At 40.5% G+C, this 140,498-nt stretch overlaps 8 protein-coding genes and 1 non-coding gene across 18 annotated transcripts in view; 7 read left to right on the plus strand and 2 right to left on the minus strand.

The window, feature by feature from the left end:
• The first annotated feature begins 20,960 nt into the window (after positions 1-20,960).
• Positions 20,961-31,034, plus strand: atg9a (ATG9 autophagy related 9 homolog A (S. cerevisiae)). Of its 4 annotated transcripts, none has more exons than XM_008276922.1 (20): positions 20,961-21,096; positions 21,414-21,469; positions 22,445-22,596; positions 22,721-22,764; positions 22,897-22,961; positions 23,095-23,244; positions 23,625-23,766; positions 23,877-24,017; positions 24,142-24,262; positions 24,449-24,624; positions 24,708-24,830; positions 25,174-25,361; positions 26,577-26,730; positions 27,215-27,394; positions 27,509-27,721; positions 27,825-28,048; positions 28,222-28,339; positions 28,443-28,710; positions 29,128-29,270; positions 29,367-31,034. In XM_008276922.1, exons 3-20 carry the CDS (start codon positions 22,494-22,496, stop codon positions 29,373-29,375), a joined length of 2,562 nt encoding a protein of 853 aa, XP_008275144.1. In that variant the 5' UTR covers positions 20,961-21,096; positions 21,414-21,469; positions 22,445-22,493; the 3' UTR covers positions 29,376-31,034. The 4 variants fall into 4 exon arrangements, with proteins under 4 accessions (XP_008275144.1, XP_008275147.1, XP_008275145.1 ...); XM_008276925.1 differs by lacking the exon at positions 20,961-21,096 and adding an exon at positions 21,112-21,135; XM_008276923.1 differs by lacking the exon at positions 20,961-21,096 and adding an exon at positions 21,144-21,284.
• Positions 29,404-34,757, minus strand: cunh21orf58 (chromosome unknown C21orf58 homolog). The gene is made up of 8 exons (XM_008276944.1): positions 34,743-34,757; positions 34,579-34,635; positions 34,414-34,471; positions 34,005-34,078; positions 33,649-33,861; positions 33,078-33,192; positions 32,851-32,996; positions 29,404-29,622 (listed from the first exon to the last, which is right to left on the minus strand). Exons 1-8 carry the CDS (start codon positions 34,755-34,757, stop codon positions 29,404-29,406), a joined length of 897 nt encoding a protein of 298 aa, XP_008275166.1.
• Positions 31,369-31,441, plus strand: trnak-uuu (transfer RNA lysine (anticodon UUU)). Its single transcript has one exon. It is a non-coding gene; the product is annotated as a tRNA-Lys (tRNA).
• Positions 34,758-35,706: 949 nt separating the features above from the next.
• pcnt (pericentrin) lies at positions 35,707-73,517 on the plus strand. Its single transcript, XM_008276926.1, has 61 exons — positions 35,707-35,882; positions 36,970-36,999; positions 39,245-39,421; positions 39,798-39,941; positions 40,965-41,114; positions 41,240-42,153; positions 42,287-42,628; positions 43,250-43,676; positions 43,908-44,324; positions 44,434-44,640; positions 44,781-44,876; positions 44,996-45,139; positions 45,463-45,718; positions 45,954-46,033; positions 46,171-46,468; positions 46,741-46,841; positions 47,048-47,159; positions 47,360-47,486; positions 47,690-47,809; positions 47,905-47,977; positions 48,124-48,228; positions 48,322-48,433; positions 48,531-48,571; positions 48,655-48,789; positions 48,932-49,175; positions 49,312-49,462; positions 50,016-50,469; positions 51,428-51,625; positions 51,746-51,817; positions 52,350-52,454; positions 53,281-53,433; positions 54,162-54,308; positions 56,190-56,350; positions 56,776-56,948; positions 57,120-57,301; positions 57,441-57,603; positions 57,788-58,030; positions 58,470-58,702; positions 58,943-59,050; positions 59,510-59,530; positions 59,920-60,156; positions 60,235-60,408; positions 60,670-60,822; positions 61,213-61,392; positions 61,485-62,489; positions 63,723-63,872; positions 63,990-64,176; positions 64,590-64,924; positions 65,029-65,131; positions 65,659-65,831; positions 65,912-66,187; positions 66,378-66,535; positions 67,258-67,387; positions 67,522-68,313; positions 68,434-68,646; positions 68,756-68,971; positions 69,527-69,753; positions 69,838-69,917; positions 70,009-70,153; positions 70,557-70,684; positions 72,998-73,517. Exons 1-61 carry the CDS (start codon positions 35,835-35,837, stop codon positions 73,027-73,029), a joined length of 12,558 nt encoding a protein of 4,185 aa, XP_008275148.1. The 5' UTR covers positions 35,707-35,834; the 3' UTR covers positions 73,030-73,517.
• A 989-nt stretch (positions 73,518-74,506) lies between these two features.
• On the plus strand, positions 74,507-85,859 carry senp2 (SUMO specific peptidase 2). 2 transcript variants are annotated; one of them, XM_008276927.1, is made up of 17 exons: positions 74,507-74,802; positions 76,439-76,500; positions 76,599-76,711; positions 77,392-77,458; positions 77,600-77,681; positions 77,799-77,973; positions 78,117-78,223; positions 78,359-78,441; positions 79,004-79,052; positions 79,140-79,212; positions 79,308-79,454; positions 82,237-82,368; positions 82,953-83,186; positions 84,026-84,105; positions 84,211-84,295; positions 84,379-84,474; positions 84,819-85,859. In XM_008276927.1, the coding sequence occupies exons 1-17, from the start codon at positions 74,624-74,626 to the stop codon at positions 84,879-84,881; spliced, it is 1,827 nt and encodes a 608-aa protein (XP_008275149.1). In that variant the 5' UTR covers positions 74,507-74,623; the 3' UTR covers positions 84,882-85,859. The 2 variants fall into 2 exon arrangements, with proteins under 2 accessions (XP_008275149.1, XP_008275150.1); XM_008276928.1 differs by having other exon boundaries at positions 79,311-79,454.
• Positions 85,860-86,349: 490 nt separating this feature from the next.
• On the plus strand, positions 86,350-91,518 carry LOC103353788 (transformer-2 protein homolog alpha-like). Of its 3 annotated transcripts, none has more exons than XM_008276929.1 (8): positions 86,350-86,509; positions 88,337-88,470; positions 88,600-88,759; positions 89,083-89,271; positions 90,056-90,171; positions 90,456-90,614; positions 90,724-90,794; positions 90,950-91,518. In XM_008276929.1, exons 1-8 carry the CDS (start codon positions 86,477-86,479, stop codon positions 90,958-90,960), a joined length of 873 nt encoding a protein of 290 aa, XP_008275151.1. In that variant the 5' UTR covers positions 86,350-86,476; the 3' UTR covers positions 90,961-91,518. The 3 variants fall into 3 exon arrangements, with proteins under 3 accessions (XP_008275151.1, XP_008275152.1, XP_008275153.1); XM_008276930.1 differs by having other exon boundaries at positions 88,618-88,759; XM_008276931.1 differs by lacking the exons at positions 90,724-90,794; positions 90,950-91,518 and having other exon boundaries at positions 90,456-90,618.
• A 2,121-nt stretch (positions 91,519-93,639) lies between these two features.
• On the plus strand, positions 93,640-101,752 carry LOC103353789 (obg-like ATPase 1). The gene is made up of 11 exons (XM_008276932.1): positions 93,640-93,735; positions 94,059-94,156; positions 94,251-94,394; positions 95,593-95,720; positions 97,391-97,566; positions 97,667-97,747; positions 98,225-98,322; positions 98,426-98,566; positions 99,128-99,224; positions 100,184-100,306; positions 100,448-101,752. Exons 2-11 carry the CDS (start codon positions 94,059-94,061, stop codon positions 100,547-100,549), a joined length of 1,188 nt encoding a protein of 395 aa, XP_008275154.1. The 5' UTR covers positions 93,640-93,735; the 3' UTR covers positions 100,550-101,752.
• A 2,373-nt stretch (positions 101,753-104,125) lies between these two features.
• On the plus strand, positions 104,126-114,393 carry LOC103353791 (transcription factor Sp3-like). Of its 3 annotated transcripts, none has more exons than XM_008276934.1 (9): positions 104,126-104,276; positions 104,555-104,652; positions 105,262-105,492; positions 105,577-106,182; positions 107,709-107,918; positions 108,009-108,213; positions 108,319-108,514; positions 108,725-108,921; positions 112,084-114,393. In XM_008276934.1, the coding sequence occupies exons 2-9, from the start codon at positions 104,584-104,586 to the stop codon at positions 112,335-112,337; spliced, it is 1,968 nt and encodes a 655-aa protein (XP_008275156.1). In that variant the 5' UTR covers positions 104,126-104,276; positions 104,555-104,583; the 3' UTR covers positions 112,338-114,393. The 3 variants fall into 3 exon arrangements, with proteins under 3 accessions (XP_008275156.1, XP_008275155.1, XP_008275157.1); XM_008276933.1 differs by having other exon boundaries at positions 104,126-104,236; XM_008276935.1 differs by lacking the exon at positions 104,555-104,652 and having other exon boundaries at positions 104,126-104,236.
• A 135-nt stretch (positions 114,394-114,528) lies between these two features.
• uggt1 (UDP-glucose glycoprotein glucosyltransferase 1) overlaps positions 114,529-140,498 on the minus strand; it is a 36,349-nt gene continuing 10,379 nt past the window's right edge. Inside the window, exons 10-41 of one of the 2 annotated variants that reach the window (XM_008276936.1) lie at positions 139,943-140,042; positions 139,770-139,830; positions 136,767-136,858; positions 135,487-135,637; positions 135,079-135,198; positions 134,906-134,991; positions 134,407-134,542; positions 134,107-134,238; positions 132,429-132,593; positions 131,192-131,312; positions 130,374-130,472; positions 130,170-130,193; positions 129,514-129,608; positions 127,367-127,573; positions 127,050-127,181; positions 126,773-126,903; positions 126,582-126,677; positions 126,150-126,252; positions 125,943-126,022; positions 124,363-124,552; positions 123,447-123,605; positions 123,181-123,266; positions 122,958-123,042; positions 121,087-121,175; positions 120,519-120,623; positions 120,262-120,346; positions 119,141-119,323; positions 118,478-118,638; positions 118,211-118,325; positions 117,556-117,672; positions 115,620-115,767; positions 114,529-115,541 (exon numbers count right to left, since the gene is read on the minus strand). In XM_008276936.1, coding sequence (XP_008275158.1) covers positions 115,522-115,541; positions 115,620-115,767; positions 117,556-117,672; positions 118,211-118,325; positions 118,478-118,638; positions 119,141-119,323; positions 120,262-120,346; positions 120,519-120,623; positions 121,087-121,175; positions 122,958-123,042; positions 123,181-123,266; positions 123,447-123,605; positions 124,363-124,552; positions 125,943-126,022; positions 126,150-126,252; positions 126,582-126,677; positions 126,773-126,903; positions 127,050-127,181; positions 127,367-127,573; positions 129,514-129,608; positions 130,170-130,193; positions 130,374-130,472; positions 131,192-131,312; positions 132,429-132,593; positions 134,107-134,238; positions 134,407-134,542; positions 134,906-134,991; positions 135,079-135,198; positions 135,487-135,637; positions 136,767-136,858; positions 139,770-139,830; positions 139,943-140,042 — 3,674 coding nt within the window. In that variant the 3' untranslated portion in view covers positions 114,529-115,521. The remainder of the gene's footprint in view (positions 115,542-115,619; positions 115,768-117,555; positions 117,673-118,210; positions 118,326-118,477; positions 118,639-119,140; positions 119,324-120,261; positions 120,347-120,518; positions 120,624-121,086; positions 121,176-122,957; positions 123,043-123,180; positions 123,267-123,446; positions 123,606-124,362; positions 124,553-125,942; positions 126,023-126,149; positions 126,253-126,581; positions 126,678-126,772; positions 126,904-127,049; positions 127,182-127,366; positions 127,574-129,513; positions 129,609-130,169; positions 130,194-130,373; positions 130,473-131,191; positions 131,313-132,428; positions 132,594-134,106; positions 134,239-134,406; positions 134,543-134,905; positions 134,992-135,078; positions 135,199-135,486; positions 135,638-136,766; positions 136,859-139,769; positions 139,831-139,942; positions 140,043-140,498) is intronic. The other variant, XM_008276938.1, reaches the window with a different exon arrangement.

A 140,498-nucleotide genomic window follows, 5' to 3' on the forward strand; every position in this document is an offset into this window, starting at 1 on the left:
TCAGACATGAAGCCGACACGTTCAGTTGCAGATTAATAGAAAGAAGTGTTGGAAAAGGATTACAAGCGTTACTTTTCATGAAGCATATGATTGTAAATGAGGTAAATTTGCGTGTGAAGCGGTGGGACTTTTTACTTTTCCTAATAATTGTGATAAAACACTCTGATCCGTCCCCTCTACTGCAGACAGGCCTGTGTCACAGACGCAAACTGTGTCAGTAATATTCCATTAAAGGTGATAATACAATCAGGACAGCGAGGCTTTCAGCAGATTATGGAAGCTGGAAGGAGAGCAACAACATGTGTTTATGTGTGCAGGTCTGTGTGGGCGTGTGTGTGTGTTTATGTGGGCGAGTGGGCGGCTGTTGCCTGTAAATAAGTCACATCTGTCACTGGAAGAGATTAAAGTTGAAATTCAACACTGCAGGTATAAAAAATATTTGCGGGCAAATGTGAACATGCTCAACGTCCCAAGTGAATAAATCAGAATAGATTATTTTATCCTCGAGCACATAATTATGTTTTAATCCAAGGCTTTATAGAACGGCTTGCTATTATACGTTTTTTGGGGGTTTTTTTTGGAGAGGCCACAGTTTAAAAGTCTCATGGCATTGTCATAAAAATCGTATTATACCTCACACTGGGGTTAACATCAGACTTTTAGACATCTGCACCTGCTGCTGAGGAGCACCATGAGCTCTACTGTTATTGCAGAGCTCTCCAGCTGGAAGAAACAAAAAAGCCAAAACAGAGAGTGTTTAGACTTTTAAATTAGGGCTTTACTATATTGAAAAAATAACTGACGTTGCAATATTTCTGTGATATATACTGCGATATGAAAAAAATACTGGAATGATCAGGAAATGACCTGGAATCACCAGATGACGAAAAACATACACCAAGAAGGACCACAGTGAACTTCGATGGGAGTGTATCTGCATTTGAAACACTACAAAATGAAACACTATTTAAACAACAAACTTAAATGTAACAAATAAATTGGAGCATTTCTTCATATGGTGCCTTCATCGTACAGAGATCTGTGATGCTGATTTGAATGTTCAAACAAATAGTTGTGTTGCCTCACATGGTGGCAAAAAATTGCACCACACTGCAACCAAATACCTGCTTTTGGTCAACATCATCCTTTCCATAGCAGACATATCTCCACACAACTGATGCTGCATTCTTATTGCAACCAAATCTTCGTTTTCAGGGTTTCTCCCCTGTTCCTCACTCATTTTGTGGTGCACATGTGGAAACTGAAAGTCAAACCCATCGCATTATGAATTAAGTCAATCAAAGCACAAAAAACTTCTTTACATAAGAGGAAATTATATTCTATTAGACATACTTTTCTTGCAGACTATTCTAAAGAAGAAATGCGCAAGTTTTCTTTTCTTTGTCAATCAGCAAAATTGTTTTAACATGGCACGTTTAACTTTATTTCCCTTACTTCACATTGCATCTCCTGCAATGTGACTATCACGCATGCACACATTGCAATATCTATGCAAAAGAATATGTTGTGCAGATGTCATATAAAGGTTAAAAAACACCTTTTGTCTCTAAACTGTATTACTATGTTTTCTTAAATGCTTGCTCTAAACATTTAACCACTTCTGAAGCAATCCAATCTGAAAAATATCCACCTGAGGGGACTTTTTTTTGCTCACTAAATTCTACTCCTGCATGCTATTATTGCACTTTTTCCAAACCTACCTCGTGTTTTTGCCAGAACACTGTATGACAACAAAGATTTTATTCAAATTTGCAGAATTCAGATGTGGGACTGGAACAGCAATAATATCTGGTATAGCTAAGCGTTTTCCCCCCAACAAACTGCACCTCAAAGTGTGCTGACATTCTGCCAAAAAAGTGTGCGTACCTCTGCTGCTTCCACCGTGCACTTCTACCAACCTAAAGCATCTCCCTGACAGACTGTCAAGCATAACCGTAGATCCATTTGAAACCTCAGCGCTGCATTCTTCATGCTGTCATTTGCTCACAAAGCATTCCTTGCTCTTTATCCAGCAGCAGGTTGCACCTCAACTGTATTTTTGTAACTCATAAAGGGTTTGCCTGGAGTGAAAGCAATTAAAAATCCCAACAGAATGCGTTGTGGTCAGCTTTACATTTAAATGTATGACTTACCAGGACAATCAGCGCTAAATGGCTCCTTTTAAACGCCTTTTCAAACAGAAAAAAACAAAGCTTTTCTCTTGCTATTCTTGTGAGAACATTTGACTCATTTTGCACACAAACCCACACAGAAGCCACCAGGTCAGAGCTCTCTCACAGCTACTTTACTGCTGATGCAGAAGCTCTGGCCTTTTTAAGAGCGCACCGTTTGGCTGCTTTTACTGTTACTTTGGCATAAATGAAGCTCTGGACAGATAACCTTTTAACCTGCGCTAAATTCCAAAGCAAACATGAATGATTTATCCAGGGTAAACCAGATCAGAGTATAGCACTAAATTACAAACGGGGGATAAAGGCAGCAGCTGTTAATGGTATTTCGTGTGTTTGTGTGTCTGTGTGTGTGTGTGCAAGTGTGTGTTTGTACAGTGCAAATCCTCTTTGAGCAGTCTGCTAATTATCACATTCTCTCTCATCTTGGATTAAACTACAGTCGCACACCCCCTCCAACACCCTGGCAACAAGACTCCACGGCAACAGTGTGGAAACAGGGCACCATGGAAACAGCCTCTCTCCTCTAGAAGCAGCGCTGGATGCTGGGAGTTGGTGTTCAGGTGTTGAGGATTGTGGGATATGGTGTCCTGTATTCTTTTATTTCAATTGCTGTTTTTTATCTATTTTTTATGTATTAATTTACTAGGGATATCTGTAACTGGACGTCAATTTATGAATAAAATGTAGAGGTTGTCTCTAAGACTCAGCAATCTGAGAGAAGAACATTACCTTCCAGCATGGTGATGCACATTAATTACAACTTGAATATTTTACCAATCAATGTTTACTCTTACTGCAGTTTTCATTAAATAATTTGTTTAATTTCAAATTAATTAATCCGAGAGTGGCTGTAATAAAACTAGGCTTGAGCTGAAACAATCTATTAGCCCTAAATTTATCATTAAGAGTTCTTTTAGTAATTACTTAAACTTTTAAATCATGATGAATGGTTCTAGAAACTGTTAGCATTTTGCATGTTTGTGTCTTATATTATTAGAAACTGAATATATTTAGGTTTTGGACTGTTAGTCAGACAAAACCAGACATTTATTGATGTCATCTTAAGCTTTAAGAAACTGTAACTGATATTTTGCACTATTTTCTGATGATTGACTGAGAAAGTCAAACATCCATCCATCATCTATACACCGCTTAATCCTCACTAGGGTCATGGGGGGCTGGAGTCTATCCCAGCTGACTCAGGGTGAAGGCAGGTTCACCTGGACAGGTCACCAGTCTATCACAGGGCTACACTTGGAGACAGACAACCAAGCACACTCACATTCACACCTACAGACAATTTAGAATCACCAATTAACCTCAACATGTTTTTGGACTGTGGGAGGAAGCCGGAGAACCCGGAGAGAACCCACGCTGCACGGGGAGAACATGGAGAGTCCACGCAGAAAGATCCCGGTGTCCCCACCGGGACGCGAACCTTCTTGCTGAGAGGCAACGATGCTAACCTCCGAGCCACCTTGCAGCCAGAAAGTCAAACATGGATAACATATATATTTACCATGTACTAGCTCAGGAAATACGAATTGCACCAACGAAAAGAATACAGTATACTAAAAAACAATAAACATTGTTGCATTTGTTGTTATCAAATCAAATGTGACAATATATAGTGATTTTTCATTTTAATTTTTCTTTTGCCATTGCCAGTTTAACCACAGCCTTCTTAAGAGAAAAGTAGGATTCTGGGAAATGTTGTTTTATTCATACACAATAAAATAGCTTTAACAGGATTTGACTGAGGCGGAGTTATAGTCTCACACCTACACATGCAAAACAAGCAGGAGAGTAAGAATAAGAAGAAGAAGAAAAAAAAGGACAAGAAGGGAAAGAGAAGAAAAAGAGTTGCCAGAAGGGGGAGGGAAACTCAGAGAAGCACTGAAAGTGGTTGGTTGAGCGAGATGGAGAAGCACCAAGAGAGTGGCCGCAGGGAGAGAGAGACTATCAGAGGGAAGGGAAAATAGGGAGAGAAAGAGAGAGAAGCAAAGCTGATGCAGCTCCTGAGCTGAACAAATGTGTTTGGAGCTGCTGAATATAGGTCACACATCTCCAGTGACTGTTCCCTTTCCCTCCACTGAAGCAGCCTCCTGCAGTACGCACTTCATACAAAATCCTGCATAATTTGGACCACAATGTATGGACACGGGCTCTGCTAAATTTACCCCGAAGCGTTTTACATCATTTGCATGAAAGAAAGGATTGAATTTTTTTTTGCTGCAATTAGAAGACGTCTAATGTTGAAGCTCCAAAAGAAAAGTGCCAAGATGGAAGCTATTTTGGTATTTCTTGGTGTGTTTGCATGAATGTTTCACAGCTTATATGCAAACATCCATAAAGAATGCACTCAGATGATTAATATTTTACTGCAGAGCAAATTCTTTGCATGAACAATCAGCCTCAGTGTGAGAAAGCTTTCATTGCTCTATAACTACCCTCCGTATAGGACACGGTGGTCACTCAACATATTGCAGAGTAGTAAATAAAGATTTACAACTCATTCGATTACACAGACTCAGAAGTGTGTCGAAGAGCAAGAAATATAAAAAAAGAAGTGAGGATATAAACAGGCTGATATGATACCGGAGCTGTTCTCTCCACGTTCACACCTGTCTGTCTCCTGGTTATCGCTTCATGGCGGCTGTGCACCTGCAATCCAGTCCAAACCTATCACACACTCACCAACACAAACACAAAATATCACCCCTGACACCAAATGTCATCCATCTAACTCAGGCGCACATGAACACACACAGATATTCAGGTGCTGAGAGCCCTGGGCATCTTGAAGCACAGCCTTGTGTTACAGAAACCCACATTACACGACACTGCCGTCATCTGCCTGCTCAGTTAAACGGGTGGTTTCCAGTATAACTTATGCTCCTTTTACAGTGACGTTAAATAATGAGCTACATTAAAACTGCAACAAATTACTCAACAGTTTGCATCAAATTTTATAAGTTAGGGCAACTTCTAATTAAATCATGTTCAGTCTACAAACGACACTGAGTTAGGACAACGAGCTTCTCCTCTGCAGTCAATAACTTGAATCTCCAGTCTTGCCTATTTGAAATTGTTTAGCAATGTTACAATAGAGAGGACTAGAAACCCTGAAACCAAGGTGAAAAAAATTAGTTAACAAGCCAATTTAATTAAGTTACTTCAACTTGAATTTGCTTTAAAATGAAATAATGCAGAAATTTGAGTTTAAACTGCACATATTAAGATGATACTAACATCATTGCTATTACACCAAACCAACCAGAATGTATGCAACTTTAGAGTTTTATTTAAATCCATAAATTCAATTTTTTTTTTTAAATCTTGCAACCATGCATTTAATTAGGTGGTGAGAATATGTTTCTTAAATTACTTCGGGTGCACAAGGAACTGTTGTGTAGCCTAATCTTGTCAGTTGTGTTCGTGTAATCAGATGTTTTCCACTAAACAGGAAGAATACTACAACGCTAAAACATATAAATTTTCACCTATTGTGTGTAAATAAAAATATATTTTTTGCAGAGCATTTACAGTCAAGCTAAGACATTCCTTTAATGTGCCAAACTTTTGTCTCCCCCCTCTGCAAGTGAGAGCAATTACTCAAGCATCATTGACAAGTGCTTATAATAAATGCCCTGCCATCAATTGCTTTCTATTTAAGATTAATCCTTTTCTTGCATGCCAACTTTCTTCTTTATCAAGCATATAGGAAACTTTTCTTGGATTTTTACAAGGTTTTTCTGCTGTAGACTCGTCCATTGTTGTAGGCTACTCCATCCCAATTTCTACAGTCACCCCCATCCTCAGCTATGACAAACCAATCATTGCTTGCTGACGTAAAATGCATCACCACCAGTGCACCGGTGTGGTAACGTCAGCACTGGAAGATGGTCTGACTGCACCTCATTATCATTCTGCTATAGGAGGGGAAAATGCTCTGCCTTCTTTGTATTTCCTTAAACCAATCACCATCGCTTTCAGCGGTGCTAAACCGAGGATGCAGCGATGGTGCCCCTGCAAAACAGTAATGGGAGAAATGTTTTGGTGGAACATTTGCATGCAGGGAGGCGAGCGCTGCACTTGAAATGGCTAATTCACCAGAAATGCGAGCCGTCTTCTTGCACAATGCACGTCTTTGGCAAAACTTGTCATTTCTAACATGCTGGTTGCTGTTAAGAGGTTGTTGTTGTTGTTGTTTTCTGTTGCATTGCATATAGCAGGAGGGAAATGGCAGGCTTATATCTGAAGTCTGCATCCAGTCAGTTAGTCTGTTACCACAGAAATCAGAATTTATGACTCTGGTACACTGTGAAATACAGGGAGATTTATGCAGCACTGACAGGCTCAATAAACACTGTGTAAACTCATTAGTAAATCAGTTGAATGGGATCAAATTGTACATTTTTTAACAGTAACCATAGGCTTAGTTAAAACAGGATAATAGTGTCCAAGAACCTGGAAAGTACTTTACACACAACCCTAATCATTTTTGCAAATACCTGGTAGAACTCAGTCCAGGTGCAGATGGTGCTGATAGTAAATTCATACCTTATAGTTTTTCTTGAAATATAGCTACTTTCTTTTTTTTTATCAAATATAATCTAAGTGAACACAAGGACAAGGGCTGCTTGTTTGGCAAGTGTGAGTGCAAGAATATGTGTCACAATAACTCGCCTATGTTTAAAAAAAAGTGTCCCAGGATCACGTCCGTACAGTTTTTTCTGCAATATTGTTAATGTCCCCTCAGGTTTCATGCTGTCACTTCTCATGTATCCTCCATGGTATCCTCCAACTTCTCAAATCGTGTTTTTCAGCTCTCATAACCAGAAACAGAGTGCTTTCTGTCACTATGTAGAGCACATAATGTCACTACAACTGCCATATTCCACTACTAACCAACCCAGTTTGAATATGCAGGGATTATACAGTAGTCTAATGCCACCTGACATTTCATGCTTGGCTGGCCGGCCAGCTATCATGTTTTCTGCCTGGGTTGAGAGAGAGACAGAGAGAGGTCAGCTGTTCACTCTTTCTGGTTTTAGGGAATAGAGCGACGAACGGAGAAACGCAGGGGTATAAGATTGAGGGATGGAGTGATGAAAGCAGCAGAGGGATGAAACTAAGTGGATGTTGGACAGACACCTCCCAAGTGGATTGATTACTCAGCGCTCCCACTGCATGAAGTCATGTTTCTGGGTATCAAATATGCAGCTTATGCAGGACTGCAAGCCTGTACATCATAACTCAATAAGTCACTCCATTTTCAGATCTCACGTAGGCTTTCAGAGTGTGGGGCTGCAGGGCTGCCTGCATGGTGGTCTGTGAATCAATCCTATGATCAATATATTACAGACAGACTGATGGGAAATGGAGCAAGGGAGATGGTTGTTGCATTTTGTTGTGGCTGTATGATTATCCCAAAAGACCGGTTATGTCATGCAGCTCTTGTTTTGTAGTTAATATGAAGCCAGAACTCCATCCTGCATCCACAGGAACAGACAGAAAAAGACGGACAGCAGCAATCTCCACGGCCCTGGTGCCCACACATATACCCACACAACCGCTCACACACACACACACACACACACACACACACACACACTAATAAATGGCATGACATCATTGCCAATGTGAGAGGCATTTAAACCCATATCAGATTAACTTAAGATGGGGGAGGATAAGTAGCTTGGAGAGGACGGATACTGGCATCAAAGTCAAGGGACAAGATGGCATTTCATGAGATTGTGTGGACGTATATGTGCGCCTGTGCCACTGAATTGGGTGTGTGGAACAAAACACAAATGAAGGGAGGGAGCGGTAAGACGCTCGCATCTCATGAAAGGGGTGAAATGTACGATGGAGGCCCTGCAAGGAGAGAAACAGGGGAAGGTGGTGGCCTGAAATGCTCACCTCTCTGGATCTGATTGGAGAAAATGGGGTTGATTTTGTCATATTAATGCTAAACATGAAACCCTTACAGGCCTGTGATGAGTGTTTCCCAGCAGGTAGGAGCTGAATTAACAACCCCTGATTTACCTAATATTCAATTATGATAGCAGTTGTTAATTTATCTCCCTCCTGCCTCACTTATTCCATCTCCACACATAAACACACACACACACACACACACACACCCCTCATCCCGCTCCTCCTCCTCCTCCTTCACCCTCCTGTACCGGCCCATACCCACCCATGGATCCCATCTCCATCTTCGTACAAAAAGCACAGAAAGGGTCTCTTCACAGCAGCATGGTGTGAGAGGGCTGTTGCAGAAGGCCAACACGGGCTACCCTCCTTTAACAGATTGCCTTTAATCCGAGAGCCAGCCGTATGGATGCAAAAGCCCGTGTCAGCTCTCGTTTGGCCAATTTTTCTGCGCCTCTGCTCTGAATTAAAATCACCAGGCCCTGATGCTCTGCAGTGATAACGGCATAAACTGAGGTGCCTATTTTCTAAATCGACATGCAACATGTATAGAAATGCAATGCATCAAGGCCTATATCTAGTGATTTTTGTTGCTGAGGTGAGGGATGGTTCTCAGTCGACGCACGCAAAGCAACACCTGCCACAACCAAACCGAATCGAAATGGAAAAACCAGAAAAGCATCCCGCAGAATGGACATGCATCAGCGTAAATCCAGGCCGTGGACGCTTAATCTGTCACCAATGTTCAGCTCCATAACAGTGACACATATTCTCAATGGCTTACCTCTGCAAAAAACGCCTCCATCCTGCCTACTCCTCCCAGACGACGCGCGCCCGGCCCGGCAGAGCGCAGACACCGGCTCCGGTCTCGGGTGCGCAAATCTCACCAACGGATGGGTGAGCGTGTTTGTCAAGATGGGGGAAAGGTAGCGGTGTCTCTCTGTTGGCGTTTCCCATTCAACGAGCGTTTATAATTTTCATCTCCGGAATGGCTTCAGCTGCTCAAAACACACCTCAGCAGCGTCTGGGCTCGATGCGCAAAGAGACGCACATGAGAGGAGAAGAATCCAAAGGAGGGCTGTGATGAAAAATTAAAAATGTCCACGCCAGGGATCCGTCGGAGGAGCGCTAATTGAAGCGCTCCGGTTTCCCCAGCTCTGCCTCGTTTCAGTGTACTAGTGTATGTATGTGTGTGTGTGTGTGGATGTGTGTGTGCATGTGTGCAAGAGGACCAGTCCGGGGGCAGAATGAGCTTGACGCTGCCCACCGCACACACCGACGGGGCGGTGCAGACACAGAATCCACCAATACCAAACACACACACACACACACACACACACACACACACACACACACACACACACACACAGTAAAGCAGATGTAAGAGAAACCAAAGCTTTTAGTGTTCTGAAGCAACATCTGGATCTTTTTCCTCCAATCACAAGAAGACCCGGTTCTTGTGTTCTCAAATAGTCCACATAAGGATGAAAGAAGTTGCTTTGGTTTTCCGGAGGAGATGAAAGAGGTTCTGTCCCTCCTGGTCCAATTACAGGTGTTGATTTCTGACATGAAACAGGTTGTCCAGCAGTAACAGTATAGTTTTTTGTATTTCATACAATGATCAACGACCGAAACAAAAAGCGGTAAAAGGGACATTTGCAAAAGGAAAACAAGGACAGCACAAGATCGCTCTATCCAGCTGACAAATTCAAGAAAAATAGCTGTTGCTTGGCCAGAATGGATTTGTTTTTTGTTCCAATGCCCTATCCTGCTCCACTGCCCCAGATTGAAAAGCACAAACCCAATGCAGAATGAGCATTTTACATGAGAAGCCTTTATGGTACCGCTGTTGTAAAGGTTTAGTAATGCGCTGTGTGCAGTTTAGATGCCACTAATTGGTGCTCGCTTTGTTTTTTTTTCATCAAGACTTCCCCGATGGATTGCTTGACCTTTCACCTGAAGGAGGGCTGGATGGTGGCAGAAACCAGCAACTGGACTTTCATCCAGTAAACCAGGGTTTGCATTCCATGATGATCAAGAGAATGATCTCAGAATGAACCTTCATTTTAAAGAGTTAACTTAGGGATAAATAAAGTTTTTTTTATCTTGTCTTCTGGAAAATGTTGATAGAACATTTAACATTAGAGCTTTATTCCTCTTTATAAATAAGCGACTTATTAATGACTCAATAACTAATCTGCAAAGCATTAATGAACAATGTATTAATAAAGCCATTAGATACAACATTATAAAGAGCGGTTGCTCATCAAAAAGAGACACCACATTTATTTCCTTATATGTCAGCTTTTACATGTGCATCATAGAGTTTAGGCTATTTTGTCAAATGATAAAAAGATCCGTTTTGATGAGTTAATTTGACTGACTATGAAAACCAGTGAAGAAATCCCCCTAACACTCAATTAACTGTCGTCTACATCCATCAACTCTAATGCTTCTCCAAAACCCAACCACAAAGAGAAAGAGTGAGAGGAGGAGATTTAATATTTCTATATGATCTTTTCTTTAAAGAGAAAAAAAGTGTCTGTTATTGCATAGAATGAGGCTCCATTACAGGGTCAGTCAGAGCCCCCCGCAGGGTGAAAAATGATACCTCACACACACATAAGACCAGAACAGTGAGAGAAAAGACCCTGAAATCACACAGAACAGCACATCATGTCCCCAAAGACAACAGTTTGTCAGATTGAGGTAGAAATAGATAGACAGCTGGTTTATGTGATGTGGACCGTGTGTGGTTTTATTCTTCTTTTCAGAGGACCAGCCTGCTGGGGGCCAGCTGTAGCAATCGGGAACCCAGCAGGCTGAGGCCTCTCTTGGGTAAAGCATTGTGAGGCTCAGCCTGCTCCCTCTGGAGCCCTGGAGGTACAGGGGGACGAGGGGGGAAGGGGGGAGGCTGCTGTATGCATGCATGGAAGTATTATTTAGCTGTGCCCTCCATCTTCATCAGGGAGACAGTTCAAAAAGCTAGACCCAACAACAGGGCCCCACGGTTTGTTAGAAGTGTGTACATGTGTGTGTGGTGGGGTACACATGCACATACACAAAGACTCAGGAAATGAGACCTGAGCCTTACAATGAATAATATGAGCTGCTCTTTAAGGGAAAATGAAACCTGTCACTTGCACCTGTGTACAGCACAAACCATTATCAGGTTCACCGTAAACAGTCAGAAACATCATCTAGACGCATGAAGTGTGCTACGTTAACAGTATCCTGTATAATGCTCCATAAACTGAAAGTCAAGTGTCACATTATCATGACGGTTTAAACGGTGAAGGTGACAACAGTGGTGACTGTGTTCTTTAGGTATTATTGCTGATGAAACAGATTACAGCTGCACCCCAAAGCACTTTGCAAAGACTCAGATATGAGAGACAGTAACAAAGGTGCAAAGACCAAAACATCCATCCATCCACTATCTACACACCACGTAATCCTCACTAGGGTCATGGGGGGCTGGAGCCCATCCCAGCCGACTCAGGGTGAAGGCAGGAGACACCCTGGACAGGTAACCAGTCTATCACAGGGCTACACTTAGAGACAGACAACCAAGCACACTCACATTCACACCGACAGACAATTAACTTCAACATGTTTCTGGACTGTGTGGGAGGAAGCCAGAGAACCTGGAGAGAACCCACACTGCACGGGGAGAACATGGAGACTCCACGCAGAAAGATCCCGGTGCCCCCACCGGGACGCGAACCGGCAACCTTCTTGCTGCGAGGCAACAGTGCTACCAACTGCACCACCCTGCAGCAGACCAAAACATGTTAAGGATAATATCCTAACACAGAAAAGTGTAAATCTAATCATTTCTCAGTCTGTTAATGTGCTGACAAATGAGCCTCAAGAGACAATTTTGGTGTTTTGTGGTGATGCAATTCAGGTGTCATAATCAGGTTGTTGACACAGGACTAACAGAGGTTACAGCGCTCTCAGTCTGCAGAAGTGCTTACGAATTATAATAGACTCACAAATTATCTCTGTTGTTTTCTTAGAAGTGTTTCTTTTAAAATTTAATGAATCTCTGCTCTGAAGGACACTGACATCATTGGCCATTTTCATAAGAAAAGAGTTGATTCATAATCTTATAAATCTTATCAAAAATGTGTGCCATTTTGTGAAGTGCAACACGTGATATCCTAAATGCACTGAACTGTGTTTGAAAATACTTTAAGCTTTGGTTTTACACCTAGTGAGTGGGGTTTATCACACCACGACAATTTGGATCATGTCAAGCAGAGTTGAAATGATTAATTTATTGGTCAGTCAATGCAAAATTTATCAGTTACAGTTTTAATAATCAGCAAAAGTAATTTACCAAGTAATTATTGATATGTGAACATGTCCTACAGTTTTATGTCAGTTTAGACTCAAGAGCCAGGTGTTGGACTCAGAACTTTCAATAGACATTTCCAACATGTACCAAATAATCAAATAAACTAAGAGTAAATGATTAAATTAAGCAACTTATGGTTTATATGGTTACAACATTGCTAATGCACACAGTCTTAAGGTATATGTATGCTTTACCTCATCTACATTAAGTTCCTCTTGACTGGGACTGCAGCAGAGTGCTAAAAACAAATGCTCTGTTTTGGATCTAGGTCTGCATGAAAGTCAATAGACCAACAGCAACAGCTACAAATTTGCACAGAGAAATCCCTGGAGTGGAACGGGGGGGTCGCTGCTGTCCGTGATTAAATGACTAAAAGCCATCAACCCAAGAGACCTCTCATTTGACATGCACATGTGTACAGGAACACACACACACACAGACTGAAATAACCAGACATTAGAAAGTGTTGGCTATTTAATTCTCATTACCATGACAACACCAGGACTGAGTGACCCTCAGCTGTGAATTGTGGGATGGATTGTGTTCCCTGGGAGTCAGGAGCAGACTCTGCTTACTCATCTGACCACAGCACTCTCTCCCTCTCTCTCTCTCTCTTTCTCCTTGGTGTCTCCTTCTCCCCTTACTGTTACACTGAATGTGTGTGTGTGTGATGTGGACAGACCATCAATAGGTCCTGTGGTACTCTGCTTGAAAACACAAACAGATTACTGAAGAGCTCAGAGCCGAGATCTCTCATCCGTGATGCCGAGTCTTCGTCTGTATGCACATATTCATGGCAACACACAGACAAATGTGACTAACAACAAGCATATCATTGAACACATGTATCTAAATGATGCGTGTGCAGGTCATGTGTTGCATTCGCTAATAGGCATCACTCACGATGTCACAACCAATCAGCTTTTACAGCCAGAGCAGCCGTAAATCTCTCTTCATTTATTAACTTCTTTCTCCTCCAGTAGCTTTTACCTCTGTGACCCTCCTCTCTCGCGCCAGACACATCTGTTTATGGCTGTCTGAGGGGGACACGCTAAATCAAAGAGATGCAGGGAAACTCAGTGTGAAACGCCCCGATTGATCATCAACCTAACGTTGTAGTGAATGACTGGTAAAATGGGGCAATCCAAAACTATCCAAAAGGCCTGGGGCTAAATTTGGTTCCTAACAAGCTCAAAAATATTCCCAGAGAGACAAAGAAGCACTATTTGATTAAATCCGATTGCATTATGAGGAAATGTATAAATAACAATATTTAAAACCTAATGCCTTTTACTGTTTTTGTATATATGTAAAAACATCTTGTCTTGCAAAAAAAATCCTTGAAGTCCCTCTTCTGGCACTACCTTTATTTAAATCTATGCATTATGTGCATCTAAATAATTGTTTACAACAATGCAGACACACACACAGTCTTGAGGAAATGCAATATCAACCATCTGTGGTTACTTAGCCTCTGTAATTTGATTTATTTTGAATTACTTGTCAATATTAAACCTCCGCCTGCAGAGGGCAAACACTCGTTTCAACATTGATCACTCACACACTCATCAACACAACCAGACACACAATTTAATCAAGATGACACTAGAAATAAACCTTGATCTAACTTGGCAACCCCTTTGAGGAAGTAGGTTTTTCTTTGGCTTTGCTTTGGCATCATCTTGTAAAATAGCCTCTCCATTACTCTGGTCATGGATGGGCTACAACAGGCTGACATTCTCACATGGTTATTGGAGAACTGAAGAGCCCCTTCAGTTTAAAGAAAGTTTTCAACCTGTTAACATGTTTATATCGTGTTTTATCTGGTTTTTACATGCTTTATATGCTATACGCTACAACATCATGAGCAAAAGTAGCAGCATGTCTGAATATTTCTGCTCTGAAGCTGCAGCGAACCAATGACAGTTTTAAAAAAAATGCAGATTCAGACAGTCAAGAATTCACATGTAGCAGGTCTAAGGAGGCTATTTTGTCAACTTCCTGTGTCATTATTCTAATTCACAATCAGTTTACAGTTCATACACGTATGGCTGAAAGATTACAACATTACAACATTACAACTTACTATTGTGTAGCACAGCTTATCAGTGTTTCAGCATAATCATCGGTGAGCTGGTGTGCTTGAGAGACCTTATAGATACACACATTTTGAAAGAACCAACAGCATAGATTCATGAAAAAGAATAAATGAGCAAATTAGATACTAAAAGACATTTTAGGGGGTTCATGAAGGCCAAGAGAGGGAATTTAAACACACTAAAACTACAAAAAGGATCAACAATGTTTACATGAAGATAAATTGAAAATTGAAAAATACTCATTAGTAATAATCAAGCTGTGACTCAGCTGTGAAGCACTTTGAAACTAGATGAACCAGTTCAAAAGATGTTATTCAAATATATTATCAAGCGTTTTCCATTATTTTGTCTGATCTCAGTACAAACAACCTCTGTCTGTAGTCACATGCTACCATCTTTCCATTTCTCTTTACTTTATTGATTATTGACTGCGCTGCTGGTGCTGGCCATTAACCTTTCCGTCCGGTGAAACCTTTCTGACTGACGTACATTTGCATGTCTGGCTGCAGTATTCATGCATTTGCAATACATGGAGAGCAGAGATAAGTATGTTGCGCAAAGAGAAAACTGTAGAATTTTTGTACCGAAAAGAACGATACTGATATTAAGGTGTTTTTTTAGTTTTTGTTTTATTTGATCAAAAAAGACACTCTGGAAGTGGTTCAGTGGAAAGAATAAATGAGGATGAACCACTTCTCAGATGCGTCTGAAGGACAGTTTGTGCAGTCTGGTGTCAGAGCTCACTCCTTGGAGACCACCGTACCGAATGATACAATGATTCATGCATTCATGTCTAATGCGCACCTCCCACAAGACACACAAACACGCAGTCTCATACATGATGTCACCTGATCTGTATGACTCATGCAGGACAGTTTGTGGAAAACGGAATGACATTTCTGAGAATAAAGGACAATCTAAGAAGGTCGATTGGAACGTACTGACCAGGCTTCTTTTAAAATGAGCATAACGTCGGTGTTCAAGTTGTAATTACCGTCAGCAGACCGTGTCGTGCATTACTGCAGTGCAGAGACAACTGTGGACTATTTTAAAAGACCAACAGTGCCATTATCAGCAAGTTAGAAATGAAGGTTTGACCGCTCTCTCCTCCACCTCTCAGCTGTATTTCCAGAGTTACGTAGATTTATTTCTTTAAGTTTTACCTTTACAAATAAAGATTTTTGTCCTTGTGTGATTAGTATTTGTATCTTTCATCACGTCGTGCCAGACAAACAGACTAATGCAGGTCCCTCACTCATCCTCTACATGGGAAGATAAAAGCAAAGATGAGTCATATCTCGGTTCAGGTTGTTTGCCATTATACACATGCAACACAAACACTTGCCCACACACACAAAGAAGACGAGCTTGTCAGATTCCCTGCATTGCTCCTACATCTCTTGAACAAAGCACGGACAGGACATTGATATTAAACTGATGCTTTCCGTAAGTGTACTTGTTTGTTATTTTCTGTCTTCAGGTCTTGTTGAGGCAAATGAGGACATATGGAAATAAATCACTCACCAACCAAAAAGACCTTCTAACACACACCACATGTGTCTCAATATTTAGGTTTGGAAAATGGACTGTTAAATTTAGCAGATAGTTTCTGCTGGCAAATCTACGGACGACTATGCACAGCTGTAGCTTGCATTAATTATACTGAGGTCATGTCCTGAGGAGTTTTAGAACATTTGCTAACCTGGAGGAATTTACATTTTGCAGTGCAATTGGAAACTTATATAAAACATGTTCTGACATGTATTTCACTTAAAATATACGAAACTATTTAACATCCATTATGTTTCCTCACGTTATAAAATGTACCAAAACATCTACTCAGAGTTTCAGTAAACTAGACTAAGGATGTTGTCAAGCACCAACTTATGATGTTGTTTAAATACTCAATACATTTCAGTTGACTACAAAAAAACGTAATATTTCTTAACCAGAATGTAATTTCTGGGTTTAAGGGGATGATGTGAAAGTTTTGCATTTAAACCATCAGTTAGGGAAACATAATATTGCAGAAAATATGACAGTGTAGCTAAAATAATAAATACAAAAGAAATCAAACCATTAAAAAAAAAATTTAAAAATGGAGAGCATTCAGGAAACTTTGACTCTTTTGCTCTAAAATATTGACATACTTTAAACAACTAGAAAATCATAATTTGCAGTATTTAAATATATATATATATAAAGAAAACAAATCCTTACAATGACTCTAGTGGATGAAACCAATAAATATCGACTGTGTGTATCTGCCCAACCCCACAGGGAGCGGGACAGTTAGGGCTGCCCCAGGGGTAGCAGCACCGAGATGAACACAGGCTACGGTTTAAATTTTAAATGGAGATTTGGGGCTATCACGGTGCACCTCATGTGAACTGTGAAAGGAGATTTCATACCTGCTGTGCTGGGATTACATGGGTGCACATACAGGAAGGGGCTCGATCTAATTAAGTTGCTCTAGAGGGATGACTTCATCCTGATTCCCTTTTTCCTTCCCCCAGCTCAGCCTCTCCACCCAGGGACCCCCACCTGCCACACCCCACCCCCACCCTTGTGCACCGCCCATGGGTTGCATGGCAGCATGTCTTTGGTCCAAATTAGCTGTCAGTGTACCCCCCTCCTAATTCCCAGCAGACAGTGGGGTTAATTTAATCAGTCGGCTATAGCCTGCAGCAGAGCACACATGCTTACAGACATAGATACACACAATCAATCATTATTGTAATTATTAATCCATTGCAATCAGGGAAAAGGCAAAAATGGCTCATGTGAGTCTGTTTAGAGCTTAACTTCTTTAGATAAGTTGCAACATCTACAAAGCAGCCCTTAACTTTTCCTCTACAAATCAATGAATTAAATGGAATTAAGGTTCAAATACAGTCTAACAGCAGGTGGAGATTCATCAACATGCTTATCAGAGACTTTAAACTACATTATATATGCTACTTCCAGATCTCAGTGACTGTTTGGTGTTTATCAGCTCGTGAGCTTCGTTGTGACAGACTTTTTCCTATTGGATTAAGTTGAATGAAGTCTAATCCTAATCAGAACAGCTTAAATTACCCAGATCACTATAATAACTGGATTACACAGGCTCCCCCCTGACTCAAGACACCCCTGCCCCATTTTAAAATCTCTCTTCATGTGGAAAAAAAAAAATTGAGAAAAGAGAGATTGGATGAGTGAGAATGTTATGGTTAGAGGTGTAAGAGAAGAAAAGAAAATGACATTTTATCTGTGCATATCCATGTGGTCTGACTGTCTTAAACACCCTCACAGGGTAATCAAATCCTGTGTGGGGAGTTTAGGTAATGAAATCATCATTACTGGATTTAGTACACGAGGGTAGAGACAGACACAGAGTCACTGGTGTTAACAGTGTAACTAATGCAGTGACACAGTGAACAAAAGCACAGCTGTCACTCCAGAGGCTTAACAATCATATATGAATATTCATCACTGCTGAGAGCAACAGAAGGTGAGCTTGGCTTTGTAGTGTGGAGTCAGCTCCTGCAACTTATCCACTGTATGCTCATTGAAATACAACACACAGCCAAAGAGCAGCTTTAGGACAATATTACTCCTGCAGCATTATTAACAAAAGCTTATATGCTGCTCTTTGAAATCCAAAGGTTTGTCTTGAATTCTGAATCAATGACAGTTATAATGTTTAATGTTCGGCAAAGAAAGTTATTAAAATCTTTCCTTGATTTGCTCACTGCTGTATTTAACATTATAATATCATTTCTTATTAAAATATAAAATAAAATAAAATAAAATAAAATAAAATAAAATAAATATATAGAAAAACAAATAAATAGAATTAAACAGGCACTGCCTTCAGTTTTGGATAACATCTTTTGAGGCTTCAACTCACACACAAAATATGTGTGCTGCTAAATTTCTTAAAATAGTGCATCATCAACTAATATGGAACAACAAACAATCAGATTCAGCGTCCATCTGTATTAAACGTGATTCTGTTATTCCAGTTTGAATCTGTAATCTGTCAACTGAAGGCTTCTCTGAAAAATGTGTTAAACTTAAAGTGATTTAAGTTGTTTCCTCTTTTACTGATGCTTTGCCTTGAAGTGTAAATTCATGTAGTTTGCACTCCACTCCATTATATATGGTCATGAGTTCAGTAAATTAAGTGAAATGAAAAGGTCTTTTTGGTGTGTATTTTCTAAGTTTTGAGGCAGGATTTTTATTTCTTAAACCCATTTTTGTAATCCTTTGACATAAGAGGACATAATTTCCCAACAGTTTCCTAATTTCCTTGGAATTTTCAAATGTGGTAGCATAAGAAGGGAGGAAAGGAAGCTGGGTGGAGCTGCAGCAGAATCTGCAAACCTGACAACACCACCGGGGAGTCTCACCCAGAACTATAATCATAATAAACCTGACTACCACCTTGTTGCTAGTCCGTTACCTGGGACAAGACATGGTTCAAATCAGAAGAAAATACATGTATTGACTAACTGATGGAATGTCTGGACGTGCATGTGGAGAAAGTAGCCTAAAACAAACACTAGAGAATAAATCGATCTATGACAATACACTAAAAGACTTGATGAAATAATCTCATTCTGCTTAACAATGCATTTCTTTAAAAAAAGAAACACTTCCAGGACAATAAAATGAGCAAAGGAAGGAGAAAATGGTTGGAAACCTGCAGTGGAGAGGTAGCGAATAACTAAGAGTGCCACAAATCACATAACACGATGAGGCAAATGGTAAACAAATGCACCTGAATCTCTCTCTGTGCATATGAATGGACAAACTATTCAAAACAGCCAGCAACTTTTAAACAATCCTAACAGCATCACCTACCTCTGAGTCACAGAGGGGCACATGTGGCAACCAGGAAGTAGAGACAAAAGGCAGCCATGATGCCACAGGTGCTTTAAATGCCTTCAACCAGGGGATGGTCCATGGGAGGAGTCAAACATTTCTATGGCGGTGTGTTCAAAGCTATCAGGAAATACTGGATTCAACTGAGCACAAATGATTTACTACACAACAAACGATTTATGTGTTAATGCAGCACTAATTATGAGGACAATAGAACATTTTCTTGAAAGAACTGCTGCTTTACCCAATATTAAGATGAATTGTACTTGAATTGTACTAATATGTTACTTTCTCAAGGTAACATATTGTGAAGTAATTAATTAATTATGGGAAACCCTTTGTGGAGATGAATTTTAAAAGAACTACAACAGACATACATTTAAAACATATTTACATGCAAAGAAATGTTTTTGATGCATTTAAATATTTATGTGTGTGTGTATTCCGGCCTGTTTGGACTGATTTTTACCTCTGCTCCCCAGTGCAAGCTATACAATACGGTATACACTGGGATCATTCACATGCTCATGTAGGTAAGCATCAATTTAAAGTGCTAGTAAAGGCAGAAAATAACTGATGATATAAAACAAAATAAAAGAGGAAAAATTACAGTGTGTAATCTTACATTTTATGTACAATATCTCATATTTCACCATCATGTGTAATAGTTGGACTTCATGTGAAATCTTGCATTAACTTGTGCAATATTTCAGTTTCATGTGCAATATTGCATTATCACGTGCAATATTAAGATAGAATAAGATATACTTAATTGTCCCAAAGGGAAATTTCTCTTGGGCAAAAGTGTTAGAGTGTGGCTGCAAAATAAACAGCACATCATACAGGAAACAATAAAATATGATTAAAACATTAAAAACAACCTTAAACATGGCATACAATAAGACATTTTGCTGCATCAGTATCACTGCTTTTTGTATTATTGCTAAATTTTCTATTCTATAGTCTTACTTATTTTTATTTTAATTAATGTATCGTACTGATGTCTTGTCTGTTTTTTATGAGGCATTACATTTATTCCTATGTTATTGTATTTTTTATTTATTTATTGTGAGAAATATCTGGCACAAGAATTTCCCACTGGATTAACAAAGTTCTGCCTTATCACATGTTATCATAGTTTTTCTCATGGTTTTAATGCAACCGCGGATGGTGGTGGTTTTAATGCACATGTAGAATCAGCATGGAGCAGCATATAGTATGGTGCAGATAGCACCATATCCGTATGCCAGTATCTGAGAAAATACTGTAGCGCTTCTACAATCGACCAGGCGGTGGCAGTAAACACCCATTTGACTGGACGGTTCAGTGTGAATGCAGAGTGGCCCTTCATGCAGGGCGTGTCAGACTTCCCATATCTACACAGCGCCCCCTCGTAGAACCCGCCCCTGCTCAAATCTGATTGGCTACCGTTGGAGAACTCGTATTCTGATTGGACAACGCTCCTGTCCTTCCGCTGTGACAGGCGCTACACGGCTAGCTGTTTCGAAAATGAAACTGGCTTCTGTTTGACTTCGAGAGAAAGAAAAGAAAACGAAAATAAAGCAGTTAACGGATAGAATCTCGGGGGATTCACTGATTCACACGGACACGGCGGAGGCGAAAGAAGCGGACGGTAAGGACTGCGGAGGTTTGAGGGGCTGGCATGTTTGTGGTGAGGGAGGCAGGCCTGCGCTGTCAAACCACGACAACAACAACACCTGAATCACTTCTCCTGCCTTGGCTTTGTGCGCTAATGTGTCACCGATAATTACCATTTTTAAACTACCATTCATCAAAAGTCAGCTGTTCGGGACAGTTTACGTGGGTTTAGCTGTTTTGTGTGGTGTCTCCGACAGGAAATATTGCATAATTCACCGTCCTACAGTCTGTACATGAGACAAGAAGCAGGCAGTTTGAGGGAAAAACGGCTCTTCCTTTATCTTTTTATAGCTGGAAATGTTGAGTAAACACCAGAGCTGGATGGGACGCACTGTACTGGAATGGAGGTAAGAACATTTCTATTGTGGCTTTATCTTTTCCTTGAGTAAATGAGAGAGGTTTCCCTTTTTGTTTTTCACCATTTGATTTTAAAGGGCCTCGTCCTTCCTACATTAGAACCAAACCTTTCTTTACACCACAATAGTTACTGTTTTTGGTAAGCCTAAACTTAAATGTGCAATAAATAAAATGTATCTTAAGTAATTCTTATTATTCTTCATGTTAAATGGCATTGTTTTGTTCAAATTCAGTTTATTTGTGGTCAATATAATTATGGTTTCAAGTCTGGAATCTTATAGTTGTATTAATATCTACTGTACCTTTGAATGTGCCGATCATTGCTGTAATTAGATCTTCAGACGCACAAAAGTTCAGCTTTACCGATGGTTTCAATCAAGAACCATGTGGTTGTTTTGTCATCTACTAGGAGGCTTTTGGAGGTTACTGTCACAGCTGTAACTAAGTGGACAGAAACCTTTGTTAATTACTGATTTTCTTGCTTTTACTTTCGCTTAATTATTCATTTCTAGTCTATTTGGGCCAAAAATCGTCGTAACACAACTCACTAGATTCTCATAACGTTGCTGCAGAGTGTTTCCCAGGCCACGTGTTGTCTGAAGTAACTCAGTGTGCTCTTCAGACACACTTTGTATGTCTTACTTTTGTTTACAGGTTAGTATCATGTGATCAGCATTGAATACGGCGAGCGCACTTTAACCAGGACATCGAGTTTCCTTTTTGTCAGCAAGAATCTGCAGAGTTATCACTCTCTGGCTGACAGTGGCCTTTGACCTCCTGTCAGAAGGGTCAGGCAAAATTTAATTTAACTGCAGAATCAATAATGATCAGTAAGGAGTTACATGCAAGGTTAAGGTTGGCGGGCCCAGTGGATGCTTTATCTGGTAGAGGATGTCAAAATGAGTCGACTGTCATTTTCTAAATATGTCGCTCTTTTTCTTTCTATCGTCCCCTCATTTCTCCAGTCTGTAGCAGCAGGTTTGGCTTCTTGGTGAGACTGAAGCGACTGTCGGTATGGCGCACTTTGACACAGAGTACCAGCGCCTGGAGGCGTCCTACAGCGACTCCCCCCCTGGAGAGGAGAACCTGCTGATGCATGTGCCTGAAGGAGCCAAATGTATGACACACATACACAAATCACAAACAAATCATGAACTTTTGCATATAAACAAACAGTCATGTTTTATGTTGGCAGTGATGCCTAATAACAACATCACCGATTTGAAATGAATCTTTTTCAGCTCAATGGCACCACATAGAAAACCTGGACCTGTTCTTCCAGAGAATATCCTTTTACACAGATATCTTGTGTTTCATGTTCTGAATAAGTGCGTCTTTTAATATTGCAGTGAATATTTCAACACAAATAAAGTTTCTAACTTTAGATGCAATCCCAGTATTCCTTAATGTTCATTACGTCTATAATCTGCACCAGAAGAATGGATTCACCTGTATGCTGCTGGGAGAAATCTTTGAGCTGGTGTATGTATCCTATCCATCATAAATAGTATTTTTCAGGCAATCTGATGTCAAACTTACATCTGTGGAGTTTAATGTGTCACATCTTTCTTTCTCTTTCTGTTTTCCACCCCACCCCCCTTGTTTGTCTGCGCAGTCAGTTGCTGTTTGTGGTTGGCTTCACAGTGTTTCTAGCTAACTGTGTGGATTATGACGTCCTCTTTGCCAACAAGTTTGTAAATCACACAGATTCATCTAAAGTCACCTTGCCTGATGCGTTCCTTCCAATGGATGTCTGTAGTGCCCGGTAGGTCTGAGACTGTGTTTGGTAAATTTACTTTATGGTACTTTTTGTAGAGATACTGCTGTTGTAATTGTATTCCATGTGCGATAAAGCTCAGATCTTACAGTTGTAAAAGTTTAAGGGAGATAAGAGAATAGAGTAATGCAAGTGACACATTTGTTAATTAAAGCATTATCAAATGTTTGCTGTGTAAGTTATTACATGAAAACTATTGTTTGATGTCCTGTGTCCTCAGAAATTAATGCAAAATAAAGCAGATTTGTTAGCAGTAATGTACCTAAATTAAGTTCTGTCTGAACGAAAGAAATATAAAATGTGTCAATCAGTGAACTTAATACTGTTAAATGTCTTTGAATGATAAAAGTTAATGTCTTCTCCTCCAGTATCCGAGACAATGCGTTTGTGATCTTTGTGCTGATAATCTCTGGGGTGTTTTGGCTACATCGCCTGGTCAAATTCATCTACAATGTTTGCTGTTACTGGGAGATCCGATCCTTCTACATCAACGCCCTTAAGATGACCATGGTGAGACAAACAAGATTAGATTTTTAAAAGGATGTTACTTATGTGAAAGTTTATTCTGTTGACACTGAAATATGTAGTAAAATGTCATGTAATGTGCCTTTGTGCTTCAGTCAGAGCTCCCCTACGCAACATGGCAGGAGGTTCAGGCCAGGATAGTTGAGATCCAGAAGGAACACCAGATCTGCATCCATAAAAAAGAACTGACAGAGCTGGACATTTATCATCGCATCCTGCGCTTTAAAAACTACATGGTGTGTACATTTGCACTGAAATGTTACGAATATCACTGTTTGGCAGCTGAACTGTTTGTGTTCAACACAGCTGCATTCAAGCGATGTGACCTCATACCAGACCTTTCTTCCTGTACCTCTCCAGGTTGCCATGGTGAACAAATCACTCCTTCCTGTGCGATTTCGTCTTCCTTCTCTTGGGGAGAGTGTTTTTTACACCCGCGGTCTCAAATACAACTTTGAGCTCATCTTCTTTTGGGGACCAGGTGTGTTTGTAGTGTTTGCTGTGATTTGTTTCTACATGTGGGTATTTTGCATTTTATGTCCTGTGTAGGTAACCTGATCTGTTTGTATATGTGCAGTTGTATTTCCTCCCGTCTCTGTATGCTTATAATAAGGTGTGGAATTACAAAGAAGTCTTATTTTTGCCTCTGCTGTTCTTTATTCTGTAGGCTCTCTGTTTGAGAACGAGTGGAGCCTGAAACCAGAGTATAAGAGAGGAGGTAACAGGCTTGAGCTTGCAGACAGGCTAGCGTCACGTATTCTGTGGATTGGCATTGCTAATCTGCTGCTGTGTCCGGTCATTCTGGTGTGGCAGATTCTCTACGCCTTCTTCAGTTACACTGAGGTAAATTGTTCACACAAGCATTAAAAAATTAAACTATTTTTGTTTTGCATTTAGTCATCATGACAGTAGTTTTGTGTGCCTAGGTGATCAAGCGAGAGCCTGGTTCTCTGGGAGCAAGGTGTTGGTCTCTCTATGGTCGATGTTACCTGCGTCATTTCAATGAACTGGACCATGAGCTCATGTCACGCCTCAGCAAAGGATACAAGGTCAGTGCACCCCCTCTTCTCCTGCCCATTTTTCCTGGTCCTAAGTTTATTCATCCTACTAAACCTGGCTTCACAAAAGCTAGACCGTAAATCTGACTGTAAATCCTGCTTCACTCCCTAAATTTATAAAGCTGACTTATTCTTTACTTTAAAACATGTGCAAAGAAAAAAGCTTGTAGATAGCAGTGCAGAAGTTCCCTTAATGCTGCAATGATTTTGTGTTCCAATCATGCTCTTCATACTTACGCTGGTGCTTCTCATTCATTGTTTGTAGAGTTAATAATTAAGCGTGTTTCCTCCTTTTGTCCTCCTGTTCTTTCTTCTTTATTTCTGTTTTATTCAGGCTGCATCCAAGTATATGAACTGTTTCCTTTCACCGCTGCTGACAGTGGTTGCCAAAAATGTAGCGTTCTTCGCGGGGTCTCTTTTGGCCGTTCTCATCGCCCTGACCATCTATGATGAGGACGTTCTTGCAGTGGAGCATGTTCTCTCATCAATCACACTGCTTGGAGTGTGTATCACAGTCTGCAGGTAGGCACTGGTTTAGTACGTCTGATATTCTCATCGATTTAAATTTGCATGTGCAAAATCAGTTTAATGAGTTTGTTAAACCAACACATTTCATGTACACAGAGACGAATCAGTTAATGATTAGTCAGATATACAACATAACACAACAAAGCCCAAAGGCAATAATAGTTCAGTGGAGTGGCAAAGCAGAGGAGGGTGGAGATGACAGCACAGCCTGCAGCAGATAACCAGAAAAGAAAATAGCTAAAGTACACCAGTAGCGGTCCTCTTATTGCCGCTAATGTATTACCTTTGTTATGGAAATTTTCTATGATCTACATAAAGTCCAGTAGTCCGAGTTGTCTTTGTCTTGTTTTATTCAAAGCTTTGAAGGTACAGGTCATACAGAATGCAAGCAGTCTGCAGGAGAGTACACATGAGTGCAGGCAGCATAGTATTCTTATACATGTACAGGCGTGGTCTTTACTCCAACGGTAGTAGAACAATCCCATGCTGGAAAACAACAGCTGGGTGTACAGGGTGTACTCATCCACAGACATTAGAAGACTAAACACACTGGATCAGGCATCAAAAGTCTAAACACATGAGATGCACAACTTCTTCTTCCTATGTACAGCCACTAGTGTTTACCTAGATGTTATGGGAACACATTTTTGGGCCTGAAACCTTTCCACTCAGCTTTAATGAAAGTTAGTGAAACTTGCTTTGACATTCTTCATGCAGATGCAGTATTTTTCCGTTACACCTTCATTGCTATAAAACAAATTTTTGAATTGCAAATCTGAATAGAAAACATAAATTTAAGACAATAATCTCAACTACATCAGATGTTAATCATTAACCGTGAGCATTTGTTTGTTGCCCTTTTAAACCTAAATAGTGCTTCTGTTATATAAGTGATGAGTAGAAGAGGGTTTCCTTCAATAAGCACCCTGTGACTCCTTCAACCTAAGTTAGCTCTTACCTGATTGGGGAATGGTTAGATACTGTTACGTAAACACAATTTCTATGTAGTTAAATCTATTCTTTTGACGTTGGTGTCAGTACTTTCAGTGAGGGCACCTTTTAAGTTTTGTCTAATATAGTGTGTGTTTTGCAAAGCTGCAGTGGCAACTTGGTATTATATATGTATTGCTTTGTAGAGCTTTAGTAGTAAAACTATGTTAATTTCCACCACCTCTGTCTCTCTCTGTCTCTCTGTCTCTCTCTCCACAGATCATTTATTCCTGATAAGCATATGGTGTTCTGTCCTGAGCAGCTGTTGCGGGTCATCCTGGCTCATATTCACTACATGCCTGACCACTGGCAGGGCAATGCACATAGATACGAGACCCGAGACCAGTTCTCCCAGCTCTTCCAGTACAAAGCAGTGAGTACAAATACTGAATGAGTAATAAATGTCAGCACTAGCTTGTAAAAAGTATATTCTTTTTAAACATAAGGTGCTAATATACATCGTGGCTGCATTCCATTTTTATATACCATGACTATATTGACATGAATAGTTATACTGTCATTTTTCGTGCAATTTTTAAAGAGAATATTGTCTGTCTACTCACAGCATCTTTACACTCACAGTTATTTGCATTCATATCACATAGAGACTTAAAAAGAAATTCTCCTCTCAAGTATTCACTAAAGCAATCTGGCTTTTGGTGCCATGCTGAGATGCAACTAATTAGAAATAGACATTTGCTCTGCACTCAGATTTCTACAGCTGATATCAACTCTGAAGATGAAATCTTGACGTTCAATTGAAATGAATATTTAATTTTAAACAACACATTTTAACATGTCTTTGGTATGCTTGTGATTGTTACCCTGCTCTACAGTGAGCCTTTCATTTGTTCCAGGTGTTTATTTTGGAGGAGCTCCTAAGTCCAGTGGTGACTCCCATCATCCTCATCTTCTGTCTGAGGAGAAAGTCACTGGAAATCATCGACTTCTTCAGGAACTTCACTGTGGAGGTGGTCGGAGTGGGAGACACCTGCTCCTTTGCCCAGATGGACATCAGGCAGCATGGACACCCTGCAGTGAGCAACTGTCACATTAGATGATAACACACATGCAGACATGTCTTTAAAGTGCCCATGTATGAACTGTGTTACATGCATTAGTCTAACTGATGATTCATCCTCCCTCTGCAGTGGATGTCAGAGGGTAAGACGGAGGCATCCATTTACCAGCAGGCAGAGGATGGGAAAACAGAGTTATCTCTGATGCACTTTGCCATCACCAACCCCCAGTGGCAGCCTCCTCAAGAAACCACACACTTCATCAGCCAATTGAAAGAAAGAGTTCACAGAGAGGCCACAGGGGTTCCATCGGACACTCATCCACTGTCCTTGTCAGAGTCTGAAGTACGTTGATAAACTAACATTCATGCTCAAGTATCACAGTGGTCATATCTTAGCTCTTAAGTGGTAAAAATGGATTCGCTCTCTTGCTCTTTCCCTCTCGTAGCCGAGGAGTCTCGTCGCAAACCTTCTGGCAGGCCCCTCTACATTGGCCTCTGTTCATTTTGGCCGGGACAGCTCTTTGACCAATCATGCAGCAGCTGGCATAAGTGATGGGGCATCTGCATTGCGCTCACTCTCCCCAATCAGCAGCAGCCTTCACCTAAGAGGCAGTTTGAGTGCAGCTCACAGGGTTGTTGGCCATACAGGCAAAACAATGGCAGGCTCTGGGTAAGAAAATACTGCCTCTAGATTATCTCAACACCTCTTCAGGCTGTAACTTTCTGATCTGACTTGAGCTGGTGGATAACGAGTAAAATTTAGCTTGTCCTTTCTCTTTGTCACCCTTATCCCTTCCTCTTCATGTCCTATTTTCTCTACGTTGTCACTCTCTCCTTCTATAGGACTGATGCTCGAACTGTGAGCTCAGGCAGCAGTGCATGGGAGGGTCAGCTTACCAGTTTGATCCTGTCAGAGTATGCCTCCACTGAGATGAGCATTCATGCACTTTACATGCATGAGGTAAATATAGATGTGCATGCATGTGAGCGGTATAATGAATATTTCACAGACATCCTCCATCGAGGATCCTGGTTCATCTTTGCCCTATTTTCGTTTCCTTCAGCTTCATAAACAACAGTCTCGCGGCGAGCTGTCCCGTCACACGTGGCACAGGCAGGAGAGTGACGAAAGCAGTGACAGCGTCCCCGACGAAGTGAGGAGTGAACCCAATCCTCACTCCAGACATTTCCCTCGTTCACACACTTTCCCCACCACAGTTCCCAGTCCTAGTGCCATTCCCAGTTCAGCTTCAGCCACCAGCAGTACCACCTTGGGCCAGGAGGGGGCATCACAGGGCAGCAATCAGCGGCGTTACAGTGGACCTCCTACTGGTATCTATGTCTTTGGTTACTTGCTACTCTCATTTTAAGTTTATTACACTGTATCATTACTTTTGGTGATATTGTCTCTCTTTCTAAGACCATTATTTGTATGAATTAAATCAAGTTGCTAAAACAAATACACCTGAAGAAAATTAGTGTAGCTTATAAAGATACATGGGATCAGCATTAGATGGAAAACACTTTATTGAAAGGCAGGTTACAAAACAAGAAAAGGTTGTTAACTCTAATGTAAAACTTTGTAGTTCCCCAAATTTATCTTAGTTGATTTCACACTGGCTTGGTGTCAGAAATGCTGACCTTTCATAGTATTGTATAATTTGTCACAATCAGTTTAGTAGAGCAGTAGCTGTACAGGCGCTTTACATGTCTTTTCAGCTACACCGTCTATGCCTTTCTGTTTTCCAGACACTTTCAGTGCAGGAGGAAGGGTCGTGAGGTCGGCCCGTGTGCCAATGGGAGGATGGGCAGAGGAGGCTCAAACAGCACGACATCATGAGCCACTACCAGAGGAGAGCTCAGAGGATGAGATGCCTCCTCGCATACATAAGGTGAAAACTGTCTGTGTGACTTAAAAGACAATGTTAAATTGTCTGTGTGCACTGCAACTTAATTTTTGTTTTTGTTTCCTTTTTCTCTCACTTTAGGTCACATAATCAAGCCACGTGAATAAGTGTCTGCGTCCTACCCTCTATAGATAACCAAACACACGTCCTCATCCTTGTCCAAACCTTTGTCAAGGACTGATCGTCTGATCTGACAGATGAAGACGAACATGTGAAAGAGGGGTGCACCACAATTCTTTCCGATACCCAAGTAGTGGAACCATCTGGACAAGTTTAGGCTGATGTCGCCTATGCCATTAAAAGACGCTCTTATAACATCCATGAATTTACTGTAAGCCTGAACAGGCAAACAGGGTAAACCTGTTTATCAGAAGAGGACCTACAGGATCAAGTTATTTCTAATAGCAACTGATAACATCAGATTACACTACACAGTTTTCTAATGTCAAAAGATTACATAATGAAAGTGCATGTGTTGTTGCTCGTTGAACAACAATTGTAAACACTCAGCACTGCTGGAGGCATCCTTTGCACATTGCAAAGTACTAACCAATTAGCCTAAAATGTGATCACGATAACTCAGATTGGGCAGTCTGTATTGTTCTCATTTTTACAAATCAGATGGCATGAGAAAAAAAAATGAAGAATGTTTGGTGTCTCTATAACAATGAAAGCATTCACCAAAATGTGTTCACGAAGATGCTGGTAACACACTGACTTTCATTGTGTATATCTGGTCTTGTACCAATAGCAGGAGGCTGTGTAAACAACCCAGAGCTCTGTATTTCAGCTTGCATTTTGCCTCTTTGCAAAGCATATGAACACCTCAACTAGTATCACCTGATATTTTTAATATATTTTTAAACTTCTTTCTGCATTTAAAACAGATTTTTCTAAAGTGTTCTGATACTTCTCTCAAAATCTGGCTTCATTTGCACACACACAGATGTTGGTTTAAAAGATCAACTGTGCAGAGCGGTGTGGTATTCTGCATGCACACATGCACTGTGTAAATAAATGTTATCGGGTTACTTCACAGCAACCATAAATATTGAATTAATCAGATTTACACAATCGTAAGGACAGCATCGTGTGATGTGCAACTAGAGCAACTGTATGTGAGCACATTTTAATCTGATGTCAACCAACTTCTGTTCATTTTCCATTTATTCATTTCACAACAGACTTGCTTAAGGGTTCGGTAAACAAACACAACTGCTTTCCGCATGTAATATTGACTTCTCCGGCATACAAAAAGGCCTCTAGCTCATGTGCATGAACATCATCTCCCATGTTCCTCAAGAGTTCAAATAAGATCACCCCACAGCAAGAGAACTGCTCTGTGTACCACCTTCTGCTTAGTCACAGCATGGCAGTTTCCCTGTCATTAAGCCAATTCTGTAAATCAAGAGTTATGCACTTTAATAATTTGTTAATCCACAGGGCATCATTCAAGTCGGATTGTGTGTTTGTGTATATTTTCGTATACATATTTTTAAATTATTTTATTTATCAAAGGGATGTGCCATGATGATCGACAGCTGTGAATCCAGGTTGTTTTTTCTGTTGGCATCAAGAAGCGTTACCACACTGATGGACGGGTACGACGGTGAAGGATGCAGGGATTCAGTGCTAATAAAAGTGATTGTTGGGTTTTTGTTTTATAGATCCTGTAAAATACCATTTTGTACAGCTGTAAATTCATCTAATAAAGACAAGGTAAGGAGTTTGTGTGTAGACTGAAAACAAGCACATATTTATGATGAATCCGTTATTGACAACAAGCTTATATCACAACAAGTGAAGTTGTGAAGCTGCGTTAGCCCACATGACATACATTTTGGCTCAGTCGTAGCACCTACGAATGATATTGACAGTTAGCAGTTAGCCAAAAGTCAACATTTAGCCTGCTAGCGTTGCTAACAAGCTATGCTAGCGCAGTTAGCTACAAACATAATGCGTTTGTGTCGCGTTATGAAGGCAGAGGGAAATGTAAAATGCACAAAACCCGCAAAACAAATAAGCAGACATAACTTTATACCGCGTTATGTTCTTATTAGATCCCTAAAACCACCTTCGCAGAGCCCGGATAGCTCAGTCGGTAGAGCATCAGACTTTTAATCTGAGGGTCCAGGGTTCAAGTCCCTGTTCGGGCGACGTTTCTTTTCTCTTTCGTCGCAACTTTTCTCTCGGGAGCAAAGGGGTCCCCATGTTAGCTATGTACCCAATGCTAACACAAACGTCCTAGTTAGTTAATGTTACACGTACTTTGATGGTATTAGTTGTATATTTAGCATACAGTATGTCATATTTTCAGTTATTATAAGCCAAATAGCTACGATTGTGCCTGCAAGGACTTTGTCACTTTTTTGGGGTTCCCAGTGTTCGGTTATCGGGGGGGACCGTTCTAATACTAAATAAGAGCCTTCCTTCGCTCTCTAAACAATCACCGTTCTTAGAAGCGTGGATTCTGCAAGATGTAGAAACTTTCTTTTGAGACTATGATCCATGTTTAGATGAATGCATCACATAATTTCTTCAGATTTGTCAACTTCGCCCAAAAGGTTGACATTAACAAAAACTGTACCTGTAAATAACAGGCGATTTGGTGTGTTTTGGCCCAGTGGGAGCACCACCCTTCTCCCATACCATCACCCAACACACACACACGGGGGCACACAAAGAATGGCTTGTCAACAAGTGGGATGTTTTTTGCTCATTTTGCTAACAAGGATAATGAAATCTCCCCTCTTCCTCCTCAAAACATCTATTGTGTGTAATTGCCTCCAGCTAAAATAACAAGTAAATGAGTTTTGGGGATGTTACTTAAGCAGCTTGTAACATTAGTTTTACTTCACGTAGACTTTCTGTTGTTTTGTAAGTGAGTCAGAGTTCTCTGTTTTTATTTATGTTCAGATTTAGCAGTGGACCATGTTGTATCCGGTCTTGGTTCTTTTTAGGTTTGAGTTGTTTATATAATGTTTGACCAGGGTTCAGCATCACATCCAAAATAATCTGTGAGCTTTTTTCAATATGCAGTTTTTTTATTCCGACACATAAGAACCCCTTCACTTTTTTGTACATTTTACATTTTACATTTTATGTTGTTCTGTCATTTCCCCCCATAAATCTACTCTTTCTTCTACTTTGTTATTATAGATCAGCGAGTGTAGATTAATGAGGGAGATGTGTGTATATACAACGAGTGTGTTGTCATGAATGTGCAGCATATTAGAGCGGTGGGAGTGTAACAGGTGCTGTTTGGTGTAATGATGGTATCTGTCCCCCTGTAAGTCCTGCTGGGACAGAGGACACCTCAGGTGGCCATGTAACACAGCTGATGGGAGGCAGCTGTGGTGCTGTGGGGTTAAGACCATAGTGATGATGATGGTGATGATGGACAGCACTTCCCCCTGTTTTGACATCTGGCCTCACATAAAGAGGACTTCCTTGGTAACTGTCCTGGAAACACAGATGTGGGACTTTGGTGACAGACAGATATGACAACTTTGTAGAGGATGAGAGACTTTTTTTTCTATGTCAGACTGCGTGTGTTTGTGTTTACCTGCTCAAGATATGTCGAGTGAGGGGCACAGTGATGGGACCCTCCGGGTGGTGACAGGGCCATTGGAGGCATGGCTCTCAGCATCATGTTGTGCATTATGATCTGGTGCATCTGAGCATTTTGCATCAGCATCAGTTCCACCATGTCTGACACAAAAAAAATACATATAGAAACATGCAGATACAGGAAGACCCAAATAGCATACATCTTTGTGTGTTGTGAAGTACCCTCTTTGATGCTGCCTGACCGTGGTTCAGGATAGGGCTGCCGTGGAGGAAACGGAGTTATTCGAGGCTGGTGCTGTGGCAGCTGTTGTATGATGGTGGCAGGGTGCTGGGTTAGCTGCATGCAGAGTGGGAAAGGTTGGCATGTTTAATTTGTGCAAATCTGTTCAAACAAAAGTCTCAAGAATAATATAATATAGTTCCCCCATATTTCTTCCATAACCTCAGTTTTTCAGGTTTGCAAAAGACATTTATGCAAGATCAAAAACTTTTTCTGTGTATATTTTTTTTACAGCTTAAATGCAACAAATGGAACTGCACGTATGCAAATTAAAATTATATTACAGAATAATATAGGGAAGGCAAAAGGTCAGAATTTTTTTTTTTTTTTAGGGATTTCACCAGAGCATTTTAACTCTGATCCCTCCAAACATATGCTTTTTATTTTACTTAATGTAGGTTAGTTTGGATTAGGGATCAGGAAGAGGAAAAGAAGATTAAATACACTTAACAGACCACATTGAAACAAAGTAATAGATCTAGGGGGATTGGGATGTTTGTCAGATTATCTCACAGTCTGTTGGATGATGTGTGGAGGCTGAGGCATGGCAGGTAGTGAAGGGGACAGGAAGGATGGACTGTTGGCTGGCCGGTAGATGTGGGTGGGTGCCATGGGTGCAGGCGGTGGGGGCAGCTGAGGGGGAGTTATGAAGCGCGACTGGTACTGTTGTGTTAGTGACCCTCCCCGGGTGTGAAGTCTGTTGAGGTCCTCTAACATATACTGTTCCTGCACAGAAACACCTCATACTGCTTCTCGTAATGACAAAGGAAACAGTAAATGCTGTTTAAATGCTTTTCTCCTGGATTCATTTTAAGGTATAGTATGTGAATGAAATCATAAAATACAAAGACAAAAGAATTTGCACTGACTCTCAGTCTTTGCAGAAGATCCTGCTTTCTTCTCAGTGCACGGTGGAGTGCATCCATTTGCCCATCGTAACTCCCTGAACAGATAAATTCATGATATCAGACACTGATCATCACCTATCACCATGCTTTATGTAAATACAATTATTTTTTACCTCTTTTATCAGTTCATACGACTTTTGTGTTGAAATAATTCAATACAAATCAATGCATTTCTTGATGCAGGAATTTGTTATTGTACAGTGTTAATGTTGAACTTGACATCTGCTCATTACCATTCAGGTGTATGTCACCTTTGCACATTATCTATTTGTATAACTTGGGAAGTAATTTTAGCTTCCGCTGCATGAATGTTTGTTAAGGCAGGCCTAACTGATGCCTTCCACTGTTAATAAAATACTCGATATCTTACTTGCAGACTGTGCAGACTCTACTCTGTCATCCATGTTGTTCTTTTTGCTTTCCAGTCTCTGTGAGCATCAGTAAGAATTTGGTGGTTTATTCTCAGGAAAGGTGGAAAAAAGCAAGCAAAAACTATTTCACCTTGAAACTGTAAACAACTCTGCATCTCACCTACCTTCTCGAGCAGTTTGAGTCGGAGTCTTGTCAACTGATCAGCCACAGAACTGCCATCCTACGAATTGACGCAATGGAAGAAATAAATAGAAATTTATAAAACACTATATCCAAACATCTAAACAGAAATGCAGGTAAATACTTTTGCTGTAACATCACTTTTACCTGAAGTCTTGACATTTGGAGGAACACGAACGCCTTTTGTACCTGTGTGTTTGAGTCAAACAAAAGCCACACAGCAGTTGCCATGGGACACACCTGTTTACCACTGGAACTTAACATGACTTTGCATACCTGCTGGGCTTGGTTTCTGTATTGCTGCAGAGAGTAAGACATTAAATAAGATCGAATAACCTTACCAGTTTTCATTTTTTAAAGATGTTTAATTGATTTGAGGTTTTAATAATAGTTTGGTTACAACACACTTAGCAAACTCAGAATCCTAAAACTTGGCCTGAATGTGGGTGCATATTAGTTAATGAACCTATTGGTAATAACTGTAGGCTGTTGTCTCATCATACATTACACTACATATTAGTCTACAGTCATATCCATTTGTGTACAGTCACTCACACTGTAAATGCGCACTGCTTGGATACTTAAGGTACTAATTTCATTTACATGTATTGATAAATAAATTGTTTATTCATTAAAGACAACCTAAAAATAATAATAATACAAACGAGTCCAGCAGTTGCTCTAGTTTTGAATGTACAACCTGTAGTGTGAGTGGTGGAAACATTTGCCGCCCTGCCTTCATGTTCGGTTGTTCTGTTGCCCCAGAAACCATGCTTGAAATTCCTCAGCCAGTGGAGGATTCTGTACATTCAAAACACTGAGTTGGGCGGGGCTTTGTTTGCACTGGCCTGCTCTGATTGGCTTAAAGAGCCGTCAATCCAAGATAGGCGGCTGGACGCGGCCATCTAATTTGTCAGCTTGGTTTCAGTTCTGTGTGATGTTCGAAGATGGGCGGTGGTTTTAAGTTATGCGGGAACGTATTTAAGGTACGCGAACCCCATTGGCTGAAGATGTAGAGAGTAACGATTTGATTGGACCGTTATTTCAAGAAAACTCGATAAGGGCGGAGTTGAAGTGACTTGGCGGCCATATTGAATATTATCTGTTGACAGTTGTATGTGAAGGAAGCTCAAAGATTTTGTTTTAACTAACTTATTTTACAAGCGGAGGTCTGTTGTACTTTGTTGTTTAATCAGGACGTATGTCCTAAACTTTTGGTGGTTTCATTTGAACCAAGTCATGGATGAAGATGAACGACGGAGGAAACTAGAAGCTGGGAAAGCTAAGGTTTGTTGCTAACATTTAACGCATGCTAATACTGAATGCTAGCAGTTAGCAAACTCTTTTGTCATAGCTTTGCGTGTGTCCACTGCTAACTACACCCACCCCCACAATTACTTTATATACGTCGTTGGTTACATTCTGTTTACCCGGTAAAATACACGCTTTCGCCGCGCAGTTCACCGTTTAAGTTATCTGAAGTAGCATATATCAAGAGATGATAACATTTCTGATGTAGGTTACTCAGCTAATGAAACGGATCGATTATCATAAAAGTTAGTTTGAGGATAGCAGTAAGTCAGTTAGTTCTACTCTGTGAAATTGCTTTTTTATGCAGATCTTTCAAAGTCCTGCCTTTGAGCCGTGTTCAGTCTCAGTGCAGGTGCAGCAGATGTTGTCATTTGAAAGTCTTTGGATCATGGTTAGCGCCACTACTCATACAGTCATTTCTTAGCGTAACGTTTCTTTTTGCTAAATGTACACATTGCACATTACTCAACAACCATTGCAACCATCACCAACATAGAGAATCATTTTACAGCTGTGTGCCCAGTAAAAGTGAGCTGTATGTGTGAAACAATTATAGCGCAACTTCAAAGTTTTAAGAAAAATATGATGGTTTACTCAGGGTTCTAATTTTAGATGTTGACCATTCTTGTTTTGCCCCTTTTGTCCAGCTGTCTAAACTATTAGTATTAAGTTATATGTAAGTAACATATACAACAGCTGATGCCTGTGTGTGTCATTAGAGATGGAGTATCCCATGATTTCACTATCTGTGAAATGGCTACTGTGGTGTTGTCAACAATAGAAAAGGAAAGCAGCTGTTTTTACTTCAATGGGAGGCCATATTAGTAATGGGCCAATAATCAAGAATGGCTTGACCTGTGTTGACAATAAGCCACGTTGACTGAAAACCACATTTAAAACCAGGTCGCGTGTTCATGTCCAGAGTGGCTAATTATATTGCATTGATTTGATGCTATAGTCTACTTCCAGCTCATGGTGGAGGTTAATCAGAGAATTTTGGGTAGTACATTGGTATTATGCTTTGGAAATAACTCAGCTGAAACATTTATATTCCTTATGACAGACATCTTTCAGCATGCCTCGAAGCCAGTCGGTAAGTATAGAAAGTGGTGACTGGTGGAGAATTGTGGGTGTGTCACATTACTTATTTGGGATTTCTTTTCTTTGTTTTTGATTTTGTTTCTCAATAATGACTTTCTTCTGCTTTTCTGCACCAGAGCTCCCCAGTTCTTTAAATAACGATTCACTATAGATGATCAAGATTGTCAACCTGAGGAAAAATTGCTTTGCAATAATAATTTGAATGCTTACAATAGCCATGCATGTTACACACACTGTCATGCTGGTTGAAGGCCATCAGGTGGTGCAGTGAGCCCATGAGATTTAATGAGGTTGAATGTTGAGCTTGTGTCTCACATGGATGATGTTGCTATGGGAATGCATTCCTGTCAGTTGCCTTGACTGTATTTGCTGCATCAAAAGCTCTGATTTCTCAGCGATATTGAAAGCACAGCACCTCTTTATAAAAATGCATGCAGCAAACACAAACGTGAACAAAAAAACTGACCAACAATAGACACATTAGCAAGCCCTGAACCTGCCTTAATGATGACGTTGTTGAGAACACAGTAGCAGCCTTCAGCAGCCTAGTTGCATCAGATTTTGCTACATTAAGCTCCAGCAAGCCGGTTAGTCAGACTCTCACTAGTGTGGAAGTGGCCTTGGGCTAAACACAGCTCATCTGGATGATGTCTTTCTGTGATGTGAAGTGTTTTGTGGCAGGAGGAGGCAGTGAAGAGGGTGACTGGAGGATGGGTGGGGTTTTAAGTGATTAATGAAAAAGAGAGGCAACAATTTGAGTTGAGAAGACATTTAAGTGTGGTGAATTGATGGAATGATTTGTTTTATACAATGCTTTTACCTTGTTTGAGGAGTCAAAAGAGGGAAGTCGTACAGTGTTCGTTCATGCATTTAATGTTGCAAAATGGCAGTATAAAGCAAAACCTTCAATGTGGTTAAATGATTGGGCATGTAACATGTCATCAGAATAAACATCGGTGCATATGCACACAGAATGTTGTCATGCGTCACACATGTGACTCATTGCACAAAGCAACAAGTAGGTCTCCTGGAGCCATGTAATCTCAAATTGAATTGAGCATGCACACTCTGATGCAGCTCGCCACACACAGAGCTTTGTCTCCTCCTCTCGGTGTGAATGCATCTCCTAGTCTCCACCCTCTTTCCTTAGTCTAGATGCATGCCATCCTCTATCCAGAGTTTGTGGATTTCTCTGCTCTGTACGTTGGCTGTGGCTGTGAGTTTTAGGATGAGAGGTTGAGCCGACCGTGCTGTTACCTGCATACTGCAAGACCTTCATCTGGACAGTGGAACAACTGCCCTGATCCGAAGAATTGACAGGTCTGACCACCAGCAAGAGAGGAAGTCAATGATTGACTGTCAGATATTGATGGAGAGCTCTATGAGGGTCTCTGTCACAATGTGAACTGCTGTAATCTGACTTAAGCTGCTTAAAGAAGAGAGACAGGCCAGGAGAGAGGCAGCGATAAAAAGAGGAGGAGTCTGTTGCAAAGAGAAATAGCCTGAAGTGAATTTGTACAAAATCGGCCCCCTTGGAATTCAAGCTAAATATTGTGGCTTGATTTTGGATTGTGTTTTTTTTTTTTTTTTACTGGGGATAAATTTCTCAGGTTCACATTCTTGCTAGTTTTGTCCTTTTTGGGCTTCAGAGAAGACTTTAAGAAGCTTTTAAAAGCCTCGATCGGACAGTCTGCATCTGTCTGATTTTGACATTTCTACAAGCTGAAGAATGCAAAGTGACAAAGATGTGTACCTCTTTTAACCTTGCTCTGTTTGTGATCTGCTGAGAGACTGTCCAATGTGTGTCACTAAAATCTGCACTTCTCATGGGCCTGCTACAGTCCTCTGGAGATTTGAGAATATTTAGCATCCTCACCTCACTTTGAACTGGGATAACCTGCCAGGCTATGGTGCTGTCTATTTTGGATTTGAGTTTGGGATTTCTTCTTGCTTTGCGGCCACAACTGACTCATCAAAATAAGGGCTACAAATCTATTTTCCTTTCTACACTGTTGACTGTCAACAACTTGTACACATATGCACTTAAACTCTGTGTAGAGACTTCAGAATAATGTTTTGCTAACTTTTATATATACATTTCTAATACTGAGGAGATAACTCTGGACTCTTGTCCTGTTTTACCTTCGACCCCTGAGCATCACCATGCTGATCGTGTGGTGGTGCTCGGTGGTCCTGACGTATGTGTCCGTCTACCTCTCACTGTCCTTCCTGCGCAGCTTGCTAGCTACAGACAGAAGCGGGCGAAAAGCAACGGTGCGGGGGCGACGAAAAAGACGCAGAAGAGGAAGGGCCAGAATGTCTCGCAGAATGACAGCTCGACGCAAGACCCCCACATAGAACCTGCTCTTCCTTCAGCCAGTGCCACAGAGCTGAACAGCAAGGCCAACCATGAGGTATACCGCTGACTGCATTATCAACTATGGATCAGTGGAGTGACATGGAGACAAGTTTCTTTACTGCATTACCTCACACCAGTCACACTTCACTGGTCATACTATGTGACCTCCAGAACTTGTCTAGTTTTGTTTGCTCACTGTATGCTTTAGGAAGGGGTCCATGCCCCCTGTCTGGTAAACATACATTAGAGAAATGGGTCACTAACCATCACGTTGCCTGTAGGGCATGTTGTCATAGCAACCTGGTCAGGATTAACTGAGCCACTGTTTACTGCCTTTTTAAAGGGAAAGTTCACTAACAATGTTAAATTTGTGGCACATGGTTTGTTTTGACTTTTTTGTTAGCACTTTTTGACATGGTTTGATCCTTTAGGAACCCCAAAAACCGGAGAAATCAGAGGTTCAGCAAAACGAAGGACAGAAAGATGAGCCCCCCACCCGGGAGCAGAGCCCATCCCCTGTGGAAGACCTGAAAGAAGAGGAGTTAGCTGCACTAACTGGGAAAGAACAGCTCAAGGTATTCAAAATCGGCATTCAGGACATTTACATAAGGATGAAATTTTTGACATTTTCTTTTTTTAAAGACTGGAATATGTTAATTTTTATATGCATGTTGAAATGCTGATTAATACTCAGTTCTATGTGGCACAACTCACACTTAAAAGTAGTTCCTTTTGGTTTCATTTTAGTCTTGCTGTTAGAAATTCAGCTGAGCTTAGGTATGACTCAAGATGACAAGGAAAATGGGTTTAATGTCACGAATACTGTCATGTCCTTGGCATCATAATCCTAAGCTCTGTATTCACACACTGAAAACTGGGCTCTTCAAGTCTTCTATAAATCTGTTTAAATATACATGAGTTTGTTAGATGCTGTGTTTTATTGCAAGTCGACTTGTTTGGTCATCTGGTTTGATTTGTCTTTGTGCTTTGTTTACCCACTAAGACACTGGATGTCTTGTTAGCGTATTTGCTCTGTGTGTGAGTAAGAAGATTTGTGAATTTCTGTGTCATCACCAACCCATGGGGAATGTAACGCTCTCCCCTTCTGCATGGCTGCTTGGCTGCTCAAATCTGAAAATGCAGAATAATTCCTATGATATGACTGTGTAGAGCAATGAGGCTACAAGGTGTCTTCAGGAGAATGTTGCACAATGTCTTAAATTATGTTTAAGAACCTTAAGTGGGCTTGACTTAGTGTCACATATTGTTTCAAATATTCTATTGAGTTTTAAAGTTGCAGTTCGTTCTCTTTATATAATGCCTTTTTGTTGTTGTAAACAAATTATTTGGCATCTTTTATTTCAACCAGGAAGCTGGCCGCACCAATCATCTAAAAAAAAATGTGTTTTCAAGTAGTCAAAGATTTGGTGTATTTTTTGCCTGTCATACAGGAGAACATTTGTTTGATTTATGTTTTATTATTTAATTTGAGGATTGCTTTTGAAGTAGAATTATGTGCTGCTCAGTTAAAGTGTGAATGTATGAGTGTGTGTTTGTCTTATTTGGCTTAGAAATTTGACATTTTATTTCCCTTGCAGCAACTACAGCAGGCTGTGGAGAAGCGTAATGAAATAATTGCCAAATTAAGCTCCAACCTGCAAGAGGCCCAGGCAAGTAGAGACCAGGTACAACTGGAGGCACAGTCACTTGCTGGACAGATTCAGGCGCTGCAGAGACAGCTCCAGCAGGTAAGTGCCACTTAAAGCTAAATATGTGGCAGCACTTCAGGATTGTTGTTACCTTAAAAACATCCACTTCATTACTCATGCATAGCAACTGCGTTTGAATATTCTCTGTACTGTTTTTCACACAGACCAGTGTAGAGTTTCTACGAATCAAAAGTCAATCGGGGCCTGAAGTCCTTAACATTCAACGGCAGCAGTCTCACCATGGCCATTCCTCCCAAGATGCAAACATCAATCATAAGGAGGCACCATCAGGGGCATCAGGAGATGTAAGCCCTGGTCAACAGTCAGGTGCTGAAGGTTTCAGCACTGAAAGTGACACTGAGACAGAGAATGTTCTGCACAAACTGAGGGCTGAGCTAGAAGAGGAAAGGAAGAAAAGCCAGCGCATATGTGCCGAGCTAGCAGAGGAGATGGAGAAAAACCAGTGTGTGCTTTCTTTGCTGGAGAAGGAGCGAAAAGATAGGGAGGCGCAGCTGCAAGACCTCCAGACCCAGTTAAGCCAAGTCCAAACTCAGTGCCTTGAATTGCAGCAGTACAAAGAGGAGAAGGAGAAGCTAAACGGAGAAGTGCTAGAGCTGAAGAAAAGGCTTCAGGAGGAAGAAGATGCAGAGAGGACATTTAGTGAGGAAGTTGCCAACTTTAACCTTCGTCTCCAGGATCTTGAGGAAGAAAGACTGAGACAAGAGGAGGAAATGAAGAGGCTCAAAGAGGAGCACAGAGAGGAGGTTGAACAAGTCAGGCAGCTGTTGGATGAGAGAGAGAAAGAACTTAAATTTAGAGAGGAGGAGGTCATAGGACTTAAAGCTTCGAAGAATCGGCAGAACCAAGCAAAAGCTGGTTTTAGCTGTGCTGAGAGGACTAGTATAGAGGAGCCGAATCTGGAAAGTGGACCTGATCTGGACAATATGACTCCATCAGTACCTGGAGATATACTGATGGAGCGCTACTTGACTTCAGCTCCCCTCGCACCCTCACAGTCTTCACCGGTAAACGAAAGCTTTGAACAGCGTAGTCAACTGGACGTTTCTGGAGACAACAGGTGAAATAAATTGTTTTTCCATTACTGTTGAAATATCTATTTGTGTTTTGCTTTGCATACAGGCTTCACCACTTGTGTTCATTTTACAGGCTCGTAATCAAATCCCCATATTTGTCTTTGTGCCTCTCCACAGTTTTGAGCTAAACAGTGAGCTGTTTGGAGATCAGCCTCTGTTGTCAATTTCAAACCGTCCCCATGAAGAATGTGACAGCCTCCACAGCACCTCTAGCCCGCAGTACTTTGTCCCTGTGGCTGATGATTCCAACCCTCAGTGGCTTCACAACTCCACTTCTGGTGAGATGGAGACAAGTAACGTGTCTGAGCAGCACTTTGAGGAGACAGACTTGGAAAAGGAGCTGCTGAATCAACAGTGTGGGGAGCTCCGTGAAGAGCTGGCTCTAAAGGAGAGAGACTTGAATGTGTTAAGGGAGGAAGTCATCAAGAGTGCAGAAGAGCTGGAGGAGGCAAGGAGCAGGTACTGATGTCAATCATGTCATTTTTAGGTAGCTAAAACTAACTAGTTCTATTTCATTTGTTTTGTTTCGCAAAATGTTCTAATCTTGTTTTTTATTTGTTATCAAAATAATTTAATAATTTGCACAATCTGATTATTCCTGACACACTTCTAGTTTTTAGGGCAAATATTTCTGATCTCTTAAAATTTTTCTTTTCTTCAACGAGTGAAACAATGTATTTTTTTTTTTTTAAAAAAGAAAAACTTCAGGCAGTACAATACAACTGCTTTTTACATGCTTTTTCACACTATTGTTAACAATGATGGTGCTGTTGTGTTTATAGAGTCATATTTAATGTTGGCACAGCTGAAATCAGTTGGTGCCAGATGGAATCTCTCCCATATTTTGCTGAACAAGTTGGAATAGTATATCAAATAAAAACATGTATGACGGAACCATTTTACTGGATTATGGCATTAGACAAACATAAAACATTTGGGTAAAAAAAGTATTTACAAAGGTTAATGATATATGCTACTTTTAATTCATATTTAAAATAATTGTTTTGTCTCGTTTTGACTGGTTATTTAAAAATATTCTTTGATTTTCTAAATACATTTTAAACTGATCTGTCTGTTCAGGTGGGCCCAAGTAACAGAAGAGCTCAAGGAAGCTCTTTGGGAACTTGAAGAGGAGAAGGAGAAGAGGAGACATGCTGAGGAGGAGATGAACTTGAAAGCCAATGAACAAGACAACCTTAAGAACAAAGTAAGTGCCTTATTGGAAGAAAGGGAAAAGGAGAATGCAGTAATGTTGACAGAAGAGGAAGCTGAAATCACTGCTCAAACCTCCCTACCCGTCTCTGCAACCTTTCCTTTGGAGGGGGAGGATAAATTGGTAGGGGAGCTAAAGAAGGAGCAGGAGAAAGAGGCTGTGCTGTCGTCTCTTCAAAAACAGCAGGAGCTGCTGGTATCGTCTCTGCAGGAGATAAAGCAGACTGCAGACTCTGTCAAACAGAACTCAGAGAGCCCAAAACTCAGAGATGAAAGCCAGCTTCAAAAGATACAGGTATGCCTGTGTAATAAGTGGGATTGTGTTAGCAACTTAAGGATTAAAACATGCTAGTCTCTGCACGCCCTTGTTTACTTTTTACTGAACTTGGTTCACATAAATGTAAATTATACCATACAGCAGCAGTAATATGTTTGTGCCAAAACACTTCAAGAAGCTATTAATTGATAAGAAAAAAATTGTATTGTATGAAAAGTTGAAGTAATTTCCCTGTCTTCCTTTCTCAAGGCCCATTGTGAGCTTCTCATGTCAGAGCTAGAGGAGACAAAAACGGAGCATAAGACCACATCAACCTTATTAAGTGAAAGGACTATGGAGCTCGACACAGTTTTTAAAGAGCTTGAAACGACACGTGTGCAGATTCTAAATGTCCAAGCAGAAGTGGAGAGACTGCAGAAAGAACTGCAGAAGAGCCAAGATAGTTTTGACTGTGCTGAAAAAGAGAAGAATGAGCTGGAATCCCAGATCTCCTGTCTGAGACAAAACCTGGCCTGTTTGGAGGAGATCCAGGCTCAGTCTGTGCAGGAGAGGGAGGAGCACAGGAGAAAAGAAGAAGAGATGGACGAGCGGATTAAAAAAATGGAACAAGTCCTAGAGGAGGAACTTGAGCAGTTTGAGAACATGCTAAAAGCCAAGGATGTGGAGGTTAGATATATATATAGATATAATGTAATGAAATAAGATGTACTTTTCTATGTATTGTAAATCTGTTACTTTTGGCCACCAATTAACATGTTCAAAATCATGTTTACAGTTGGCTGAAGAGAAGGAAAAATGGGAGGAGGAGAGACAGGAGAAGGAGAAAGAATTTCTTGATGTAGCCCATCTTTTGAAGAAGAAGGAAGATGAGGTAAAGGCCCTCACGGAGAAGCAGGTGTTGGCTTTGAAGGAGGCTACAGAGAAGCTTAAGGCATCTCATCAGCATGAGATAAAAGACCTGCTGGAGAAACATCAACAAGAGGTAGGATTAACAAACTGCACAAATATCTTTGTGTGTTTTCTTTCAGTTTTAGACAGCTTTTTTCATTACATTCATAGAGAGAATTATGCAGCCTTTCTGCTGAACTTCTTCTTGACATGTTTATTTACATTAATGCATAGATTTCAGCACTAAATACTCACCTGGAGACAGAGCTGCTGAAGCAACAGGCCAGTATGGAGGAAGAGCAAAAGCGACAGATCAGTCTAATCAAGCAGGTATCTGGAATGGAGGTGTTATTATGTTGCATCCAAAACTAAAGAGCTTGCATGCCTTACCATTATAACTGTATAATTTCTTAAATTTTATTTTCTCTAATTCTCTGTTGTCCCCTCAGGTAACTGAACGTGAGCATGAGAGAATGGTGTCAGTGCTGAATGCCAAACACAGTGAAGAGGTTGATAAACTGAGGACAGAGGTGACTTTGGAGCTGAGAGAGAGCATGGAGGCTGCCCATCAGGCTGAACTGCAGCAGGCACAGGTGTGTCATATGCAAACAAACGCACATTGTAACATCCTTAACAGTGTGTTGCAAAAGTTACTTCCGTTTCCTTCATCTTTTTTTCCCCCCTACTTTGCATGACAGTTTCATTATCAGAAATATTTCAGTCTTAGTTGTCATTAATAGGAGTTTTCTGTAACTTCGGAGTTTGAGGTTTGCTCTACTTTGAACCAGCTATGGAGGATATTGTGTCTGTTCTAATGTAAATGTAACACAACCATCTCTCTCCCTGCATATGTTGTCATTAATAAACTCAGACAAAGCTCTTGCATAAACTGGACCTTGTGGTTTCATTCATTTAGGCTCAAAAAACCGTCGAGCTTGAAGCCTTGCGTCTGAGCATGAGCACGGTTCACTTGTCCCAGCTGGAGCACTCCCAGGTAAACTTGCAGCAGGAGCAAGAGTCTGCTCTCATCAAGGTCCAGGCCTCCATGAGGGAGACATTTGCCCAGGAAAGTGCACTCCTGCAGGCCCGCCATCAGTCTCAGCTGGACCAGATCAAACAGGAGAAGCAGGAGCAGCAGGAAAGACTGCGTGAGGTGCATCAACAAGACATGGGTGAGTGCAGAGTGCAGACAAGAGTGTGAGTGCCTCTCAGTTGTTCCGACGGTGTTCTTTTTTATATCTGCCCTTTCCTGCACTCAACATGTGCACCAATATGTCTGTGAGTGAATCACCCTCATTGTTTGGGAAGTTGTTCAGTGAAAGTAGAGCATAATGACAGATGTGACCTTCAGAATCTTGGACCTTGTCAATCCTTTGTCTGTTTGTCTGTGTATATATGTATGTTTAGATGAGTTGAGGCAGCAGTGGGAGGCTCGTGTTGCTCAAGAGAGAACTTCAATGGAGGAAAAGCAGGCCAAAGAGAATCAGGTGAAGCTTTATAACATTTTTATATAAATGTTGCATTTTAGCACAGCAGTTTAATTTAACAGGCTAACGGGGCCTTTAAACATCTGTACTGGCATTTCATTGCATATTTGAGTATAATTCAGTTCATCTTTTCTCAGGTGCTAAGGACACAATGGGAGAAGGAGTCTGAAAGCAACCAGGCAGCCTTTCAAAAGTCTCTCTCAGATATCCAGAACAACCTCACGGCCACCCAGACAGAACTCTCCAGCGCTCAGGACTCTCTAAGGGAGACCAAAAAAGCTCTGACTGAAGCCCAGACAGCTCTGTCCCAGACCCTGTCAGAGCTGCAGGAGACACAGGCCAGACTGGACGAACTCCAAACCTCCAGTAAGGAGCAAACCCAGAAACTGGAGGAGGAGCTGAAACAAGCCTGGGCTGACAGAGATGCTGCTGCCAGTGAGTTAAATTTCAATCTGCGAAATTCCTAATTTTTATTGACAACTGGTTTTAAATCTGTGTTTAGTCTATGAACATAGACATGGTAGCAGACTGACCAGCTGATGCCTTTTTTTAATTTATTTTTTTTTCTTTCTAGTGAGTTGATTTTAGGTTCCAATCATTTGTTTTTTCCAAATATCATTTTTTGTTTTTTGCATTCCATCCGGGTCGTGTCTTTATTTTTATCAAATTGTTAATTCTTTGCTTCACGTGTTGCGATTGCTGCATAGGTTCTTTAGAGGAGTTGGTCTCCAGTCATAAGACAGTGCTGCAGGAGAAAGAGCAGCAAGCACTCCTCCTAGAGGAGAAAGAGCAGCAACTGCAGCAAGAGGTGAGTTCACTTTAATGTATAACATGGAGTTAAATTGCAGCTCAATTCTTGTCTAAACAAAAAACCACTTCACACACATTCTCTGGCATTAAAAAGGTTTGTCTGTGACATTTCTTACCAGTATATGGGCATTTCAATTATTAGGTCTGGAAAAGTACAAATGGTCAAATCTTAATGTCAAAAATATTTTCATCTTTGTCAACCAGGTTTTGCGCCTGCAGGAGGAGAAGACCTTGCTCAGACAGAGTTCAGAACAGGAAGTCGGTCAGCTGTGGACCCAGCTGGAGAGCATGAGAACTAATCGTCAAGAGCTAGGAGGTGAGATTAATACACCAGCTTGACAATGTGACAGAATGCACCTTTTACATTGTTAGCAATTTCTGCTTGTAGTGCTGGCATATACAGAGATACAGAGGGAACAAAACTAAAACTTAATTTTTTTTGACATCAAATGAATGAGGACATTGTCTGTTGTTGTGTCTCGCCTCTCCATCTTTGTCTGCTTTACTGTCTTACAGAGCTTAAAGAGCAGCTGCTAGCTCGTTCATCTCGTGTTGAAGACATCGAACGCCTGAAGACAGAGTTTAATGAACAAAAACGAGAAATTAAAGAGCAGAATGAGGCTGAGCTGGAAAGCCTGAGGAGGTATTTGAGCACAAGGCGCTCAAAAACACACATAGTCTTGATGCCTTTATTCTCACATTTTTTTAAATTTGAAATGTAACAATTTGAATATAAACTGATATCTGAATAGTGGCTGTCTCTGAAAATTATTACTTTGTATTGGATAGGGTCTACTTTGTCAGTGCTCCACAAAGTGTACATATTTTACATTCATCCTCTCACAGGTATTTCGAGAAGCGGTTGCGTGCAACAGAGGAAAGCTACAAAGAGGAAATTGCTCTGCTCCAGTTGAGGCTGGTAGAAGGTGCCTTGGAGGAATCAGTGCTTAAAACCACAGATGACAAGTATGTCATTTTGTCTCTGTGTAAGATAAGATTCAAGGAGTTTAGTCCTACATATATATTTTTTTAAAATATCCGTACCTTTCATCTCTTTTCAGTACTATGTCTCAAGGTCAAGCTGGAAAGGAAAAAGATGTTCTTTCTGATACTGACAGACTGGAGAAACAGAAGGTAAGATATGAACATTGTGACCTGCTATCTGTACAATATGTTTTGTCTTCAAGGTAGGTGATTTCAAGCCAGTGTTTGCCTACGTTACTTTGTTGTTGTTAATCATATGGGTAATGAAGCATCGTTCTGCTGTACGTCTTATCCAGGAAACACTTGACACTTTGAGGCTTGAGCTGGAGGAGAAACACACAATGGACCTTTCTGATCTGGAATCCTCATTAACTCTCTCCTTTAAGGAAGAGCTCCAGCAGGTCTGACATTAACCTGAACATTTGGGTGGTTATTGGCACATAGTGTCGTTTACTCTTTTGTTTACTTGTTGTGTGTTAATACTTGTATACCAGGTGCGCTCAGACCTCACTGACCATTACTACGAAGAGCTGCAGGAGATGAAGACTCGTCATGCCATGGACCTGGAGCAACTCAGAGCCAAACTTTCTGACAGTCATCTACGAGGTGCTTCACACACACTCTTTAATAAAATAAAAGCATTCCATCTTTTATTGCAAGGTTGTTAACTTAAAAAAAACCTCTACAATTACCTTTATTGTAGACCTTACCAGAGTCCGTTTTGAGGCAGCAAGACAGGTTGAGGTGAGAAAACATAATTGAATGATAGACAATATATGAGACACTGGCTTTATGATCAATTAATGCATTTTTTGACATCTAATTAGGTTGAGGTTGAACAGAGGATATGGCGTCACAGTGAGGAGCTGCAGACGAGGATGACCATCATCCACACACTGGAGAACAGGCTGGAGGCCTTGAGTAAGCAGCATGCTGCAGAAATGCAGAAGAACATGCAAAAGGTACATTTATAACCCTGCCTAGTAGAAATTAGCCTGTACGGTGAAAAAAATAACTGAACATCATATACACAAAAATAAAGATTGAATAATACAATGTGGGACTTTCAAAACATGTTATTTATGTTTCTTCCAACTGCTTCAGTTGAAACAGGAGTTTTCTGTGGAGCTTTCCCATCTTGAGGAAGCGCTGAAACAAGAGAAGGAGCATGTGCCGGAGAACATAAAGAAGCTGAGAGAAGAGCTTCAAGACAAGCATGAAACTGAGATCTCTGCACTGAAGTCAGACCTTGACAAAGAGATGCAGGAGAAAAAAATCCTTGAAAAAGCACTTCAGGAGGAGAAGGAGAAATTCAAGTCTCTACAGGTTGCACCGGACAGTGATGAGAGTAAGGATTTTTGACCCACATGAGTTGTTAATTTAATGTTCTTTAATTACATCTTCTACTCAGATCAGATGTTTTGGACACTGAGTACCTTTTATATTGTGAGTCTCCATCAGTGTCTAATACGTCTTTCTTTTAGATCCACAGGACGTAATGATGAGACAGAGACTAGAAGCACAGTACAACAGTGAACTGCAAAAGGCAAAGAACTGCATGTCTTCAGAAATCAAGGAGCTCACTGTCCTGCTACAGGAGCAGGGTGAAGAGCGGCTGCGCCAAGCCGAAGAAAGGTGAGATCTGTCTGAGATCAAGGTCCTAAAATCTCAGTTGTTGCCGGAGGTGTTTTCTTTTGGCTTTAAAGATGGTTATCATACAGAATGTGCGGAGTTTCTTCTCAATTTTAAAAAACAACTTGCAGTTTAAAAAAGTGCAGCTTTCATTATTGATTGTCTTTCTTTTTTGTGTCTTTTTTTAAATTAAATAAAATGTGAAGCTAAATGGTGAAAATGTCCTCGTGATTCTAACGTGGCTACTTCAAATTTAATCCAAAGTCCAAAACTTTGTTATATAGGTTGCAATAAAAAAAATAATCTGCACATTTTATTAGACATCTATTTTTGATTAATTGATTCTTTGTCAGTATCACCCCCCCTTATACAATCTGACAGTTATTATACAGACAAAAAATATCCAGGTATCATGCTGCTGGTCTTGTGATGAAATGCTATGCACTGAAAATGGCTTTCCTTAAATCATAACATAAACACTGTTTTGAAACCCTGTTTTTCTTATTCAAAGTCCCATTAATGATTTTGTGTATTTATTTAATGTCTGTGTGTTCAGGTTCCAAGAGGAGAAAGCAGCTTTGGAGCAGCATTTGGTCCAGAAGTATGAAATATCAGTGGCGGAGTTAAAGAACAAACTTGAGTCAGAGCTGGAACATGAGAGAGCAACACTCCTGACAAAACACTCCCAAGAGATGGACACACTCAATGCCAAACACAAAGCACAACTCGAATCACTCAGTGCCAGTCACAGAGATCAGCTTGCAGCTATGGCCGTTAAGCTTGAATCGAAGCACAATGCTGAGCTTGTTGCCTTGGAAGCAGCCCTCAATTCCAAACGAAAGGAAGATCTTGAAAATCTGGAGGCCGTTCTTCAGGAGACCAGTCAGGCTCATCTGGAGGCTTTAGAAGCAGAATTGTCTCGTAGACACCAGGAAGAGAGAGATGAACTTGAAAAGAGGATGCTGGGTAATATGGACACTCTGGAGGCCACTTACCTGAAGGAAGTGCAAGTAAGGAACCACAAGCCATAGAAAGTAATAATAACATCATTTGGGATGGGTACTGAACCCTGATATTAAACAGACTTACTAAATTCTTACAGACGGCACATCAGTAAACTCTGACATTATCTACTCTGCTTTCTGTACTGGAACATTTAGGAATCTAGACTTCCTATTTATTACTACCACATAAACGTTATCTTGCATTTTTTTTATCTCACCAAGTCATCTCTAATTTGTCTGATACAGTTTCCCAGTCCGAAAGAGAAATCTCTGTCGGAGCTTGTGTGTGAGGGGCGGAGGCAGCTCCCTCTGTCACACACTGCAGCACAAACAAACACAGACCCTGCTTTTAGTGGCAGTGCTGACCAAGTAAATATTCAAAAGGGTGGTTACACTATGCTTGTTGCCACAATTGCAACAAGCCATTTGCCATGGATTAGTTTGTCGAGACATTGACCAGAAATGGTCAGAGCATCGTCTGAACAGTCTTCAGATATTCAGTACCAGTGCCACGGCGCTTCGACAACCTCTGTTGTTAGTGTTTTACTTTATTTTCATCCTCTCTCTTACAAAAATGTTGGTGGTGGCAGAGGTAGAAAAGTTATTCTAGAAGTAATATTTATATTGCACAGTAAAATCACTGTTGAAAAAAGTCATGCATTCACGTTTTTACTTAAAAGTGAAGAAAATGTAAAACAAACAAAAAAAATTAATGTTAATTCTGCTCCCAATTTATTTTTTTTTCTCTTAAAAAGACAAACAAAAAGAAGCAATAAGAATACCATTAAGGTACTAGATCGATAAGCAGTGTCTGTAAGAGTAGGAGTACAGTTAAAATGTTAACGATACCCATCCCTCAGCATAATGTCTAATCAATGCATGAAGAGCCCTAAAAATACACTGGCTTTATTTAATTTTCTCCATTTGTATGTACTTTTTAATGCATTTGTCTTTTCATTTGCAGACACTGCGTGATCAAATGGTTCAGCTTGAGGAGAAACATCGTCAAGACCTGAATTGCCAGAATTCAGATCATAAACAGCTGATGGAGCGCCACAGTGCAGAGCAGCTGTCCATCAGGGAGGAACTGAGGAAAGAGCTGGCTCAGGTACACATGGAGAAATTTAGAGCGATGGCAGCGGAGCTCAGCCACGTTCACAAGGTACGAAATGAAGATGGCTGGTTGGCCGGTACTCTCAATCAGTAAATCTGTGAAATCACATGTAATTGGAAAAATTCTGCAAAAGAGTAACACTTTTTTCCCTATGATTGGTTCTTTTAGACTGAACTGGCTGCACAAAAAGAGGCCTTAGATACTGAACACTGCAAAGCCCTGGAAACACTTAAGAAGCAGGTACTTATTCAGTAATCCCTCCATTACGTTTGTTTTTCAGTGTCGTAAAAGGCCAAGAATTGGGTTTACTCTCACTAACATCTGGGCACATATAATTGTGGCATAGTAGTTTGAGGTACATACAGACATTCAGGGAATTAAAGATTTTCTCTATTTCTGTATTGTGAAATTCAACATTCAGTCATAGCAATACAGTGTTTCCTACTGATGGACTATCTATTGTGATGGTTTTCATTTATTCCTAACTTGAAGCACTGTGTTCACACAGCAGTAGCTTGTAAGAAGATATTCTCTGGTATTTAACCTTTCTCGGTAAAACTGCAAATATCTTAGCAGTTCTCTTTATGACAGTCGTATAAATATATTATTGCAACATAAAATTTCACAGTTATCTCTGTCATGACAAGAATCGTGTTTTTGAATGCACAACAGCTTTTGTTGTTTATGTTGTCTTTACCCTTGTGCTTTTTAAGATAATGTTTTGCTGATGAGCAAAATTTAATTTGTTTTTATGTCTTGTGCACTTTCTCAGGTTTTAGAACTCGAGCTTCAACACAGCACTGCTCTGCAGGACCTCTCACGTTCTTGCACTGCTGAAAAAGAGCAACTCATCGAACGGCACCAACTCCAGCTACAGGTGTGTGTGTGTGTAATGCATGAGTGAGCATCATGCTGCCTCGGGGTGTGCGTGAGGGGAATTTGTGTCTTTTACAGGCTGAATGAACATGTCATGCTCTGAATTGTGGGATGCACTCCAAATTCACATCCCGTCTTCTTGGCTGGATTGCTCATGAGGTGTTCATTGTATCAAGGTGTAGCACATATCAAATCAAACTGCTCAACTTGACTTTTCCAACGATGCTAGATGCTTCTGTTTGCGACTAACAGTAATTTTGAATTAAGATCGAACATTTGCCTGGTTTGCCTTTCCTGACGTTGCGCCTCTGCAGTTAGACGACTGTTTGTGCACAGTTCAGTCAATGAAAAATTGACATTTACCACTGTTAGTCACTAAGCACATATTCTTTCAAATTGCTGTTATGTATGATACAATATGTTGAGACACATGTAAAAACAGTTTCATAATGCTAAATATTTTTTCCTTAATATAAAACCTGATCTAAAAAATGCCCTATTTTATGATATTAAATAATGGAAGATCCAGATAGCTTAGACTCTTCTGAAAAATGAACATGTTCAGCATGCAAGGCTAGCCACTATTATTACCAAGATAGGAGCTTAAGAGCAAAGGTACTTAAATTACCCTAAAAATAGGGTTCGTTGGGTTAATGGGTGCCACTTACACTCTTGTGTCATTGAGTCATCGTTAATCTTTTATAATTGTGTATTTTTGTGTAGAGGCACAAAGTATTTATTTTGACTTTTTCTCAGAAGCACTTAAATTGTGACCATTTGGCCCGTTGCATATTAGGGCATTAACTAAATACACACGTCTGTTGCAGGAGCTGAGGGGAGTCTCAGCCCGAGAATTGGAAGCATGTCGCAGGGAGCTTGAAGAGGAGTCATCAAGGCAACGACAGCACTTCCTAGAAGAGGTGGAGCTCCTCAAAGTCCAATCAGAAGAGCGACTGCAGGACAGGATTAATCAACTGAAGGTAAAAGAGGAGAAAAGAAAGAGATGAAAAAAGGATGAGACGGAGTGGATTGCTTAGCAGTATCCTTCTGAGTAGGATTTTTAAATAAATGAAAACACCCCTGAGGCAACCATGTGTTCGTATATAATCAATTCATTGTACGTGAAAAATATAGTAATCTTTCCCAGTTCATCTTTTTTAAAGTTGTGTATTTATTTGACTCTCAGTGCTTGTTACATTATTATGTAATGGCTCTGGATTACTGAGAGCTGTAGAGTGTGTGAGTGGTGGCATTGCCCTCTCTAAGCTCCAGCTGCACCAGTTTGTTCCTAGGGATAGTTCTTTCTCTTGGACTCTCTCCCACTGGAGCTTTATTCAAACCCAGTTTTCTCATAATCCCACCATCATATATAGAAGTGTTCGCGTCCGTCTGTCTCTCTGTTTTCTGAACTGGTGTGCTGTCGGGTTGTGCATTTGTTGTGTTGCTGCCATCTGAACAGTGGCTAAATGGGATGGGTCTAAGCTTTTTATCCTCTGATGCAGAAGGTTTTAAGGCTGAAGGTAGTTTTTTTTTTTTTTCAGACATTAGCATTTGACCATCTGAAATGTGCAAGCCAGTAGTCAGTTTTAAGCCAGCGAGACATGACCAGAGATCTGAAGGATGAATAAACAGCCAGGACACTGCAAGTTTTTTGGTGTTTGGTGCTCTGCATCTCTTAATTCATGCATCCACTTCACTTTCTTTAAAGACGGAGTTTCAAGAGCAGAAGGAGGCGGAGCTTGAAGACCTGAGGCGGAGCTTCACATCTGAACAAGAGGACAAGGAGCTAAGTTATACAGGCAAAATGAGTCAGCTCACTGCTCAACTGCAGCAACTGGATGTTGTGGTGGCCCAGGTACCAGCTACACGCACATACAAAATAATCTACCAAGGCCACAGCTGTTACAGGGTTTTACATGGGAATGTTCTTACTTCAGATAGAAAGCTTAAGTCAGGTGTCAGCTGGTGTGTTACTTGGAGAGACAAGACTAAACAGGAAAACATGTTGTACTATGGGTATTATAATTCAAAGAACAAAACTCAGGAGATGAGTGTGAAGTGGAAACTGAAGGTTGGTCAGAAAGTCTGGGAACTAAGAACAAGGGAAGAATATTTCTGCAAAGGCATGGCATCCATAGCTTTGATTTTCCTCTTTCCCTTACATCAGATTATATCTTGTAAAAGAGATTAGCATATGAATGAGTCCAAATTTAAATGTCTGTATATGTTGTGTGGTCAAACTGTCTTGGTTGTAGCAAGCAGTAGAGCTGAAACAGCTCAATAAATGATTAGTCAACCAACGGGGGGGAAAAACCAGTGACTAATTTTATAATGAAATCATCTGTCTCTAATTTTTCAAGCTAAAATGTAATATTTTCCTCAATTCCAACTTCTCAGTTGTGAATATTTGCTACTTTCTTTGACTTATGGGAGAGTTAATTAATATTTTTGGTTTTGTACTGTTGATTTGACAAAACAAGATATTTCATGATTTCACCTCAGGGTTCAGGAAATTGGCTGTAATTTTGAACAGTTTTCTCATTTTTTGTAGATAGGAATGTATAGTAACAATCAGCAGATTAATGATCATATTAAAAAAAATCACAAGTTAGTAATCCAGAAATGTAGTAACATACAGTATGGCCTTTTTTTTTTTTTTTTAGGTTAAACACGTTTCTCTTTCCATTTATTTTAGGTAGTTTTTGTTGGGTTGTTGTTGTTGTAATTTGAAGCGTGCCGAAACTTTTGTTTTTTGTATTCTCTTATTTGCTTTACCTTTTCTCGTGAACACATGATTTCCGCAGTCCCACTTTTATACCTCTGCTGAATCTGTAAATCGATGAGTCTGTGTAAATGTCCCTGATGTTTGTGTATATTTGTTTCCATGGCACTTGTCCAGCTCGCGTCTTCATAGTGAGATATTAACGCCACTGCCACGCTCACCTCCCCATGAGGATAGCAAAGAGCGCTTAAGAGGTTGCTGTTGTCATGGCAACGGCATTGTTTTGTTGAGGCAGGTGGCTGCATGAGACGTTTTTGTTGGGAGGGAGCCGGAAGGAGAGGGAAAAAGAGAGGGAAGACATGGTGAAGGGAGAGGGAGAGAAGGAAGAGGTTGAGGGAGGTGAGGTAAGAAATATGATCACAGACCCTGAAGGAAACTTTTGCAGCTCTTGTTTTTGAATGTATGTCAGTTCATGTAGAAGTGGGCTTGCGTCACGACTCTGCTGACTTGGGACTTAAGCAGAATCTTTTTGCCAACAGTGCTTGATGATTACGGTCAGTGTGTGTACGTGTGTGCATGCATTAGGCTGGTTTAAGTTTGTGTTTATGCCTTACATAAGATGTAGTCAATGTATTTTGGATAATAGCTGTGTTATCACTCCTGAATAAGGACAATCAACTGCTGGTTTTGATTTTCTTTCTATTCCACTGCGTACCTTCTGTGTTTGTCATGCTTTTGGCTCTGATAAGATGTCTGTGACTATGTGATTTTTTTTTAGTTTCTCTTACTGTGATGCTCTATGAGCAAACAGAAAGAGATTGCAGTGATCCAGTGTTTGGGGCATTCATTTTATCCATTTGGCTTGAACTTGCCTTGTTTCAGTGTGCTGCTTCTTTTCAGGGATTTAGTTGCACGCATGGGTAGGTTTTAAACAAGCGCTAACAACTGGGGAAGTTGCTAGGTTTGTCACAGGTGTGGATAGACTGAGCAGTGGTTTCCTTTTGTGTTTTCCAGCTGCGGGCAGAGGTTGGGTGTCTGCAGGGAGAGTTAGAAGGAAAACGTGCAGAGATGGAAACTCTGGACACCCTCCTTCAACGGAGGGAGAGAGAGACTCAGGAGGGAGGCAACCTTCTGAAAATGCTCACTGACGACTTACAGATGGCCAAAGAGGAAAAGTAAGTGATGCTCTGTATGATTTTTTGAAGTTGTATTCACTGATTCATGTGTACAGCTGTTGCAGATAGATGAGGTTCACGAGATGCGTCTTTCAGATTGAAAACAGCAGCTTTCAGTTAATACCACAAGTTTTGCCTTGCTTGTCATTTCAGTTTATCAAATATTTTAAGAAACATATTTTAGTTTTTAATCATTTTAAACTTCTGCCCTGCCAAGCCTTGCGAGTATTTCAGGAAACCTTATGTCATAAAAACATGTACAGTATTTCACTGGAAATAAGCGAGGAGGTGATTGTTTGTTTGGTTTCTAAATGTGTTTTTTTTGAGGCACTTGCCAATATCCAAGTTCGTATTAGTAGCTCCCAGTGTGGTCATACACTTGCCTTGATGTGTGTATATCTGATGTATCACTGCTGTTTTGCCAGACTTGACCTGCACAGTGCAAATGAAAAGCTGAAGAAGGTGCTGATTGAGATGCTCCGCAGCATCATAGCAACAGAAGAACTGATAGGACAAAAGCTCAGTGCAAGAACCAGGACATCTGAGCTGACAAGTCAGCAGAGGAGCTCAACAGGGAACAAAGATGCTCAAGAATCAGGTCAGTCAACCTCAGTTTTTCACAAGTTTTGAAATATTAAAAACTTCAATAATACAGCAGGTTATTTGTTGGGCTCACTTGTTGTTAAGAATATAGTTGATTATTTAAAGCGTTACATTTTGTTCTTGCTTCCATGTGTATTTTTTGTGTGTAATTTTGACTCTTTAACAGGTATTTCGGTGGCAGACTTTTCATCAGAGGACCTGGAGTTGACCCACCAGCTCTGTGAGAGTCTGCTGGTTTCAGATACACAAATCAATCCTGGAGGAGAAGAAGCCGCTCTGACTGCTTGCAGCAGGCTACGTCAAACAGTAGACTCACTGCTTGAGCTGCTCAACCAGGCCAATTCACAGGTAACTGATACATAGATGTACTGAAACCTCAGCAATCCACACAAAAACCTTCTTTTATGTTTTTGTCCCTTGTATTTATAATGTTGTGTGAGCTACGTAATTATTGTTATCACTTTTTTTTTCTTCTTTTTTTAAATAGCTGGAGCAGACTCACAATGTCCACCTTTCACTGGAGGAAAGGTTCTCTCAGGGCAGAGAAGACTCCGCCCAGCTCCTTGAACAGCACAAACTCCTCCTGGAGCAGCTTGATCAGGAGGCCAAGATGAAGAGCCAACTCCAGCTGGAGCTCCACAAGGCAGAAGGTGAGCAAGAAAGCCCTTCTTGCTCTATCTGTTAGATCCTGTCCTGGGCTGAGACACACTGTCAACGCACTGCCTTTCACTGCCTAACTTATATCTGTTATTTCTGAAGCTGAGCATGAGAATCTTAAAACATGATTTTTTTTCCTTTTCACATAAACCTCTTGCATTTCCCTGACATGTTTAGGACTCCTGGAGGGCTACATAGCTGAAAAAGCAGTCCTAGAGGAGTCTCTGCAGCAGAAGGAGTCTCAAGAGGAGAGGCTAGTGGAGGAGCTGGAAGATCTGAAGTTGAAGCTGCAGCAGATGCAGAGCTTCACTGCAGAGCTGGACAGCCTCAGAGTGAAGCATCAGGAGCTCAGTGAGGAGCACACACTTCTCCTGCGCCAGAAGGAGCATCTCTCTGCTGGACTCGGGGAGAGAGAGAAAGGTGAGTGGAAGAAGCATAAAATCGTTTGCGTCTGTCTGCATAAAAATGTTACACGACCTCTTTAGTGAGCTTGACCATATCATTATGTAATGCCTGTGCTCAGATGTGTCTTTTCTCCGTAGGCCATTGGCTCAATTTAGATCCTGACGCAGGTTTGTGGGTCAGAGTGGAGTATGAGTGTGTCATGACGGGGTAGGGATGAAAATGCAGTTTATTTGCAGTGCTGTGTGAGGTTGCCATTTAAAATACTGCCACTGCCAGAAGCTTGCAGCAAAGCTTCTTGAGTGCTGTGTCATTTGTGGTTGTTTTACTGAAAACTCAGTATGTGCAATTGTAGGTATTTAACTTCTCTCTTAGGTCTTGTCTGCTTTTAAAATGTGTTTGTTTGCATCTACATCAAAACAATTTTCCTAATCTTCTTTTTTTTTTTTTTTTCCAGCTTTGTTGGCAGAGGCAGAGCGTTTGACCCAAGATAGGCTTGACTTGCAGCGGCAGGCAGAGAAGGACCACAAATCTCTGTCCCTGCGCCTCAGGACCCTGGAGAGAGAGCTTGAAGAGCAGGAAACCAAGGGCCTGGAGACAGAGCTGCACCACAAGACCCACACTGAGGATCTCAGTCAGCGTGTCCAAGCACTCGAGAAACAGCTGAAACATGACCGGCAGTTTATAGAGGTTAGTTTTTACTAAATAAAATAATGTTACAGTTTAAAAATACAGTGCAAGTCTGAATTAATCTACTCTTTTTAGTTGTCCTTTCATTTGCAGCTGTCTAAACGCCTCAGATAGCCGTTATTATAGGTTGCATTCTCACTTGATTGTCTATCTAGGTTATTCGAGAGCATCCATTTCTCATGTTGGTGCTTAATGTTGAGGACACAATCTCGATTACATAATTTGTTCTTATGCATATAGGAGCAGGCTGTGGAGCGTGAACATGAGCGAGATGAGTTCCAGCAGGAAATACGCAGGCTCGAGGCCCAACTCAGACAGACCGCCAGTGTTGATAACAAAGGACACAGGGTGAGGCTCATTGATGTGATACAAATGTGTGTAAACATACAGTGTGAAGTGAATATTGCATTTTTACCATTATCTATGTTCATTTCCAAGTCTCTATGAATTGGTCACATTTTGTTGCAAAAAAGCTCATCTGCTGCAAGTAGTATCGCCTTCAGATTTGTCTTTATTTGAATGTATGAATCCTAAAATGGGATAATAGTATCTTTACCCAAACCTCATCATACAAAATATTTCCATTTCTAGATCCAGTACATAAAGGTAGTAAAACATTACTGCATTGGAGTGAGTGTGTGCTCTCGACATGTGAATGCCCAGTGTGTTTTGCTGAGTGAATTTTAAAGCAGTTAACTAGAGAGTACATAGTAGCGTGAATTACAGAGGTTGAAGTGATGAATGCATTTTGCCAATGAGCCTGACTATTGCCATGTGTTTATCCCTGTGCTGAATGGATTGCTGTAGTTTGAGGACTTGGTTCTGCAGGTATGAAATCTAACTGTAGCGTACTTCTCTTAGCTCCTCTTGTGCATGGTGTGTGTTTTACATCATTATTTCTGTGTAACCATCCATAGGTTGATTTTTTTTTTAGTTTTTTTTTAGTTCTTATATGTGCTTGTCATAGGTACTATATTCATTCTCATTTTATCATCCATTCACTAATATTTATTTGCTTCTTTTTCACACTTCATTTCTTTCATTTCCATCTCACTTCTCTCTGGAATGACTTTCACTTCAGTGTCCATACAGTGGCTGCAGATCTGGAATGGCTTATATAGTTTTAAATCTTGTAGTTTTACATTTGCAAATCCATTGCTACTGCTTAAAACTGCATGAGATTGTTATACAAAATGTTGTTCCCTCTGTCTCTGCAGGTGGAGAGTCTTCAAGCTATTATCAAAGATAAGACAGAGGACCATGCCTCTTTGCTTGCAGCCAATCAGCAAGCCCAGCGTGATCTTGCAGAACGCAATGAGGAGATAGATAAGTTAACCGGGCGAATCAGAGAGTTGGAGCAAGCTTTGCTTAACAGTGCTGAGAGCAATAGATCTGTCAGTCACCTGGAACAAGAGCTCCACAGAGTGAAGTTGAGAGAACAAGAGCTCACACAAGTAAGAACAAAGTGCACACCTTCACTTCAGATAAAGTGTCAGCCTTCACCCTCATTCACTGATCCTCTCTTCTGTCAGGATAAGCAGGCACTGGAGCAGCAGCAGCTGTCCAACAGGCTTCAAATCTCAGCCCTTCAGTCCAAATTGGATGAGACAAGACATGGTTACCATGACAACATACATGACCCCACCCAGGAGCTGAGGAATGCCCTGGACACTGCTCAGCAGAGTCTACAGAGCAAAGAGCAAGAGGTCTGTTAGGTTTTATGTAAAGCTGGTGTGTGGTAGCGAAGATAATTTTGGCAGATGAGTGATAGATGCTGATGGACACATTTGGCTGCAGTGCCACCTTTTGGTAGAAATGTGTATTAAAACCCATATCCACTTTTAAAAATCATAACTCTTACTAGGGATCTATCTAATTTCAAAATGTTTATCCCACTGCACAAAAATATGTTGCAATTACAATAGTTGTTTTAGTTTTTATTTCATGAGTAATGTTGTATCTCTTAGATTGAAGTCTTGCTTGGCCAACTGGAGAATGTGCAAAGAGACCTGAGCATCAAAGAAGTTGAGCTAAAACACCTCACACTACAGCTGGAACTACTGACAAATAACAATGCAGCTCATGTTAATGAGCTTCACGAGCAGATTGATGCCCTCAAGGTAAAGACTACTTTGTCTTCACTACAAACAATAGACTAATAGTTGAGGGGTATATCTCTCCCTCTCAGATGATTAAATATGTACTTAGGTGATACTATAATGAGCAAATCAAAGCCAGTTCAATGCAATTCAAATCAGCTGTGATTAGTATTTAACAGCTGTAGTGTTATTTGTTGTAATAATTCCAATACAGAATGAGCTATGCCTTTTTTTATGCTGTGTTCAATGTTTTCCTCATAAGTCTTTTAAGAATGTGAGACAAGTCTGGGGTTTAAATTAGTTCATGAATTAAACCTCAGTCTTTTAGTTAACAATTAAACCTCTATCATCTATTATATTTCAATGAATTCTAGTTGAATCTTAAAATAGTATGTGCACCACTGCTTACAGGAGAATGTGTCTGCCCTCACCATCATCAAGGAGGAAAAAGACAGATGCAGTGACGTGGAGGAAACTGAGGAAGAAACCCTCCCCTCAGCACTTCTTCAGGAGAAAAACCAGGAGATTGACCACCTTAATAGTGAGATCCAAAAACTAGAACAGGAGCTGGAGAACGCCAGGGACAAAAAGGTCAGTGTAAGCACGCACCAAATATATGCAGATAGCATGTGAGACCGTGTCAAAAATATAAATGTTTGCTTTTGATCTACTCCTTCCAACAGGAACTGGAGGTTGAGCTTGAGGATTTGCGCTCACAGGTGGAACATCTGCAATCTGAAATCACAAGAGTGCGTCAGGACAAACAGGAAGAAGAAGAGCGTCTTCATGAGGTCATCAGTACTTTGCAGGCAGAACTTGCCACCTTAGGGCCCAACTTGCATGAAGTCAGTGACTCTCAGGACGGAGACAGCATCAATCCTTCACCTGCTCCCAGCCCTGAACCTCAGCACTTCACCATCCAAGAACAAGAGAGGAGGGGAGGGCCGAACAGCCTGAAGCACGAGCTGAGTCTGACTAATTCTGCCTCCTCTCGCTCTCTCCGATCTCGTCTCAAGGCCCTTCAGAGTCAGCTCGAGACTGCAGTGGCAGAGAAGGAGGGACTGGAGCGATTACTGCTCACTCAGGAGGAAGAGTACAGAGGACAAGGGGAAGAGTTTGGAAGGAGGCTTAAAGCTGAGAGAGAAACGTCAGATGAACTCAAAGGTTTCCTCATCCTGAAAGAAGCTGAGCTGGAGGAGGTCAAAGCTCAGGCAGAAGAAGAGAGGAAGAAGAGGGACAGTTGGAAGGTTCAAGCTGAAGAGGCAAGTGCTCTACTCAAAGACAAAGCCCACCTCAACTCTCTGGTTTTGGAATTGCAAAAGAATGAAGACGAGAGAGCAGTACATCTTGAGGCTCTAAAAACAAAGGAACAGCAGATGAAAATAGAAATGGAGGTTCTCAGAGAAACTAGTCTCACTCTTGAGAGACAAGTCCAGGAGGTAAGAGCTGAGGTGACGGACATGGAGGAACTGGTTGCTGAGGAAAGGACAAAAATTAAAACCCTTGAGACTGTGAAGGGAGAGCTCTTTGCTGAACGTGAGGCGCTGAGGAGGAGGGAGGGTCAACTCCAGGAAGAAATTGAAAGGCTAAGACAGGAAGGGACTTCAATGAGAGCCATTATCCAGGACCTGACAGTTAAACTTAATGAAAAAGAAACCGGTCAAGAGGAGGCTCAAAAAGAAGTGCTGGTAAGTGTTAGTTTGACGGTGACTTTGTTGTAGCTTAGCACTTTTAAAAGTATAAACCAGTGTAAGCCAAAATCTGCCCTTCTGGTCACCTCCTAGTTTGATAAGCAATCTTTAAATAATAGAAAGGAGCTGCAGTTGTATATAATTTTTTTCCCCCTACCAGTTAAGCTATTGACTGTTTTCCCCAGAAATCTAATCTTAACTTTTCTCCAAGAAATGAGCTGACTAATTCATTTGAGAGCATTGTATGTTGGTAAACTGTGTGCCACGGCACAAATTAAAATGTACACAACAAGCAACAACAATGTAGTGATAGAGAAGAGAAAAAAATAGTAAGAATGAATTGAAGCAATTTAGAAAAACATTTTTTTAAATATGGACCAATCGCAGCAGCCCTGTCATGGCAATATATTTATAATGTTTTTTGTAGTTATGTCTGTAAAAAGTAAATGATCAAAAAAAGCCCTTATTGTGTCTTTTCATGCAGTTGGAAGGGGTTTGTTAAAATACTACCAGTTACCTGGTAACTCCATGACCCTGCTTCAACAAGCCTTCAGTCCAGACAGAAAACTGCTGCTTTTCTAGCATACAGCTGTGGTAGCGACTGCAGCCAAGATCACATCTGGTTGTAGTTAGGGGCGTCGCTGCGATGACGTGTTACGGCACTGAAACAGCAGACTGGGTTTCGCACAGAGGAAGTGACATTAAAATAAGGAAGCAGGAGGAAAACCTTTGGTAGCTCTTGGTTTTAAAGCTCTGTTGCGCTTTATTTTTCTTTTCTTTTTTTTCGCTATATCTTGGCAGAATGTGGTAAGAAAGAGTTGTGATATTTGAAAGAAAGCAGGAAGCTGTAATGGAGCGGTTGGGTTGCAGCATGTCTCTGCATTCACTCACTTTGTTTCTGCCAGTGACCGGCTGTATTTTGGAAAATGTAGTCATTGTCACAATACACTGGAGGGGTTTTCTATAACGATTGTAAATGATTGCATGATCTGCATTAGACGTGAACATTGCTTGTCCTACATCATATGGCACTCATTAAAATGCTGTTACGTTGCAAAGCACTGAACTCCGGTTATCTGATGCTCGTGTACAACTTGTCTAGTTTTTGTTTTTTGTTGTTTTGTTAGACTGAAGAACTAAATGAAAAGTAAGAATGTGAATATATAACTTATCCATCAAAGTCATCATTGTGATACTTATCATTGCTGTGAATGTCTCCCTTTTTCTCAGACTCATGCCGAGGCGACCCTGGCCAAAGCAGACGCTGCCTTGAGAGAAAAGGAGGCTGAGCTCGCCAGGCTGAGGGCTGAGCTGACTGCAGCGAAACAGGGACTGAGTAACAGTACAGAAAGGGCTGAAAAACTCCACGAGGAAGGACAGGTGGGAAGATGAGAGCTGAGCGCAGAATATCAGATATAAGCTGTATAATATTGTAAATGAATGTGTCAGTCCTGAGGATTTTAAGCTGGATTTTATTCACTTATTTCCGTCTGCCAGACCAAAGACCGTGCACTCGTCGATCTGGAGACCGATAACCAGCGACTGAAGGAGGAACTTCAAACTCTTCAGGAGGACTTGGCTATCCAGGAAGAGGAACTATCCTATCAACAAAGAGAACTACAGCAACTCAGACAACAGTGTCATCAGGACACACTTCCTCACCACCAGGAATACCCACAGAAGGGTGAGTACTAAGAGTCTTTGCACTTATTCTGTATGTACAGTCCTTTTGCATATGCACAACAACAACATAAAAGAATTTAACGTTATTTGAGTTGGGCATCTCCTTTTTCTGTTAGGAGGAATGTAGTAATGTTTGTCTAGTATTGGGAGTAAATGGGTAGTGGAACCAACAGCATCTAACCAAAGTGAACTTTTTTGATTGTGTTATTTGTTTTAATGTGAATGTTTTTGGGTTTTGGCTTTTTGCTTGGACTGAACTATCAATTTGCTTTGAGCACATAATGGACATTTTCTGGTATTTTATAGACGAGTTTGTCAGGACTCAGATGAAAGACTGATATGTCACGTCTTAAAGATAATGGCATTGCAACAGAAACATGTTCTCATATTGATAATGTTCACTTTCTCCATCAGATATTTCTCACAGAACATTTGAGAATGCTGTGACTGTCTCTCGAGATGAAGCCTCTCTGAGTTCTCCAGAGGTTTTAAGGAGACTCGAATGCTCTGAGGACAGAATCCCAGAACGGTTCCACAATTCTGTTCTCGGTTCTCGCCTGTCTGAGCTCAGCGTTCTGAACAGCACAGGCCCGGATCTCCCCCAGGTCAAATACTCTCCCAGGGTTGTAATGGAGCCTCCACACTCCAGGACCATCACCCCAGATCCAGTCACACAGAGTACCCACTCCCCAGGCTCTTTATCAGTATCTGACAACTTCTCCATGCTCGATTCGCTGGACGCCGACAAAGTATGTTGTCTGACATTTGCACGCATGCTGTTTTGTGCACTTATGTAACAAACATTTGGTCTTTTGTTTAGTTTGGATGTGATTAAATTTATGTAATTTTTTAGGTACGTGAGTTGGAGGAACTTGACTTAACCACTCCTCCATCTCCACTTGGTTCCACCTCTTCCTTGTCAGCACCAGAATGGGCCAGTGATGGATATGGCAGCAGTGAGTATTTCCACAATGACAGTTGAAACATCTTAAAGAATTAAGTCCTGTGGCTGTTGTGTTTAGCACTTTATATTGCAACAAACCTTGTCAAATAAGAGTTTGCTATCCTGTCCATGGTGCTCAGCCTGAACTGTTTCCTAGAAGAAACATGTATTTAGAAAAAATTATCAGGAACATATACATTTCTAAAAAGATAACCCGCTTTCTTAAAAAGTTGTGCACAGTTTTTTCACATATTTTTAAAAAACAGGGAGATCTTAATGGTTAAACTATGTTCAGCAGCAAACATGTGTTTACAAGAGCAGGGTGCCATATGTAGAAACTAAAAATACACTGCTGTCTATGTTGGCCAGGAACATGTCACCCAGTGCAGCACTGTTTTAGTTTTTGGACAAACTGGAGCTTTGGCACAGAGTAATAGTTAGGCTTTGTCATCACAGACAACACTTGTTGGTAGCATCACTTCATAGTTGGTTTTATATAGAATATCACCAGACTTAACTGTCTGTTCTCTTGTGATTCAGATGTGAGTTCAGAACTGGGTGCAAGGCTGAGAGTGGAGCTGGAACAGACTGAAAGGCTGGATGCTCAATTTATTGAGTATCTCCGCTGCAGAGGAATGAACCCCACTGCTAACACAGACAGTGCTGCAGGCAGCATGAGCTACAGTGATGACCTGTTGTCACCTGAGCTTCAGGTAGGCTTCACACACAGCTGACAGTGATTTTAAAGTAACAACAACCCTGAGTTTTACTTAGTTCCTTTATCTCCCTGCAGGGCCTGCTGAAGAAAGTGTATCAAGAAAGCTGCAGAATTCTCACTTTGTCCCAGCGTCGTGCCACTCCATCAACTCAGCCTCATGTTTCAGACTTGAAAGCCTTCTCAGTGAGTCAGACGCAGCATCATTCTGAAGATAGCTCCGCTCCATTGGACCACCGAGATAAATCATTATCTAATCCCCCCATGAGCTGGCAGCAGGAGAAGAGGGCACTGCAGGAGACTGTGATCGCTCTCCGAGAGTTGCTCTGTCGAATGGCACAGAGACACACACAAGTGAGTTTCCATGGTTTTAACTAAAGACTTTCAGGTAGTGAAAAGAATATTTGTTTTAAATCTTAGTGGCATGAAGCTACAATGTTGACAGAGTTTGTTTATATGTGTAACTTGCACAACTTCATATCTCAGCCCTGTCCTTTAGTTGTACTTAGTATCTGTGATAATCCCTGTCTTCTTCCATCCTCAGACTGATTACAGAGGTGACGATAGCTGGCAAAGAGATCAGCTACAGATTGATGGACGGGTTGAATCCCACCTGAGGGCTGAGCTGGAGGAGAGCAAGAAACAAGTGAAACGTGCCCACGATGTTCAACAAGAGCAAAAGAACAAATTACTGTCATTGAGGTATGTTACATGCTCTGAGTAACAGCACTTAAGTGTGCCTTCTCTATAAATTGACCAATTATCTGCCACATATTAATTAAAATTTGCCTCCCCCCTTATTATTGAAGTTATCAAGTAGAAACAAACTGGTGCTATTTACTGGATTTAGTTTGTTTCAAAAGAGTTAAATAGTTTATTTATTGGAATCACAGTCTATGGCTACTTTGTAGAAGTGGGTGTGCATGTTTTAAGCTTTCCTTAAGTTTCTAGCAAGCTGTTTAACATCTCACTTCCGTAATATATAAATAATTAGGTACATGTATTATGTATTGTTAAAACAGTATTTAATGCATCTAGCCTCCCTCAGGTGTTTTTGTTTTCATTACTAGTGATGATGTCCAGACTGAAAACAGAGCTGCATTTCTGTGTTATTGCTGACACCAGTAAAGTCAGGCGATCCAGCTTAAGTGATAACTACCTTTATCAGTAACACTTCACATGAGTTTCTTAAACTCTCACACAAAATTTCAACTCTGGAGAATTATCACAGAAGCAGCTTTTTTCCCCCCCTTGTAATTGTGAGTAGAAACACAGTGTTCATGCTGCAAAGTAACCAACCAAGAATATTTGTTCTCACACGTGATTCAGTGCATCGACTTTTTTGTCAAATGACCTTGAGTTTAATCTACCAAAAAGCACAGGTAATGAAAACTAAGGTGAAAATGTATTGTGATTTTCCTCAGGCTGACTGTAGAAGAAGGTGAGGAAGCTTTGAAGAGGGAGCAGGCCAGAGTCGAGGAGCTTCAACAAGAACTGGAGCAGGAGAGATCCCTGAGTCTCTGTAAAGACAGAGAGGAGGAGGATAGGAGAGAGGTAAGACTGATTTGATCAGAAATATAAGCCTAAACTCAGAAACCAAACTGATTCGATCTATGTGAAAACATCTAGAGTATGTGGCAAGAATGTGCTTAAGTTTTCCCTGAAAAATGACCCCCTTCCCTCTCCAGACTGTACAGGTATCCTCTGAGCACCAGAGGTCAGAGGTCATGTGTCTGAAGGGTCAGGTGGAGCAGGAGAGGGTGGCCTGCAGCAACCTGAGACGAGAGCTTCAGATTGAACAGTCTCGCAGTGTGCTGCTAGAGAAACGTCTGGAGGACACCCAGAAGGAGCTAGAAGATGAACACAAACGTTCAGCCCACCAGCAAGAGCTCAGCTTGCAGGAAAAGACTCGTCTTGAGTGCCTCCTGACTGAAGCAGAATCTCGCTTGGCTGAGATTCACTCTAAGCTTGCAGATTCTCATAGGAAGCTTGATGAAGAGAGAGACCGTTGCTCCCGGCAGGTGGACGAGCTCAGCCGCAGAAATGAAGCTGATGCAGCCAGAGACAGGAAGTTCATCTCGGACTTGCGCTCTCAGCTAGAGCAGGAGCGAAGGCAGGGGGAGGAGCTGGCAGCTGTGACGGACAAACTACGGGCCGAGCTTCTGCAGAGCAGAAGGAAATGGGAAGATGAGGACAGAACGAGGAGGGAGGAGCTTCAGAGGGAGCAGGAGGCCGCCACCCGACATCGTGTTGCTGTGGAGACCTTGAAGGAGCAGAAACAGGATGCAAGCCGCGCTTTAGAGGTGGAGCGAGAGCGGTCCAGACGCCAAGGGACGGAACTCACAGAGCTGAAGGAGAGGCTCCGACTGCTGAAGGACAAAGAGAGGGAGAGGGAGGACCAGTGGGAGAGAGAGAGGAGGAAGGGGAGGCAAGAGCAGATGGAGAGAGAGAGGCGACAGGAGAGGACCAATAGCAAACTGGTAAGATTATCAATCTAGATCTTCTCTGATGTACTCACCATCTTTGCAAATCTAATGCTGTTATTTGAAATGTGTTTAGAATAATCCAACTCAACTCAATATGAATGTTTCTGACTTTAGTGTGAGTTGGAGTTGTTGAGGCAGCAGGACCAGCAGCGCATGCAGGAGCTGCAGCGCACTCTTGCAGAGCTGGAAAGAGAGGAGAGACAGATGGCTGCTGAGAGACTGTCTGGACGGGCAACAGGACAGCAACACAAAGCTGCATCCTCACAGCATCTCAAAAGCAACCTCCAGACTGATGGGGCTCAGGCAGGAATCTCCCAACCCCATCAGGTACTCATGTGCTTAAAATGGAAATTGTTTTTGATTGTTGTTGCAAAGTTTTACATTTTTGAGTAAGCGCGTCATATTTGACATCTGTCAAATACTTTTCTCACCACAGGTGCCGTCCACATCATCATCCAACCTATTGGAGACATTACTGAAGGAGAACTCGGAGCTAACGGAGCGTGTTACGTCACTGAGCCAGGAGAGAACCACCTTCAAACATAGACTGACCTGCCTGGAGCGACAGCTGCGTACCACAGAGAACGAGCTCGCCAAGGTCACCACAGAAACTGAAAACAGGCCCATCAATGATGTGACCAACAACTCCAAGGTCAGTGGAAGCACATGCATATACACACACTTGTTATAATACAAACAGTGGCATAATAGACACTTTTGCAACCGCTCGCCAACAACAGATTTTGAATCCAGCATTAATGAATCCAAATTCAGGCCTCCAGAATTACTTTTCTACTGGTAGCAACAGTGCTGCCAACTGTAGTCATGGTTTGGTTGTTACCTTGCATGCTGATGAATAGTTGTCTTTGCATAACCTAGTCTTGCACTGATGTAAAGATTATCAGTGATTCAAGACTTGGTATTTTAAAAATATTTTAACCTGAAAATATATTTATGTCACCTGTTTTTACCTGAAGTGTTCTGATGGAACTATGAGCTAGACACAGGCTAAACTTCTCACTTTCTGAACATCTGCTCATCGATAAACACTGCTAGACATTTATTGATATTGTCTGAATGCCTAACATGCAGGCTATGGTACACACTAACCAGGAATGTAATGTAAGGCCACTCAACAAAAAATATACTGCTGTGGTGATAAAATATAGGGATAAAATCGTGAGAACCTCTGTTTATTGTTTTGCAGCTGCAGCGTTTGTATGAGCGCTACCTGCGTGCTGAGAGCTTCAGGAAAGCTCTGGTGTACCAGAAGCGTTACCTGCTGCTGCTATTAGGAGGATTCCAGGAGTGTGAGCAGGCCACACTGTGTCTCATTGCTCATATGGGAGCACGACCCTCACCCCCACTCTCCTCCCAGCGCAGACCCTTTGGACGATTTAGGGCTGTGGTACGAGTCGTCATAGCAGTCTCAAGGTAGGAATATACCAGACGACAAAGATCCAATAGTAAGCTGAGGCTTATTTATGGAAAAAAAACAAACTCCACCATCTTTTTCAGAATGAGGTTCCTGACCAGGAAATGGCAGAAAGCGATTAGAAGAGTGTCATTATCTGGGACTGTCAATGGGCACGCTTCAGGTCTGCTCTGTGTATACAGTTTATGGAAATATGCATCACTTGACTGTATGTCCATGAGTGGGTGGATTTTTAATTGTAATGTCTCTGACAGGGCCTAAAGCTGAAGTTTTAAGGCAGCAGCAGCAGCCAAGATCAAATCCCAGCTCCCCACAGAACAGAGACAGTCGGGCCGTCCAAAGAGAAACTGTGTCATCTCTTGTTCCACCCAGCAAATCACCCTTCAGATTGCACAACAGGTTTGATCTCCTTTTCAACAAACTTTTTTTCTAACTTGCCACATAAAGATACAGACTTCACAGATATTAGGGCTGTCACAATATCTGATTTTACCACATGATTATTGTGGGCAAAATAATTCACAATGACATTATTATTTTTGCTGTCTGTACATTTTATTTATTTATTTATTTACTTTAAATAAAGTGCTATCCATCACTTCATTTTGACTGTGCTGTATTGTCAACTAGATAGTTATTGGTTCTGAATTATTTATGATATTATCATATGTGTGTGTTATGAACATGATATCAATATATAACATTTTTTTGAATATCATGGTTATCATCCACATTAGTATATCAAGACACCCCTAAAGTGAATTTTAACGTTTTGTCTGTAACAACTGCCTTATCTCTTCAGCTCGTACTCCAGTACCACTCTGGCTTCAGTGCATTCAGGTGGAACATCTCTGGATCCAGAGCGATCCCTGACAGAATATATTCATCATTTGGAGAAAGTCCAGCAGCGGTTGGCGGGAGCCAGACAAGGTGAGCAGCTTTGGGTATAACTTGGAAAAAATAGGTTGAATGCACCCCCATGGTGGAAACTTGTAAAAGTTGTCATATTTTTGGGATACACAGGGTGTATAGTAAACAGTAGACTGTCTGGTGAAGGGATAGGGGTCACTGTCACCTCTTGTCTGTTTGTTCATTGCACTCTGTTCCATGGCAGACTGATTGTGCAAGACAGTACTCTGAGCAGTGCATGGCCCAGATAGAAATCACTCGAAGACACTGGAAGATGTTTGTTTACACTGGGAGATGTTACAGGTCACTGGGTTTATGTGGTTTGGCTCTTAGGCCGACATCAGACTACACAATAGTAGCCCGGTAATGGTCCATCGAGCGCAACAGTTTTTTCCAAGTATTTTTTCTTCCTTTTTAGTGTTATGGTATAAGACAACAAAGCTGAGGCAGCATCTGGGATTCTTCACAATGTCCCAGACAAGCTTTTTTATTTATTTATTTTTTTCTTGAGACAAAATGTTCTGAGACATTTCCCCTTTAGAGTACAGACCACTTTTAGTGTCTGTCAGCCTGGCAAAGAAAGGAATTATGTCTTTTGCTCTTGGAACAAGAGCATTGTATCAAACTAACCAGCTGTGGATGTGGCATCACCCTCTGAACACTTTTTTTTTTTATTAACTGGGAAGAGAAAAAAAAAAAAGACCACCTTCACTGCCAAGTGACTATAAATAATTCCAGATTCAGTTTCATTTTAAACACTTATTGGTGCTGTCAGGTGAAAAAGTGCAGTCATTCCCTGCTGCCTGAACAAGCCCTTAAGTAGGTCACACAAGTCAAAGTTAGTGCAGGTCAAGTCAGGTCATGTCCTGCGTGGAGTATCTCATGTCTCTCAACCAAGTCATGGCAAGAATTCCTGACTCAATCACTATTTCTAAAGACGAAAATATTGCGTAGTCTGATCCTGGCATTAGATAAATGTCTTTAAGTCACTATTTTCTGTTTTCACATTATCTATAGCCAGCAACACATTTCTGTGTTAATTTGTGGACACAGTTTAAGACTAGTGACCATAGATTAAAGTCTGTTTTCTTTTTTGTGATGGACGGCCTCACATTTCCTTGGACCTTGTTTGGAAAACGACGCATATTTCAAAATCCCACAAAACCTTGTGTGCTCTATCATCTCCCAACCTAGTAAGCGAGACTCATTTAGCCCCGCCCCCTAAAGAGGAAAGGAGGATACGGTCAGCCTGTTCCCCAGATATGGTTGGTTATCGGCAGCGCTGGCTGCAGGAGAATAGGACGTGGCTGTACCTGAGCTGCTTGTCGCCCCTTTACCTGAACGGTCCAGGTGAGTGTGAGTGTAACATACTCACTCCACCAAACAATGAAGCAGGACAATGCACTTCTCAGAACGGACTTGTCAGCAGTCAGTGAACGCAGCACATTAGAGGTGACAACACTCTGGTCTGGAATGTACGTGTCCTGCAGGTTGGGTTGGCATGACAAAACAAATTCAAGCCTAACACAAGTAATAAAGCATACATGGACAACGCACAGGGATAATGATGATTGTGAGTTTTTCTGTTTTAAAATCCCTGTGTTGGTATATTGGAGCGTCTGGACTCCCCACAGAAAGTAAAGTGTTTGACGCCCAAATTTGCTCTTGATCTAAAACTAGCATAACCCAAAAATGTGCCAGAGCTGGTGCAGTTGATACAAAAAGTGGGTCACCAACTATTACCGTAACAAAACCCTGCAGAACATGTATTCTCCAAGTCCAGAGTGCGACAGCTCTGCAAATAATGTGCTGTTAATGGGTCAGATTTTTCATTACAGCTACACATTTTAATGGCTTGCTCAAAAAAGTGAATATTTGTTTTGTTGCTGTTGGAGGATTTCATCACATGTTCTTTCAGTGTTTGATTCCTACTGAGTATTGGAGCTTTTGGTGGCACATACCAATAATGTTGCACTTGCTAATTCTGTTTTTTTTGTCAATGTTATCTTCTAACTTGTGTATTGTCATACTGTTTATACTCTCTCTAGGGCAAAATATCCCTACCTGTCACTACAATGTTGTTATTTCCATACATACCTATATATAAACATAAATGTATGATAGTCTTGATAAAAATGCTTAAATGTTTTGTTAGCTGAATAACTGACAGTTGGATAGCTGGGTGTAAAGATATGTTTATTCAAAGAGAAAAGAATTTATTCTAAACTGCTAAGTGTATTTACAGTGTTTTTAGTGGAGCTTGGTTGCCATTTATGCACAATATAAAAGTCTGACAATAACCTAATCTTGTTTTTTTTTTTTGTGTCCGATCAGGTCCGTCTGCTCTCCAGCCTGACCCAAAGTAGTCCGACCACTGAAAGATTAAACTTTGCCTACCTGTATATTGTTCCAAAACTGTCCATGCCTTACCCCATGTAGAAATGTGTAGAAAGGAATATCAATCGTGTTGAATTTTTTTGATTACATGTGATTTTTATAAGTATATAAATTATTTTTTAATATTTTCGGATGTAATTTTTATATTCTCTGTACCTTGGTATTTTGAAGGTCACTCTTGAAACGCTGCAAGAACAAATGTTCTGTTTTGTTTTGTTTTTGTTTTTTAATTATTGCTGTTTGTTATTCTTCTACTGATGTTTTATATGTTTTTGCGCTTTGTAAATAGGACTGATGTTCATTGTACATGTGTCCAAATGTGCGCTGGTTTTATACTGGAACCAAGATCGTTAACAAATGACTGCATTGTTGCATAAATGTGAACCATATGCATTTTTGTACTATCTATGCTTCCACCATAAAGTTAATAAATATTTTAAATGTGTGATTACAAACTGAACAGACTGGGTTTGTGTTACGGCAGCTCATAATGTTACTCTTGTAGTTGAATGGATGTTTTTCAAAACATAGTTCATGTTAAATGTTTATGTTCCATTCATTTCACCTTAATAGGAGACCCTGAGTACACATGCTTTTCTTTGTCAGATAAAAGCCTAGAAATAAAAAGGATAAAATACCAGGAGGAGGGTATGATAGAAAAGACAAAAAAAAGGTAAAAATTTCAATGAAAGCAGTCACAGGAAGATATGATTATTTGCAATACAGTTATATTCAGATCATACCAAACGGATCAGGAACATTGTGTCTTGCAAATTGATTAGATTTTACTGGTTTTCTCTCCATTTTTCACTTTAATGGAACAGTTCCATTCTTGGCTTCTCAACGTTTGTTTCCGCCCTTGAGTGAAATTAAATATAATTACATTTAATCAAGCCCATCTGTGCAAGGAAAAGAAGAAAGTACACGTAAAGGGGCCTGAGTAACATTTATTTTTTTTAAATCATAATGGTAAATCAGTGTTATTAGTCTAAATTTAAGATTAGTGGTAGTTAAATTTGAGATATGGACATCAAAATTTGCTAAAATTAATAATGATAATGTATCTCCTATTATATATTTTTTTTCTGACCGAGAAAAAACATTCTAGTGAACCTTTCCTCGACATTTATCTGCCTTTTTAACTCACTAAGGTGCAGTAACTCAGATGTTTAGCGCTATTACGTAAGAGTGAACTGATATCTGAGCTGCGCAGCGGCAGCCAATCAGAGTCTGATTTGACACTTACCCTCTCGGTCAGGGGTTCGTTCGTTGCTAATATCCGCAGACGCCGCTTACACTCAGTCTTCCATCGCTTGTATTATATTCAGCTTTACTGTAGAACTCCGCCCACTCGTTTTCCGTCGATGCTCAAAACGTTCGCACTCGGTGAAACAGCAACACGGAATGACGCACATCCCAGGCATTTCAGCGCAGTGATGCTAACGCTAAGCTAGGTTAACGGCTGGTGGTGTGTCGTAGATCGTTGTTTGACATCTTACCCGCGGAGAAATAGTCCTGGACCGCGTAGAAGACCTCGTTACAATTTTCTCGTATTTGTCTGGGATGTATGGATGGATAGTTGACGGAATCTCGTCGCTGTTTGAGCCCATTTCGGGGCAAAACCCCACCGAGTGGCCCGGGAAAGGTAACGTTAGCCAGGAGGAACCCACGCGACCTGGCGTGAGAGCGGCAGCACGGCGGCAGGAGAGCAACGGCAGACCGGCAAAACGGAACTACCAGAGGTCGGTGGTGGAAGATAATCTCTATTTTTCAGTAATTTAGAGTTGAATAGTCGTTGCCGCATTATACCGCCTTGGTCATTTAATGATTTGTCAATGTTGTCCCAGGCAGGGAGGTTAACACTTGTGGCTAATGTTCACCTAAGCAGTTAGCTGACCAGTGCAAACAAGCAGGAGCATCAAACAAAGCTGTGGTATTAGCTTAGTTCTCATCTTGAGGCAAGTTACTCATTCGCGAACTGAAATCTTTTTTTGTCATTAATTGCGTTTAATTTTCTCTTTCAGTGTATGTTGTTTAAAAGGACCAGTTGTCATCAAATGTATAATGTACCGCACGAGCTAAGACGAATATTGTCTAATACAACATCCGAGAGCAACACATCCTACTACACAACTGTTATAACGTCCAGGTTTTGTTTAACCTTAAACAGAGGCGTTAATTCGACTTTAATATGTGGTTTCTGTGGTTCATGGTACTGTTGAACTGCATTGTACTGATGGGACTTTAAACCACTATGTTCCTTCTGTATTTATCAGTAAAGAATAATAATCAGTCGTGGAATAAGCAGTCAGCTCTTAAATAAAGGTAGTAGAAATCCTAACAAGTAAAAATCATTCAAAACTAAAAGGCAAACTGATCCAGTTAAGTGCATGTTATATTATGCTAACTGATTGCAACTTCTAATATGAGACATACTTTTAATTACAACATTTACTTTAAGGAAGTAGACTGGTGACCTGTCCAGGGTGTCCCCTGCCTTCGCCCTAGAATAATGGCTAGATAGATAATGGATGCATTTCAAGGAAGTCTTAATTCTTCTTATCATTAACTATATTAATTTGCTGTAATATATAGATAAATGTTGTTTGTTTTTAAGATTTGTACTGTCACTAGTCATAAATGTTAACAGATAACTCCAGTGGAGTAATATTTGCCTCACATCTGAGTGATACTAGTGAAGTAGAAAAACGTTCCTCAAAATGCAAGCACAGACTTTGCTTTAATGTACTTGGATACTTTCAGCTGCTGATAGTAAGTTGTGGTATATGGAACTGAAATTATTAGTCACTCTGTTAATTAAGTATGACAGAATATATTTGGCAGCTTTTTTGTGTTTTTAAAAGTTTAATATTAAAATCAAATTTCAAAACTAAAAACATCAGTCTCTGGTTTCAGCTTCTCAAAACTTGAGAAAGTGATGCTTTTAGTAAATAAAAAAAAATCTTTGGGTTTTAATTTGTTTAGACAAAACAAGATGTTAGAGGCATCAACTTTGGACTGTGGGAAGCTGATTGCATCTGCCACTATTACTAAATTATCTGCAACTTCATAGACAATGAAAATAATGGCATGTCGCAGCCCTAATATTTTGTCCACTGAGCTTGTATGTGAGGGCCGACTAAATTTTAAAATATCTCTCTGTAACTTATTACAATTCAAGTGGACCACAACCAAAGGTCTCTGAAATTAACTGGTTAATAATAAATAAATTAATAAACATCATAAGGCAACTGAGTGTATTATAATAATCATTATAATATTATGTTCAAAGCACATGTTATGTTGCTATTGTCACAGTATTGCGAAAACAAAATGTGACTTTTCTTAGTATCAGTCTTCTCTTTTCTCCTGTTCTAGTGTGCATGTTCCAGATGGTGTTTGCCAGACTGACCAGGTAGAGGTGAAAAGGCGCAGGCGAGGTTTGTTAAAAAATAATACAAAGCATTTTAAAATTTGTTTGAAAAGCCACATGGCGTGAATGTCAGTGACTGTTGATCTCTGGCGTCTTGTCTTTCAGATGTAGTAATCAGCTTTGTAAAGAAGACTGTGGCTGGTGTAGCAGGTCTACTCGGGCTGCGGAAACCGCTGTCTACCAAGTGTGAGAAGCCCAGGCAATGTGAAGAGACACAGGTGGGTGCCCTGTGCGCTTCATTCAGATACGTACATTTGGAGTTTGTTGTAGGATCAATTGAGGTGTATCGCATCCAAACTTCACTGAAGGCACATGGGAAAGTTACTATATGTTATATCATCTGTTATGTTACTGTATGTTATGTTGTAACGTTAATGCCCAGTCTCAACAATTTCCCTGAGGTTTGCACCAAAGGGATCAATAAAGTTCGATTCTATTCTATTCTATTCTATTCTATTCTATTCAGTCCACTCCTTTGTTGTTACACATAGGTACAATTGATTAACCTCAAACGTGCATTTAAGACACATTCTTAAGGCATTAACTTTCAGCTATCTCTTATATTTAGTGTTGCACTTTTAAGTTGTACATTTCCCTTTAATTGCCCTGCATTGGGACCCCTCACACCCTCTCCATAAACTGTTTGAACTGCTGCCATCAGGCAAACGTTTCCAGAGCACTGAAGGAATGAACCTTCAGACTGATCAGCAGCTTCAACAGCTTCATTCCACAAGCTGCCAGAATGCTGAACTGCTGATCCAGATATGCAAACACTTCTTTATTTAATTGCTTTTAGTTTTTGGATCCTGAAGAAGCGCTCTCTCATCTTGTTTGTACTACTGTTGTATGTACAGTAAAATGACAATAAACTTGATTTGATTTCCTCTTTTTGATCCAGCCTGTCATTCTGATGGGCATAGATGAGCTTCAGACCTCATGGCTGAACAGTGCTGAGTGGAGAATGGGTAAGTGAGGACAGATACTACAGTAGAAAACAAATATGTGCTCCGTTGACTGTTTTTATGTTACTTTGTCTCATCCACAGAATTTTCTCTCCTGTTCTTGTCGTCATTGTCATTTGTTACAATCTGTTTTTTTCTTCACAGATAAACCGGCTGGTGGAGTAAATGAGAGGGGTGGGAAGAATCCCTATCAGAGCTCTTCACTTCCTTTAATGAGAAAATACAGGTAAGCAGTCCAATATTAGAGATTCTGCTAATGTGCAATCAATTTACTGCTGATGCAATTACCAATAAATATCACCTTTTCACAATGCTCCCCTGCTATGCCTCTTGTTGAATCCAGTGGGACAGCACTTTCTGCAGGTCTCCCAGACAGAGGGAAGGACCGGGAGTGGAGAGGCTCCCTCCAGCTGCTGCCTTCGAGGCCTACTCTCAGGGTGGGAAATGCTAGTTCTGACCCAACGTGTAATGGCTTTGGACACAACCGCAACTACAAGCCCAGTCTTACTGTGGAAGAGGTATAAAACACAATAATTTATTGTGGATTTATACAAAGTTAAAATTCTTTATTTTTAAATTAGATTTACCAACAGAATGACCCCAGCTCATACTGCCACTTATCAAGCTTTAACTGTATCCTGTGTTCACATGCTGCGTCTAGGCCATAAAGCAGAACAATAAAGAGCACTACAGACGCTTGGTGGAGATGGTGACAGAGAAATACAGCAAAAGTCAACCACTACCTTTCAATCAAACAAAACCACAAGAGTGAGTATAACCCGTTTATTCATGTGAAATTTATTTAAAAAAAAAAAAAAAGATATTCATCAAGATCCATTAAACAATGAACCCTAAGACATAAGCTGATTGGTAGAAAATGAATCCTTTTCTTCTTTGCTCCAGTGAGTCGCTGTCACACGTTGATCACAAAACTGCTGCTTCAGGAAATACCTTTGAATCAGTGCCCAGAAAGACGGGATACACAGGTGGGACACTTTCAACTTATTGTTTCAAGCTAAATTATGCTTCCCCCCAGAGCTAACTGTTTATGTCATCTATTGTTTTTTTTTAGGTGATATTCTTTATTTATTTGTTAATGATTTAAAATGTACTGTTTTCAATAGGTTTAGAAAATTCATTGCAGGGTTTTTCTTTGCTTAGAATGGGCCTTAAGGCAGTGTCTATGTATGACAGTAAACATGATCAGTCATGTAAAGTAAAGGCATCACTTGTGTGTTACCTTTTTGACAGAAATTCATGGATTTTCCTTTTACTTCTGACCATTCGACAAACAAAATGTCATTTATGCTCAAGTAAATGAAACCTTGTTCACAAAACTGGTTACAAACTTTTTTGGATTCTTTTATTCTCAATTCTTAGCTTTCTGGCATTAGTAGGGGTCACCAAAAATTCCTCTAGAAAAGAAGAATAAGTACATCGCTTTTCACATTACAGAGAGTCACTTGAGTCAAATTAGGTTTGATAAAATCTGTAAATATGTTCCAGTAAGTCTACTGTACTCGACTGACCCTTATCTTTGCTTCACAGCTGTGCCAAATGTATTTACATGGAGAAATGCATCTGCAACGAAGGACAGGTTTGTGGAGTCCCATTTATGTACGTGTGTGTGTTGTCCATAATGATGGATTATAATTTCACTAATTTCTTAATGATGCAATTTCAGGTGGGGTGGCTTGACCTTCAGTAAGTCATTCAGTGGAGCCTTTGAGGACAAACAGCCTGTTAGATGTACAAAGGTAGATATTTCTTTGTCTATTTTCTGACACGTCAAAGCATTATTTGAGTTGTAGTCCTGAGTGTATTGTGTCTATAATGTCAAACTATTTTGCAGCAGAAACAAGCAGCAGAGGTGGATCTTTCTACAGAAGTGGCTACTCGCCTCAAGCTAGTCGACAGAGACACTCCTGCTGTCAGCCTGCCTGAAACACATTCTGCACATACATGGCACAGTGAGGAGGACATACCTAGGCTGACCAAGGTGAGACTGAATGTGTCAGAGACACAGTTGGCACTCTGTCTACAGAATAAATCATGTATTTTTAAATATGCTAGTTGCATAATCGCCAGATTAATCTTTCAACTGAATATCCTAAAATATAACCAACGTTGTTGCTCTAATAGATTGCATACCTGTGTTTGTGCGGCCTGCGTTGTTGGTCCTAATGCCAACAGTATCCCCCACAGAGTAGTCTTTGATCTGCTGAGTCAGCTCAGTGTGTCGTTGGTTCTGGCTGCAAATTAAATAGGAAAGATGGAACCAGATTGTTACATTCTGCATCACAGATGTTAGTACAGCCTTCAAAGTAACAAGCAACTATTTTAAATTTACTGATTTCTTATTGTTTCACGAGTCTTAACCTACCTGTTTGTTAAGTATGAAACTGTTGCTTCTTGTCTACCTTTGGATGTGGGGGATGGACCACACATTGAGGGAAGCTTGTCAAGCTGGAATTCAGTCACACGACTAGTAGTTGGCACACAGTCATGTCCAGAGGTTGAATCTGTGGAAAGCTGGAGTAGTAGGGTTGCTGCTGATGTCTCTGGTTCATTCTATACAATATAAGATGAGATGATAAATTTTGATATATATACAAAATTCTAAACACAATTTCTCCAATTTGTTGTCAATGATATTGGTAATTAGGCCTACTTACATTGTCGTGGTCAGAAGGTCCTTCCTGCTGTACCTCAGTAGCTTCAACAGTGAGGGGATCAATGGTCTCTTCACTTAGTGGTCCCTGTACAAATATAAAATTATTCTAAATAAATCAGGGCGTATTTATCATTGAGCAAGAGTTTAATTATCCATTTACAAGCATAATATTGTGATAAATAAATTGATCTGGACACACTAATCATTCAGCAAGAGTTAAATCAAACATAAGACGAACAAACCATTACTGTTAATCAGTCAGAACACACTAATCATTCAGCAAGAGTTAACTTTCAAATTTCTGTAATTTTCTTATAATCGTTCAAATTTAAAAGTTAGAATTTTCAGGGAATTACCTGTTCTGCCAATTGCTGCAGCAGAAAGAAGTCCTGGCGAGGTTTCTGTCCGAAAACAACCTCATAGGGTGTTTTACTGGTGGCAGATGCTGTAGATGTGTTGATGGCATGTGGGACAAACTGCAGTGCTGTTGACCAGGTACCACCACGCTCTTCCAACCATTTCCCCAGTTTCAGCTATAAGTCTCCATTTCCTGCAGTCAGAAAACATCATACAGATTAGTTTAATCTTAGTCACAATTGACCCAAAAAAGACATAAAGAAACTGATTATTTGGAAATCAAATCATACCACATTCTACACAGCCTTGGCTCTGGGGATGCCTTGGTCTTCCATGAACTACCTGACCACAGGTTTGTCATCTCAGTGATTACTGATGCTACAAATTCCCTTCCATTGTCAGATTGAAGTATCCTGAGAAGGCCGAACATTACAAACAAGAATATTGTATAGATTAGGGAAGTTGTTTGTATAAATTCTCAGATGTCAAGGTGAGGGTGTGTTCTCATTTTTCATTTCTCAAAGGTGTGATAACCCTCAGATCTAAGGGTAAGGGTGTGACTGGGCATGTGTGACCTTAAGTATAAAGGCCTTGAATTAAAAAAAAAAAACATTTCTTTTGTGACTTGTAAAGATACATACCTCACTAGCCCTCTTTGATGTCAGTGGGAATGTCCAGGAATACTTGGAGAAATGGTCTCTGACATGTAGAATCCATTTGTAATTATCATCTGGCTCGCTTGTCATGAGGTCAGCTTGTACTCTGGTCAGGAACCCAAGTGAGATAAGTGGTTTTGCTGATATGGGCTGTTTCAGACTCTGATGTGTGCTGCAAGTGAGGCAGGTTTGAAGGTAAAGCTCTACAGCAACTCTTGGTATGAAGGCATAGTTGTTCTTTACCTCATCCCAGGTCTTGTGGCGCCCAGAATGCCCTGTTCTCTCATGGCACTGTTGAATAGTGGAGAGCAGGTCCTCCCTGGTGATGACTAAATTGGCTGTTTTCTTACAGTACAGTACTGTCTTGCTGCCTGTAAACAAAAAAAATCTGGATGCTTACACTTCTACAAAACAGTTGTACTCATCATCGCTGACATTCACATATTGTCAATGACAAAACACAAAGACTAAAATGAAATCTCAAACATTATTGTTCTTCAGTAACATTATCTGTTGCACAAATTTCCTATCCATTTTGACAAATACATTTTTCATGTCTATTAGCAATCCAGACAATATTTAACAATAATAAACATCACTCATATGCAAGTTTGTTGCAAGGAAATTTGATAATATGTAAATAAAGGGATTGAAGTAGTGAAAGGCACTCACCTATACATCAGTGCTTGAACTTTGCACCATCTGGATACTTTGGTCACTGCTAAAGCTGCTATGATTTGCTTGTACTGATCATCTCTGACTAAGAACCTGCCATTCTTCTTGGCATAGAGTGAGGCAATGTGGTTGTTTAACAGCTGGTCAAATCTGGTGTGTTGCTCCATGGTGGACAGCAAGTGAACTGACTATGGCATATGTGACTTGAATTTATATACTGTCAAGACTCTGTCTGGGCCAAACCTGATCCGAATCTGTAGGGGGGGAAAAATGAAGATTCCATTCCAGACCAGCCCAGAGTGGAATTCCAATCTGAGCCGGCCCGTTTCTAATCTGTTTTTTTTTTTTTTTTTTTACACACATACATTACATACATGTATAAAATCTTAATTCTGTTCTTCATTTGTGTGTTTGTGTAGGAAATGGTCGTGGAGGTGAGTGGAGCTCTGGCTCAGAGTGATCCCAACCTTGTTCTCAGTGCAGCTTTCAAACTTCGCATCACACAGAGAGACCTGGCCACACTCCAGGAAGGCGGCTGGCTCAACGACGAGGTGGGATGTAGTTCATGCAAAAGTCATGCAATGAACTTTCCACACATTTAATGTCTTTATTCATTAACAAAAGAGATTTTATAAAAAGCATAAATAATAAAGTCGTTGAAGAGTGTATAATTGAGACTGTACATATTTACTGTGTATTTGTAGCGCTGACAGCAGCAACACATCAGAGGCGACCCTGACAACTTGTTGCCAGCAGGAAGTAACGATTATTAATTTGAGTATTGAGCACATTTTCTGTAAGTGTGGCATGTTAGTGTTACACTGCAGCTCGGCCCTGGAGAAAGTTTTTTGCTTGACCTTATTTCCCAAATTAGCATTGCAACTAATAGTTAATTCAAATGTTAGCAGTACAGTGTGAGCATTGTTCTTATTACACTGTTAATATAAGATGTCATTTTTTGCTGACAACTAAACTAGATACAAGTAATATACAATATGTTTACATCTGTATTCCAAAACAGTATTTCATGTGCTCATTCTACTGCAAATTGTTTGCTCTCACATTATTTACTCTGTATTATTGACTGCATTGTGTATGCAGATGATACATTGTGCTTTTTGTTTCTTTCACCAAGGTAATGAACTTCTACCTTTCGCTGGTCATGGAGCGGTGCTCTGGCGAAGCAGGACGATTCAAAGTCTACTCCTTCAGCACCTTCTTTTTCCCAAAGCTGCGGGGTGGGGGAGGAGGAGGAGGGGGGCAGGTTGGAGGACATGCTGCTGTGAAGCGATGGACCAAAGCTGTCGACCTCTTCCTCTTTGACCTCATTCTGGTTCCTCTGCATCTGGGCGTCCACTGGGCAATGGCGGTAAGTCAAACTGAGAACATCAGTGACTATTTACCATTTGGTTCCATATGTCTCTCTGAAGTTGATGAATTTTAAGATGCAGTTATTTTTAAAAACTTGAATAATAATATTATTCCTTTAATTAACTTTGACTTTAACATGTATTTTCTGTCTATCAGTGTCAAAACCCTAATTAAATTGATTGGGTTTAATGTTAAAAAGCACAACCAAGCTTTTTTTTTACTTCTGTCACATTTTTGCTCCTTGTTGGGCTCATTTTTCACTGCAATGTTAAGTTAAATAAAGTTAGCATTAAAGAATGTCTTGTGTAGGATAATCATTAAGAAGAACAAAAATTAAAGTTGATTTTGTTACATTATTTAATTTATAAAATTTGAAGGAAAAAAAAGGAATCAACATGTTCAGGTGTTGTGGAAAACATGGCACCTCTACATAGTATAGATGTTTAACTGCCTTTGTAATTACATTTTTCTTTTTCTTTTTTTTTTTTTTTTCTTTTTTTTTTTTTTTTTTTTTTTTTTTTTTTTTTTTTTTTTTTTACAGTATTTAGTTACTGCTAACAGTTTATTTTTGGCAAATTTTTAAACGAGACTCATGAAATAAAGGGATATTAATGAAATATCATGATTTTGAGCTTAGATTTTGGAATAATAAGTTTGCCAATGAAAGCAAAAGTCACAAATGATTAATTCAATGATTCTGCAAAGTGTCTAGCTCTGATTTCCAGCCCATTGGCAGGTTTTGGGGTTCAGAAAGTTAATATTGAAAAGCAAAGGCAACCAGCTTATACTTTAAATAGGCACTGCTTCACTTAATCACTGTTGCCACTTTCTTTCCAGGTGATTGATTTTACATCAAAAACAGTGAAGTCATACGACTCAATGGGCCAGAGACATGACGACATCTGCAGTCTTTTGCTGTGAGTCCTCCTTTTTCTCTGAGTGGCCAGTAATGCGGCCATCTTTTTTTATATATTTCTTTGTCTTTTTACATAATGATTGATGTCATTGTGCTCATTTTCTAGACTCTACCTTAAAGAGGAGCACAAAGCAAAGAAAGGCAGAGAGCTTGACTGTGCCAAATGGACTGTTGGAAGCTTAAGAGCTGGCGTAAGTGTAACTGTGATGAATGATGTCATATTTAAGACATTTTATCCTTCGCTGTGACACTAATGACTACATTATGCTTATAGGAAATTCCCCAGCAGAAAAATGGGAGTGACTGTGGTGTTTTTGCATGTAAATACGCTGACTTTATCGCAAAAGGCAGGCCTCTCACCTTTAAACAGGTACATATCTTGTATTCATTGAAAAGAACTGTGTGGAGTTTTAGTGTTGCTCCGCTGAAATGTTTTGTTAAGCCGAAGTCTAAATGTGTCACAAGCATTGCCTTCCTCATTCATTTGCTATAAGGCTTCTTTCCAGCCTTTGGTGGCACATTGCAGCACATCTTGCTGTGTTATTGTGACTTTTTGATGAGGAGAAAAATGTAAAACCTTTTCACAAAAAACTGATCCATAGCACTACAAGAGATCTACAACTCCACAGGGAACTTTAAATGCAGTAACACTTGTAATATTGTAATTGTATGTTTTATATAAATTGAAAATAACATCTGCTTCTTACATTGCAGTGCCACATGCCTCTCTTCAGGAAGTTAATGATGTGGGAAATCCTCAATCAGAAGCTGCTATAGAGGATCGCAGTAATCTCATTTAACTTCCTAACAAAACAGACTTTGTCAGTGGGAGCAACATCTGTGTACAGCAACTACGTGTTGAAGACAAAAGGAAAAAATGGGCCAAAGAAGTGGACATTACCGACTGAAATCAAACTCAGTCTTGCTCTTCTGATCTGGAGAAATAAACGCTAGTCTTAAGGAATATTTATGTCTCTTTTCCTGTCAGGGACATATTAAGTATTTGTAATCTCTGAGTTGTAATTGGAGACGTTATTGGGATGTAAGAAATGTGCGTCTTACACAAACTTTGGCACTACTGACTGAATGGCTTTTTATTGACATTGGATTGTTCATTTTACTGTTTGAAGTACCTGAAGTGCCTTCCGCCCTCTCACACTGAGCTCAGCTTAGAACGTGCTTTTCTCTTTCAGGAAATGACTTGGTTATTTATGACTCAACTTCAGTACTGAGGAGCTTGATTCAGAATTCATTGAAGTAGATTGTTGTGGGTCACTGATATTTTGGTGTAATTTGGCTGTTCCCCTTCCCATCCTGATCAGAGTGGATGGCAAATAATTATAGTGACTTTTAGTCATGAAACTGTTTGTAAAATATAGACAATGAAAATAAGATACCTCCTCTGAAGACCTTTTTTTTAGACAATAAGTGCATGATTGAGTGCTTGTTGTAATAACATGTTTGTTTTGCTATTTATGACTTGACTGGATGAGAAAATGAAAACTTTTGGAGTGTGTGTATATTATTCCTCTACGAGTAGAGTATTAATGGTTGTTTCCCCGTATTTACCATAAAGCGCTGTTACATCTGTGAATCTTTTCAACGAGCTTACTGCAAGAGGCTATTTAGGGCTATTACAAAGACTTAGATGATAGTCTACTCCATAGTGAACTACTGTATGCACATGCATGTTTGTGTTCATGTTTAAAAAATGTGAGTTTTTTTTGTTCCTGTAATAAAGTATTTTGTTTTGTACTTGGAGTTTGATTCACTGAATGACTCAGCTAGTAACCTCAAGTTTGTATTATGATATAAATGCTCACATTTACCTAATTATTATTTTATGCTTCTATATCCTCTCAGTGTCGAGCTACATCTGGGATTGTAATGGAAACTGGAGCCAGAAGGTTAAACTCCTAGTTTGTATTTAGTCATCTAATCAGATTAACATACCTGAAAAGCTTAGTGCTTTTTTTAATCTAAAATGCTGGGACTGTATTTATTTTATTTGGACATCAGCCAATTTAACTTAGCTTCTTAGTGGAGGGGAAGCAACGTGAAATCAGCTGCTTCGGGTTAAATTGAGTTATTCACTAAGCAGCCTTGGCATTTAATAAAACTGAAATAAAGTACAGGTGGAAAATGGCAGTGTGTTTTAGGGTAGCTTTTATTGTGGTGATGCTTTTACTGTGAAAGGTCCATCTGGAGCGCGAGCCCGGCCCCTTTAGCTGCTGTTCAGTTCAGATCAAACCGGTTTTTGTTTTGCGGGAAATTCGGCAGGCGGCTGAGTTAAATCAGTCTGCAGAACCGCATTTCCGCATAGTTTTTGTTTTCATGCTATATGATCGCGTCCGCTGTCTTGTTACTTTAAAATGAGCGACAACGAGAAAGATTTCAGAGAGCCGGTGAGTTTTTGATCTTAAGAAAATAACGTGAGGGTGACGTACAGCTAGCTAAGGTTAGCTAGCTTAGCTTTTGGCTACGTTTCTAAGTCTGCTAACGGCTTCGAAAACCGGCCTCAAACCTGAGACAAGTCTGTTCTATGTGAGGCTAAGTAGCTGTATGTGTGAGTATTTATAAGTGATACGTAGCTTAAAGTATTTAGTGTAACGGTGTCGTTAATGTGAAGAACAGTAGCGGTGACGGCTGCTAAGCTAAAGCACGCGGCCCACAAAGCGCAGCAGCAGGGAGGTGTTGCCGCCGCCAGGCCGGTGTGGTGCCAAAAAGTGACCGTCTACCTAAAACACATAAATAAGCGCAATTGTTGCCCAATGTTTCTGTATCATTTTTACCTGCTCTGTGCCCTACATTATAATCAGTCCAGTTGGCTTTGCTAGCTGAAATAGTATTTAAGGACCAATTCAACTCATGTCATGCAGTTTTCCGCTTGCCAAAAAGTGAGCCTAGCCCCTACGTTGGGACTAAAATGTGATTGTTTCATCCATGATTGTTATGTTTTTAAGTATATGCGCCTAAGGATAATTGCAAAAGAGATTATTTCTATGTTTATTCAAAGATACTCTACTAATATAGTTACGTTTCTGTCTAAACAAGGATATTATGCATAGTAGACACATAATGCCTAAACATGGCAAATAATACTGTTCTACTGTCTATAGTTATCCTAAATATCATGCCTGATCATTAGGTATATTGTTGCTATTACCGAAGACTTTAAATGTATTTACACTGATATAATAGGCTGAACCAGATCAAAGCAGCTGTAAATGTGTAGAAACTGGGCGCAGCAGCTTTTCCAGTCAGTTTTTGGCACAACACCTGCCTGCTTTCACTTTACCGCTCATATTGTTTTAGGATTACCTGTCAAAATATTGACTAATCAGTACCAGGTAATATAAAATACTAACTACTAGTTCATGTTAAGATATCTCAACGTTCAGCTTTGTAACAGTACATGCTAATTTGGGACAAATGAAAGCCACAGCAAGCTAACTTAAAAACATGCAGCTATTCAAGCTATGTTATTTTCTTGGTTTTGTTGTTGTTTTCTTTGTACCTTTTGGTTTTAACAGAAACCAACATGCCTTATCACCCTTGTTTGTTCTTTGTTAAGGTTGAGGTTGGAAGAAAGAAAAAGGCGGAAGACGTTTCAGATGTGAAGTTGTTAATGTTTGAAGCTGATGGTGTTGATGCATGCTAATGTATTGGATGCAGAAACGAAGCGCTCAAGATCTGTCCCCACTTCTAGTGTTGTAATGGCAGATGGTAAATGGGGGAAGAGGAGGAAAAAAGAAGTCATAATATCAAACAGAAGAAAGAAGAAATGAAGGGTTGTTATGAAGTAATGAAGTTAAAGAAGTTATGAAGTTAAGATCAGAAGTTTACCAGGGTATGAGTAATTTCCTAACAGCCTGCTATGTTATTACTCTTTCATCCTGTTACTTTCTCTTAAGCATGCACAATTTTGTTTTCCCTCTCTGTATCAGACACATCACTGGTCAATCCCTCCACTATTTACAATAACTTTTTGTGCAGTCTCTATATTTTAGCTAAATTGCTTCATTTCTACTTCAGATATCTGTTGCAACATGATTTTATATAATCAAATTCCTAAACATTTAGCAACAAACCTGCTAAACACCATAATGTGGTGAACACCTTCTGAAAGGGGCATATAGGGGGTGAGCGCTGTCACCTCCTGGCCCTGTATTCATGTTGTTTGACACACTTGGCGTTAGAGTGTTTCTGACCTCAGTGTCTAATCCGTCCAGGACTCGCGGGGTGGCTCGAGGAGTGCATCCCCTCGAGGCTCAGCAAAATCTGCCAGCCGCTCACCAGCACGCTCCAAAGATGGCTCCCGCCGTTCCAGGTCCAGATCTCGGTCTCGGTCCAGGTCCAAATCAAGGTAAGAAGGTTTTTCTCTTCTGTTAACATATACAGAAGACAGAATTTTCAAAGTTAGCTGTGATATGTGGACACAAAAACTACATTTCTAAAGTTATGCGCAAATTTAAGAGTTGAGTTCTTACCCCAGGTCTCGGTCCCATCGAAGTTCACGCAGGCACAACTCCCGTTCTCGTTCCCGCTCCCGCCGGCGTCGTTCCAGGAGCCGGTCTCGCAGCTCAGACTACCGCAGACGTAGGAGCCACAGCCGCTCCCCGATGTCAAATCGTCGCAGACACATTGGCAACCGGGTACAGTGCTTCTTCAGTGTGGTTTGGAATTCCTGTGGGTGAATTTAAAATGTAGTGAATTGATGACTTTGAAAACACTAAAAATGTTCATGGACACACTCGTCATTAATTTCTTTATGTTTACTTATTTTCTTATTTCAACACGATCATGAATACAAGCTTTGTGTTGTCCAAGCTTAATGAATTTCTCATCTTAAAATGGCAACTTTGTCATAGCACTTAATCTGTTCACTTGTAAACATACATACACACATTTTGAACTGCTTATTTTCACATTTTCCAATTTTTGCTCACCGTAATTTTACTTCTCTGTCCTCTTACAGGCCAACCCCGACCCCAACAACTGCCTGGGTGTGTTTGGACTGAGCCTTTACACCACTGAGAGGGACCTGAGGGATGTTTTCTCTAAATATGGCCCACTGAGTGATGTCAACATTGTGTACGACCAACAGTCGCGTCGCTCAAGAGGTTTTGCCTTCGTCTATTTTGAGAACTGCGAGGATTCAAAGGAGGTGAAAAATTTTAATAATGTAGTTTTTTTATTTATTTATTTTTTTAAACCAGATATCATGTCGTAGTTTATATCATTACGTACGCAAATAGTTTCATATTTCACTAATGGGTAAACAACATAAATACATGACTTGAAGCTTATCCATGTTTCACATTGTTTTTTGATAATGCATTATTTGAAAGGCATGTTTTTGGTTACATTTTTCAGGGAAAAAATGCTAAAATTACACTATCAGAACCGCAAACAGTGAACAATTAAAGAATCTTTACATTTTTCAACTTTCCAAAGCTTCAAGGACTTGACGTGTTTGTTTTTCTCAAGCCAACCAAATCTAAGCCTAAAATCTAATTTTAATTTTTAAACCAAATTTTTGTATGATTTATGGAAATACATTGTGTTATACAGCACAGAAGACTGTTTTGAATGCGCTCCGTGTCTAGCCGTTGTGTCATTTCCATAGAGGTGCAGGACTTTATATTGCAGTGAAAAATGAGCCCATAGTGAGTAAAAATGTAGTAGCAGCAACGACACACAATAAACCGCCCAGGGTTCAGAGGGTTACGTTATGTAAAAGAGAAAGCGAAAGTGTTTTAAATGAGAGCGGCATAAACGTGGTGGTAAAGCTTGTTTTGGCAATGTTAGGGTTTATTGTTGAAGCCCATCTAATCGCAGTCCAGTCTCCGATTTAAAATTAGTATTTTCCCTTTTAGCTGTATTGGAATTAGGATAAAAAAGATTAAAACGTTCACTTCTGACTGTGGTGTTGTTGTTGTGTGTTTTAGGCCAAAGAGCGCGCCAATGGAATGGAGCTTGACGGACGCAGGATCCGAGTTGATTTTTCCATTACCAAACGAGCCCATACTCCCACTCCTGGGATCTACATGGGACGACCTACATAGTAAGTGTTTGTAAACCAGGCTGCTTTATGTTTTAGCGCAGGAGTATCTTTATTGTTATGACCGGCAGTGGTTTAAAACAAAGGAACTCTTTGCACGTGTTTTATGAGCGAGGCGTGTAAGAGACGGATGGGACTGTCCAAAGGTTTCAAAAGGACGACTGCACAAAATGCATAGTGAATAAATGGACTTTTGCAAGTTGGACAGTGCACAAGAGTCTTTTTGAAACTTTTAGGTGACTGGCCGTGGTAACAATAAAGGAGACACTTTCTGTGTGTGTTCTCAGTGGTGGCGGCGGCGGCGGCGGTGGTGGAGGCGGAGGCGGCGGCGGTGGTTCATCACGTCGCGTCTCGAGGGACTATGACAGGGGCTACGACAGAGGTTATGACAGAGGGTATGATCGTGACTATGACCGCTATGACGACAGAGAGTACCGTTCATACAGGTGAGTTGTTTTTTTGAGGGGCTGACATCCAGCTTTTAAAATGTAGTTACTCAAATGGATGTAGTTTAGAGAGAGATTGTAACAATACACGTTTGTTTCTCCCCTACAGGCGCAGATCTCCATCTCCGTACTATAGTAGAGGATACCGCTCTCGATCTCGATCACGGTCCTACTCACCACGTACGTCTGAACCACATCCCTGCCATTTAGTAACTTACATAGAATACTGACTTGTTGACATTTTGTTAGAATTTGCATATTTTGTGTAGCCTTCACACATACACTGTGACTGGGGCAGTTGACCTAATCTCTTACCCCATCTTTTTCCTTCACAGGTCACTACTGAGCAGCGAGAGAAGAGTCAACAACAGTGTTATTGTTTGGATGCTTGTTTCTCTTTGTTTTGACCAGATTATGTATGTGATATCAATTCTAGATTTGTTTCTGTATCAAGAGTTACAAAAACAATGAAGTCTGTCATGAATTACTCGTCACCAAATTTTTTAGTCATGAAAACAAGTTTTGACAAAAATGTAAAATGGCAGAAAGTACATCAGTTGGAAAAGACTTCCATGAAATTCTCTGTCATTTTAGGAAATGAAGGCAACTTGCAAACAGGAACTGAAAACGCAGCCTGTTTGACGACAGGACTTTAAGATCAGGCTCGTTTGCGATTGGCTCAAATGACTTGTTTTTATCAAAGCACGAGTTTCTCTTAGTTTTGTTGCAGTTTAACAGTTTGCTCTTTCTATGTAGTTGACTTCTTGAACTATTATGATCCTAGTTTGCTCTTTGATAAGTTTTAAATGCCATGTTTCTTTCTGATTTTGTCTTTACCTGGTGAAAAGTAAACTTTTGTTGGTTGTACATAAGCAGTAAAAAATAAAGAAAAATACTTGGGTCATTTGCTGTGTTGTTTATTAACTGCATTGTATCCTGTAATGGCCACGTTTCAGAGGTCCTGAGAGGAGTGTGTTTAGTTCTTTTTACATACACATGCTTTTCAAGGGGCTACAAGTTGGTGCAATTGGTAGCACTGTTGCCTCACAGCAAGAAGGTCGCCAGTTCGTGTCCCAGTGAGGACACCGGGATCTTTATACATGGAGTTTGCATGTTCTCCCCGTGCAGCGTGGGTTCTCACTGGGTTCTCCGGCTTCTTCCCACAAGTCCAAAAATATGTTGAGGTTAATTAGTGATTCTAAATTGTCTGTGATAGACTGTGATAGACTGGTGACCTGTCCAGGGTGTCCCCTGCCTTCGCCCGAAGTCGGCTGACTCCAGCCCCCCACGACCCTAGTGAGGATTAAGCGGTGTATAGATGATGGATGGATGGATATCTAGGGTCATGCAAGGTTTTCATGTTCTTGCTTTATAAATTATTTAAATGTATAGTTTCTTATGTGTGGAAGCATTCACATTAAAATGTGTAGACCCTAAGAGGAAATAAGGTCTACTACATGTTAGTTACAAGAGAAAACCTTCTAATTACAAGATCCAGATCAATCATAGCTATTTGAGAAGATATCTACGTTATACAACAGAAATGTGCAACAACACTTAAATGTAAAATGATTCAAAACTGTACTACCTTTCAATATTTATTTCTAAGTTAAAGTAGAAGTAGGGTATTTGCTTGTATAAAATTAAGAGGGGCTTAGAATTACTATATTAAAAGTACAGGCCTAATAGGAATAGGAACAAGGCGGTACACTTTCATATCTCTGATTAAAATCTGTAATGTTTTTTCCATTATTTTTTATTGGCCTTTATTTTTGATGACAGATTCAATGTAAAAAAAAAAAAAATTTAGAGAGATGATCTGCCAATATATATATTTTTTAAGCTGTTCTTCTGAAGGCATTGTGTTGTTCTAACTTTCTCTGTAAAACACTTCAAAGTTGTTCTATTGAATTCAAGTCAGGTGGCCCACTTGGCGAGGTCATAGTTCTGTCAGTAAGGATTTTAGTATATCCACAGGTATTCACAGGGTCATCTTCTCACCACCTTTTTCACCCACTCAACCCCGTATTATCCCAATCCCATCTCTGTGCTTCACTGCCAGGACTATGCATTCCCTGTGCTGGACCCCATACAAGGGTAGAGATTTACTTTGTTATCATCTGACCAAAGAATGTGCTTCCAATATTCAGCATCTGTGGCGTCATTTGAAGAGGACGACCAATGTAGCTTCGATTGGTGGTACTACGACTCATTCTATACCTCCTGATTAGTAGATCTGTAGTAGGTCTTCCTGTATTATTTTCCATTATTGTGAAGTCTCTCAATCAGATTTTTTGAATTCCTCTGGCACTTCTTGTCCATGTGGCACCATGATACAGACATGCAGATGGACACAGTCTGCAGGTTCAAAACGGAGCAAGTTGTGGTGTTTGTAGGTCCTCTTAGAACCATGTTCATGCATTAAGGCGAATTGGAAATTATTTTTTTTCCTCATTTTGTCACAGTGATCACAGGTTTTCTAACTTGTATATCAGTGATTGCAAATATACTTACTTTTTTGCACTAATCTTCTCCTTTCTAAATTATTAGCTTCTGATTGTTGATAAAAGGAAATACTCTTTCATCTTAGAAATAATGTAGTTATTGACGAGTGTTTTTTTAATGATTTAACATTTAAGTCATATTTCACAGGAATGTACTCACTTCTGCTGTATACTGTGCATGTACCAGTATGTTTGATGTGTGCGTGGTGTTTGTTTAGGGGTTTTTGCGCATGTTCTTGAACGCATCCTGCTAAAAAAAATTTAAAAAACCCCCAAAAAACTACCTCCAGCGGTGCAACACGGAAACACAGATAGCAGCATAAACTTTGACTAAATATGTATCAGTATATTCCCTCATTGTACGACCTAAAACGCAATGAAATAGTATTTAAAGTCCAAATAATTATAAAATGGAGTACTTACATTTTTGATTTTACGTGTGAGTTCTTGCAGCTCTGACGTGCCCCTCCAGCTTTCCGTCCGACCAATCAGAGAGCTCTCACGGCCCAACACTTCCGCTTTGCTCTCCAACCTGCCTTTCCAGTGGAGCTCCCGGTGTGAGCGGATAGCAGAAGGGTGACAACCACGCAGCCCACAGGCTCAGAAAACACGTAAAGGTAGCAAAAAAGTCATTTTCTCCGCTAAAAAGCTTCCAGGCTGTTTGTTACGCGTGGAAAATGTGGTCAGGGCCCTGTGCTCAGTCAGATATTGTGGCTATCAGGTAGCTAGGAGTGGTTCCAGTTAGCCAGCAGCTAGCGTTAGCATGCTGTGTTTGAATGAGCATATGACTGAAGCTGCACGTTTTTAGGAGGGCCAGCTCAGCAGGATGGAGCCACGGAGGGATAAATGTTCAGATATATCCGCTGGGGAGGAGCTTTGTTTTGGTGGAATATTCGGACACGAGTGTCACGTTGTAACCAGCTTGTTTTAACTCTTCCAGATGCCTCCAAAGAAGGGAGAAGCCCCCAAACAGCCTCCATTAATTGGACGATTTGGAACATCTCTGAAAATCGGAATTGTTGGATTACCTAATGTTGGGTGAGTACATTTCGCAGGTAGTGTGAATTATTGCACAGCATGTTTGTTATGTCAGGGGAGCTCTGTTATTGACCTTTTTCTGACTGTGTTGCAGGAAATCCACCTTTTTCAACGTGCTGACCAAAAGCCAAGCTGCTGCCGAAAACTTCCCATTCTGCACAATTGACCCGAATGAGAGCAGGGTGCCGGTTCCCGATGAGCGTTTTGATTTCCTCTGCCAGTACCACAAACCAGCCAGGTGTGTGTTATAACAGTGGCCCAATTCCAATTGCCACACTTTGAGGACTTTGAGGCACAATCACACAGAGTGCATGAGGGTTTAGGGTTGTTCTACTGTCAAATCGTCAACTGCACGAGGGCTCTGATGGAACTTTCAGGACTACTAATCGCTTTTTCTGTGATTCTGCATATCTGGAAACTGAGAAACTTGCTTCATAGCAAATTGGTGAACAAACACAGTTGTATTCCACCAAAATGTACACAAACCAAGTAAGGATGGTGCAGGGAAGAAATGTGCTAGGAAATTATGTAGGTGACGGCATCTGGCTGCTCACTGCTGTTGTTGTTTGTCACAGGTTTGTAGAGTTGACTGTATTTTCAGTTAAACATTTACAGATGTGCGTGCTTTTCTTCTCATTTTTAGTTTGTTAAAATGTAGAAACACTTTAATGTCACAAAGACCCAAAAATTCTCTGTGAGCGATGTAGATGCATCGTATTTGCAAACCCGTTGAGCCGTATGGTGGTGATGCCACTGGACAAAGTTTTGCTGTTACAGTAGGAAACTGTGCGCACCATGCTGCCATGAAAACTTACGTGTTTAGTTGTTGATACAGAAAATACATAAATATGTTTTAATGAACAATTCTGATTTCACCCTGCTGGTATCACAAATAATAGATCACAGGTTAGAAAATTGATTAGTCTCTTGGTATTCATCACAGAAAATGTTGAATCAGTATCATTATTGAACTTTTATTTTGCTAATAACTGAAGTTGTTTCCACATATGTGCCATTATGGGACCTCAGAATAAGTTAGTGGTGCAATAACTACAAATTAAAACACACGATTAACAAATTTCTAGAAACAATCCCTGCCTTGCCTTACTTGTAGGGACAGTATTTTTTGTTGTTCTAACTTTTTTGCATTCTTCATTTCCATCGTTTCATACAGTTCCTCTTGACTTGAGTAGACAACAGGAAAAAGAGTCAAATGATGCATTAACACCCCTCTTTATGGCGGTGCAGACAGAGGAGGATGAAGTAAACCTCTGTTAATAAAGAAATTTGATAAACACCATTGTGATACCTGTTGTCTCTAATTGGGTTTTTTTTTTCGAGCCAACCAAAACAAAAAAAGTCTGTAGATGTGGAACTTTCTTGACAGCCTGATTTCTGACTCACTGATTATCTGCTTGTCTCTTTTGTCTCTTCAGTAAGGTTCCCGCATTCCTAAACATTGTGGACATTGCTGGTCTGGTGAAGGGAGCTCACGCAGGACAAGGACTTGGAAACGCCTTCCTCTCCCACATCAGTGCCTGTGATGGCATCTTCCACATGACTCGTGAGTTGCCGTTACTTCTGCTGCCTGCAGCTGCTGTGTAGTAACAACTGAACTGATGGAAGGCACAGGTGTTAGCAGGGCAGGCTGGAATCACTGCTACACTCCTTAAAGGGGACCCATTTCAACAACACAATCATGTTGTGCCTGTTGCCCAGTAAAGACGAGATGACAGACTCCTGTGTAAATACACTACAGGGAGTTCTACTGTAACTTACTTACTTACTGACTACTATTGAAAGCTGGAATTTAGTGTGTGGTCTGATAGGTAATTCTATTCACTTGTTTGTTTTTTTTTAAATCAAAGATCAAGAGATGAATTTGAGCTGCAACTGTTCATTGATTAGTTATCAACAAATACATTATTCGCTAACCATTTTCACAATTGATTTATTGGTTTGAGTGGCTTTTGTTTTAAGAAAAATGTAAATTCTCATGCTAAATTTGAATTTATTTTTTTTTTTTGCTTTCCTTAATCCTCAGTGACAATAAATTGAATGTTTTTATGTTTTGACATAAAAAAAAAATCATAAGGTAACAACACAGCATGGAGTGAGCTGTGCTTAGTTTCCTGTTGTCAAACTGTGGCAGGAAGTCCTTTTTTCATATAAATAATACCAAAAACACAAACGTCTCTCTCGCACGAGAACTGTCACAAGAGTCTCTAAAAACCTATGAGACACATACAGTAGCCTGCATACATACAAATATACATATATGCAATGTATATTTTAGAGCGTTGTGTTGGGTTTTGGGAAATAAGAATCAACATGTTTTTATACCATAGTCAGTGATTATAGACTTTGAGTTTTAAATATGTGTAGAGAACAGTGAGAGTTTTGGTCTAGATTTATTAACTCCAGCAATCTGAGCATTCGTAAAACTATCAGACAGCTCCAGTTTGTTTCAACACTGTGCTGCATATTGACTTAAAGCTAATTCCTCACGTTGTTGATTTTATTCTGGGCACAACTGAGCGTCTACTCTGAGAAGTCTCACTACTTTAACGTAGCAGCAATAAATTTAGGGCCAGCTCAATGTAGAGATTTATAAATAAGGCTTTAAATTCAGTCCAGCTTTGGGGCCACACTTTATTTGGGAATATTTTGTTGTGCTAAATATAATGTATAGCTGTGTCAGATTTACTGTATAAACAATTCAAACAGAGGGAGTCGACTCCAATTATGTTTAAAAGCAAAACATTTCAAGGATTCATGTTTGGGCCTCCAGCCAAAGTCACTGACGTCAACTGGGGGGCTGGGTTTGTTTTTGATTCCAGGAGTGGGAGTATGGGCTCTTGTTGTGCAATCTGTTTAACAGTTATTGATGTATTTGATTCGACCACCATAGACAATAATGCAAGTCTATGCACAGAATCTTTTGACAGCAGTGAAAGATTTTTGCCTCAGTGTGTTTCATTTGTCACGTATTTAAATTGATGAAAAGAAATAACGTTTAATTTATTTGCCAACACAGTATACACTCGTTAGATCTGAAACAGTTACTTCCTTCGTTTATCCACTTAAAAATAATTAGCGGCTATAATACTATAAGACTCAAAACACTTTCTGGTTTCTGCTCCTCCAATGTGAGGATTTTCAGTTTTTTATTTCCTGATAATTGTAAAAAAATAATTGTATTTGTACCAGGCTGCTATGTTTGTGTGTTTTAAGGTGCGTTTGATGATGAGGACATTATCCACGTGGAGGGAAACGTCGACCCGGTGAGAGACATCGAGATCATCCACGAGGAGCTGCGACTAAAGGACGAGGAGATGATGGCTCCGATCATCGACAAGCTAGAGAAAACCGCCGTCAGAGGAGGCGACAAGAAGCTCAAACCCGAATATGTAGGTGTTCGTGGCTGCACTGTCTTTGCATCTGTTGTGTTGTTGTGAGGTGAGATCAGCCTGTATGCAGCATCTGACCTGCTGCTGCTTGTTGCTTCAGGATATCATACTGAAGATAAAGAACTGGGTGGTGGATGAGAAGAAACACGTCAGATTTTACAACGACTGGAACGATAAAGAGGTAATGATGTATGTTTGTGTGTGTGTGGATGGTTTTGTGTGTATGCTTGTGTTATGCTGTTGTTTTTAATCTCATGTTTCTAAGTTACTTTATAATGAGGACAAAGGACATTTATTGCTTCCTTCCTAGTTTGATAAACTAACTTTCCTCTTTTTTCTAGCGTAAACACTCTGAGATCTTTTAATTATTTAGTAGTTCATTATTTGTTTATGAACTTTTTATACCTTTTTTCTTCAGTTTTTAATACAGAATTTAAATTGCACATGTAAACAGGTGTATGAAGACAAACTGGCATATGATGTTACTTTACTTTCACTTTCTTGTTCTGCTTTTGGTTGTTATGATTTTGAGATTCCCTGGGACAAGATGCCTCATTATCTGCTCAATGTCCTTCTGATGAGATAATGTACATTCCTACAACAAATATTTGAAATGGCTTTTTCAGAAATGACCATAATTTTAATTTCCCCTCCACAGATCGAGGTTCTGAACAAATACCTGTTCCTGACATCCAAGCCCATGATCTACCTGGTTAATCTCTCAGAGAAGGATTACATCAGGAAAAAGAACAAGTGGTCGGTTTGCTTTCACCTGTTCCTAATCCTATGTTTCAGGGATTATTAAGATTCATTCCATCATTCAGGATATCTCTCGATGTTGCCTTTTTTTTTTTATCAGGTTGGCAAAAATCAAGGAGTGGGTAGACGCTCACGATCCCGGCGCGCTGGTCATTCCTCTGAGTGGAGCTCTGGAGTCGAAACTGTTTGACATGGAGGAGGAGGAGAGGAACAAATACTGTGAGGAACTGAAGACGCAAAGGTAAGAAAAAAACACGCCACATCACTCAAAGACTTAGTCTGACAGTTATCTAACATTCAACCTTTAAATGTCACCAAATGGAGAAAAATGCTGTTCAGAGCCTGATGACAGTTTGATCAACAGTCCAAAATACAAAGATATTCAGATTACAAATGCAATCAAACAAATCTTCATATCTACAAACCAAAAATACAAGAACAAAGACATCTTGATAAATTACAAATGAGAAATCAGCTGATTTTGCAGAGTTCATTGGATTCTCTTGATTAAACTCGAGTGCAGCGCAGTCAGCTTGCTGGTGGGTAGAAAGACACAATACAGGCTCTGCTGGATAATGCTCAGTAGCTGCAGTGCAACACATCTGAAGTCAACTGCTTTTGAATAACTACATACAGCTCACAGCACTGTGTAATTCTGATGACAGATTGCAATAATAGATTAATAACAATGAGATTTAAACTATTAGCTATATGTTTTTAAATACTAAATTCAAAATTTTAGGGTTTTTAAATATATGATTGAGCTTCATCCAGATGTTTGTGTTTATCTGTGTGTTTCCAGTGTTCTGACCAAAATAATAAAGACCGGCTATGCAGCGCTGCAGCTGGAATACTTCTTCACAGCGGGACCAGATGAGGTGCGAGCGTGGACCATCAGGGTGAGTGCTTCGGAATATTTTCTCCAAAATATGACTTCTTTCTGTTGTTTTTTTCCCCCTTTAACCTGAAAAAGCAGCACAATAAAAGGGAGAACAGACAAGAAAAAGACAAGAAAGAGTTCTATGCAAAAGAAGAGTAGAATAGAGTTAAAAAAAAAAAAAAAGACCACAAGTCTTCAAACAGCAGTCCAAGTTTTCAGTTTGTCTGTGAAGTAAAACTAACAAATGTTACAGCTGTAGTTGAAGTGTCCAGTCTTGCTGTTGTTCATTCCAGATTACAGCAGAATCCAGGATTTCTGTTCTCATTTTTATTTGCTATTTAATTGCAAATCTAAAACCGTTATTGCCAACTTTGCTCTATCATATTTATGTGTAGTGGTAAAGGAAATTATTTTGCTTTTCTCTCGGTTGTTTTTGTATCTAAACTTGACTGTTTTTACAATTTCCCCCAAAAAATGTTATGCGACCTAATTACTTGTAGAGCAACTGAGTCAAAGGTTCTTTTGCCTTTTGGTGTTTGCAGAATTTCTGAATTTGGATATTTGAAGCCTATAATTAGAGTGAATTGCCATTTCATCGTTTATTTGTTATTTTTAATTTACTATTTGAATCACTGATAAAAGTAAACTCTGGATAGTAATTCAGAGGTCTGGAATCAAGCTGCTAATATGAGTCATTTTCTGCTTTTCAGTATGTTCTACATTTTTCATAACTGTCTTTAAATTCTGTGAAACCAGCATACAGAGTAAAGACATAAAGAATGCAATCGATTCCTGCTTTTAAAAGATTTATTTTTCCATTATAAAAGTGCTTTTTTTCTCTAGAGCACAACAGTCAGAATCAGTTTTTGATGCCCTCGTTGTCCTGGGCATCATTTTGTGATCATATCTGAAGTGAAAATGTGCTAATCTCTTTTAGATATATGTTTGAGACCTCTTTGTCTTGTTGTGCTCCAACAGAAAGGGGCCAAAGCTCCTCAGGCTGCTGGAAAAATCCACACCGACTTTGAGAAAGGCTTCATCATGGCCGAGGTGATGAAGTACTCTGACTTCAAAGAGGAGGGCAGTGAAAGTGCAGCAAAGGTGTGTGTTTGCATCGAGCTTTTATCACGTGTTTGAATTGCTGCTCTGACTAATTTCTGCCAGTATAACTGTTGACATTCTGGCTAACGCTAAATGCACATTTAAAATGTTCCTCTTTGGTATCCATCCTCTCTTTCTCAGGCTGCTGGGAAATACAGACAACAGGGCAGGAACTACGTCGTGGAGGACGGGGACATTATCTTTTTCAAATTCAACACACCCAATGCACCCAAAAAGAAATAACAAGACCACACAATCATCAAGGGGTCCAGGGGGGGGGTAACTCAGAATACAGTTCAGTCGGGCCTCAAAGAGCTGCACTGTCTGCCGGTTTGAATTCAGCAGATCAACTTGTGGCCTGAGTGGCTGCAGTTATTTGTACAACAAACACTGATATCAAATGATTCATTCAAATTTTCAAACCATATTCTAGCATGTGTGGTGTCAGGACACAACGGGTGGAACTGCTATGAAAAACATGTATGAACCCGCGACAGAATGCAAACATGCGTTTTCTTTGCTGCCACTGTTCATGCGTTTTTAACATGCATCAGGCCTTTTTGATGCCGTCTTTCAGATTCTTTCGTTTCGCAGAGCGCAGACTTTTTCTGTTGCGGTTTATCTGCAAGACAGTCTTTTATCCCTTTGAGTAATAACAACCTGTCTTTCTGTCATTAGTTGGCAATTGCAGCAATGATGGCAGCTGATTAATCGGCGAGCTCTCAGATCCTAATGAGCTTCTTAATTAGAGTTTTATTAATGGCAGGTGTGCCTGATCAGTAAACCAGCTGTTTTGTCCTAATGTGAGTATTAAGCAACAGTCTGCTGCAGGTGAATTGGTTTTAGATCTCTTTCCTCCGACAATGAAAAAGGATGTTAAAATTTAGTTCCCTTAATTACACTGTTAAAGTATTCACAGTGAAGTTATAATGACTCGACTTGATGTTTACCACAAAATGCTAAAATGTATGGCGTCTACAAGCTGAGAATATAAGCCGCCAGTCAGTGTTTGACTCAGGGCACGACTGTATTGTGTTGTGAGCAGATGGGGTGTTACAGAGCAGGCCTCCCTGATCGTGCCTGACCAGACACCCGAGCAGAGAACGGTGTTATACAACCTGCTTTTATTGACTTGCTTTGGTCTTGTTAAAAAAAAAAAAAAAACGATAACAAAACAGACTCTTCACATCATGAACTCCACCCAGTGTAACAAGACAGTGCTTCATTGTGGATCATCTGGACCGCACAGCCTCAGAACACATCATGTTTCACCTCCTCTTACTGCCTCCACAGTGTGAATGTCTTGATTTGCTAAAGTGCTCTCCATCTCCTCATTTTGCTTCACTGTGGAGTAAAGTAGAAATCCTTTAAACCTAAAGGAGCCAGTGTATGATAAATATCCCCCTCATCAATATGCACGTGTCAATAAACGGAGACCAACCTGTCGTTTATTTGTGTGTCTCTTTTTTTTTTATTTATGTCAAATACAAAACTGAGAACATTAGAGGTCAAGGCAACATACAGGGATATGTATGAACTTGTGTGTGCCACCAGAAAGGTACAGATTTTAAAAATGTAATACCTTTATAGCAGTTGTGAATATATTACATCTGTACTTTAGATGAAGCCATGTGACATCAGGCTTTCATGCAGGTACATGTTAAGAGGGTGTATTCCAATTTAGTTTATTGATTTTGACAGAAACAGCTTTAAATACGAAGGTCCACAATAACATTTTTAACTGAAGGATACTAAAGGAAATAATTTAAAAAACAACTTTATGGCATGATATAAATTCAATTTACAGTAACACTTTTAATTCATAAAATATATACACATACACTGGGAAAGTCTTAATCTCCTCCAGGCTCCACATATAAAGCGATGTATTCAATTTTTGTGTTTTTGTTTTATTTTTTTTAAATCCTAAATATACAGTTTACTATTTTAAGTTGTCAAAAGAACTTTTGTGTTAACTTGTTCTCATTAAATACATTTCCTCTTTACAAGGAAGTAAGTCATGTGGTTTCACAGCATGTGAGACATATGCCCCACTATTAATTAGTCACAATATCTGGTGGTATTTTTTTTTTCTTTTCTTTTTTAAACTATCATCAGCAAACGTACAAAAATAGACTATTTCCTACATTTAGAAAATTTAACTTTAAACCAGAAGACACAAAAGAATTCTAACATAGTAATAACTAATAATAACCTAGATTACAGAAAAAGCAATAAAAGTAGCATTTAAAAATAAATCAGACAGCACTACATGGAAGGAAATAAAGTACACACTTGGGAATGAGATCAGTTATTTCTTGTGAGTCACACCGATCAGGATGCCATTCTCTTTCCTATATAAAAAGTTGTGTGTGTCTTCAGCAGAATAATAAGCCTGTGGTTTGATCTCTTGTTTGTGGTCAGTTTGTTTGTGCTTATCTTTATGTGGCTTCCCTTTATCCTCACCCTGAACAGTCGAGACAGATGGCCGCCCTCGCTGAGCGTGGTTCTGCTGGAGGTGTCAAAAAGAAGTTCTTCCTCTCCACTGTGGCCAAAATGCTCACTTGCTGGGTTACTAATAATCATAATTACATAAAGTTTGTAATATTGTAGAGCTTAACGTTTATATTGAATTGGGTCACGCAAACTTGATTGTTATGTATAATTGAGTAACATAATATTGTTCTGTCTTAACCTTAATATTTAAATTAGCCAGATAAATTTGAATTATATGTTGTATTGTAGGTTATAAACCCAAATATTTAAACTTGTTCAGTAAACTTGTAACTACAACCTTATTTCTCTACTGAGAAGCACTTTGACTCTATGGGTGTTTCTTTAAATGTGCTGTATAAATTAGGTAACTTGACTTTACACAGATGACTAAATACTACAATATTTGACTTGCTTTTTTAGAAAAATAATATTAACATATTAAGTTGAGCATTTTTATTTCTGTATTTTTTATATTTGTTTGTTTGTTTGTTTAACTTTATCATATTTGTTTTAATGTTAACTTCTGGGCATCCTGCTTTTGCTTTGCAAGTAAGTTCAATTTACACACCAGTTTTTTTGGTTTATAAAATTGCTATAGAGATATGAGATGTAAGGTTAGTTACAATGTAGTTGAACAATAATGAGGAGCAAAACTACTGTGTCTGTTGTAACAATGGGTGCGTTTTTCTTTTGTTGTAAATGTGAATTTGGTCAAAGATTAGTGTGAACTAAGTACAACTGTGCGCTTTTTGTATTCTTTACACGTGATTTCATTAATTGTCAAGAATTTCAGATGTGGTGTGAACTATTATACCAAGTCTAAGTTAGTGTGGGGCTGTATTCATCTGTGGAAGCGCGTGGTCTTAATAATGGAGGGCAACTTACGATTTACAGTCACTTTAAATACCCTAAACTTTAAAAAAAGTGCTTCACACCGCACGTTTGTTGCAGAGTTCGGGGGTAAATAAGAAGCTCTGTCTTCAAATACCAGTGATAATGTGGAATATATGACTTTATTTCGCACTAAACGGTGACAATACGTGTGTAAACTGGAAACAAACAACGCTTTTTTCAAAGTATCTCTGTAGAGATTTCAACAACTGCATTCCTTCTCTTGTCTCTCTCAACAAACAGGAAACACACGTACTACAAAAAAGGTGATTGGCGTTCCGGTGAGCCAATGACGCCTCAGCAGCACCCCCGCTCAGCCAATCGGCTTAGAGAAGAAGGGCGGGACGTCCTGTAATGTGATGCAAATTGGACGGTCAGGCCTGTTAGTCCCGCCCCTTTGTGTTTCCCGCACCGTCAATCAAAATAGAAAAAAATCGACCCGAATTCACCGATCAACACTAGCCCGCCTTTGATAAAATAATCATGTTCGGAGTTTAGTAGATCCGATAATCCTCCCGGTTACTACCATTCACGCTATGACTGGTACGTAAACATTTAGCGCATCGAAGCGTGCAACTAATCGGTGAGTTTGTGAAGCTACAACGGAGCGAGCTGCGTCTTTTTATCTTTGGCTCTGCTGCTAACTAGCTAGATATGGTGAGCTAACTCGGCTAGTTGGCTAGCCACGGCAAAGTAAACAGTCAATCTGGGCCGAAATCGCCTCAGAATCTCCGCTGCAAAGTTGAATTTCGCAGTCAGCTCCTTTTGGACTGGAGAGTGGGGATGCTTTGCGGGCTTTTCTGGCAGGCAGGAGTTGAAGATTACAGAGTTTTGCTGAGTTTCCCCCTCTCTCCCTGCTAGCGCCAGAGCAGCCGCTGAAACAAGGAGAAATGGCGTCCGCGGACGTGGACAGCAGTCAAAGCGAGTTTCTGCAACCCGGCGGCGCAGCGGAAACACAGGTATCCGACATTTTCTAGCTCGTCTTTCTCGCTCGCTTTCGATTTCTGGTTGTGTTTTTGAGAGCATGAAGTTCACACGTTTTAAAATTTTGATGGCATGGGGTGAAAGCCGTACACTTCCTGTGTTCCCCTCAATAACGGCCACCCACTTTACCCCTGTAAAACCCGCCCATAGTGGGTAGGACACTGAAGTCAGTCACTTGGGTCGGCTCGCTGGAAGATAGCCGGTGTACCTTGGGTTTAGAAGATGCAGGGGTGTGATAATGTAGCAGGGATTGCGTCCATAATCATAACAGTAGCGTTCAATTGTGTTGTAATAGCCACCCATCCCCCACACCCTGCTCTCCAGCCTGTTATCTCCACTCCGTGTTGGTGGTTGCTTGTTCTATTCTTTGCTTCTGGACAAATTTCTGCATGATCCCCCCACTGCCTGTGCTTTACTGTCTCTTTGATATATCTGCTCAGTGGCTGAATCCATAACTGATTTACAGACAATAGCCAGGCTCACTCCTTTTCCCTTTGATCTAATCTTCAGCTGAGATGAATCACTGTCTCCTTGCAGAAAGTGTGATCTGTCCTTGTTAATCTGAGTGTTGATTGTGCTCCCAGACGACAGATATGTCAGCCATTCAGCTGACGGGTTCGGACCGATGGGAGGTGTTAACTCCTGTTTCAACTGGGAAGGAAGACCAGGGAGTCCTTCACATTCCAAACTCTGGGATTGTCACGTCCAACGGGCAGTACGTGCTTCCTATTGGGAGTCTTCCCAGCCAGCCCATTTATGTTACAGCATCTGGGAGTGAGGCGGCAGCCAATGGAGTGTCGGGCATTCAGTATCAGGTATAAAGAGATGAACACACATTTAAGTTTCAGTCCTGTTTAGGTGATGATCATGCTCAATACTGTCACTTCTTCTTCCAACAGGTCATACCCCAAATCCAAAATGCAGATGGGACACTTGCAGGGTTCTCAACACAGGGGTTGGATGACGGCACGGGGCAGATCCAGCTCCTCCAAGATGGCAGCCAGGGCAGCATCGGAATCAGCTGTGCGACAACGGCGACCACAGACCTCCTGACACAGACGGGACAAGTTCAGTCAATCCAAGGCGTCTCGCTGGCGGGGGGTTCAGCGTACACTGGCACAGTACCTGTAGGCCTGCCCAGCAACATAACTTTCGTCCCTATAAACAGCGTAGATCTGGAGTCGCTCGGCCTGACTGGAGCGCAGACGGTCCCCATCGCAACAGGGGTAACACCTGAAGGTCAGCTCATCATGAGCAGCCAGGCGCTGGACAGTCAGGGCCAGGACGCCGGCGTCAAACAGTCACTGGTGACGGTGAGCGACCCTAACGCCAACCAAGAGCTCTACGTGCCAACCACCACCACTTCCTCCTCCAACTCCTCCCACCTCCCCGAGACCATCGATGGCACCGGGGTTCTCACGCAGGCAACCGCCGTGTCCGCAGGCGTGTCTGATCCCTCGTCCTCGGAAAACTACAACTCTCACAACCACCTGCAGCAAATCCAGGTACGTGTGCGTCCTCCTTAAACCGGTAGGGACACGCTCCACAAACTGTCATGTGTGTGTCAAGCCTGTATGAAGCACTGCTTCCAAGGTTAGGTTGTTCCCAAGATAAATCAGATTTGTGGCAGGAATTGAAGTGATAAAACAAAACAATTGTTATATTTATTTTGTTGTGAGAGTGTTTAACACTTTAAGGCTACAAAAAGTGAAAAATCACTGCTTCACATGAAGCCATAACTGGGGATGAGCAGGGCTGTGTTACTGTCATGGTCATACAGTTGCTGTTAACCTTTATTGATCCCCTTAGGGAAATCTGCTCTCTTCTTTGAATTCATACTGTGTCTGTAGAACAGAATTTTGTATACCTACTATCACCTACTGAAAGCTGGCATTCAATGTCTGACCTGATCTTCAGTCCAGTTTAGTTCCAGGTTAGTCAAGGTGTTATCAGTTGTGGGTGAAGTGTTTGTACCCAGATTAGACAGCACAACATATTTTACAACTTTGGTGTTCTATGAAAAAGGGTTGTTGAAAAAAACTAATTTTAATACCTGAAGCAAGCAGAATTTGGATTTTGGTACCTAATGTGTTATATCACCCCAACTATCTCAGAATTTCAAAATTATACCCAACCCTGTTAAGGAAGTCTCTAAAATAGACATTAATGGTGTCCTCTGAGACGCCTCAAACCTACAAGGGCGTGAGCCGTTGCTTTGTGACCACAGTTGAGCAAATTTTTTGTAATGTCACAGGCTGACACTGTGTATTTAATGTTTCCACTTCATGCTTGTTGAAGCTTTCACTCTGTCTGATATTAGGGCTTTTTCTGCACATTGGAGTTTTCAGCACATCCCAAAGGGGATTTAGCCAGCATTAGGGGAAAACCGCCAGCGCAGAAGTGATAACAAGCTGTAATAAAAACAGAACATCACATTTTAACTAGTTTTGTTAATTGTGGTGTAACTTACTCAAGCACAATAGACAGTTTTGTTTAGCAAATGCTCCTAACTGACAGGAAAATGCTAGATTTCTGTCAAATAAAGGAGTTGCCTTTACTGGAGGTGGACCAGTCACACTGACACTCAAACCTGGTCTCCCTCTAAAGGCACATTTTGAGTCCGCATATGTGTCCCTGAATTTATTTTGGCAAACCCACCTAGCTGGGGTGGTCTGCCTCCTAGTAACAGGGGTGATTTGTCTTTATATGTTGCTTTTTTTTCTTCTTTTTATGAGTTGATTTACTTCATCACAACAACTGAAAGTGTCGACTGCTTCAGTGGTGCATTCATGTGCAGACAGCTTGTGAATGTATATTGTGCAACCAACTTTCAAGTGTTTAGAAATACCCACCCTGGTGTTTTCAATGCCAAATAAATTCTTTACCCAGTAGGGACAAGCACAAACTTGCAATTTATTTCCATGTTTAGGGTTCGATGTCTTTTACAGGGCCTCGCACATATAACCATGTCATGAATGTTACTTGCATTTGTGTGTGATTCTAATTTATTTCGCTGTTCCTCACTGTGCAGGTGTCGTCTGCCAACGCCACCACTATCTCGCAACCCATCCTGCAGCTGTCGGGGGACAGTCAGGCGCAGGTAGCCCAGGTGGCTCAGGGCCAGGACCTGACTGCAGCAGGTCAGACTCTCCAGAGTGTACAGCTGGTCAACCCAGGGACCTTTCTCATCCAGGCCCAAACTGTCACTGCTACTGGCCAGATCCAGTGGCAGACCTTCCAGGTGAGCTCTAAGGACTGTGTCTGTGTTTCTGACCTACAAACTGTGCTGTGAGAGACTTCAAATGATTAAAATAATCCCTTCTCTCTCCAGGTTCAGGGTGTCCAGTCACTCCAGGGGCTCCAGCTGCCCCAGGGGCAGGGCCAGGCCCAGCAGTTGACCTTAGCCCCAGTCCAGACACTACCCCTGGGCCAGACAGGCCAGGTCAGCCTACCCAACCTCCAGACGGTCACAGTTAACTCCGTAGCACAAAGTGGAGTTCAGTACACACAGGGAGAGGATGGAGGCAGTCCAGCCGGTATGACCATAGGTGGAATTCTTAATTTTTGTGTGCAGATCTTAGGCTGTTAGCTGACTGACAGACCTCCTAAACCTTCCTCTGCCTCTCTCCTCCCTGGTTCAGGCATCCAGATAAAGGAGGAGCCGGACTCTGAGGAGTGGCAGCAGCAACTGAGTGGAGAGTCCACGCTGAACCCCAGCGACCTGAACAACCTGCGTGTTCAGATGGGAGAGGAGGACATGGAGATGCCGAGCGGGGAGGGCAAGAGGCTCCGCAGAGTAGCCTGCACATGCCCCAACTGCAAAGAGTCTGGAGGAAGGTGGGCTTTGAAAACACATCCACAGATACAGATCATAGGTGCAGCTGTTACGGTCACTGTTGTCAAATAGGAGAACCAAAAAAAGCCTCATCATTCCAGTACATCCACGTTATGCTGTTTTCTTGTTTGTTTTTTGTTCATCTGTCATCAAGTACTACTCCTCCACTTCTGCTGTTCGCTCACTCCACACTTCTCTGCTTTGTCTCACAGAGGTTCAGGCATGGGGAAGAAGAAGCAGCACATCTGCCACATCGCTGGCTGCGGGAAGGTTTACGGGAAGACGTCTCATCTCCGAGCTCACCTGCGCTGGCACAGCGGAGAGAGACCCTTCGTCTGCAACTGGATGTTCTGCGGGAAGAGGTTCACCCGAAGCGATGAGCTGCAGAGACACAGAAGGACACACACAGGTGACAACATCCGTCAACACTGTTTGTCTGTTTGGTTCTAGTGTTATCGTATGAAAAGGGAATCATCAACGGGGTGATATGTGGAGCTAAATTTCAGTGCATTCTTTAGAACTGCACAATTAATGAATTAGTTACCACCAATTATTGTGATGATTGATTAATTGCAGTAAACTTTTAAAGGAAAAAGTCAAAACCTTTGATTCCAACTTATTGAATTTGAGTATTTTCTGGTTTCTCTACGACTTTATGACAGTAAACAGAATATTTTTGGAATGTTGACAGAACATTAGAGGATTTTGGGCTTTGGAGAAAAATAATCAACTATTTTCTGTCATTTTACAAACCAGACAACCCGTTGAGTAAAAGAGAGAACAATCGATGGATCGATTAACGGGAAAATGAGTCGCATTCATGTGAGAAGAGTGACAAGAAAACTTCTGTCTGATGATCAGACACAGTTTACACAAATTAATTAGTTTTTAGGAAATTGTCGCGTTGTTAGATTTTGCAGCTAAAACATGTTCATGTCTTATGATGTTTTCCTGCAGCTGTCCACACCGTTGTTTTAAATCAGTGTTCAGTCATGAGAGGTGTGACTAATGATGCCTTCATAGCCGATAAATATGATCAGCAGCAGCAATATTAGTTAATGCTGTTTAATTTAGTGCCACAAAATGCTTTGATGATTTAGATGAACAGAAATGAACCTGCTGTTTATCAGTCAAGTACATGACTGAAATGAAAACTGAATATTTTTCTTTAGCTCTGCTGAAAAACAGTTTTGTTTTGTGAATCTGTTTCTTGGTTGTTCCTCTGATGGTCTGATAAAGATAAAGTGACACATAGTCGGGGGGCCGTGGAGACAAACTACTCTTTAATTGGCACTGTAGGCTAATTTTTGGTAAGTTTAAAGTGTTTTTATGTAGAAATCCAGCCCCCTATGAAGAACTGTGAGATGGTGCAGTTTGTTAAATCATTCAGTTTTATTTATGTGGCACCAGGTCACAACATAAGGCACGTTAGTACGGCCAAGGTCTTAAAATATATTGAAACAGAAACATATGGATTCCCTCTGAGCAAGCATTTAGCGACAGTAGGAATGTGACAGTGAAGGTGTTGTGGACTCTTGTCATCAGTTACCAGCTCCGTGTGCGTCTCCATCAACATCAATCAGTGCTGCTTTGTGTTGTGGGACGGAGCTCAGGTTTGATTCATCAGCAAAAAGATAAGACGGCTCGTATCACGGTCCCATTTCAACATTATTAATGTTTCAGTCTTACAGAGTTTTTCAACTGTGTTCTTTGGACGTTACACAATGTTTTTGGTACGTTGTTGGTTTGCAGCCATCAGCAGTTTTCACGGACACTCTTTGTTCTGTATGGAGCTGTTTGAATCCAGATTATTATCCAGAGCGTGTCGGGCAGCGTTTCTACAAAGACATGTCATTAATGAATACTTTTAAATGTGATTTTTTTGTTTTTGTTTGAACCCCACAATGAAATCCTGTCACTGTCCTGTGGTTGAGGCAGGAATCCCACACAGATGCATCAAGGACTTAAAGAACTTTTAATTAAAAAACAAACAAACAAAAAAGTAGGGACAACAAACTCTTTAGTTAGTATTAATAAGTTGCCCAACATTTACACATAAACACCAACTATACAAGCAGCTTTACATAAGTGTTGCATAAAATCTCTCACTGGTTGTTGATGAACCCTTTAAAAACTCATCTCTGTGTATCAATTGTTAGGACATTTCAGTGCTTTAAAATGCTGTAGTTTGGATGGAGCTCTTCACCGTTGCTTCCTCTAGAGCAGGGGTGTCGAATCCTGGTCCTAGAGGGCCACAATCCTGCATGTTTTAGATGTTTCCCTCTGATTCAAATGATCAGGATTGTTATCAGGCTTCTGCAGAGCTTGATGATGAGCTGATCATTTGAATTGGGTGTGTTGGAAGAGGGACACGTCTAAAACATGCAGGATTGTGGCCCTCCAGGACCAGGATTCGACACCCCTGCTATACAGTATACAGATCTATGAAGTCTTCTGCTTGAGTCCTGCGCTGCACCGTTTCTGAATCCCACCCTCTCTAGATTTCTCACAATGACTGCCTGCTCGGGCAATTTGCAAGTCCACTCCCACAAACACTCATACCATACATCAATATATATCCATGGACTTAGTGCCCCTCCCCCTTTCCTGCAGGGAAGCCATGTGATGTTACTGTGTGGCCTTATTATTAAAAAGATCCATACCTATTGGTAAACTACAATTACGCTCCTGAAAATGTATGTAGTAAGCAGTACTTCTTGTTTTATTCATATTTTCTGATAGTATCTGGCAGGGAGATGTGTGTTTTTTCAAGGAGACTCAGGAGAACGGAGCAGTCCTTGCCTCATCCCAGAGGTGGCAGCTTTGTGCTCCTTCTATATCAACTCTGCACATGCTCGCAACGAAATCCACATCTCAAAGCTTGGGAGTTTCTATCCACATGTCAGACTTCCTTTGCTTTGATTTTATATTGTTAAAAACCCGCTTTAATCCTCTTTTCAGCATCACTTGCTGTCTCCCTCCTTCTAGTTGCGATGAATCCCCAGTACCCACCGTTTATTTTTTGATCGCCTGCAGCAAGGTTAAAACCGCCTGTGAGATACATGACGGGACCCGTGAGACCTGCAGCATCCCGATGCAGAGCTCTAGTCCCTGCCCCCCCCCTCTCTCTCTCTCTCTCCTCTCACCAGCTCGCCTACGTCTCTACTCAAACACTGTGAAGCTACTGTATGCTACACAATAGTGAGTTGTAACGTTGGAGTTGTGTAGTCAGCCACACATGTTTGCGCTGGAAACCTGTTTTGAGGAAGAATAATGTCAGAATTTTTGTCAGGTGGAAATGCTCAGCCATGGTGTTGACTGCCTATTTTGCTCATGATTTGTCTTCTAGCATAAAAAAAACATAACAATTTGAACATGTTAACAAGATGAAACAAACGTGCTTTTCACTGGAGGGGTGACCAAGCAATCCACAGGAACTTGTTTCTGATTCGTCCTAAACAGATACAGCAGCACTTATTGGCAACAGACACATAAACACAACAAAGTCACGTCAGTCCTTCGTTTGCTCCTGGACTCTGTCTGATGCTCGTTTGTCTGCCCAACCTCGCAGGAGAGAAGAAGTTCGTGTGCACGGAGTGCTCCAAGAGGTTCATGCGGAGCGACCACCTGGCCAAGCACATAAAGACTCACCAGAATAAAAAGGGCGGCGTCCCCTCCTCCACGTCTCCGCCCAGCACCGACGCCGTCATCACCGCCGACGGAACCACGCTCATCCTCCAGACCGCCACCACCCACGACCTCGTAGCCAATCAGGAGATCCCTTTGCAGTTGGTCACCGTGGCGCCCGGTGAGGTCATGGAATGAGGGGGCGATTGGGGTGAGGTGGCTTTTTGAGAACTAGCCTGCCACAGGGACCTCTTGGGCTTTTTCTCCCTCTTCCCCCCCTTTTTTTTGTTTTAGGTTTTTTTTTTGTTTTTTTTTGTTTTGTTATTTTTTTTTGGTTTTGTTTTTTTTTTTACATATGAATATATACGTAAATATATATGACAAATATATATATTTTAAGTAAGAGTTATCTTGACTTTGTTTTTTGCAGTCTTTTTATAGGCGGGCAAAAAGAAATAACATTAAAATGTGGTTGCTATGTACACATGCGTAAACACACTCACTCACACACACACACACACACACACACACAAACGAGAAAAACACGCATTAACACTCAAGACGACACGACATGAGTACTCAACACGATGAAATGCCTTATTTTGTATTATACTCTTGTATAAAATGCTGGAGGTGCATGTGTTCTTTTTTTTTGTTTTATTTTTTAAAGCTTTGCAGATGATGTAACTGTAATGGAGATAAATGTGTTTGTGAAATGGAGGAGATGAATTTTTGGGAAGAAGGAAAGGAAGTAGTGAACCTCTTCGGGACGACAGAGTTTTTGGTCTCCGTGGAGTTCTGACGATGCCGAGCGCTCTGTTTGAAGCAGCGCCGACGTCCACGCCGAACTGCTGCACGTCTGCTTCTGTTGTTAAAGGAATAGGTCGACATTTTGGGAAAAGATTCGCTGTCTTTGCTTGGAGTTTGATGCCACAAGCAGCCCCAGCACAAAACCTGGGAAAGACTGTCCAAAGAGGGTATCAGCACCTCAAAAAGCTCATCAGCTGTATCTCAAGACTCCAGGAAGTAACCTTCCCCCCAACCAGAGCATAGTCTGGTACCACCTCACACAGAATGGTGAATTGTCCTTATTATACTTTGGTTTTTGTACCAAATTCAACAAACAAACATGTTGATGAGTTTTAGAGGTGCTGGTAGACAAAGAAAGGCCCTTTTCCAGTTTTTATGTTAATGTTACTCTGCTGGCAGTGACTTTGGCGAGACATGAAATAGGCGCATTTTCCAACATCTGCTCTTTCTTTGATAAATATGCAGCAGCTGTCGCCCAATCACTGACAGCCAAACCTGGCAGCGGCGCCGACGTCATGCTGCCACAAGCAGAGCGCAGGTTCAGCTGATGGTCAGAGTAGGACGACAGTGCCACCGTTAACTGATCTGAAGTTGTTTTCCACTTGGTCTGGGAGGGGGGAAACAGATGCAAGCCGCTCTGGGGACAATAAGGAGCAACTTCTTCCAGCATCGGGTCAGTCGGAGCAGAATGTCCCATCTGTCCTCACGAGCACGCCGTCCGCTGTGCTTAAACCACGTTTAAAAGGAAACACGTCTCTATTTGTTTCTCTCTCTTTTTTTTTTTTTTCCTTTTTAGCATATTTTTGTTGTAAATTCACGTGTATTTCAGTTTTCCATGTCTCTTCACTGATCTGGGTGTCGTCTAAATCGAAAAGCCACACGGCGGTGATCACAGATTTTAAAAAAAGTGGACAGTGGTTAACCTCTGGATTCCTGCAGGGCTCTTTATTGTCACTGTCAGCTGCGCACGCACGGCTGCAGGAGGAGAACGTTTCGGCGATGTCGCCACGCGAAGACAAACGGATGCAACGAATCAGCGGCCCCTCCAGGGCAGTTTTTGTCATCCAACATTCCAGTTGGGCGTCAGATGATGTGGGATTATTATTATTTTTTTGCAATAACTGCTCTGTTGGAGATTCTGGCCTGATGTCACTCACGTCAAAAAGGAAAACAATCATGCCATTGTTTGATGTTTTATTTTTTTTTTTTAATTTTAATTAATGTAATCCCTTCCTCAGTTTGTCCTCATGTTTGTAGCATTCATTTACATGTATATTATCTTATTTTCCACATTGTTTATAGAAGCCATTACTTAGTTAACTGAATTTGTTGTATCAAACCCTTATTTTAAGTGATTTTTTTTTTAATGAATTGGTGTAAAAATTGAATGTTACCTTTTGTAAAACCTTTTTTCAAATGGATCACAATAAAAGTCTGAAACCTTCCAGTAACCAGTTCTGTGTGTCGAGGAGCAGAATCAGGAAGTCTTACGGTTTAAAGTGCAACGCAAGCGTTTGAAAAAGCAGCGGGTAAATGTGGACGACAATGAAACAAGAGGGAGAGACGGACGGCACAAAAATCTGGTTATTTTTTTTTAGTAATTTAATACAGGCTAGTAGCAGAATACATCAACGTAATCTCCATGTATAAACTGCATGACTGAGTGAACGTACAGTATGTAGGAGCAGCAGACTCACGTGATTTTGAAATCTTTTTTTAACACCCTCAGGAGGAACCAATTTTCTAGGAAAGTACCTGAAAACATGTATGAGGTCGCCTCTTTACTGGGTATTTTTATTGAACAAAAATATCTGACAGCCAAAAACAGGAACGACAAATCCATAGATGTTCCCGAGAAACAGAATTTTTTTCTTCCCCAGCCGTTGTCACAGCTGCTCTTTCATTACAGTAAAACAAACTTTTCTCTTTTGCTTTTATACTTTGTGCTGCAAACCACACAAGCTTCCGACATCTTTACCTGAGAGTCATATTCCACCAGAAACTGAGGATTCGATCGAGAGCGTCGCCACTCTTTAACAAATTTATACATTTTCCCTTAAAGTCTTGTTTGGTCACTAAAAGTCTGGCAAATTATCTGTGATTTTTCCAGATATTTATATAAACTTACACCTTCGCCCAACAGCTTGTTACCCCCCGTGAGTGAGCAGAAAATCTTTCTCGCCACCAGATGTGCGACTTGTAAAGAGATAAACACCAAAGTTAACCAGATGTTCCGGAGTCCTTCTCCCTTTTGTGCTTCAACCACAGCCGCAACCACGATCCCAATCAGTGCAAAATAATAAAAAAAACAACTGACATCCATTACAGCGGGGGATAAAAACAAACATAAAAATAGAATTCATAATCATGATTCGCTTCACAAAATACATTCTCACCGCTTCGATCCACAAAAAAAACCTAGAAAAAGAAGAAAGAGCGTCGTTTGAACCACTCAGCACTGGTTTGTGGTCGTTACGTCAGCAGTCCCAGAGGCGTGAGAGGAGCCTCTTCATGAAGCCGACTCTTTAAACAGAGTCCAGCTCAGTGCCTCATCGCAGTGACCCGATGATCCTCACAACTCTGTGTGACCACCTGGCAGACAGGAGACAAACATCCGTCAGAAGGGATTGATGCAGATTGTGTGTCTGTGCGGTTGTGAGTGTGGCGTACCTGTTCCCTGCTGCTTCCCTGACGTGTGGTTCACTCCCTCCTGGACTCTGGTCTGCAGACGTTTAATCTCCTGGTCGTAGTCGGTCCACTCGGCCACGATCCTCACCGCTGCCTGCAGCTTGGGCTCCTTGGTCATGGGGTTGTTACACTGGCCAAGAAAGGGAAGCTGTTATTCCTAACAGAGCTCACAAAAGTGAGTCCACTTCCTAAAGCCTCGGCCATCTTTATGGAGAGCAACAATTCTTTTGATCAGGTCCTCAGAGAGTTCTTTGCCATGAGGTGCCATGTTAAACTTCCAGTGTCCAGTATGAGAGAGTTGTGAGAGCGATGACACCAAATGTAACACACCTGCTTCCCATTCACACCTGAGACCTGTAACACTAACGAGTCACATGACACTGGGGAGGGAAAATGGCTAACTGGGTCCAATTTAGACATTTTTACTTAAGGGTATATTCACTTTTGTTGCCAGCAGTTTAGACATTAGGGCTGTAAGGTGGCTCAGTGATTAGCACTGTTGCCTTGCAGCAAGAAGGTCGCCGGTTCGCGTCCTGGTGAGGACACTGGGATCTTTCTGCGTTCTCTCCGGGTTCTCCGGCTTCCTCCCACACAGTCCAAAAACATGTTGAGGTTAATTGGTGATTGTAAATTGTCCGTAGGTGTGAATGTGAGTGTGCTTGGTTGTCTGTCTCTAAGTGTAGCCCTGTGATAGACTGGTTACCTGTCCAGGGTGAACCTGCCTTCACCCTGAGTCAGCTGGGATAGACTCCAGACCCCCATGACCCTCGTGAGGATTAAGCGGTGTATAGATAATGATAGATGGGTTTAGACATTAATGGCTGTGTACTGATTATTTTGAGGGGACAGTAAATTGACACCGTTATACAAGCTGCACACTGACTCCTTTACATTGTAGTAAAGTGTCATTTCTTCAGTGTTAAACATATAATAAAGTATTTGCAGAAATGTGACATACTTTGTGACAGACTGTTGTTAAAATCTTTGGTGTTAAATTGTCCACAAAACAGTAACTTTAAAATTTGAGCCACTTTACAGTGTCAACAGCCTGCACTTCATCCCAGGTCAGCGAAGACGCCTGAGATTTGTCACATGAATGTCAGATGTAACTCACCCTTTTTTTGTTTTTGTTTTTTAAACAAAATTTGGTGCATATGGTTTATTTTGATAAAAAATGTAAATGTAACGTAAAATTAAACTAATTTGGATGAAATATCACTACTTAAAAGACAGATTGGATGACATTTTTCAACAGAACGTCACAGATGTTAAGTTGAAAGTCCAACGATTTTTTTCCCTGTTTTTGTCTTTAATAAATGGCAGAATTTCAGCAATTAATATATATATATAACAGGCCTTTTAAAGCTGCTGCTGCTGGATTTCAGAGTTCAGAGGGTGAAGTGAAAGTTGGCTGTAAACAGTAATGCAGTGGATAAAACTCGACTTTCTGTCAATATTATGAAAACTTGAACTCATAAACTCTGAGTAAATATAAAACACACAACTAAATATTATATATATTATAAGCTCACTTGCTGCCGGAAAAATCTGAACTCTATGAAGACAGCAGATTTATAAAAGTTTAGTGTCAATAACTTTCCTCTGTTAGAGCCTCACTCTAAAGTATTTTCACCCCAATCTTAACCTTTATGGTGTTATTTCTGTATCTAAGTTTTCTTGTTTTTTGGTACAAATCACTAAATTTATCCAAAAAGAAACTCATTCATGTAATATTTCCTCACAGTGAGCCTGTCGGCCCTCTAGTGGCTGTTAGAAGGCACTGTACTCTATAGATAACCCTGTCAGTCCTCTATAAGGTGTCGCAAATTTGTCAAAATGTAAATGCTGCTTTGTTTCGTCCTGACCTCAGCGGCTCAGACCTCTGACGTCTACAGAGAGACACACAGTCTGCTGTTACCAGATCTATCGTCTTGGCGCTCTTCTTGGAGCTGTCATCACACCAGGTCTCGCACCACAGCCACTCCTGGGGCAGAGACTTTATGGGCACCTGGTGGATCATGTTGTTGGGAAGATCCTGAAGAAAAAAAAAGAGAAAAGAACAAAGACACCCGTGAGAGAAGAAGAGACGAGAAGACACAGAGCTTAACTTAAGGACTCACATGAGACCAAAGCTTATCATTAATATCAAACGTCATGTTATAAAGGTTGAGTCATAATCTGCACAAAAGATTTAGGAGCTCTCTCTGCATCGCTACAGCCGGCTGGCTTTGTGTTTTATGTCAGTTGTGCAGTAATGCAGCTACAATCAGAGGTTATTTTTTAAAGCTGCCACAGTGTTCAAGGACATCACAGAGTCTGAGGCGTGGAAACAATATATTTCATTCAACAACAAGCAAAGTGACACTAAGAAAAGGCTGCTGTTCAACAACCAAACTCAGATTAGAGGGAATGTTTTCACAATAGACCAGAACCACACAAAACTGTCATTAGTACTGAATCCATCTGCACCAAGAAAAACTCTGAAGACAACAATTTCAGCTGATAAAAAATGTGCTAGTCCTGAGGATCAGATCTCAGAGACACATTAAAGCGCTGAACGGTCAGTCACAGACCTGGTCGAGGTTTGAGAGGCTGTTGGGGTCTTGGCTGAGCCCCTGGTACTGGCCTCGGAGTCGATCTCCTGCAGCTATTTTCCTGAACCTTCTCAGGTCAACCACATACAGGGCGCTGCACAGGATAAATGATTGTAACACATGAAATATGCAAGAAAGCATAAAATATGGATTGGAAAAACGAAGTGAAAGCAACTCCTGTGAGATTGTTGTTGAGCTGCTGTTGACACTTGATTGTTAACCTGCAGCTGAGCTGTCAGCTCGTACCTGATGTGGTATTTACGTCCGGCGAGGTGGCTCGCCCAGTATCCAGACTTCCAGAAGCGATAGCCGTCCATCTCCCTCCGGCTCTCGCAGAACGGGGTGTAACCGTACGGAGCTCCCTCCAGGTCGAAGTCACGCAGATCCTTTAGGTCGGTGCGAACAATCTGAAGGGATTCAGTTGTCAACAATACATGAAGATTACTTTAGGGCAGCTACTAACGATTATTCTCTGAGGAGTTTGATGAGAAAATGACACAATAAAGTAAAAAAAACATGTTCTTTTAGAGAGAGAAAGGCAGAAAGTATTCACATGTGAGAATGAATTCTTGACTTAAATGATTAGTGAATTATTTAAACAGTAGATCCCTTCTGACTGTCTGAACATCTATGTTAGTGTGAGAACCCAACACAAAGTCCTAAAATGCGACATGTGGACGAAAACCACACGGAGGTGAAAGTTGCTCAAGTTTTATGGAAACTTGAGAAACTTCCAAACTTTTTGGGGCTTCACAGTCGCCCCATATCTACCACAGTTTGTTTGAGGTTGGCCGTTTCTCCGTCTAGTTTCCTTTGAATCGTCAGCAACAAGAGATGAATGGTGAAAGAACAAATATTTGTCCAGTGGCAGCGCGATAACACTGTTTGCACAGCGACGTATGAGCGAACCTGGTCAGCGTCCACGAACAGTATCTTGTCGACAGCGAGCGGGAACAGCACGTCCAGGAAGAGGATCTTGTAACCCCAGATGATCCTCTGCTTCTCGGTCTGTTGGTGCAGCCAGCGAGGCCATTTGTACTGGACCAGCTCGTACTGGAAACCGTATTCCTTCGCCATGTGGGGGATGAACTCCTGGAACAGAACAGTGCAGTCAGGGTGTGGGCTTTGGGTGTGGCAACCAACAAAGCTGTACACAATAAAGGCATCGATCCACAAATGGGCTATTTGATAAAAGCTTTAAAAGAAAGAAACACTGACGGATTGATCAGAGGAGGTGGGAACCAAACGAAAGCTCTGACCTGCAGCTGATCAAACTACACTCAGCTTGACCTCAATATCTGATGTTTACTAGCTAACACAATGTAAATAAGAGTGTGTGTGTGTAAAACAGATGCAGCATCGGACGACTGATCAATATTGTTTTATGACTTCCACAATCTGCAGCAGAAATAATCTTAAAGGAACTTCAAACCATCAAAGGAAAGGAAACCAGAATAAACAGGAGCTTAAAATACAGAAAAAGACACCAAATGAAGTAAAAAATAGAACAAAACCAGCAGTAATAACATGAGATAAAAACATAAATGAAAGCTCCTGGCTGCGTTAAGTAACTCTTGTGGCTGTGCTACATTAAAATCTATACAAACACTGTGAATTAAATTACAGCAGCTATTACTGATTATAAAAAGAGCACAACAGCTCTTCTAAAACCTGCAATAACTTTGGAGGATCTCAGCCTTCTTCGAGTTGACGGGAGCTCTCACATAAATTATTTTTAGGAAGCACTGATACACAGCGAGACCTGCACGAAAATGAGGATTAACAACTGAAAGCAGGCAGCAGAAACTGCCAGAACACAGGAGTGATGAACTACGAGGCCAGAGAAGCACTGAGCTTCACTCATTTATCAGTAAAAAAAAAGATCTCATCCCTGCTGCACCTTGATCTTCAGAACTCCTGTTTGAAGCTCACATCACTGCCGGACAGAGAAAAACCTGCAGCCGTCAGAGAAAATCTCCACATCAATGATGAGAAGCCAGCTGATTTAAAAAAAAAAAGTAAAATCCTACCTTGAAGGTGGGGGACAGGTAGTTCTTGAGGAACCAGAATTTAACAGGAGTTTTGGTGTTCTTCAGAACTGACAGCATCATAATCCTGAGAGGGAAAGAGAACAAAAGAATGAGATCGGTGGCAACAGAGCTGGAAGAAGAAAAGGCGCCAAAAATCAATAACTTCTTGGTACATATAAGAAACAAAAGGTTGCTTTTGAAGGTTTTGGTTGTTATGAATCCTCTTGTCTTTGTCTGGTAGCATTTGTGACGCTCACCTGAGGAAACGCTCGTACAGATGCCCGGAGGCCACAGAGAAGATGTTGATCACGTCGTCCTTCTCCTGCTTCGGCTCTTCTGTCTTCGCTCCACCGGTGAAACCTCTGCAAGACAAAATAAAACTCATCAGATGACAGTTCAAGCAGTTCTAAATAAAGAATAAATGCAACAGAGGGATTATTTTGGAACTAAAAAAACATCTTTGACTGGAGAAAGTCAGCGTAAATGTTTTGTTATTTCCATAACTGCTGGTTCTGTGTTAGTGCTGCTGTTTGCACATTTACACCAGAGATGTAATATTATTATTATTAGAGGTGCAACTTGATAATTGATAAATCTATCACACTCCAAACAGATTAAAACTGTGAAAATAACTCAGTCTGCCACTCAAACATACAGTTTTTATTTATATTTCTGGATGTGAAACTAAAAAAAGCAGCAAGTTGTCACATTTGAGAAGCTAGAACCAGGAAACATTCAACACTTTCAGTCAATCACTGAATCCACTTATGGTTCTGTACCATTCTTTAGAAAAGCAATAATTAAAAACTTTGCTCCACACTGTACCTGGCCAGAGATTTCCAGAAGCCAGTGTCCGTTTCCTCCGTCCCGTCACTCAGCAGCTCCTCGTTGAATTTGTCTGGCTTCTTCTGGACCTGAACGACACACAAAATATGATTTATTAATCTGGTTCAGAACAACCAAATCTGTTTTACTGAAATAAATAAAACATACAATAATAAAGTGTACAAAAATACTGAAGAAGTTCAGAAAGTTGTCTAACTGCAAATCTCCAATTCATCTCTAGAATTTAAATAAAAAATAAATCTACTGGCTACTGAACTGTTATCATGTCAACATGTTAAATCATATGAAGCAATTAACCATCGAAATCTCAGAACCTGCTGGCAGGTTTGAAAGGCACGTTATCTTTTAAGAAAAAAACAAAATTACACCATTTATCAGATCTAGAAACTGCCAAAAGAAAAAAAAGATGCAGCAAATTTTCAGCCTTCCAGCCGTCCTTTCACTACTCATGTGTGATGTGGTTCTATCAGGTATCAAAGTCTGAGCTTAAAATCCTGATATTTCATCAGAATCCCTTTTATAACACATCTTATGTAAAAATGTGCTGAAAACAAGCCATTTGCTCGAACCTGATTCTGTAAAAAAAAAAAAAAATTCTGTGCTTCTTGGAGCACAGTGAAGCCACGTGTGACTCATCTGTGACCAACAGTTGACAAAAAAATCAGGGACTTTTCGGCTGAACTGCAGGCAGTGTTTACGCCGGGCAGGTAGTCAAGATCGGAAACAAATTAAAAAATATAAGTAGTTAAATATCTATAACATGTAGAGTCACCATCTTCTCAGCACTGGTGCATTTGGGGCATTTTGTGAAATGTTGCATATGTAGATTCTAGGTTTTTGTATTAAAAATAAATTAAATGTAACGTTTGATTTTTAATGGCTTATGGCATTATAACTGTTTCACATTTCACGGAAGACATTTTTGACTTCTCTCTACTTCTAGCCATGGCTGTGTTGTTTCCACAGAGGTGCAGGACTTTATGTTGCAGGAAAAAATGAGCCCACAGTGAGGAAAAATGTGACAGAAGCAAGACGTGGTCAGAGACTGCTTGGGGTTTAAAGGGTTAAACACAGTCCATCTGAACTACACACTGGGACATAAACTAGATAAGCTGATATGAATCTGTATCCGTTGAAAAGATGATTGTTTATGTACTAGTAATAAAGTTTATATGTGCAGGATTTGAAAACTTGACTTTGGCGACATCTAGTGGTCACTTTGAGAGGCATTAATGTTAAAGTTGCACACGTTTTTTTGTTTGACTTTTAATAATTTTATGACTTTGTTTGCTTCCAAAAAGAAAAAAATGAAACATAACACTTAGGTAAAAATACTTTAGGACAGAATATTATTTAAAAAAATATGTGAAATGGAGCAACACATTGTTTGTCCCTTTGCTTATGTTATTTTTCATTCTTCATTCATGCCTTTTCGGTTGAGTCACATTGAGTGCTATAACGTGTCTATCAACAGTTATTTTACATGAGAAAAAAACCCAAAAGAAAGTGAATGTAGTTCAGAAATGTTAAAAAATGTGCCAGCATGTGGCTTCATCCATCGTATGGAAATGTCCCAGTTAAACGTATGACTCCATCCATGTAATTTATGTACATACTATATATATCCAGCACGAGTCAAAAAGGCTCAACAAAGACTCCAGTCTCTTCTCCTCGTTAAAATTTATGCGAAAGCTGAGAGACTGAGCAGTCTGGATATTCTGCTCACTCACTCTCCAACCCGGATTTATTTGAAGGCAAAAATTTAAACCGTTTTACTGAGCGGTGCTTTCCTACCACCGCTTCCACGCTTTTGTGCCAGACAGTCCTCATTTCAACACAGGTGAACTGACCTTGACTTTAATGATTCTGCTCTTGAAATTGTTGAGCACGACGACGACGTCATCCGAGTCCGCTGGAGAGTCTGTGCCATCGTGGCTGCAACAGAAGGAAGACGGGACGATAAAAACGTTAGAAGACAGAGTTTATGATGAGTCTGCAAGTTTTGGGAGTGTGACTGAATTTAAAAACAAGTGAGACGTTTCATCTCTGTGAACGAATGCTCCACATTCTCACCTGTAAATCTTGTAGATTTCTTCAGAGCGTCCTTTCCTCAGCTTCAGGATCCAGGCGCCTGGGTTGGCCTTGAGCTGAAAGTAACCCTAAAAAGCAGAACAAAGGAGATTTGTGGCTAAAAGCATAAAAAAACAACCTAAAAAAGCAAAGAATAAGCTGTTTATGGAGTACGAAAGCACTAAAAAGCTATAAAAGTGGGCAAAGTTGTTCGTAGTTTAATAGGGACCTGTTGTACAGTGTTGTCATACTTCGAAGTGATGACTCACCAAGTTTGCCATGACGATAGTGTCCACAATAACCGGCTCGGATTCAGTTCCGAGGGTGAACTGGAGGCCTCGCGGCGGCTGACCTGAGCTGACGTCAAAACAGTGACCTTCCAGCAAAAGATGCTCCAGCTCGTACTCTGCTGCTACAATATTCTCCACCTGCAATCACAAAAGTAATATTTTGTTTTGTGCAGCTAAAGATCAGTTTCCAGGGGCTTTACAGACACACATTAGAAGAGGTTCCCATACTCCATAAAGGGAGGTAAAAGTTTCACTATTCAAAAAAAAATGTAGGTAATCTGAGGAGAGAAAATTCAAAGAAAGATCTCTCCTTCTTGGACAGATTGGGCTGCAACAGGAGCCAGAGATAAAAATAAAATAAAGGCAACTACAAATAAATAAAAGAAAGTTTGACAATCAATACAGACACACAGTCTCATTAGAGTCTATAAAAACTACTGGCATGCTGAGGGCAGGCTCAAACTTGTAAAGGCTTCTCCTGGATTATTCATGTTTTCTTTTTTGAAAGCGTCATCTTGACTTAGAGTAAAACTGCAGCATTCAAACCTTCAACATGTCAAGAAGTGAAGCATAACAAAAGTAAACTGGTACTTTTTCTTCTCATAAGTGCACCAAGTGAAGGTGCTTTTAGAAGATAATTTAATTTACTACCTTGCAACAGAAAAGTCATAAAAATGAAAAATGTATGATGAGAGAAAAATTTTTAAAAATGCAAAGTACCCTGAATAACTTCACACGGAAACATTGTTTAAACACAAACCATTTAGCTGCAATTAAAACGTTCCCTCTGACGAGCAGGACAGAGCAGCCTGATAACTTCAGACTTGACTGCTAAACTAAAACACGCTTAAATATTTCACCACTACTGATCCTGATGGAAGTCGCACTGCTGTACCTCCTCCAGATAGATGTTGTCGAGGTCGTAGCGGGTGTGCACCGACTCAACCATCCAACTCTCGGGAGTGTTGAGGTTCAGGGTGAAGAGCGGCGCCTGAGGCATGTCCAGGAACTTGGCCATGGGGCCGGGAGAGAAGCTACCGTCAGCCTGGAACGCCACCTCCGGCTCCAGAACATGACGGTAAAAACTGGAAGACAGCACAGGGGAACCATTAGATAGACAAACAGAGGGCAGTTGGATTTTATTAGTATGAGAAGGAGTCTCGATGCCTGATCCTGTCCTGACCTTGGAAAGAAAAGTTTGATGAAAAAAATCCCAACTCCCGCTTCGCATACCAGCTTTTGCCATATGACACAGTATCACAAGGCTGTGATGCAGCTGAAACCTCATAAGAGGAGTCCGTAAGTGTTGCAGATGAAATTATCCTCACAGCTGAGTACAAGTACATATACTGATATAGATATATATATACAGTACACATTTACTGATCCATCTTCAAGATTACCGTTTAAACTGCATCTACGAAGACAAAGGATGTCACTGATGATTGTTTTCACTGTCGATGAATCTGTTCGTTATTTTTTGGATTAATTGTTTAATCCATTAAAATGGTGAAAAATTGGACTGCATAGCCTGAGACGTTCTCAAATGTCTTGTTTAGTCCAAAACCCAAAGATATTCAGTTTACTGTAATAAAGCAGGTAAGAAACCAGAAAATACACATATAAGAATGTTGAGAATTTAAACTTTTTTTCTATAAAGAATTACCGATTAATTGAAGAAGACAGTATGAGATAATTGAATGCAACAGAAAATGTTTTTAAATGCATTTCAGATTAATGTTTTTTCATGTTTTTGGCCAATCAAAAGTTATATTTCATGCTTGTTTGTTAAACAAAGTGCTGTGATGGTGCCGAGGTGCTCAGAGTAAACAGAAAAAAGTAAGAGAAAACAATAAAACAGCCAAAAACATCTAGAATTTATCGGATCTTTTGAGTCTTTTAGATTACATTTTCTGGATTCAAAATAATAATCCGCATCCATTCAATGGGATTTGGACAAAACAGGAACAAAAGTGAGGAACTTCACATGTTGGGTAATTTGGTAAAATATACAATATTGAAGAGTTCGTAACCTTAATATGTTTTAAGTTAGCAAAGGTAAATCTGAGTAATATGTAATATTGTAGGGTCTTAATCTTAATATTTAAGTTAGCAAAGCTACATTTGCATAAATATAATTTTGGTAGGTATTAACATTAATATTTAAACTTCTTAAATTTCTAATGTTAATCTTATTTCTCTGTTGGAAAGTACTTCAGGTTAGTATCTGTTGTTTTTAATGTGCTACATAAATAAAGTGGACTTGACTTGAAGTTCTGACAATGTCAAATTTGGAACTTATATATAATATATTGTACAGCATTTTATGACGTCTGACTGATTCTGTATTTTAAAGTAAAACATAAACGGAGAGGCTCAAGTGAGAGAAAGCAGAATGGCTGAAGTCTCTGACATATGGAGTAACCAGGACGGTGTATTTTCAGCACTGAGCTCAGAAACAGTTTGTGTCCTCACCTCTTCAGAGGCATTTCTGACAGTTTAGACTGGCAGTTCATGAAGACCCGTAAGTTGACGTTTACCAGCTGCTTCAGAACCTGCAGGCAGCGTCGGGTGGAGGTGTCAGAGAGGACAAAAGAGACGGGTTAGAAACATTATGGGGACGAGGTCAAACAAATCCACTGGACTGACGAGTAGAAAATGATGGATCACCAGACAACCTACCAGAAGGAGAGGAGCTAGTTTCTGTGCGTCCCTGGTTACCGGATCCACCACGGCAATAACATCAAAGTAGACGTCTCCCTCTTTAGGGCGGATCTTCACAGCACTGCCAACAAACAGCAAATTAATGTTCAAGTCAAGAAAACAAAAGGTTTTTAATATTTTCCTGCTGCCTGCTGGGGACTCATTGGTTTTTAATAATTCATTCTGCATTTAGTCTTAAGATTCAAATGGCTGAAAAACTAACCCTTCCCTCAAATCGTCCAATATTTTAAATAAAGCTGAAAAATGTAAATAAATGAAAGTGCAGCTCCGTGCCTTGTACAATCCCCCTGGAGGAATGCTGACCTCTTAAACATTCGCTACACTGAGTCCTCCCCATGGAATAAAAGACGGCTTGCTCATCTAAATTATGTGCAAGTATTACAACTTTACCTGTAGCGGTCATCTGCAAAGCCATATTCTACCCGAGCTTCTCCTTTGGGCTGAGAGGAAAGCAGGGCGTCCACCTTCATCACAAGGTCACTGGCCCTGAAAGAAACGCTGCGTTAAACCCGACACACTCTGCAGAAGTTCATCTGGAGGAGCCTGAAATGGTTTAGCCCTGTGAAAAGAAAATAACATACCTGTCCTCCTCAATTCCAAACTGCTGGACTTTGCTTTTGATGCGCTCTCCGGACGTTTTCAGGATGATGTTCTCCAAAAGCAGGAAGTCGTCCTGGTTAAACACCTCCTCCTCCTCCAGCGGACCTATGATCTGTAAAGAAGAAGCAGAAATATTGACTCAGCTGCTGCAGCAACTGTGGGAACATGTCCGTATTTTTCTTATTTGCCAATGATGGATCCATATTCTAGTTCAACTTTAAAGTTCTACAAACAATAAGAAGGGAGACTGTGACTCACTCTTCCGTTGCTGATAACTGCTCTCTGTCCTCTCTTCAGTTTGAGCACATCTCGGCAGTAGGCAGCGTGGGAGAGCAGGAAGTCAAATTTGGGACCCTCATACGCACTTTTGAACAATGACAAATCCATACCCTGAAGGAAAAATAGATAATATGTAGGCAGCTGATAAAAGCACAAATTAGGAATAGAAAATGAGGGCGGATAAGTCACAAGTAACTCAGTCACACGCCTGCCTGACAGGGGCAAAACGTTTCAACAATCAAAGCAGGAGGAAACGCTGTCATTGGGAACCATCATCCTGTCTGTAACCCGCTCACCCCGACGGCGAACTCTCCGACGTCGACGCCCCTCTCCAGCGCTGCAGCAGTGTCTTCCTTCGCCAGCTTGGTGATGAAGTTCTTGGCGTTGTTGGCAGATTGTGTCTGCATGGAGGCCCAGATTGCTCTGGCAACGCGGCTCGTCTCAGCCGACAGGGCAGCTGATGGGTTGTTGATCATCCCCAGTCGGACGTTGTTGCTGGTTTTCTGTTGTGGAGCAGGGGAGAGTTAGTGAGGCGTCGGGCTTTTACGGTTTCAGATATTCTGCCATGGTAACTACTTTGCAGCTACACTGTAATAATCTCAGTCTGAACCACAGTTGTAGACATGCTAACACCTGGAACTATTGGTTGAAATCAAGGTCACAGTATTAATATGAATATGACGTATGTATATATATACATATATGTCTCACAATACGGCAAATGTATATGAAATTACATATATAAATAAGAAAATGACTCAATTAACTGAACTGTGTTTCATTGTTTTGTGTTACATTAGACGAAGCTCTGAATCTACTTTTGGGAAATTCTGCTGTTTCGCAGAAGAAGGCTGATATTATTCCCGTATTTGTACAATAAATGTGGCACCGTAGCCAGCAGCAGAGGGGTGAATTATGAAGCAAGAATAATGGGTTTGGTGGTACGCTGAGCCTTAAGCCTGAGTTTTTAATGTCAGGTGTCTCTTTTTTAACCTGGTGGTCACTTTGATAACTTATGACGCACAGCTAACCTGCCCTGAAGGAGATTTAGTTCAGAGTTTGGAATTTAACTCTGCTGTAAGAAGCGTGTCCCTTTCACCAGTTCTTTTCCTTACGATTCTCTATGAGCTATTCAGAGTCTCCACTGAGGGAAAACATTATATCTACCAACCTATTGAGCTGTATGGTAATAATCCCACTGAATGAAAACGGGCAGTTTACAGGAGGCAAACTGTACACACTGAATTGCCTCGGGAACCTACATACATTCAATTGGTCATGCATAAAATGCATTAATACGTCTTCATACTGTGTCTTGTTTTGCTGCCAAGTGGCTTTTACTCTGCTGGTATTGCAGCTAATAGAAAATTGATTAGTCTATTTGTATTTATCACAGAGAATTTCCAGTCAATAACATTCATTTCACTTTGATTAAGTCAAAAACCAAAGTGATTTCCACATATGTTTCATCATGGAGCCGCTTCTTGAGCATCCCGTTTAAATCAATGAAGGTTCAGAGTTCTAATATGCAGCTGTCATGTCAGAAATAACTGATAAATAAACATATTAACTTGCATGAGTATCAGCTTTCTACCAGCATTTCTCTTACATTATTTGTAGTAGCAGCGCATTTTAGCATCATAAATGTTTTACATTCTTCACAGCTCTCCATTTTAACAACTTGTTCCTCTTCACTGAAGTATGCAGCAGACAATTGGTAAATGTTGTGCAGAGAAAGAGTCAAATGATGCATCAAACGCCCTCTTTTATGGGAGTGCACACAGAGCTTGGTGAGGATAATCTGAGCGATTTAAGAAGGTTAATAACCACAGTTCTGATACGTATTATCTTTGCTAAGAGGGTTTTAGGTTGTGTCTAAGCCAGCCTACACAAAGAGAGTCTGACTGTGTGAAACTTGTTTCGTAGTTCACCTGAAATAGAAAAACTACTACCTACCAGTTCCTCTAATGCTTACTGCGCAACACATTGTTTTCTAACAGCCAAAACTGGTGACTAAAAACATCAAGTTGTGGTTTCACAGGAGTCTAAGTGTAGGAGTATTATTTTTTTTGGCTGAGCAAAGTAACTTTCAAACTAAATATATCATGTTAAATAGTGAGCCCTAAAGGCAGATTGTGAAACCTTTGCACAAAGCAGGGCCAGCTGTTTCCCTATTTCCACTCTAAGCTACGCAAACAGTCTCCTGGTTCTATATTTACAGTGGAACCTTTTCACATAATCCTTATTCTCTAAAGAAATCTAATTTGCATATTTTCCTAAAATGTCATATTATTCTGGTAAACAAATGTCTCAAACAGGTTGCTTGGAATCATTAATTTGGGGGAAAAAAACTACTTGATAAAACAAATATGATCACAAACTGATTCCAGAAAAATTAAGTAGACAATTTGGACATAAAGATGGGATATAAAACATGTCGTACCATGTGTCTGATGGCATCGTAAAGGAGCTGGCGTCCCGAGGGCTTGTCAAAGTCTCCGACGACCCAGAAAGTCACAGGACGGATGTAGCCGTCATCTGTCAACCACAGGAGAAGAATGACAGAAGGTGAGTGTGAGAGTACGGCGCTGAGGCAGGGCAATACAGGTTAACTTATGACGTGAAAGAGACGAGGCACTTTGTCTTAAATGGAGGCAAGTTTAGTAAATCAGACACATTTCTACATGGGCAGCATTCAGGGCTGTAAGAAACAATAACACACAAAAAAAAGTAACTCAATTCTTGCTCTAAATCTTTCTGCTTCAAACTTTCTGTCGCCTCGAGCATCTCATTTTCATGCAGCTACAAAAACGGCACAGAGAGTTCATGTCATGCTCTCCCTCAAAAAAAAACGGAAGAAACAATGTTAGAGTGTAGTGAGCAGTTACATAAATACATCTGAGTACTTATACTTAGACCCTAATACACAATTATCACATGCATAACTGTGTCATCTTGAGAAATACAACACAGATGGAGGAGTGGTGGTGGATTCACAAACACATCTTAAACACTGCCAGGAACGTGGTTAACAGAAGACAGAAAAAAAAAGAGCAAGTGAGGAGGACAGGGAATAATGTGGAGTAAAAGGGTGATTACCATGCCGGTTGGTGGTGGTCATCCCTGTGGCAGGGAAATTTTAAAAACACATGAATAAGAGGAGGAAGTGGAGGAGGAGAGGACAGAAGGAGAATACACGAAGAGAGAGTTTTAGGCTCGGAGATAACAACAGAACAACTCCACAAACACGCTGTTGTTTTCGGTGTTTGTTTCTTTTATGAGCAGCCGTTGCTCGAGCTTTACCTTTCTTGGTCATATAGTTCATGCTGTTGGCCACAGCCGTGCTTTTCTCCTTCGTGTCGAGGGTCGAGAAGCGAGCATAGTCATCAACGAAGTGGTTGTCTGCAAATAGAGGAAAAAGAACATTAAAAACGGTATGGTTTAACATGAAGTAACTACCTGTAAATAAAAATATGTGAAATCTAATGCATGAAACTGTATTGTTTTATTTTTGTGGATGCCGTATCTTGCAAACATACTTCACAGAATACAAAAATGTTTTTGAAAAGCTCTCTCTTATCAGTGAAACATAGCAGTGCTTCAGTATATCCGTAAATAACTGAAATGAATGAACTAAATGAATCCAATAATAATATGTGCCTGGGAATTTATTTAATTAAAACTGCATTTGCAAAACTTTTAAAATTGTAAGATGAAAATCAGGTGTTTAAAAGTCCCTATTTGACTGCTGATTAAACCTTGAAGAACTCATCTCTGTGTACTACAATAACTATTTAAAAGGTTTTTCTTTGCCATGAAAATAATCCCTTCCTGCTGCAAAATGGCGTAGATGTAACACTGCTGTGTCTTCAAGAATGTGCAGATCTCTGAAGTCCCAAAAGGTTGTAACTGTTGGACAACAAGTTAATCTTTATCCTGCACTGTGCAACTATTGTGGTGAAAAACGTTGAGAGGTTTCTGAGCTTGAACGTAGCAAACTGCTTAAACACCGAACTAAATATAAATACTGTAGCAATGTTTCAAATGCAAATTTCTGATATTATGGATTGTTGGTGTATTTTCAGTTATTGTATTTGTTTACATCCCTGATGTGTACTCACTGGTATCAGACAGGTCCAGGTATGTTCTGCTGGTTGACAGAACCCTGGGGTTGATGCGAGGAACAACGTTGGGCTGGTTCATGATGAAGTCCACGACGTCGTGATCTGTGGCCAGTTCGCCCTGCGAGCCACATGAGCAAATATTCAGGATGTTACAGGAGAAAGTCAGAGAGGACATTCTTCACTGTTACTGCAGAGCTGACAGTGATGCAGGAGGTCCCTCACTGCAAGCTTTCCATGCTCATAGTCACAGTTAAGAAAGTCCTTCTGGAGTGTTAATGGCTTTTTTCCACTGCAGCTACTGATGCTTGTGCATCAACTGAAAGTTTTTCTCCAACAAGTTTGGATTAAGCATTAAAAAGGAGAAAATGTGTGATGACTAACACTATGTCGAACCTTGCAACTGGTATAGCAACCGAACTGAACATTGCTTACTGTGCTTAAATGCCTTAGCAATCCTTTGAAAGAACTAGTTCAAACATTTGGCTCCTCCGAGTGCTGGGACGACATTAAAACAGGGAAAATGACAGATGGCATGCTCACAAAGATCCTGCCTGAAAGAGAATTTATTTCATGACTACAATCCTAGACAGTGTTCAAATTAACTTTTTTCAATAGCTTGACTTAAAAGAAACAAATTATCTAAAGCTCCTCTCTTTATCTTTTAATTTTGAGCAGTTTTTTTTTCGTTGTTTTTTGATCACACTATATTCTGTAGCAGACAAAACACACTAACGAATGCCTTAACTGTTGAAAAATCTGCATTTGCAAAGTCACAACTGAGAGCTGTATCTGTAACGTCAGAAATTATGTATCAGTGACACCAGCTAAGTCTTTTTGATGAGGTTAAACTTATTTTTGTTGTTAAAGTTGGAAAATATTTTCACTTTGTTGATGGAATTATGGGAAAACTAATTTCGTCTTCTGTACAGACTGTATGTAGATATGAGCACATCTGAACCGACTGTGTGACGGCATTTCAGCAAAGCAAACACACCCAAAAAGACGCACAGTATGAACTTCTGTCCTCACACACACTCATCCAGTCTGTAGATATTTTGGGATTTTGACTCCTTTGCAATGAAACAGATTCTGTTCAAAAGATGAATTGAGAGAGCTGCGATCAAATACGCATCTTTATTCACTGTTGTGGTTAAAGAACCCCCACTTCAGCCTTCTGTGACTGCATATCAGTGTGTGTGTGTGTGTGTGTGTGTGTGTGTGTGCAGTAACTGACCAGGTAGACGGCTCTCTGGTAGAAGGAGGTGGTCTCCAGGATCTTTTGCATGGTGACTGTTTCCAGTTCGTCCGGGTCCAGCTGTTCACGCTGGTAAGGTATTCCATTGTACATGACGACAGGCAGCGGGCCCACTCCTGTTTGCTCATAGTATGCCCGTCCTTCCTGAAAAAGGAAACAGAAATATGCACCACTTAGTTAGTTAAAAAAACAGCTGGTCTTTTTGTAATTGCAAAAATCTGAAAGCCGAATTACAATTAGAAAAGCAAAAATGATAACGCATTATTCACATAACTCTATACCAGGCTATGAAACCTTAACCTTTAATCTCTGTGGTCTACCCAAATCCAAAAAAAACGTTAAGGCAACTCTATTGAAAAAAAAAAAGAAGAAAAAACTTCTCTCAAATGCATTTCACAGAAATGTGAAAGACATAACACATGGTCTAGAGCAGCGGTCCCCAACCACCGGGCCGCGGACCGGTACCGGGCCGTGGGTCATTTGGTACCGGGCCGCACAGATAGAATAAAAACATTTTATTGGTTTATTTTTATTTCCAGCGGAGTCTGCAGGGTGTTTTATTTTGAAACATGACTAGCTCGTCTTCCCGTCACTTCCGTTTGTGCTCGTTTCCCGCACTTGACTGTCAGTTTTTATGCCCGGCTGCTAAACGAAGCCGTCAGTCAAAAACAAACGTCTGAGGAGAGCTGCTTTGGAAAGTGGGAGAGACTTGATACTGAGACAGAAGAAAAAGTAAACATATTAAGCAATAAAAATTTATTTTATTCATTTATGAAACTTTTCAATAGAAAAAAACACAATTATTATTTGATAGGTGCGCAATGACCGGTCCGTAGAAAAATTTCTTGCTTAAAACTGGTCCGTGGTGCAAAAAAGGTTGAAGACTGCTGGTCTAGAGTCTTCAGTAGGTCAGGGAAAAACACTATTCTAAACCTAAACTTGACCTTCAAGAGTTTAACATAGGTCTGCTGTTAACGGATAGGCTCAGTTTAATCACCGACAATTTTCTTGTTCACTGTCGTCTTTCATTTAACTTTTGTCTCTGAGTTGATTTCACATTTTTTGACTCTCACATTTAAAACAATAGTTTGAGGAAAGACATTTATTTGCCAAGAAATAGGCAAGATGCATGATACCACTCTCACAGCTGAAGTCACAGTAAAGCCAGATGTCCATTAGCTTAGCTTAGCATAACAGCTGGAAATAAGGGAAACAGCTTGTCTGCCTGTGTTTGCTTCGTTTTCTGCTGGAAAGTTGTTGTTGTTGTTTTTTTGTTTTTTTTAAAATTTATTTTGTTTTTTTGCACTCTTAGATAAATCCAGGCTAGCTGTTTCCCCCTGCATCCAGGCTTTATGCTATGCTAAGATAAGCTAATCTAATCTAATCACCTATAAAGATACAAGAATACATATCTACTTATTTCACTCTTGGCAAGAAAGTCATTATCTACTTATTCCTTTTACATGTTTAATAAGTTATTTTTCAATTTCAGATCTCCTTAGCTATTGATTTTCTAGCTTCTACATCTTTTACAATTTTTGCATTATGAATCACTACATAGACACTTTTATTGCATGAGTAAAAACAACATAATGAAAAGGCTGCTATCAAAAATATCAGCATCCAGCAAAGTGACACCACATCCGTCTGGACTCACCTTCCTGTTGCTGTCGTAGCTGGAGTCGGCTCCAAGGACACTGCTGACCTCCACGTAGGGAAATTTCTTCTCCAGCACTTTGACTACATCCCCAACACTCAGCTGTCCACCAATTGGTACACGGTTAAACATCTAGAGAGAAAAGAAGATGGAATGAGTAAAAACATCAAAGATTATAAATGTGATTCACGTCATCAGATGGCAAAAGTATACATAGCACCAATGATATTCTTATTAGGGTAATAGGAATTTTACGAAGAGGCAGCTCCTCATCGCAGTGTTTGTGAAAAATGGACCCACCGAGACGACAGCTTCAAACGCACTCTGACTGTCCACCTCATCGCTGATGTAGTTGTAGGCACGGACAAGCGCCACACCTGCATCTTGCATGCCGTCTATGTCATCTTCATCTGACACCACAAACACCAGCCCGATCCTAAAACGCAGAGACTAAGTAAGTATCTAAAAAAAAAACAACTGTTAAAATGCAGTGTGTGCTACCTGCTTCATCAGTATTCAAGCAAACTGACCATCCCAAGATGCCATATGCAAACAAACCTGCCTGACAAAACTCCCAAATTAAAATGGATTTTAACTTAACATCCCAACTGCCCTGTTGCATCCTTTTTTATATTTGTCTAGTTTCTGCAGCAACTGTGAATCCCTTTAAAAAAATGTATATTAAAAACTAGAAAAACAAATAATAAATTCACCAGAAAATATATGTAAAGTCTAATATGCACAGAATCAATTTTAAAGTTTACGTGCACCACTTCTCTAACGACACACACACACCAACCTGAGGGGGATGTTGTTTGCGTAAAACATCTCTGCGACGCTCAGCAGCTCTGCAGCGTTCTCCTGAGTTGGGTCCAGAATGATCACCTGCAACAGGCACAGGTTAGTATTCCTCCACAAGGATTCAGATCTATTTGAATTCACAGGGGGCTGATTTATCCGCAGCGCTCCTACCAGATTGTGAAAGTTCTTGCGGATCTGCCTGATGACTCCCGGGAATGTCGGCCTGAGCAGCTCCTGCACGTTGTAGGGCCAGGAGCTGTACCTGTGGTCCGTCTCCAAGTTGTTAATCCACTAAAAGAAGGAGAAGGAAGTGAAGAGGAAATAGTTGAAAGGGAGTATAAAGAGAAGCAGACAAGGGCCAACAAGAAATCCTGTTTGACTGCTGGTGGCTGAAAACCAAGCTGCAGGGTTTGAAATGCCTCCAAATTTGTTCCGACAGAAACCTGACTGTAGTTTTGTTGCCCAATAAAAATCCTACAGAAACGACCTGCTGCATTTTTTTAGGAGAGTCTCTCATTTGCTGCAACATTTCCTTTGTTTTGTTGGTTTGCTAGGAGAGAGACATGTGTGCTTTCTTACACTGATGGCAGGGTTACGGATGTCGACGGCGTAGTCAGAGTCAGAGGGCTGGACGTTGAGCTTCAGGATGTCGTGAATGTACGGCGTCTCTATGAGCAGAGAACGCAGACCCTCCATCACCCTCGCTTCACTGCGCAGCACCTCGAACACACTGCAGAGGCAACACAGGACAGAAGTGGACTTAATGCAACCAGTAGAGTAGCTCTGTGTGTTTCTGAAGATGTGAATTTGAGGTTTGGGTAAATGTAAATGTGTCACAAAAGACTATTATGAAAGAAGCATTGCAGTGTTACAGAGGTGCCCAGGCAAAAAAAAAAAAAAAAAAAAAACTATAGAAAAAAAAGAGAGCGCGCGTGTGGGGCAAAAAAACCACAACCACATTTATATATGTGTCACAAAAAAAAAAAAAATAAAAAAAAGACAAAGAAACCCAAAAACAAAAACCAAAATTTGGGAACAAACCGGCAAAAAAAAAACCAATTTTTTTGCACATTGTTCACGGATTCATTTTTGGTCTGAGCTAAGACTCATTTTGAACATTAAACAGCAGCGACTCACTCAAATTAAATAAAAAAAAACCTGCTCCAAATCCAAATTAAAAATATGACTTTAAATGAAAAATGCATCAATGAATTGACACGAATGCATTATTAATCAGCAACAATTTAGATAAATACATAATTTCAGCAGAATTGCAGTTAATTAATCAATTGGTTGATCAACAGAACATTAACCAAGAACTACGATGACACTCAATTTATACTTTTCCAAGCAAAACCACTTTATTTTCTCTCAAATGTGAGAAACTTCTGCTTTTTGACACATCTGACAGTCATTTGAACATGTTTTGGACACGTTTGTTTCTCACTAAGCCAACTCAGTGTTAGGTTGTTAAAATAACAGAAAAAAATACAAAAATATCGATCAAAGTGTCCCAGAGGCCACTGAACGTCTTGAAATGATTCGTTTTGTCTAAAAAAACCCTCAAAGATATACAGACTACTAGAACGTTTTAACCATTATTTATTTGGCACTTTGGATTGAAAAGTGGCTTGACTTGATGATTAATTGTTTATCAAATTAACTGCTGATGAAATATGTTTTCCGTTGATTGACTAATCAAGTAATCAACTAATTGTTGCAGCTCTTGACTAAATGATTGTACACTGGAGGCTGCAAAAAGACAAAGCATCACAAATGCATTTCTGTGCAGGAATTCACAGCTTCATGTAACTTTACCTTAAAAATCTATACATCATCATATGAGTGTGTGTGTGTACCTGAAGATGTCTTGCGTGTCCAGATCTATATGCAGTCCGTTGATGAACAGGGCTGAATCCCCCGGCTGCAACCCCAGAGTTCCTTTGAAAAACTATTAACAGAGAAATGTCAACATGACTAAATATCCTGCTCACATCAAACCCTAAATCTCTCCATTCAATACCAGCTGAGCAGATCGCCACACGGTGCAGCGCGCGGCGTCAAAGCCGGCCGTCCGCGTAGTCAATTACACTGTAAAACCAGAGGCAACAGTCAACACAAAGCTGTAACAAGGCACGCTGACAGCTCCAAACAAGCACTGACAGCTCTGTTCAAAGTCAGTCTGTTTAGAGCAATCAAACCCCACACTAAACAAATCTAATTATTAGAGAAAGGGTGTGCGAATGTGTGCGTGTCCGCGAGAAGCTATATGTGTGTTTGTGTGTCTGCACAGGCAAAAGGAAAGCTCAAAGTCGTTCTGGCGCAGTCAAATCTCATTACAGAAAGACAAAGACATCAGATTAATCATACTCCAGACACTGCAATTACAACAAGACATGATTAACACAAATATTGTTCATCCCACTTAAACTGCGCGCCTGTGTGTGTCTGTCTGTGCGTGTGTGTGCGCGAGAGAGAAAGAAGTGCACGTGTCCAAACTACTTCAATAAATAATCATTTCTCGCTGCAGGACTCTGCGCGCCTGCTGAATGAATCACCGATTCAGTAATTAGGACGTTTGTCTGCTCACCCCCACCACCCACCCAAACTCCTGTCTGCACACCAAGATAATGTGAGCACAGCTTCAGGAGAGGGCTGAGGAGGCAGGAGGCAGGAGGGAGGGAGGCAGAGTGAAAAAACATCGACAAGAAAAAGGGGTGATTACCTATTCCATTAGCGAAGGCAAAGCCAAACACATTGTCAAAAACTGAATGCTTTTCGAGTCAGATGTTGTTTACAATTTATCACATAATAAAAGGTGAGAGGAACAAAAGGAGAAACAGGGAGGGCAGTTCTCATTTTGAGATATTTCCCTACGGACTGAAGCTAAGAGGCTAAGAGGCGATGGTTGCGGCTGTATGCAATAATGCTATCTGTTTTTCTTTACTCTTCTCCTTTATTGGATTAGATTGGTAAACAACTAAACCTAAATTATTCCCGACCACCAGACGACACAGTCAGCAGGAAGGGAGAAGTGTGGGATAAGGGCAGGCTGAGGAATGACAGCGGATGAAGATGTCAAGCAGCTGCAATCAAAAAAGAAAGTTTTCCCAGGTGAAGCTGCTGCCTTTTAAGCCAACATTAATATTGAGAGCAATTAATTTTATAAAAAGGTGATTCTATGAAACGTGTTAACCACAGCTTGCTTTTTTTAAATGCTAAAAATCTGCAGCAGCATCGCAAATTAGTTAAACACAATTAACACTTTTTGCAACAATACCCCAGATTTGCATTGCAAAGGACATCAGTGATCAGTGGACTGATGATGCTAACTATGTAGTTCTTCCACTGTAGTCAATAGAGCTGTCGCTTTTTATTAGAAATTCTACTTTTTGTTCAAACAAGGGAACAACACTAATCCAATGGAATAATAATAAAGCTACAACGACGTGTTTAACACTGTTTGAAATTGTTTGTCTTATGGTTCAGCAGAGGGCGCTCTTTAAATCACTATCAGCACGACCCATCGCTGTCCTATGGACCAGTAAACAGATTGCTCTAATAACAACGGAGGAGAACTCCAGAGTAAGCTGTAATAATTACATTAACTAAATCTAAAATCCAAACAAAAATAAGGCTGTTTGTTGACTTTGTAAAAAGTAACTGACTTACTCCACGACCACTATAAATCTCAGGGTTCACCTGCTGCCACCTTAATGGCATTTAAAGCACCAGAAACAACAGGAAGAAGCGTATAACCTTGTCTACTTTTCACCATCCTCATCCTCAGACCTGATAAGATCACTGATAAAACTGTGAGCAGCCAGTTGGCGTTGTTTGAGCAGAATAAAATCCCACCACAACCTTAATGCTTGTAGCACAGTAGTAAGACACCACAGGGGGAAATATGCTCGAAGACATTAAGACTTTCTCTCTGACCACTGACAGATGGGCATCGCTTGCTGGTGGAGTGGGAGGATTACATTGTGTGAACTATGTTGAATTAGTTCAAAGGAATTGCATGCTGGTTTGAATTTAGTCGAACTTGCCTTTTTGAGAAAGTGGCAGCCCTAGAAATCAAAGCCTAATGTATCATATTACTTTGTAATATAAGCCTCCATTTTTACAAAAAAATAAATTCACTGTTTTCATCACAGTTGCGCTGCTAGACATGTGTCTTCATTGTGATAAACATGGAGTCAATCTGCATAAACAACAATGATCACTGGAGCACCAAATGTGTAGCAATTAAAGGATGAGAATAGTCCCCAAAAATGCTCCATTCATGCCTGTTTGAGTAACATTTCTTTGAAGCTGCAAAGCCTTGATATTTTAGAAGACTACTGAAACATTTTTAAAAAATGAAACCATCTACTTGTGATCCGTTAGTAGTGAATAATGTCTGAAGAACCCAAAAAGCCACAGACAGAGAAGGTAAGTACAAAAGTTCAACTTGGTTCAATTCAGTGTTATTCATATCGTGTCAGTTCAAGTCATTTTGTTTTCTAATATAGCGCCAATTCATAAGATATGAAATCTCAAGACACTTCACATAGTAAGATGAATGCTTTATGAAATTAAACAGCCAACAAACTCAAAGTTTCCTTTTAATTCTGTTTGAGCAAACAAGCTCCCATCACCAGGAGGAAACCTAATGCAGAACCGGGCTCAGCCGTCCGCCTCGATTAAAGCGCTGCTGATTATTTTTCATTTTTTATAGATTTTATTAACAAAACAGAAAACAAAATAACATAGAATAACACCAGCCTCATAATTTAATGATAATTTGTTAGGAGTTAGGGGGGGATAATAAATATTGAGAGATGAAGAAATAAAAGATGAATGGATGAACAAACATGTACCTTTTGATTCTCGCCGATCTCTCTGCGGATCTCAGAGTTGACCACTGTTTTAGTGATGGACCTGTGAGGGAACAGAGCAAACTGAAGTGTAAAACTGCAGACTAGTCGATATCTATACCAACCCAAACCTTCTTATTGTAGCTACTGCTCCTGTGTGTGTGTTTCTTGTCTACCTGGCTTTGGTGGGGAAGTTCTGACTGAGGTCTTTCATAACATTGAGGGCATCAACAGCGGGAGCAGCAAGAATGCGAGCTGCTGTCTGGAAGCTCAGATCTATAAAAGAAAAGGTGGGTGGATGGGTAGGCAGGCAAAGAGGGCAAAAACGGGGGAAAGAGATGAGTGGACAACAGGAGTGAGGAGAACAGCGAGCACACAGGAGGATACAACAAAACAGAAACACGAAAAGAAAGTATCAACAAAAATCAAAGCAGCATGAGCATTTGTCAGTCTCTAGTTGGAACAAAAAAAAAAACAACGAAGGCTCAAATTTCTAAAGCTTAAAGTTTAAAAAGAAATAAAGAACAGGAGGTGCTCGAACAGCCAACTGTTACTGCAATGATGGTTAACTTTGATGTAACAAGACAAGAGTACTACTGTCATGCTTGAGAGCTCTGTGAGGCTGCACAGAATAGGCACTGCAGTGCTATTACCTTTACAGTGTCACTGCTAATACGCTGATGTTTAACAAATATATTACGCACAGCAGCTTAGCGGTATATTAGCCTGCTA

The sequence above is a fragment of the Stegastes partitus genome, unplaced genomic scaffold (assembly GCF_000690725.1).
Source record: "Stegastes partitus isolate 25-593 unplaced genomic scaffold, Stegastes_partitus-1.0.2 Scaffold83, whole genome shotgun sequence".
In the NCBI taxonomy this organism is placed as follows: domain Eukaryota; kingdom Metazoa; phylum Chordata; class Actinopteri; family Pomacentridae; genus Stegastes; species Stegastes partitus.

What these genes read in the sequence shown, in the direction of transcription:
- atg9a (XM_008276922.1), top strand. Translation starts at nt 22,494, where the DNA reads ATGGCGCACTTTGACACAGAGTACCAGCGCCTGGAGGCGTCCTACAGC. An exon ending in ACGCCCTTAAGATGACCATG is followed by an intron (nt 23,767 to 23,876) that starts GTGAGACAAACA and finishes TTTGTGCTTCAG; the next exon opens with TCAGAGCTCCCCTACGCAAC. An exon ending in TGCGCTTTAAAAACTACATG is followed by an intron (nt 24,018 to 24,141) that starts GTGTGTACATTT and finishes GTACCTCTCCAG; the next exon opens with GTTGCCATGGTGAACAAATC.
- cunh21orf58 (XM_008276944.1), bottom strand. An exon ending in ATCTTCTGCAAAGACTGAGA is followed by an intron (nt 33,862 to 34,004) that starts GTCAGTGCAAAT and finishes GTTTCTGTGCAG; the next exon opens with GAACAGTATATGTTAGAGGA. An exon ending in ACTCGACATATCTTGAGCAG is followed by an intron (nt 29,623 to 32,850) that starts GTAAACACAAAC and finishes TTGCCTGTTCAG; the next exon opens with GCTTACAGTAAATTCATGGA.
- pcnt (XM_008276926.1), top strand. Translation starts at nt 35,835, where the DNA reads ATGGATGAAGATGAACGACGGAGGAAACTAGAAGCTGGGAAAGCTAAG. An exon ending in CTGCGCCAAGCCGAAGAAAG is followed by an intron (nt 49,463 to 50,015) that starts GTGAGATCTGTC and finishes CTGTGTGTTCAG; the next exon opens with GTTCCAAGAGGAGAAAGCAG. An exon ending in AGGCTCAAAAAGAAGTGCTG is followed by an intron (nt 62,490 to 63,722) that starts GTAAGTGTTAGT and finishes CCTTTTTCTCAG; the next exon opens with ACTCATGCCGAGGCGACCCT.
- senp2 (XM_008276927.1), top strand. Translation starts at nt 74,624, where the DNA reads ATGTATGGATGGATAGTTGACGGAATCTCGTCGCTGTTTGAGCCCATT. An exon ending in CCAGTCTTACTGTGGAAGAG is followed by an intron (nt 77,974 to 78,116) that starts GTATAAAACACA and finishes TGCTGCGTCTAG; the next exon opens with GCCATAAAGCAGAACAATAA. An exon ending in GCATCTGCAACGAAGGACAG is followed by an intron (nt 79,053 to 79,139) that starts GTTTGTGGAGTC and finishes ATGCAATTTCAG; the next exon opens with GTGGGGTGGCTTGACCTTCA.
- LOC103353788 (XM_008276929.1), top strand. Translation starts at nt 86,477, where the DNA reads ATGAGCGACAACGAGAAAGATTTCAGAGAGCCG. An exon ending in GCAGACACATTGGCAACCGG is followed by an intron (nt 88,760 to 89,082) that starts GTACAGTGCTTC and finishes GTCCTCTTACAG; the next exon opens with GCCAACCCCGACCCCAACAA. An exon ending in AGAGAGTACCGTTCATACAG is followed by an intron (nt 90,615 to 90,723) that starts GTGAGTTGTTTT and finishes TCTCCCCTACAG; the next exon opens with GCGCAGATCTCCATCTCCGT.
- LOC103353789 (XM_008276932.1), top strand. Translation starts at nt 94,059, where the DNA reads ATGCCTCCAAAGAAGGGAGAAGCCCCCAAACAGCCTCCATTAATTGGA. An exon ending in GTTGGATTACCTAATGTTGG is followed by an intron (nt 94,157 to 94,250) that starts GTGAGTACATTT and finishes ACTGTGTTGCAG; the next exon opens with GAAATCCACCTTTTTCAACG. An exon ending in GCAGTGAAAGTGCAGCAAAG is followed by an intron (nt 100,307 to 100,447) that starts GTGTGTGTTTGC and finishes TCTCTTTCTCAG; the next exon opens with GCTGCTGGGAAATACAGACA.
- LOC103353791 (XM_008276933.1), top strand. An exon ending in GCGGCGCAGCGGAAACACAG is followed by an intron (nt 104,653 to 105,261) that starts GTATCCGACATT and finishes TTGTGCTCCCAG; the next exon opens with ACGACAGATATGTCAGCCAT. An exon ending in GGATGGAGGCAGTCCAGCCG is followed by an intron (nt 108,214 to 108,318) that starts GTATGACCATAG and finishes TCCCTGGTTCAG; the next exon opens with GCATCCAGATAAAGGAGGAG.